Source organism: Larus michahellis, chromosome 19 (genome assembly GCF_964199755.1).
Source record: "Larus michahellis chromosome 19, bLarMic1.1, whole genome shotgun sequence".
Taxonomy (NCBI): Eukaryota; Metazoa; Chordata; class Aves; order Charadriiformes; family Laridae; genus Larus; species Larus michahellis.
This window is the reverse complement of record NC_133914.1, coordinates 2,628,454-2,765,825: the sequence shown is the minus strand read 5'-3', so window position 1 is coordinate 2,765,825 and position 137,372 is coordinate 2,628,454. Positions and strand designations below refer to the sequence as shown.

Here is a 137,372-nt window from a genome sequence, read left to right as displayed (position 1 = left end):
CTGGATTGGGGGCAGTGGGGGGACATGAAGCACGCTCCCAGCCCCGCGCCCCAGCCGCAGCCTCTGCTGCCACCGCTCGCCCGCGTGCCCTCTTGCTTCTTCAAGCCCATTTGGTGAACAATAACAAAAATAAAGCCCGTTGCTGCTTGAAATTAAAACTTCCCCGTGCAACATTAGCTGAAGAAATGCTGGACCTTCTGCAGGCAAACCAGCGGGCAGCGGTGCCGGACCGGGCTCCCGCGGGAGCTGCCGTGCGACGGCTGCCCGGTCGCGGGGTGAGCCGGGCCCCCCGGGGCACCCCCCTGTCCCCAGGGGCTCCCGCAGGAGCAGCCCTTCCTGGAGGGCTCCGGTGGGAACATCTGCCCGTGGCTTCTGTGGATGCTCTAGAAGAAGGAGCTGAGCAGACACATGGTAACTGGCGACCGGCCCAATGAGGGAGGAGGGGGAGGAATTAACTCTCATTTAAGTCCACTTTTGTTGTAAATAAACTATAATCACTTCAAACCTTTTACTTAATCAGAAAAGGATGTTGAACATTAAGCAAACAGTCGGCAGGCTTGTCTTACTGCTGGATTAGAGATATTAAATGCCAGCGATACTTGCTTTTTTTAATCTGTCCTGCAGCTGCATTATTAAAACAAACACATTTGCAGACCTGCAAAAAACCTAAATGAAAACAAAAGATGAGATTAAAGCTTTCCCAAGGGCAATATCTGAAATCTGGACAGTTTTAAAATCTACGTTTAGTCTTCATCTTTTGAACCAAATAATGGAGGGAAATGACACATAATAAAATTAACCACTGGAATTAGCAGCACATTCTCGAACGGAGCCAGGTTAAAACCCAGTAACCTCTCTGTTCGGAGCCTGCGCACTGCTCCCCGCCAGCGCGGCCGGGGGCTCCTTCTGCCTGTCTGTTGGGGAGAGCAACCAGCCTGTGGTCTTATAAGGACGCAACTTTTTGCAGCAACTGATGTTTTGCCTTAACGCTCCAACTTCTGGACTCCAGCGAACGAGCCCCGAGAGAGAATCTTGCAGGAGTTCATGAAACTCTCACCTTTATTTGAAAGAATGAAGTTTCTGCCTCCTTTGGTGGCAGGGAAAAGCTTGGAAGTATGGTGCCTAAAGACCCAGCGTCCAGCTGGGGTTAGAGAGAAGCACGTGTTCCTCGTTTTTTCAAGTGCTGAGGGCTTGTGCTGGCCGGGCAGTGGCAGCCGGACCCCGGGAGCTTTGAGAAGCCACGGGGAGAGCTGCAGCCTGGTCAGGGAAGAGGCCACCTGGCTGGTGTCGTCTGGGGTGTGACACCGCCCCTGCGACGGGTGTCAGGGGGGCAAGGGGACGCGCAGGGGCACAGCCGGGGTTTGGGTGGCCGGGGACACCTGGATGGAGAGAACCGTTCCCTGGAGAGCAGCAGGATGGGCAGCTGCTGGACTCAGGTCTCGTCCCTGGAGAGGCACCGAGGAGGAGGAGGATGATGATGAGGAGGAGGATGATGAGGAGGAGGCTGAGGAGGAGGCATCGCCCTGCGAGGGCAGGGAGCAGCGAGCAGTGAGCGTCGGGGTCCTGCCCTCGGAGCAGGGTGCCAGCGGGCCCCTCCTCGCCCAGCTGGAGTTACGCAGCCTCTGCCACCCTGCCCAGAGCTCTGGCATCCTTTTGTTCCTCCCTCCAGCCCCGGGGACAATAAAACCAGATTTTAAAGGAACCAGAGGAAAATGCCAGCTCCGCGGGGCTGGGTAGGCTGGGATGTGCAGCTGTCTCAGGACGGCAGAGTTAAAGTGAGTGTCCGTTGCTGACAGGGATGCCAGCCAGCAATTTATTTTCCACATTAATTTTGATTATGAGTTCTTATATGGTTGCAAAGTCCAATTTTCACAAGGGAAATTTCCCCCCTACACACACAGGACAACAAATCAGATTGACCTAAAGTTGTTCTTTCCTAAATTTCTTGTGGAATCTTGGCTGGATACAAGTTGTCTCAAATGCAATTACACTGTCATAAATAATTTTCCACCTCTTTTTTCTGTCTCAACCATCCCGCTCCCCTGTGGTCAGTGGAAATTTCCCCCTTTTATTAGGTTAGACGCGTTGGCACTGAGAAAAACCCTGCGCTCATGGCATCATTGTCTGCACTGAGCCAAATCTTCAGAGACCTCCCTCCCACTAGCACAAAAGCTGGGGCCGGGGCTGGATAACGAAGCTGGAGCTGGGTGACGAGCTGCCACCCTTCCACAAGCCCGAGCTCTCCTTGCCCTGGCCCGGGAAACACCCACCCAAGTGTCATTAACTTTGAGCACCCACATGAACGTCTGGGAGCTCGGGAGCCCGAGCACCAGCTCTGCACCGGGGGGAAGGAGGGACGGTTTAAATCTCCTGCTTCAAGACAAATACGTGCTGGAAATGCTTCGCTGCAGTTAGACGTTAGCGCAGGGTTATTATACACACATTTCTCAAGGTTTTGGACAATATACATCGTTTTCTAGTGCCTTGCTCGGCTCCCGAGCCATTCCCTGCTCTTTCCTCGTATGTGGCCGCGTCCTGCCAGACAAAGGGCTCGGCAATGTGACTAACATCTGCCACATGTGGACACGTCCTTCTGCTATTTAGTACTCCGCTGTGCTCTTTTTTACTGTGCCTTTCATATGAGCTGCATCCCCAAACCACTTCACAGAGCAGACTAATTAAAATCATGGGTACAAAGCCACGCAGGGAGAAAAAGCCCTCTTCCAGCCGTGCAGAGAGTGGGGGGGTCACGTTCAGCCCCCAGGCTGCTCTGCAGGGTGAGGGGCAGCTCCCTGCCTGGGCTCAGTCACACCCAGGCCAAGTCTGGGCAGATTTCCTTAATTCAGCCCCTTCGAGGGCCGGTAAACATTTTTCAAGGGTCATTAGAAGTATTATTGGTCCTAAAAGCCCCGTGTTCCCGGTAGGACCGGCACAGGACAGCTGTGGCAGGGACAGGGGGCGGCTGCCCCTCGCTTTACCCCCCACGAGCCGCCCGGATCCTCCATGTTTCCGAAGATGAGGACGCTGCTCCTGCCGCCGACCCGAGGGGGAAGGACGGAGCGTCCCCAAACGGTGCGGGTGCCTGCCGGCAGTCTGTGGGACGTGAGTGGGGCATCTCAGGCCACGGATCCAATTTTGCGCTGTTTCAAGTAAAGCCCCAAATGGTCGGGTGCATCTTCTGCAGCGAGAAGTTTGTTTCCTGACAGCTACTTCACGGCCCTCTCGGAGATGGGACCATCGCGCTCCGTCCTTGCCTGGGCTCTGGTTTCCGTCCCAGTGAAGAGTTTGTCCTCTTCCCGTTCCCGTGATCGCGTGTTTTGCCTTAAATATCGGAGACATTCAGGAAAGCGCGAAAGTAATTTTTATCTGGAGAATGAAAAAGTTTGGGGGAATAAAAATAAGGCGATGCGATGGAATTGCGCTGCCCAGTATTAGTAACCGATTAACAGGAATACGTAGAGGAGTCTGCAACCACGCGCCACGCGAGAGCACTGCCGGGACTGCGCGCCACGTTACTCAGTAAGTGGAAAGTCCAGGTAAAGCCCATCCCCTGGCTACACATGTGGTAGTGATTTGGGCAGATCCTCGTCAGCGCGGCTGACATCATGGCGAGAGGTATTTACAGCCGGCACGGAGAGCTCGGCGCGGACCTTGGCCCCCTCCTCTTTTTTTTTTTTTTTTTTTTGTTTTATTCTGAGCTGTTATTATAAAGTATTATTTATGAAGTGGTGAGAGCATGAGCAGCGCAGCCCTGCCAAACTTAAAGCACTTTTCATTTAACAGAATGAAAATTATTTTAACATGAGTATCTGAAGCAAAGATCCGGGGATTCTGGACAGCTTTATAGAGGCAGGCTATAAATTCTGAGCTCACAAACGTATTTTCTTCACCAATAGGCTTCTCTTCACCTCTGAGAGTTTATTTTCAATAAACACAAGCTAACTCTCTAGCGGTTTCCAGAGGAGGATGTTAGCAGCTATTACTGTACCTAATCAGCGGGGATCCGTGAATGATTCCAGCGGGACACTTGGAGAGGTGTTTCGGTGCTGGCCCCTTGCTACAGACCCGACCCCAGCCCACCGCGGGCAGCAGGACTCCTTCTGCTGACGTCCCCAAGGGCTCCGTTAAGCTGCACCAGGACAAATACCTCTTTGGTGAACCCACTTACCTCCTCCGGCAGAGCCCAAGCTCCGAGTCCAGGGGATGGGCCAGCCTGGCGGGCCGGGGGCCAGAGACAAACCAAGAGCTACGGAGCGAGACCTGGGGACTGCGGATGAAAAGCCACCGGAGCCTCCCCCCGCTCCCCTCCCGCCACCCGCCGCAGCGTCAGTGGAAACCTACAATGGTTTTCAAACGTGCAATTGGGCGTTTTCCGTCCACAAAAGCCAGGGATCAGTGTCAGGCTGGCGGGGCTGCGAGGCCCTGGCCATGGTGGGTACGTTCTGTGGAGAGATGGAGACCCTGGATCTCAGGTGACCTCCGTTCCTAACACTCGGAGGGGACCTGCTGACACTGGGATGTTTTGCTTTGCTTCCTCGTCTGGGCCAAACGCAGCCAGCGGGGTATTTGTATTTCTTTCTCACATAGCTTAGAATGCCAATTGCTGTCATATTATTTTTGTTTGGGATTTCATGTCAGTTCAGTATGCTACTGAAATGTATCCTCCCCACAGACGAAGGCTGTTGGGAAACCACAAGCTTCGTGAAATTCAAAATTGGTAAGCAACAAAATTATGAAACCACAGGAAATGAAATGAGCAATTCCTGCAATTCTTGCTTTTCCCCCTCAACTCCTCCATTGCTCTTAGAAAAAAATGTGCATTAAATGGGGCGTTAGCAAATGCTTCCTGTCCTCCAGTAAGATTCACGGCTTTCCGAGTGCGGAGTGGGTGCTGAGAAGGATGGAGGGGAAGAGCCGGAGAGGGTAACGCTGACTCATACCGACGGACACCACAACCCTGGGGGTGAAAAAAATACATCAGGATCAGTGGGAAGAGGATGACAGGAGACCCCCAGGACGACAATAGGCAGTGACATCTGTGACCCGCCAGCACACGAGACGTGCGCTGAGGGCAGCCCGGCGAGCAGCGGCTCGCTCTTTGCTCCGCTCTGTGTTTTATGGGTCGATAGTTCATCTTGCTGTTTGCGCGGCTGTGGCGGGAGAGCCCGGCGCTGCCGCTCCGCCTGCCCTCCCTGTCTCCCGGCAGCGTGTGGGACGGCGTGGCCAGCGCGCAGGACGCCGGCCCTCTGCCTGGCATCGGGCAACTGGCTCACGCCGGGTCAGACGGGCTGTTGGTCCTTCCCAGCCCCATGGGGAGAAAGTTTCCAACTTTGAGAACACCGTCCGCCGCAATGTGACCCAGGGCAGGTGCGGCACAGCTTGCAGCACCTCTCCTGGCCGCGCTGAGCCTTCCCATGACGTGGAGCCCTGGGGTCCTTCATCCTCGCTCCACTTCTCGTCGCAAGTGCAATTACAGACTAAGCGCCAAACCGGCTGGTGCGATTCTCACTATGGTTGCACTTCTCTGCTGCAATTTGGTTCGTGTTTCGCTGCTGACATGTTTATGGGGTGATGATGCTGGGGCAACGGCCCCTGTGGATAAGCGAGAGACATCAGCATTTTTTTCCCCACGTTTGAAGAACGCACGAGTTGCACAAATAGCCAAAAGCTGGAAGTTGTGCTACAACTAAATCCAGGACTCCATGATGCTCCGAGGCGTGATTCCACACGGCTTCGCGAAAACAGCGCTGGCGGCAGCAGCCCCAGGCCCGTTCTCCGCATCGCCAAGGTGCAGCTGGAGCCCGGCGCTGGAGAGGCAGGCCAAGCCCTGGCGAGCGAGCAAACGAGCAGGGCGCTGCTTGCGTTGTTCTGATACTTCATCTTGCTTTTGGAAAGGGCGAGGGTGACAGCGGGGTCCGTGGACTGCAAGCACCCAGGTGTCTTCTCCAAAGGGGTTTGCAGAGGGGCCGAGGGGTTGCCAACGTTCCGGCTGCAGCCCGCGACGCAGCGGTTTGTCCTTCCCGGGCAGAGCTGTCGCACTTGTGAGCGGTTTCAGCCACAGGGTGGGTGTCGGGGTGACCGCACGAGGCGGAGGACGAGCAGGGTCTCGGCGGGTCCGTGCTGCAACACAACCCCCCTCGCACGGCCCCTCAGCCCAGGGCAGCGGCAGAGCACCGCCGGGCTGCCCCGCTCGGCAGCGTCTCCGTGGGCTGAGGCGGGATCACAGTGAGCCTTGCTCTGCATTCTCCTTCAGATCCTTTCCCAAAGGGGCCGGCGAGGACCAGATACCTTGAAGACCATCCATTGCCACCCGAGGGGGTGTCACGGCCCGCAGAGAGCGAAGCGGCAGCTCCCGAGCGGCTGCCTCCGAGCATCGAGCGGCGCCGGCTCCGGCAGGATGTCCCGGTGCCTTGAGGAGCTGCGAGTCTCCAGGATTTCCCCAAGAAATGTCAAGGGACAGTGCAGAAAATGATGCTTTTCAATAACAAGGAAATATTCCCTGAATGAAACCAGATCTGTTTATTTTGAGTTCACTGTTGCAAATCATTGCAGAGAGAACCCAGTCCTACAGAATGGATCCAATGTGGATGTGAACCACATGAGGTGCAGGTTTGATCCAGCACAGAAACATTTTGAATTTGCTTTTTTTAATCTAATTTCTTATTGAAACAATGTGGTTTGCATGAAGGTTTTGATGTTTTGTTTTAAAACCACACATCTAATTTTAAATGTTTAAGGCTTATAAATAATACAGTAATTTTGATGCAGCCAAAGAAGATCTCATGCGAGAAACAGATAAATCAGTAAATCAGTACCTCATTTACATGTTTAACATGTGCCACATTTCATTCCCTATCCTCCTTGGATGGGACTCAAAGGGACTCTCCAAAGAATTTGCCCCCACATCCCTGCTTCATCCCGAGATAGAAACAAATTCCAGTTTGGAAAAAACAGCTTTTATCACAGATGTCAGCAATTAAATTGTCCATTAAATAAACCTTTCGCTCACCTTATTTTTGCCTTTTCTCATTTGCTAAGATGAGAAATATTTCCCTCCATAGCCGCATTCCGTCGGGAAGGCTTCCCGGGGGGGCTCCGGTGGGACGTGAGCTCTGGGGCGGGAACACGGAGCTGCTCGGTGCAGCCATTGCCCTCACGCGGGACCAGCCCCGGGGTCCCGGCAGAGGCCAAGCGCCCAAGTGCCGCAGGAGCACGTATAACCTGCTTTATATTCATACTGCGTCATGCAAATTTACCTCCTTTTGAGGCAGGGGGTCGAGTGTTGAGGTTCATTCTATACTAAGTAATATCTTACTAAGTAATATCTTTTGGTGTTTAATACTGAGGCATGTTTTGCAGAGATGTTCAAAATCAAAAACCCACAAAACCAGACTCTTCGTGGATTCAGTTCACCAGCGGCATATAAAATTCAGAACGGGAGAGCCGATAAGGGTCATAAATATATTTTCAGATTTTTCTCACCACCGGGATGGGTGGTGAGGCCCCGGTGGGGGCACCCGGGGCTGGCAGAGGCCAGGGCACGGCCCCGCGCCGCTGCACGGCACAAGCCAAAGCTTTAGGGAATCAAAGAACGAGCTGAGATTGCTTCCAGGCACCCACAGGTCCCTCTGCTCTCCACGCCTGCACCCGTCTCCCCAGCAAGGACACCCCAACCAGCTGCCCCAGAACCGCTCATTTTCACCTGCGTTTGCACCTGCCGTCAGCCATCCAGTAATCACTCGGGTATTAACTAATTTCCTTCTTGCTTCCACCTGAGGTAGCTGCTGCCTCCTGCAGAAGGGTTAATCTCAGTCAATTAATTCAGCCGCTCCAGCCGTGAAAATGAAACGTCCCCCAATTATTGTCTCTCCTCCTATGGTGTCAGAGTGAAATCTCATTAGCACTTGCGTACAACCGAGAGTGCACTAATGGGGGTGTTAGACGTGTTAATGGAAACCATTTTCCTTTATCCTTTGGCAAATCCAGCTGTTTCCACCAAGGAAGTGTGGAATTTGATCTGGAAGAGTCTGCACGGCCGGGCTTTGAGGGCGTGAAGTGTTAAAAAGAACAGAGCACCAAGAATTGCACTAATCCCGGGCTCCCCGGTGTCTGTCCCTCTGCTCTCCTGATTAGCGCTGTCGGATTTTTGCAAGGTGCAAGGACCCAAATTTTGAGCCATATTATCGGCTGATGGGAGCCAATGCGTAGCTCCCGGCCTTATAAGAAGAGCAGCTTTAAGCCTGGCTGAGCTGAGAAGAGCCCCGTACTTGGGAAAAGATATTATGATTGCAAATGACACATTGTTTTGTCCATTTCAGTATTTCACTGCAAAGTGGATGAGAAGAATGTGAAAAGCAAACCCCGAGCGTCTTTACATCCTGCTGAATAATTGCTGTCCCATTTTTCTTGACATTTTTATATGAAAATAATACCGCTCTGAAAGCTGGATTCAAATGCGATGCCAGCGCAGCCAGCAGTGCTATGCCCTGCTCTTAGTTCGCGCGCTATGGAAAGCAAAGGTTTTTCACCAAATGGAAATTCCAGACTGTAGGATGCAACTCTGCCAGCTCCGGCTCCGGCTCCGGCAGCTGCACAGAGTGGGAACCCCAGTGCGAGAGGAGACTTAGCACACTGCAGGCAGCCGGGGAAAGAAATCCTCTGGCAGAGAGAGAAAAACTGCACTGGGGCGAGTGATATGAGGAACAAATAAATCTCTTTATCTTAATACGACAGCTCAAAAAGCTCTCATGCCAGATAAATGAGAGCGCCAGAGGCAGGCGCACTATGAGGCAGGCAAAAAATGGGGCGGAAAATTTCCCAAGGTCCAAGAAGAGACGGCTGAACGTTCGGCTGCATGCTTGAATTTCAAGAAACTGGAGTCACAAACAGCTGCAGGTCATTTCAAGCTCAAATCTTGCCTTTCCTTGTGCCTTCTCCTGTGCTGATGTCCTGCTAATCCAGGTGCCCCGGGCCCACGCTGACAGCAGAGTTGTCCCTGCCCGGGCTGTGCCACACACCCCCCCGGCTGCGTTTAAGGCTAAAGCTCCTCCAGAGAATGTCAGGATACGCGGATTCCCATGGATCCCCTCTGCGTCTGCGATGCGATTGTCTCCCGGTGGGGCTCTGCCTGCTCGGGGGCAGGAGGGTGCCGCGCGGGGCTGGGACTCGGTGAGCAGGGAGGGAATCTGCTCACCCCGCAGGGAAAAGAGCTCGGTGTTGCAAAAGGGTTTGATGAAACCAGGAGAATCAGTGCTAGACCTCAGGCAGAGCTGTGTGGGCATCGGCGGGTACGTCCCGTTGAAAGGCTCTGAGCCCTGTTCTGTTCCCAGAGTTCTGGTAGATTTTTGTACTGCATTAAATTACAAAACGACATTGTGTTAAATCTCATCATCTTTACCAAGTACAGCTAATCTAAATTCCAGAAAGAAAAAAACCAAACAGTTTTCACAGGGGTGTCCTGATGGCTCCCTCCCTGCGTGCTGACAGGGGCAGCACAGGGAAGGCATGGCGGGACCCGGGGGGCCGGGGGGACATCGCTGCCAGGGCCCGGCACAGCCCTGGCCCGGGGACATCCCTGCGCGAGGGCCAGCTGCGGGGTGGCAAAGGCAGCTCGTGGCAAAGTGACCAAGGGAGCCTGGGCTGCCCGTCCTGAGACGACACACCGGCGGGAGAGCCTCCTCCTGCACCCCACGCTCCCGGGCATGCCTCCACCAGCCCTCTTTGAAAGGTTAAAAGCATTCTTGCTCTGGCCCCAGTGCAGGTCTGTATTAGAAATAAATGAAAAAGAAGAGAAGAAAAAACTATCATTCGACTTTTATTAAAGTTTCAGGAGGGATACAAGCCAATAACTCTCCTTTTTATTAATAAAAGTGCCATTAAACGTTGCATTCCCCCATCCCTTTCTGCTTTTCGCTGTGAGGTGCCGGGCAGCGGATGGGCAGAGGAGCGCGCCGCTCCCTTGGGGAGCCGGGGCGTTTTGGTGCAGGGTGCCCCGTACCCGCCGAGGGCTGCTGGCCCATCGGCACGGCGCAGGGAGCGTCGGCAGAGCAGGGAATGACGGCAGCACGATGCCCCTTGGCGCCGATTTCACAGGGATGCTGTAGCCCTAACCAAAAAGATACTGTTTGTTTAGTTTGGCAAGGAAATCCACTTTTCTTTCACTGTGTTTATTGACATATGAATCAGAGCTGGCACCGAGAGCGAGGACTCAACAGTTGTGTACAAGCAAGAGAGCGTGTGTCAGGCAGCGCAGTGAAAGCTGCAGTAATGAGACTATTAATCATGTCACTCCCAGCCAGGGAAATCCCGTGGTCCCCGGTGCGTGGGACACTCGCGCTGCTCTGCGAGAGGGAGCCCCATCACGTGGCTGCTGTGCTGCCTGCGCTGCCTGCGCTGCCTGCCTGCGGGACAGCAATCATTTCGAGACATATAGATGTGAGTTTGTGCCGCTCCCCACTGCTGCCCGCCACAGCCGTGGGGGTCCCGCTGCAGACCCCAACGCAGGGGTGAGATCTGCCTCGGCCCCATGGGCGAGCAGCCGCGGGACGTGGTGTGGGCATTCCTCTTGCTTTCTCCTGGTCTTTCCTAAGTGCTGAGCTGAGGTTAGCCCTGACCTCCCCAGGGGAGGCACCGGGGCAAAGCCCTCACCCTGGGAAGGCACGATGGATGGGGTCTGCACCCACCTGTCCTTAGGCGGGGGTGTCCGCCAGCCCAGCTCGGCTCCCCGGGACAGCGCTGGCACGTCCTCGCACTGGGCTGCAGCCGAAGAGCCGCATCCCTTCCCTCCCTGAGCGCCAGCGGTGCTGCAAACCCCCAGCCAGCACCAGCCCAGAAAGAGGACAATTTAGTTTTGTTTCCTCCTGCAGCCGGTTCCAGAGGAAGCTGCAAAAAGGAGCATTTATGGGGGTGAGGGTGATGGAGGGAAGCCAGCGGCCGGGCTGGGGCAGGAGGGGCTCGGGTGGAGCTGGGCACCAGCAAAGCCCCTGGCATTGCATCAGCCCATGGCACAGGAGAACCCATGGCACAGGAGAACCCATGGCACAGGACAGCCCATGGCACTGCGGCAGCCCATGGCACAGGACAGCCCATGGCACCGAAACAGCCCATGGCACAGGACAGCCCATGGCGCAGGACAGCCCATGGCACCGCAACAGCCCATGGCACAGGACAGCCCATGGCACAGGACAGCCCATGGCGCAGGACAGCCCATGACACCGCAACAGCCCATGACACCGCAACAGCCCATGGCACTGTAGCAGCCCATGGCACAGGACTGCCCATGGTGCAGGACAGCCCATGACACCACAACAGCCCATGGCACCGGACAGCCCATGGCACCGCGGCAGCCCATGACACCGCAACACCCCATGGCATAGGACAGCCCATGGCTCAGGACAGCCCATGACACCGCAACAGCCCATGACACCGCAACAGCCCATGGCACTGTAGCAGCCCATGGCACAGGACTGCCCATGGTGCAGGACAGCCCATGACACCACAACAGCCCATGGCACCGGACAGCCCATGGCACCGCGGCAGCCCATGACACCGCAACACCCCATGGCATAGGACAGCCCATGGCTCAGGACAGCCCATGGCGCAGGACAGCCCATGACACCGCAACACCCCATGGCTCAGGACAGCCCATGGCACAGGACAACCCATGGCACCACAGCAGCCCACACTGTCACAGAGGGGGTGGGTGAACGGGGTCCCTCCCGCTGGTGGCAGTGCCCAGGGTGGGATCCTGGCGCTCCTCCGGCCCCTCCGGCCCCAGCCCCATCTCACCCCTGCAGGGGCTCGGCTCTGCAGCCTCCCACGCCTCAGTGCTGCCCGTGACGGCGACTCCGCTCTGCTGCCACGTGCCCCACGCACACGTGCCCCTCGCCTCCGCCCCGGCTCTGCCTTCCCAGCTAGTTAAAAAAAACCAGTAATTTTCGTTCAGGATTAATAGACATTTTTAGTCATTATTTTTCATAACTTGAGAGGGTTTCTTTCGTTTGATCCTGGGATATAAAATCTTCCCCTTCGGGGAAATTCCCACTGAAAGTCCTAACCTAAATAAGAGGGTTGCTTGTAAAATTTCAGAAGAAGCATTCTTTTGAAAATGATGGCATTTCAGGGAGAGTTTGCAACGAGAGTTTTACTTTGAGTGCAACACTCGACCTTCATTATGGAGCTGTCCCTGCTGCTTCATTAAACAGATAAAATAAATAATAATAAGAAGCAGATTTGCTTAATGCCGCTGTGGAGCTAGCGGGCTAAGTTCAGTTTGACTTGTTCAGTGCTGCATCCATGTTTGTGCTAATACTTCAAGGGTGATAACCAGGGACAGCCATTGTGCACGGCGGACACGATGCTGCTGGAGCATCCTTCTCCCTGGGTCTCCCCCTGGGGGGTGCGGGAGCCCCCCGCTACCTGGCCGGCCACGGCTGCCGCACGTCGATGGCGGCGGTGTCTGAGGAGGCCGGCGACGTTTCGTTCCCTTTCTACGAGATGATCTGTGAGGTGCCAAACCAGGCAACGTGCCACACGTGAGAGCTGAGCTCGCCTGCATGCAAAAAAAAAGCCTCTTTGTGTTTACCATGAGCCAGCAGCAAAGTTAACCCCCTCCCCGGTGCCGCGGCTGCTCCGGTACCGCTTGGTATCAATAAACTACTGGAGGAGGCTGGCGAAATCAGGAAAACGCCAGATTCCGAGCACTGCGCTGGGGCACACATTAACAGCCTCTTGGCAAACGGAGCAGCCATCGCAGCATGTATTTCATTTATGAAAGCGGAGCCCCAGGACGGCTGGTAGCAATTCCGCCGGGGGAGAATGAAGTGAGATCTCTCCCTGCTTGGCTGCGATCGCAGGAGGAGGGGGCCGTGCCGAGCACTGGGCCTGCGGCCCTGGCCGGGAACCGGCCCGTAGCCTCACGCAACCCCGGCTCGCCCAGCACGTGGCCCGTCCCGGCTCCCGGGCACGTCCCCCCCCACCCCATGCTGCTGCTGGGGGCCTTGGCCGGGGGGGCTGCATCCCGGTGAGGGGGGCACCGACCAAGGCCGGGAGCTCCGGGGGAGAGGGAGGACGGTGCGAGGTCTGGAAACGGCGCTCAGTGGGGAAAGGTGGGCAGGACTGGGTTTGTTTAGTCCGGGGGTGTGAGGACCGAAGGGGGTGTGAGGACCGAAGGGGGTGTGAGGACCGAAGGGGGTGTGAGGATCGAAGGAGGTGTGATCGTAGTCCTCAAATACGCAAAAGGTTGTTGGAAAGAGTATGGAACTACCCTGTTCTGCGCGTCCCCGGGGGACAGGTTGGGCAGCGCCGGGTGAACGCGGCGGAGCGACGATCCGGATAAATTCGTTATTTCTCTGCAGGCAATCAGGGCGCTGGGCCATGCTGCCGCAGGGGTGTCGGTGCATACACACCCCCGGCTTTTGCTGAGCCCCTGCCATGTGAGGAGTCCCTCTGACGGGGGCAGACGGGACATGGGTCGGGGTCTGCAGCCCCCCTGCCAGCCCGGCCCCCGCTCTCCCGCGCCCAGGAACCCGCTCCAGAGAAATCAACGCCGCCGCCGCTCGTCTCCTAGGTATTCTGATTACAACAATGGAGCTGATTAATGCGAACCAGATATGAAATTCAGAAAGAGGAGGGGGGAGAATGAAAACTGCACGCCACGTCCTCCCCCGCTGCCCAGCCGTCCAGCCCTGGGTGCCAGGCAAGGGCGACGCCGGGGATGCTGGGGACACAGACCGTGCACACGGAGCCCGGGCTGGACGTCACCACGTGCTTGGATTTACTCCAGCGGGTATTTCCACTGGCTCCGTGCACTAGGGGAGCGTGGGGTACGGCTGAGATGCGGTGAAAAGCACAAAGTAAAGACGACGGGTGAAACGGAGAGAAACGCCCGCTCCTGATCTCATCCGTTTGGAGTCAGCACAAGATCTCTCCGATCTTAGCATGTAAACTAACTTATAAATTAAACATGAAATTAAAGTTGATGACATCCCTTTAAATAAACAACAACATCGGTATCTCGCTAGCAATCAGCTCCTGATCAATTATCTATGTTTTCGCAAATGTGCTGTTATTGTATAGCGTCTGCAGTCCCTTCATACATTGCAGCATCCTGAATCAAAGAAATCTTTCACACGAACATCATGGTCTGAAAACAATAGAACTGAACACCACTTCTTCAACTTAAATTGCTAACAGACCACAAAATTAAATAGATTTTTTCCATCTGAGAACTCTCCGCAGCAGAGTTGATCGTGAAGGACCCAGTGATATCTGAATAATTGCGCAGGAAGTGGATCTTGCTAATCATGGCAGCTTTGGCTCAGACATGGGGGGGCTACAGCGAGCAAAGCCCCCGGCCGGAGCCGCGGTGTGTCCCATGCTCTGCCCTCCCCGTGGGGCGCGTGGTGCTCTGTCGCCTTCCCTTGGGGATAGCGCTCTTTGAACCCCTCCTGGGTACGGGCTGGGATGGCTCCATCCCCCCTGGGGGGCTGTGAGCATTGGGGCTGTTACCTCAGGTGGCGTTTGAACTGCTCAGAGATGGTTAATTACTCTCCAGCTGCTGTTCCCGCAGGACGGACAAAGGGACCAAAGCTACCGGGAAGGCTGGAAGGTGAAACGCTCCGGTCCTGCCCGTGCCCAGCAGCCCCGAGGGAGGCTGGTGGCGGCGGTGGCACCTGCTGCCTGCTCGGCACCCGCGCCCGACGAGCTCCCAGGGGTGTGGGAGCCTTTCGGTCACGTTTTGGTTCTAAATCTCAAAATCAGAAAATTTAGCTTTCCCCTCTGAGTTACTTTCTTGGCAAAAATACAAGCTGTGTGACAGCTGCTACTCCAGACACGAAAAATGTTCATTCATCACAGAAAATAAAAATCCTTGTTGCTTTTCAGCCGAGAACCCGTGTAATCACCATGTAACTAAATTAGAAATGGGTGACTTTGCTTAGTTTCAGTTTCACATGATCCAAACGAGACCTGTTTGGTTGACTCATCTGGGAACTGTACTTTATTACATCTTCAAAAGTTCCATAATGTTCAGAAAAAAGATACCTTTTATGATATCTAGCTAGCGCCTGCCATGCCTCGAACTGTGATTTTACCACAATAACTTTTATATTCTGAATTTCTGACATCAAAATGAGCCTCTTTGAACTCAGGCTTTGCCGTTTTTCTCATTGCTGGGATTATTTTTCTGCTGGTGAATTGGAGATGCCCTGCCCAGGAGCTGGGGATGTGATACCAAGGCCCCGGGGGTGCATTGCCGAGGACCTGGGGGTGCAATCCCGAGGATCTGGGGGTGCCATGCCGGGGCCCCGCCGCCGCCGCCGGGCTGAGCCGATTGACACCAGCTGCGGAGGCTCCGGCTCCTCGTGTCCGTGGTGGCTCCGCGCCCTGCGGGGAGCTTTGCGCAAGGCGATCTGCTGTGAGGATTTGCACATAAGTCACAGGGTTTAACCGAAATCCAATTTGCCGGAGAGGAGTGTTGGTTTAGATTATGGAAGAACAATTCAGTTGTGGGTGTGCTGGGAGGGGAGAGGGCGCGGGGCGGGGGACGGGGGGCCTTTCCCTGCCCACCGCCAGGTTCGGCGGAGAGTTCACTGAGCCTGAATGAAAACAAATGTAAAACTGATAGGTACATTTGTAACCCATTACCAGGCGGGCTTTATGAAACCTTAAACTTGCTGGCGAGGAGAGGGAGGTGGAAGCTTCCAAAATATTTTTTCTTAAATGAGAAAGTTGCTTCAGATCGCGCCGGTTCTCATGCGGGTGCTTGGACGAGGCCGAGCCCCCGCGCCTGAACCCCAGCAGCCGCTGGGAAACAAACCCTGGCTGCACCTTGATCTAATTATTGCCACCACCACAGCCACGCTCCCCTCCGAGGGCTGCGGCCGCCCCAGCAGCCCCGTCCCCCTGGGGCAGGGGCGGGATGGGGGGTCAGGGTGCGGGGTGCAGGGTGCTGGGTACTGGGTGCAGGGTACAGGATGCAGGGTGCTGGATGAGGCGTGAAGGATGCAGGGTGATGGGTGCAGGGTGCAGGATAAAGGATGAAGGGTGCAGGGTGACGGGTGAAGGGTGCAGGATGCAGGGTGCAGGGTGCAGGATGCAGGCTGATGGTGGCAGGGTGCGGGATGCGGGGTGCAGGATGCAGGGTGCTGGGCTCAGGATGCAGGGTGCAGATACAGGGTGTGGGGTGTGGGGTGCGGGGTGCAGGATAAGGGATGCAGATGCAGGGTGATGGGTGCAGGGTGGAGGGTGCGGGGTGCAGGGTGCTGGGTGCAGGGTGCAGGATGATGGATACAGGGTGTGGGGTGCAGGATGCAGGGTGCTGGGTGCAGGGTGCTGGGTGCTGGGTGCTGGGTGCAGGATGATGGGTGCAGGATGCAGGGTGTGGGTGCAGGGTGCTGGGTGCTGGGTGCAGGATGCAGGGTGTGGGTGCAGGGTGTGGGTGCAGGGTGCTGGATGCTGGGTGTGGGGTGCTGGGTGCAGGGTGCTGGGTGCTGGGTGCAGGATGATGGATGCAGGGTGTGGGGTACAGGATGCAGGGTGCAGGATGCAGGGTGTGGGTGCAGGGTGCTGGGTGCTGGGTGCAGGATGATGGGTGCAGGGTGCAGGGTGTGGGTGCAGGGTGCTGGGTGCTGGGTGCAGGGTGTGGGTGCAGGGTGCTGGGTGCAGGGTGCAGGGTGCAGGGTGCTGGATGCTGGGTGTGGGGTGCTGGGTGCAGGATGATGGGTGCAGGGTGCAGGGCGCTGGGTGCAGGCTGAGTGCCCAGCCTCTGCTGCTGGAGCAGCCCAGACTGTGCAGATGCTGGCGGTGCAGGGGCTGCTCCCCCCGGCCAAGAGAAGCTGTGAGAGTCTTTCAGTGCCCGCTGCAGCTCGCAGAGGCTGGAGCGCGGCGGAGCGCGGCTCTAAGACGAGTATGTGAGCAGATACTTTCAGCATATTTGAGCAGCTTGGCCAAATACGGGTGGTGGGGTTTTTTTTCTTTCAAAAGGGCAGCAAAAACTGCATCCCTCACATGAAGCCCGCTCTCTGCCAAATTTCAGGGCATGAAAGTATGAGGGATTCTCAAAGAAGGGATTTGCCAGAAAACTTTTTTAGACATTGTAAAAAATTTTCCCTTAGTCTCATTCTCGGATGCAACTGAACCATTTCAGGTTAAGCTTTCCAGAAAACAAAATAAAATGCAATGAAATAAAATGCATTCTGAGGCAGTCACGCAGCTGAGAAAATGGCCATCCAGTTGGATGTCCCTCCAGCCCACTCGCGTTTTGCGGATTTAATAGCGGCTGCGTGGAGGTGTTCATAACAGGAGGTGCCTGGCAGCCTCAGCAACGGCCCATCTCAGGAGGCCTGGGAGGGATTTTGAATTTTCTACTGGTAGAAATAGAATTTATATTAAAAAAAAAAAAAAAAAAAAGAATACAGAATAGAAGAAAAATTAAAAAGAAATAAATCCAGTTTTCAGTCAGCACCACAACGGGGTCTGTATTGTCACTGCCCCGTCCCCAGTGTGGACCTGCTGGCACGGGAGGAGGCACCAGTTTGTGGCAGCGGGATGGGAGGGACGGGCGGCTCCTGGGAAAACCTCCCCAGCGTGGCAGCCGACGGCGCTGGTGTTTGGACTCCGGGAATGGAGCCCCAGCGAGGTGTCACTGGGCACAAAGGGGTTGCAGAGCCCGGCCCGGGGTGTGAGAACAAGGCGGTACCTGCCCCAGGGCAGCCCGGCTCGGGGGGCTCGGGAGGGCTCGGGGACAGCCACGGTGGCCCACAGAGCTGGGGCTGCAGACCCCTGCGCTGGGGCTGATGGGCCAGTGTGCAGCCCAGGAACGGCTTTTCTGCCAGAACCCCATCTCTGCCAATTATCCCTTGAAATTAAAAGGACAGCAAACGAGCGTCTCCCCGCTGGGACTGCAGGATGCTTCGGGATCTCTGCTTTTGCGTTTAACCAGAGGGGGGGGCACTAGTTTTCCGCGGCCTTTCCCCAGTGTGGCTGTCTGTGAAGAGGAGCCCACCCGGGGGATCTCACGATCCCCGCGGAGGGCGGGAGCAGCTTCCCAGCCCTTTGGGGCTTTGTCCCAGCTCGTCACCCCCGGGGATGGCTGGATACTCCTGAGCAGCAGCATCCCCCTCCCCAGCACAGCCCCCAGCCGCTGGGCACCCCTTCCCTGCTCCCAGGGGCTTGTTCAGAAGGGCAGAGGGGCTGCGGGGAACGAAGCACCCGTGAGCCGGTGGGTGCCCATCGGGGCGTCCCGTCCCTCTGGCCCAGCAGGGACGTGCTTTCCAATGCACACCGTTAGCAAAAGCCACTCCATTAACACAGGTGGGGATTAGCGAACAGGCCCCGGGGAAGTTTTAGCCAGGCAAGTTGGAGGAAATGAATCCCTGCACATGCTTCCTTTTCAGAAGGGGCACCATCACTTTATGGCGTGGAAGCGATGTGTGAGCATAAGTATCCCATTACAGACATCTGTGCGATAGCCTGGGCGCTCCCCAGCCCTCGCCACGCCGGCCGGCTTGCTGAGTGTTTGAAAATGGAGACATCAAAGGTGTCTGCTTTATTTATGAGTCATGTTCTAGTGACTCATTCTGGTCAAAGCATGTGTTGGGGGATGTTGTAGCCATTCTGATAATGTATTTGTATAAAACTGGTACCCAGCTGTTAAATAGCACGGCGCGTTCCCCCGTCGCATGGGGACGGTGTCACCGCAGGGATGCCGCAGCCCGACGCATCTCCGGGGCAGGAGGATCCCCGGCGAGGTGTCAGCGGGGGTGTGTGTGTATGTGTGTGTGTGTGTCGGTGTGTGCCTGTCGCTCGGGTGTGCCCGCACCAGCGTGTCCCCAGCGAGTCCCGCGGGACCATCGCCACCTCTTCCCGGCAGGGCGGTGGCACGGTGGCGGCAGCCAGGGCTGCAGGGCTTGGGGGCACTGGCAGCTCCATCCAGACGAGGGGTCACTGCGGGTCCCTGCACGCAGCCAGGCGGGAGCGGGCAGCCAGAGCCAAACCCACCCAACGGTGGAGTCAGTCTCTCTCCTGTTTTCATCTATTCACATTATTTTACAGCCCTCACCAGGGCAGAATCCGAATTCCTCCATGCCTCTTAGGTCGCGATACTTGTCCCCCAGCGAGGACGCCGGCGGGGAGCCCTGAGCTGCCCTGAGAATGGAAACGGGAGCGAATTTCCAGGCTGCAGCTCGCTTTGCTTTGCCGAGCGCCCGCACGTGTTCTAGTATCGGGTTCCCAAGTGTAAATGACGCTACCTGCCAGCGCAGGAGCTTTTTATGGATGTACTCACGCTTGAAAATTTGACCCTCAAATCCTGTGCAACGCACATGAATTTTGAAGGAAGAAATATTGGGTTTTATTTCTTAAAGGAAAATAAATGTGATTTCAGAATAAATCAATAGAACATGACTTTGCTCGGTGGAATAAGCCAAGTGGAGACATGGAAAAATAAACTCTTTCTGACAACTCCTGCTGAAAGATTCTCATCTATCCAGGTCAGGGGATCAACAGCAAGAATGGCAGCCACTTGAACTCTGGCAGGCAGCCTCATGGCTCCGACAGATGTTCCTGGCACCGGAGCACGGGGATGTTTTGCTGGTTATTTCTGCTCCGGATGAGGCTGGCTCCCGGGCAGCCGCGGAGCCTCCGTGTGCCAGACTGGGAACGCTCCTGGCTTTGGCAGGCGATGCCCTCAGGAAGAGCCCGGTGCTGGGTGGGCATCCCCTGGGGGGGAACATCCGAGACCCCCCGGCCTCCGCATCCCGTCCCGGTGTGGACGCGGCGGGCGGTGGCTCAGGGGTTGAGGCCGGCGTTAGGAGCAGCGAGCGAAGAGCTCAGGCTTCACCAGCAGCCTCTGAAGGGGCTGAAGCATTGCCACGGGCTCCAGAGGCACCGACGGATTGTGCGTCCGCCTCCCTTTGCCTTGTCCCTGGATGTGTGTCCCAATGTGTCGGGGGACGAGAGCCGCCCACCCCGGGAGGCCCCAGTCCCCCGTCTTCCCTTTGCCTGCGGGAGATGATGGTATTAAGCAAACAAAGAGCGTTTTGGGAAGGCTAGCAGGACAAAGTCCTGCTGCGAGCTCGAAAGGTGGCACCTGGAGTCCCAGCAAAGTCACTAAAACGGGGAGAAATTCTCATTTAATTTGGTTCATTTGTTATAATGATTCTTCACCGTGGGCCATATTAAACACTTCAGTGATTTTTGCCTCTAAAACCCTCTTGCAGGGATCGTGATGAAAGGTATATTTATTGTACTTCAGCTTGGAAAGTTGTTTCAGATGTTTCCAATTCATCAACCAGTTCAGACATCTGTTCCTGGTTGGGGCAGAAAAGCTTAACTTGCACACACACACAAAAAGCGCTCATTTTGGAGATTTTTATGATGAGCTTTCTAATCCTAACAAGTTGTCAAATAGCGCTAATAGCCAGGTCACCCGTGGCCCCCGTCTCCCCCCGGCCGGCAGGTAGGACCCATGGCAGCGTCTTGGCTCTGGGGGCTCGGTGACGGCCCCTGCGCGGGCTGCGTGTCACTGGGGGGGAGCCGAGAGACCCCCCGCTGCCGCTCCGACAGGGGCTGGTCCAGGCGGGATGGGTCCGGGGCTGCACGGCCGGATTGACGGGCTCGTCTCAGGATTGCAAAATCTCGCTTTAAGTCAGAACAAAACTGTAATATTTAGAAATGCTCTGCTACAGCAAATAAAACCTCAAAGCAAATTTTGAGTAGGGGGGACTGAAACGTTTCATCGAGGCAAAAATCAATCGCTTTGTGTCGGTTACAAGTTTTCAATAAATATAAACTATTTCACTCTACCAAAAAAGGCAGTGAGGTCATTCCAACTAAAAAAATCAAAATGATTCATTCAGAAAATGTCAAAACAGGATGTTTTGATAGTGTCAGCAGTCTATTTCCAGATTTCTTTCGAAAGATATTTTGGTTAAATCGACCAGGTTGCAGGAGGTGCTGTGATTTCGGAAGGAGAACCACATGCTCTGACAGGCCACGGGCAGACACATCTCCCAGCCCTATCGCTGGTCCAAAGATTTTCTTCCAGCCCTCATTAATACTGGCCGCTACGATGGTAACAAATCCCAGCAGCTCGCATCCCAACAGCCGAATCACGAGGCCAAGTTGAAGGCAGACACTGAGCTTCAGAAAAATAAACCCCCAAATCCAAGCAAGATGCACACTCACCCCCCAAACCCAGCATCCGTCCGAAGGCGGAGAGGGGATCTCATCAATGCTCATCAACAGCTAAAGGGTCGGGGGCAAGAGGATGGGGTCAGGCTCTTTTCAGTGGTGCCCGGGGACAGGACAAGGGGTAACGGGCACAAACTGGGACACGGGAAATTCCATCTCAACACGAGGAGGAACTTCTTTGCTGTGAGGGTGGCAGAGCCCTGGCACAGGCTGCCCAGAGAGGTGGGGGAGTCTCCGTCTCTGGAGACATTCCAACCCCGCCTGGAGGCGTTCCTGTGCCACCTGCTCTGGGTGACCCTGCTCTGGCCGGGGGTGGGACGGGATGATCTCCAGAGGGCCCTTCCAACCCCACTGTTCTGTGATTCTGTGATTTCTGTGCTATGACTTTCCAGTACAGCCACGGAGCGCAAGGAGAGAGGTGCCGCCTGCCGCCCACCCCCTGGGGCAGACAGGGGGCTGGGGACCCTCCGGGCAGCGCCGGCTCCCAGTGCCGGGCTGCTTTCCCAGGAGAGCAGGGCTCCGGGAATGTCAGCTCCTTAATTAATCCTGAGCCTTGTCACCTGCCCGGGGTGTGAACCCCGAGACGCACTCTCTGTCTGGCCCAAAGGGAGAGTAAGAAAAGTTAATTGAACTGCGTTCTTCAAAGTCACACAGAAGCTCTCCTGTTTCTCTATGCCAAGCAGCCGGAGTTTCCCGGAGCCTAATCCCTGGCGAGAGACAGACTGTCTAGCGACTGGTGAATGCAGCAAATCCCGGCCGGGTGAATCTGCCCTCTGGTGCCGTGCGGAGATTCTTTAATTAAAGCAAATGTTGCCATGGTGGGGCATAGAAAGCCCTTGACAGATGCAAGCTGGGGAACAACAGACAACGCACAATCTCATTAGCACCTGCAGCTCCATCTGGTTATTGGATTGGGATGCTTTGAATTTTTATTGTCTGGCCTCCTTTGGTTCTCACCCCTCTCACGGTGCGAGGCGCAGGTTCGTGGCAGGTCGCAGGCGTCCCCGCTGTCTCACCAGCACAGCTCCCAGCGTGACGGACCCTTCTGCGGGCATCAGGGAGACAACAGCTCCTGCTCTGATCTTTGGGAATGAGGCAGGTTCTAGCGAGCTCACAAGGTCCATGGACGAGGCACCCACCCCTCTGCAGATGGCAGGAGGGTGCGGATCCTGCCCCCAGCCCAGGGAACAGCCGCTGACGGAGAGCTGAGCATCTCACCCTGCCGCTGGAAGTGATGGGAGAGGCCGCGCCGTCTGATGGCTCTCGGTGCTGCTGCCCGCTCCCAGTGAAGGGCAGACTGGCTGCTCCGCCAGATGAACATGCCACACAGGACCAGTCACATCCTGGGTAGCTGGAGTGGGACACACTGGTGAAACGGCGTGCGATGGCACACAGGGGCCGCAGAGCAGGCAGCCACAAGCTGCGAGCAGGGTTACGGGGCGGAGAGGTGCTGCCCTTGCTGGGGATGCCGGCTCTGCAGGAGTGAGGGAAAAGAGGGTTTGTGCCTATCCCTGGTTTCATGTGTAAGATCCTTTCGTGGCCTTCCATCTTAGAAGCAACGACTCATGCTGGAGGCAGGCTCCCAGCTGGGCATGCCTGCTGTCCATCCCATCCCATCCCATCCCATCCCATCCCATCCCATCCCATCCCATCCCATCCCATCGCATCCCGGAGCGGCCATGCTGGGCTGTCCCTGCCCGGCAGCACATGGCCCATCCACTGAGCCTCCAGGTCCATTTCTTATTCACATCCCAGGCAATCAGAACAGCCTGCTTTTTGCAGTAATTATCACATTTGCCTTTGCTCAGCCAGCTTTATTTGCAAACTGGATGGAAATCAGAATGACCCAACTTCAAAGCTGAGCTGAGATGCTGGGAGCTGGGCAACACCTGGGGCTCTTACGCCGGCCAACGGTGGCCGAGCTTCAGCATTCACTGAGGTGCAGAGCTATTCAGCATCCTCCATCCCACCCTGGCACATCCTCCCGTTCTCGGTCTCTGCCCACGGCCAGTGCAAGTCACAACCAGGGTGTGATGACGCCTTTGTGGTGGCACTCGGCCCCCGAAGAGCCATGCAGCACTTGCTGTTGCTGCTGCTGTGCTTCCAATTAGCTCACATCTGTTCCAGCTATCCTTCCCTCCAGCCCCCACCTCGAGCGCCTGCAAGTGATTTTATGCAGTAATAACAGAAATCACGAAACCTGAAATGAATCTAAACAAAAGGAATCATTCAAATTACCCTTAACCCTTTGAAGACCAGGCCCTGCCCATAACAAAGGGGCTCAGGTCCGATGTACTCCATGACACAGACCCAGCGTCTTGGCCAGATGAGTCACGACCTGCAGGAGGACCCGGCTGCGCAGCTGACTTGGGCTCCGGAGCACAATGGATGATTTATGCTGGGAGTATCTGACCCAGATGTGCGGTGCAGCACCCCGTGGTTCCAGTGGCAACCAAACTCACTGCTCAGTGCATAGCAAACCTGGTCTCTGCTGTGCTGTGCGAGATGGGGGTCCCACGGTGACACCTGACTTCAGTTTCTAGAGTTTTCCTGCCGGAGGGGACAGATACGATTGCGTTGGGAAAGCTGCTGGGGTGTTCTGGCTTGCCCTTCCATCATGCGATGCAGTGTTACGTGACGCAAGGTTTAATTTCTCCTGGCTTAGGCTGGCTGCTCCTGCTGTATCGCCCCAGAGCATCCCGGGGGAGCGCTGCCCTGCGCATTTCTTGCAGCTCGGCCCCTGCAAGACCACGGGCTCCCTCTGGCCGGGCAGGGGGAACATTGCTGGTAGACTCAAGAACAGCAAACCCACCACCCAGGACGTGGTGAGCCACCGGCGGAGTTCGCAGGGAGCCGGCAGTGCCCAGAGCACTGGTGACATGCTGCCCTGAGCCTGTTGATCCCGCAGGGGTGCTGGCCATGCTGCTGACGCAGACAAGCGCCGCAGACTCGCAGGGAAATGAGCATGTCCTTCATGGAGGTCTGCACTCTGGTTTACCATGGAACCAGCACCGTCCAGAGAGCAGTTGTCTCCTTCTGGAGTTCTGCTTTAGCAGCCTGAAGACCTGCAGACCCACCAAGCGCTATCTCCTGGCTCCCCGCCGTCCCTCCCTGGGCCGTGCAGCCAAGATCTCCCGCTGGCTCCACCTTCCCACTGCCAATGTCAGAACCCGTTACTCCCCTAAACCACCAACGAGCTTAGCACGCTCTGTAGTGACTGCGTTTACCATGGCTGGTGGCCAGGCTCATCCTGGGATGGCGGGATGGTTTCGACAACAGATGGCTCGGTCGTCGGAGGGTGGGCACGAACCCACGTACGTCTGCAACAAGGCGGGCAGAGCCAGTGGCCATGGTCTCAGCCCATGAATGGAGCTCTCCTACACCATGGCCACCCTGGGATTCCTGGCCTGGAAGGCTCCAGATGTCCACAGCGTTTTTATTACTGTACTCCAGAATTCTCAAAGGCCCAAATAAATAAATAATAAAGCTTTTTTTTTTTTTTTTTTTTTTTTAAGGAACCCACCAGCTTCTTTCAACATGGCCCAATTCTGAGGCATTTCTGCGGGTTGTTGCAAATGACCCCCAAGCAGGAGGTTAATGCTGGTGGTTGTGGTTAGCAGTCACCCACAAGCTGGAGGCTTCTGACACTGCTAATAAGGCACATGTGTGTGAACGGAGAATACAGCATGTGGCAGCACCAGGATTTCCTGCGTTCAGGGTTGTCTGAAGCTCCCCGGCATGATGAGCGCCGGGGCTCAGGTTTCCCTGACCTGCCGGGCAGGCTCCCGGCACATGGCCTCGGCCGGCAGCGGGGACGGTTCTGCTGCCTTCTCCTCAGCCGCCTGCGAGCGGCTGGGCAATGAACCCCAGTGCTGGTGAGGAGGAGGCTGGGGCAGCCGCGAGCACCCAAAAGGCAATCAGATGGGTGGACAATGCTTCCCTCCCTCTGCCCCACCAGCGGGCGGGCACACATCCTCCCCGTTCCTGCTGACCTCCAAAACCAAGGCCAGAGAGCTCAGATTTTGACTAAAGATCCCTCTACATCTAAGGCTGGTTGTGATTCAATACTGGTGATTCGCATTACAGAGACCTGTCTTGCATGGCAACAAGCATCTCTTGAGCCTGCCCACGCAGCCAACATCTCTGTAGGCTTTCTGTTCCACCACACAGCAACCCAGCCTCTCCTGTTCTCCTGGCTCCCCTCATTGCCAGGCTCCAAAATTCCCAAATAAGCTCAACCGCAACTTCACCAGCTGACTGGGGACACAACCGCAGAGCAAAGAATAAAGCACCAATTCATCGGCACCGGGGTGGTGACCACAAGTAACTTATCATTCTGTATGCCCCTTGTGAATATGGATGCCATGTGAACACCTGGCTAATTTAAGGGATAAAAAAAAGGAGGAGTATTAAAGGTGGTATATTCAATAAATTAAACTCCATATCTTCAGAGAGATGTCAGAAGAAGAAAAAGAGGAGAAGGCTCCCGAGCCAGATGAAGGGCAGGAAGATGGTGAGCTGCCCATGGCACACGGGAAGGTGGTGGTTTGCTGGCCACAGATCGATGTATTTGCAAAGCCCATTCTCATCTCTGTCAATCAGATAAATTCCGAACTCAGAATTCTTGGGAATTTGTCTCACGAGCAGTGCAGTATTCTGACAAGTTGCGCCGCTAAAGAAATGCTGTTTTTACAGTATCACATTTTGCTATCACGCTGTAACAGTTATTTTTGCAGGGGAGGATCTACACTCCTCTTACTCTGCAGTCACAGTAAATGTGTTTTTCACTTTCTTACCGTGCTTAAAAATAGCATTAAGTTTTTGCTGATCACATGATTTAAAAAAAAAAAAAAAGCTAATTGAATGATGCAGGGAGTAAAAACATGTGGCACAGTAAAAACAAATTAGGTTCGCATATGTTTTGTGTAACCCTCAAGACTTGTCTGTATTAGATATCAGTAATGAAAAGAATATTAAACTCTAACAGTACAAAATACCATATGCTTAGGAATTCAAAGAGGAACAATGTATTTGCGTTGGATGCTCCTGAATGGAAAATGCCCACAAATAAACATTTTTTCCTTAGCTGTGGAAAAAAAACAACTATCATTCCTCTACTTTTCAGTAACTTTTTAGTAAGTTCTTAGGCCCTGCTGCCGAGGCCCTGGGGGCCGCCTGTACCTTCGCCCCATGTGGCGGCTGCTGGCCTGGGGGTGTGGGAGTGGGGACACGCGTCGGGGACAGCCACGCGCCCGGTGGTGCGAGCAGCAGGCAGGGGGCTGCTGGCCCCGCACAGGCGGTGCCTGCCCAAGGGGCTGGCAGGGGCTCGGTGACAGCCACGAGGATACGGGCTTTGCCTTGGTTTTACCCTGCGTACTGAGGAGAGGCACAGGCGGCGACGGGGAGGCATGCCCCATCCCCGTCCTCATCGCCATCCCCGTCTCCATCCCCATCCGCATCCCCATCCCCATCCCCATCCCCGTCCCCATCCCGTATGGAGGCCCCCGGGGGCAGCCTCCGGGCGGGAGCGTGTGTTTCTCCCTCCTGTTTACGAGCTGCGAGTGGGGATCCTCGGCGTGACTCACCGCCTGCAGCCACGAGTCAACCACAACTGTAACTTTCCAGTTTGCCTTGGAAAAAGGGGGGGAGGGCAGCGTGAAGAGGGAGGAAGAGCTGGAAAACGTTAGGAAAAGGCAGCAAAGGCTCTAAAGAGACCAGAGGCAGCTGAGAAAAACAACAAACAGTCTTAGAAGGATATTAACATTTTAACGAGAATTCCTTTAATTTAATCACAATAAGATTCACCAGGAGGAGGAAGAAACAGAAAGCTTCATCTGAGCCCTTAACGAAAAAATCTTCATGCTACGGGCCAGTGCTCCTGCAATTAATTCCCTTTGGTGGAGCGTTTCCATGTGCACCTCCGGAGTCAGAGCTTTCACGCCTTGGCACTCGTGGAGCAACCGAAGGGATGGCAGAGATTTACTCTCTTTAATCTTCTGCATCTTCTTCTGATGTTTGTGGCATCGCAGACATTGCCACGGCCTCTTGCTGGGACGTCCCAAGTGGAAACATGTGAGGTGGCGGGAGGCTCTGCCCCACCGTCCTTTGCAAAAACACCCCGCAAGTCGCTGGGCATGGGGCTGCGAGTGGTGGGGACGCCTCGGGGGGGCTAGTGCTGGTGCCCCCAGAAATGGGGTGGTGACAAGGTACCAGCCAGAGACGTCCAGGAAATCCTGCTGTGGGCAGAAGTGAGCGGGAGGCAGCTGGGTCAGTCCCACAGCGCCCGTCTTGGTGGGAGCAGCATCCGCAGAGGCTCTGCCAGGGCTCCGTGTCCCCTGTGTCCCCCGTGTCCCCTGTGTCCCCCATGCTGTGAGACCCCCCAGGCGCTCGCAGGGGGACTCGGGGCCAGACATCCCCAGCAGGCAGGGTGACCCTGCCCAGGGCAGCAGGGTGTCACGGCTGAGCCAAAGAAGCTGCTCGGTAAGTGCTTCCCTCGCCCTGCCCCGGCAAATAAAATAAACTCATTTGGGTTTTACGTGGAAGCAGCGTTTTACTGCCTCTGAGATCAGCCGTGGTGCAAGGGAGCCCAAGTCAGACAATACAAATGACACGTCCTAAACGGCATTTTTAAAAGCTCAAGGCAAGCTTGTAAAGATTTTATTTGTATACGAGGCTGTAATGAATAAAGGAATTGGCATTGCCGCCTCCGCCACCCTCCAAGAGCCCTGTCTGCTTTCCCCGAGCAAACGCACCAGGGAGCAGCGGCCGTGACGCCAGGCCCTCGGCGCCCGGGCAGCCGCGGTGCAGGGCTCGGTGCATGGCCGCGCTGGGGCGGGCAGAGGTGGCTCTGACAGGATTGTCCTCCCCCCGGGCTTGGGGCGTGGGGCTGGGGGCACCTCTGCCCATTGCCCCCCGCACAGCCCGGCTCCGCTCGCAGCCGCAGCGCTGCCGAAGGGCAAAGCTGGTGACAAGGTGCCCCATTTTCAGGCTTACTGCTTTGGGAAGTACTTTAAGACAAACAGATTTTGCATTTAATCATTTTCCTTGGAGAAAAAAGCAGGACACAGAGATGCTGAGCGCCAGGGGAGGGCTGTCCTGGAGCGCCCAGCCGGGACACTGCCAGCTGGGGTGGCTGCACGGTGCCCTGCTCTGAGCCAACTGCCACCACCGTGTCCTCCGTGTCCCAGCTCCCCAGGCAGGTCCTGCCCCACCCCCGGCCTCCCCCGGCACAAAATCCACCGCTGCCCTTTCCCAGACGCCCTTCCCAGGCTGCGCGGGGTGATTTCACCACGTTAATCCTGGGCAACTGCTGAACCATTGTCTGCCCAGCGCTGAGCTAGGATATTATGGCTGGGAAAACTTCCTTCCGAACTGCAAGCTGTGTGAACAGAACTTGTTTAAAATAGCTGCTTTAACAAACAAACAGGGCCAGCTCCGTTTCCATCAGCATCTCCCCTCCTCAAACATCAACATTTATGTTTCAGTAACAGGAGACTGCCTTCAGAGCAGCCACAGCCATGGCCGCGCCGATCGTCGGGGCTCTTGCCTGCGTTACTGGCAAAAGAGAGGAGAGAGGAACCCGTTGAAGGGCCAATTTGTGCAGGACGGAATCCCAGACATCCCAGCAAAGGTGCTGCCAGCCCCGCTGGCACCCGCTGCCCGGAGCTCAGCCCCGCAGGGTGGCCAAGGGGCACCACGGGTGCCCGGGGAAGGGGCTGGTCCTTCTGGGTGCGTTCCCCGGGGTGGAAAGGAGCGTTGCTGACGGAAAGGCCACGAACCACAGGGCATCCTGAGGACCGACTTTGAAGCCCACATTGTTTTCATTTGGATGTTGTTATTAAAAAAGTCACTTGCATGTTTTCTGGTAAAACAGTTTGCTGAAATGTTTCCTCTTGTCCTCCAGCCCAGACCAGAAACCGACGGGAGCGCGCACGGGGCCCGACCGTGTGGGACCTGGGCAAGGGGCGAGAGGGCATGGCGGCACAGGGGGCTCAGCAAGGGGTGAGGGCTGGTGGCCACCCGAGCGTCCCGGGCACCGAGGCACTGTCGGGGCTGGGTGACCCTGGGGTGCCCAATCCTCCCGCTCCCACAGCTGGGGCTGGAGCTCACAAAGGGTTCCCAGCACCGTGCAGCCCTGCTCCAGGCAGGGCAGGGGCAGAGGGAAGAAGGTTTGCAGAAGAAGGAGAAGCCCGAAGGGCTGGCTCAGCCTCAGCTGCTCCCGCCGCTCTGGGCGCCAATGGGGACGGACCACCTGCCTGGGGAGCACGGCACCGCGCAGCTGGCACGGGTGCTCCAGAGGGGCAGGACAAAGCGCAGCTCATCCGTGTTCGCGGCGGCTGCTGTGGCCAAAGGCGACACCGTGGAGCTCATCTCAAGCCCACGGCAGTGGGGTCCCTGCAGCAGTCAGCCCGTGGGCTTCTCTGATGCCAGCCAGCCCGCACGGGGAGCACCGCATTTGTAACACACGGTCAAGTTGCTGTAGTGCTTCAGAGAAGTCATGCTGTATCCAGAGGTATCTGATAAAGCTAAACAGTTGGGCTTGTGCAAAAAAGAAGTGTGGTGTTGTGATGGGTGGGAACTCGGGGGTGCTGCCGCTGCCTCTCCAAGCCAGTTCTTGAGAAGAAAGGGTGGCCTGTGCTTTGGAAACCACTTTCACCAACTGGTAAACCCAGAGGATCCCTGCTTCTCAGCTGGAAACTACCCCTCCAACAAAGCAAATTAATTATGTTCCCAAGACAGTGCGAGAAGCAGCGAGGAGGCCAGCTGGAAGCCACGCTGAGTCCTCTCGCACCAAGGGCCAAGTTCCACTTCACATGACATCAGTGGGTGCTTGGACGGCGATGCCAATGTAATCTGGGTCTGTCCCGGGTGCAGACAGCCGCCTTCAGAGAGAGGAGAAAATCCAGGCCCCTGGGTGGTGCTCCCAGCTCAAACAGTCCCCTCCCTGCTCTGCCTTTGCCAGGGGATTTGGAGTTCAGGCAGGCTCTGCCCTCGGCGCGCACACGGCGTCCCTGAGCCGCTCACAGCCCCATCGCCCGGAGAGCCTGGCCAGGAGCTGCTTTGGGACAGGGCATCATCCTGCCTCTCCTGGATGCTGGCTAGGGCTGGCAGCCCCCCGGGGCTGGGCAAAGTGGTGGGGCTACCCAGGGCTGGCGGTGGGTAACCAAGTGTGCAGAGTTCCTTTGCCCTTGGGAAAGGGCAAACGTGGCCACGTGAAATGCTTCCAGCCCTGTGGTCTGGGGATGGGAACTGGCAGAGAGCTGTCCCCTCTCTTCCCCCCGGACTGAGGGGGGCCAAACCCCTCACTGATGGAGACCATTTCGTGACAGTGAACAGCTCTTCAGGGGGCAGCTCCTGCCGGTGCTGGTGCTTTGCTGGGTGACGCTCGGTGCCTGCAGCCCAGCGTGACGTGCAGCAGCCTGGGGTGGACATGAGCATCTTGCTCCCTCCCGCCCTGAGCCGAGCAGCCCCGTCCCTGTGGACATGGTGAAGGTGGGAAGCAGTGCAGGAGCAAAGGAAGCAGAGACCAGGTGCCAGCCCCGGGGGACGCCGCAGTCCTCCTCAGCCATGGTTATGTGTCAGGGACGGTCCTTGCTCAGCCTTGGCATTTCAGCACCAGCCCTTTGAGCCCTGCCTGCCTCAGGTGATGGGCAGGATGGGGACATCCCTCCTGGGACGAGCAGGGCAGCGCATGTGACGGGCACAGGTCCGACATGGCTTGTCCGAGCCCGTCCCCACGCGGCTCCCGAGCGGTGGCAGAGCCCGGCGGCCGTGCCATGAGCCAGGGGAGGCCTCGTGCCATGCACTGCCTCCCCTGCAAGCAGCGCTCAGGTTACACTTGACATAGCGAAGTGGCAGCAAAATGGATTTAATTTATTTACTTTTTAAATGTAATGATGGAAAACAAAACATGTTGCAAAAGTTGTTTGTTTCGTACCAGCTCTGCACAGACCCACTGAGGAAGGAGTGGCTCCTGGCAGCTCCCACTCTTCGGAGACCGGCGATTTCTGAGCCGACACGCTGTGCCAAGGACCAGACGGCTGCTGGAGACACCCTCCCTCCCCAGGGGCTGCGCTGGGCACGACCGAGCCTCAGAGTGGGACGTGTCCCTGGCAAGGGCACACGCTGGGACTCCGGGGGCCGGCTGGGCTGCAGACCCACTCCCATACAGAGGCGTAGGGGCCGCAGAGAGGACTCAGGCTTCAGGGAGCCTAAGTGAGCGATGGAGGCGGATGGAGCCGTAAGAGACAAGCGTACTCCTGCACACCCTCCAGCATCACGCCCGGTCCACTTTGAGGGGTTGGGACTGGGTCGTGCGGGAGGGACGTTGGCTGGTGTGTCCCAAAAACCAGGCCCCAAGATGCACCCCAAGGCGCCAGCCCCCTTGGTCCAAACCTTCCCGTGGCACCGTCAGCCCTCAAAATTTACAATGGACCACCGAGCCTGGGCATTGTCAAGCGCCTAATTGAAAACACTGTAAAGGCGACACGGCAACACGGCCTGGGAGCCCGATGCTGATGGCCACCCGGGTGCCCCGTGTCACTGGAGCCTGAGCGCGGCGCAGCCGGTGTGTGGTGGCCGTGCGGGGCCGGGGTCCCTGTCACTGGGCACTGCCCGGCCCCAGGTCCATCCCATCAGGCGCCTGCGGGAGAGGAGAGGCCCTGGGGAAACCTCCCGCAGATGTGCTGCCTCCCGCGCGGGAGGGTGCTCTTTCCCAGAACTTTGGTTAGGAGATACTCATGAGTTAATTAATCCTTGAGTTTTTAAGCAGAGACATATTTATGAGCCTTGTAAGGGGCTGGGGCCCGGAGAGACATTTCTTTATTCTTCCTCCAGCTCAGCTGAAGGAAACCATAAGGGGAAAGAGCGACTGAGCCACGAAAGCATGGAAGATGGATTTCAGGCTGGCGATGGGGAAACAAAACCCAACTTGCCTGGGTGGGAGCGGTGGCTAAGTGACAGCTCCCTTCCCTCTCCTTTGTCTTCTCATCCTTTGTCTACAGGGTGCTTGCTAGAGCCTGGCTGCTGGATGCCGGGGTATCTCCAGCGTTTGAAGTGCATATGTGAAGCACACATGTGGCGTGAGTGCCCACCATGAGTCTCCCTGGCTCCTTCGGGCTGGAGGGGGCAGCTGTCATGGTCCTATTGCCCCTGGCCGGCAGCACACAGCACGGGCAGTGCCGGGCAGTGCTCCGGGGTGAGGATTTGGTCCCATGAGTTCCCGGCACCCAGCAGCTGCAGACACCCAAAGAACAGGCAGCGAGGACACAGGGGGGACCGCGCTGCCCGCGCCGCTGTTGGCACGGCCCTCCTCCAGCCCCCAGTGCTCTGCTCTCCTCCGCCATCGCCTGGCTGGGCTGCCCTTGGAGGGGCAGGGTCATCACGGATTCCTTTCTGAGCCCCTGCTCAAACACACCTGCGTGCACTTTGCAGCTCTCCAAACTGCAACAGAAGTGGAATTGTGGATGAGGAAGGTGTTAAACCAGCTTCTCGCTCCCTGCAATTCTCATGTGCCGCCTCCCAGCACCAGTAAGCGAGCACTGGCCCCAGGAGCCTGCCTTTCCCTGCCAAGTGGATCTGATGGGCCTTTCTCTCAAGAGATCTGGGACACTGCTGTGAGCGGGTGGAAATTGCCATTGGTCGCCTGCAGCCAGGGGAGCAGAGGAGTGCAGAGATGGTGATTACATCAGCCAAGACACCGATGGAAAACCAAGAGTGGAAGAAACATCCACTGCTTTCGCTAGGCTTCTCTGCTGCATCACCAGCAGCCGAGAAAGTGCATGATGGGGACAACCAGATGCCTTTCTGGGCAGGGCACATTTTTCCAGGCTAAGAGCTTGGAACTGAGGCTATTTTGCTTTATCCCTTTCCTTAGAGTGAGCTGCTTATGACATTCCCTGTCTCTCTGCAATCACCGGTTTATCTATCCACCTCAAATGATGCTTCCTGAGCTTTACTGCACATCTTGGCCAATAGCGGCAGAGAAATGTGGCCACCACATGTTGGCAGCAATTGAATCCTGGGCACATTTTTTCTCTGCACAGCCTTTAAGCTGTGGGAACCATTTCAAAGGAAACCATTCCCCCTATAACATGCTTGTGATCTGAAGATGTCTATTTAGATGGCAGCCCGGCATTAATTTAGCAATTCACTACAGAGTTTGGCGTGATGTTTAAAGCACTAAAATAAATTGTGGCGAAGTCGTTTCCCTCAAACCAGATTGTGTGGTTTACATTATTTGTCAACCTTAAGTACAACTGGCATGTTTGTATCACTCATGCAAAGCCCCATTGTGCCTCTCTAGAAGGGGGAAGAATCCGCACAGAAACGCATCCAAGTTCCTGCCCCGGCAGTCTCATGTCCCTGGGAGATCTGCCCCGGAGGCATGCAGCCCAACTGGCTGGAAGAGAGCCTGGGCTTTCCTCAGGATGATGGGTGTTAAGTGCAGGCTCATATAGGTTATATTACAAAGGGCCGTTTTAATCAGACACAGATTTGTACTCTCTGCCTGCAGTGCCTAAAATCCACTGAGCCACAATGACTTAGACACGCACATCTGAGCGCACACACATGCACACCGCCATGTGAACGGGGCTGCATGGCTCGCCCGGCCGGCTGATCGCTCACCGAGCACCGTGCCCGCCGCCCTCACCGGGTGACAGCCTGACCCGCTGCCCTGCGCTCCGTGGCCCCTCGCCCTGCCCAGCATGCCCGGGGTCCGGTTGTGGCCAGGAGCTGCCGGGAGGGAAGGGGCAGGTGAGGGGAGGCTGCCCCAAGCCTCCCGGGAGCCTGCGGGATGCTTTGGGGCTGCCTTCTGGCAGCTCCTCTCCCTTCAGAGAGGCTGTTTGAGGTCCCAGCCACGCTGGCTGCCAAAAGGAGCTGGGACGGTCTCACATGGGATGTCTGCGAGGTGTTTGCCTCTGACCAGGCTCTCCCCAGTGAGAGATGCTGCCCCAGCCTGGCTGGAGCACCAGGGTCTGCTGCGGGGTCCCCCGGTATCGCTGGCCATGCCCAGGCCATTTCAATGCCACCAGACCTGGCTGTTCCTGCTGCCTTTGGCTACCAGTGTGCCACGGGGACGTGTGTGGGGTCAGGCCGGGACAGCACGTCGGCACTTTCACCCGCGCCGGCGGGAGCAGGTTGGAGGGGCGTGCTGTGGTGCTGCGCCTGCCTCCGGGCGAGCAGGCGGGATCCCGCCTGTGATCTCAGTGCTTTATCCCTTCCTTCCCTCAGTCCCTGCAGCCAGAGAAATCCCCGGATGGCTGTCACAGCTCTCCGCACACAAGCCGGCTGGCAGCACCGAGGGTGTTTCATTCCTCCACCTCCCAGCGACTCGCTAATGCCAAAAGAGCTGTGCTGCGGGAAGCAGCCAAGGCTTTGCACTGACACAATTGCACTCGCACGTCTCCTCCAGCCCCCGGCAGCTCTCGCAGGCTCTCACAGAGGGTGCTCCATACCCCGCTGAGCCACCCCCGGAGGGCTGGGACCACAGGGCAGGTCTGCTCTGCGGGAAAGGGGCAACCTCCCCTCCCTCCGCTCGGACAGTCTCGCTGTGTGCCCTGCTGATCACCATCCAGTGACCAAGGATCCTCTATCTCCCGCTGCCCTGGCCCCCCACCACCACCCAGCCCTTCCTCTGCGGATCTCTGGACCCCATTTGGAGCATGTGCCCCGCTGTGCTCCCCAGAGTTCAGCCAGTGTGTGCCCTCCGCGCTCTCCACTTCACCGCACCATCGCTTACACTCGGAGAGCAGGAGTTTGTCAGCTGCATTTCTTCTGCAGCATCTCTGAATTATAAGAGACACCCAATTTTTTAGAAATTGCACTCAGAGACTCAGAAACTCTGCTGCTCCCAAGAGCCGTCCGTGTGTGCTCTGGCCTTGTACGTGTTTGTGCTTTCATTGGATGATGGCAGGAACTCCCTTGCTCGTATGAAAATTCAAAGGGATGGAGCAGGAGCGGGGCCAGGCTGCACAGACATCTGGCAGCTCTGGATGCAGGCGCTTGTCCCCTCTCGTCCCCTGCACCCCGCAGCCCTGGCAGCCGCACAGCCAGCGCCCAGGTATCCTGTGCAGCGTTTGTCCTCGGCAATACTTTAGATGAGACATTGCCCAGGACAAACACATCATACTAAGGGCAGCACAAAAGCTCCCAGCCACGGCATTAAATAATTGTCACATTTTTCTTCTGTAAGGATTAACGTTCCTGCTAACCTTGCAAACTTTCATTGAACTATTGTCACCCCCCGAAATGCAGCACAATCGCCAAGGGATTAGGGTGTCTGCGGAGCAGCCTGTCCTCGCTATTGTGTGCTCCCGGCGGGGCGAGGAAATCCTGCGACATCAGCCGATAAGTCCCTGCAGTGGGGACGCCAAATTCACTGCAGGGCCAGGCACAGGCAGCCCCGTGGGACCCAGGGGCTGAACGCCTGCGGTGGCACCTGAGAGCTGTCCCTGTGGCGGGCGGGTGGCTGGCTGGCAGCACGGTCAGGCTGGTGGCACTTGTGCTTGGGGCTACCTTCCCAGCATGGGCAACCACTGCCGTGGGCACCAGGGAGCCAGGAGGGCCCCCAGCCCCGTCTCCTCCTGGCAGCGTGTCTCCCCACTTGGCTCTGCCAGCATCCGGCCACTGCCCGCACCGGGCTCCTGCGTCTCCTAAGCCAGGCGAGCACGTTCATAAATCTGAATGCTGAGGAAATCCCATAAAAATTTAACAGGAAATACGGAGCCATAAAGGGAAGCTCTTGGCATTTCTAGCCAGCTGTCGGCAATGCCCGCTGCGCGCGCGGCGTTCCGGCACCTGGCAGCCACAGCGGGACATTGGCCGGGACAGACTGACTGAGCAGCTGGTTCCCACAGCCCTCCCTTCAGAGCAGGAGGAGAGGAGCATGGCAGCAGCACAGATGGATGCTCTCGGGAGCAGGACTTTGGTTTCTGCAGAGCTCAGTCTCACAGGCATACAGCACAGGCAGAAGCTGTGTTGCAAGGATGCAAGAGAGAACAAGAATGCTAAAGCAAACACAAGATTTATGCACGTAGGTCCCAGGAGGGTCTTACAGTGCTTATAAATGACAATACATATTGTCGTCCCAACCCCCGTGTTCAGTAGCAAAGGAAAAGAAGTGGGAAGTGTCTCCAGCTCTGGAGCCATTGCACAATAACAGAGAATGGAAAACAACCTCATCTGCTCGTCCCCAACATCTGAGCCCTGCATCAGCATCCCCACTCCCAAGGCACTTTCCCAAGAGAAAGAGCCATCCCCTCCAGAGAGAAATGGGGAGGGTGGAGAGAGAGGAGAGGCCAGAGAAGGTGTGGTGTACAGGGAGCAGAGCCCAGTTTGGACTGCTCAACCAGCAAACACCAACCGCCTGCTCCAGTCCTCTGCTCAGCACGGATAAGGACTCTTCTAGCGAGGACAGAGTGGAGTCTCCATCATGGATGGGTGTTAATTTTGGGGCATTCGTTTCTGGCAAAGGGCTTCAGCAGGCTCTTGGAGAGACAGCTGGGTCCGGGCTTGTCTCTTGCAGACCTGCACGAAGAGGATCTGCGATGGCAAAAGCAGCATGAGGAGACCCCCGCAGCCCAGCAGGATCTCTACTTGCCTGCTCCTTGGCAGGGCACTCAGTATTTGGAAGCCAGCACTTGCTCATTGTTACTGCTGTGCAGTGGGATTTCATGGTAGTTTTTCATCAGCTTTGCACGTGTTTGATCATATGAATAGGGACTGAACCTCCCCACAAGTGACAGCAGCCTGGCTGCCCAGGGTCTGTTGGGGTTTTGGAGGAAAGATGTCCATTTTCATCCAGAAACTTACTCTATTCTCTGTGCACGTGGGGATAATTTGGCTTCTCTTTTCTAGCGTCATGGCAGGGAAACAGCTTCTCCCTCTGCTTTGGGGACATGCAGGTGGCCACGCGTGGTAAAAGAGCACTCCTAGAACACGCCTTCCACAAGGAAGTTCAGAACAAATATGATGCCAGCATGAACATAAAGAGAAGGAGCAGGTCACCCAAAACCCAAGTGAATTTCTTTTTCATTGGGCTTTGCTGGCAGGTGGGAACAAGTGTCCTGGGAAACGGTGTGGGTGGCCATGGGACCCCTTGGGGCTGCACCAGTGACACTGTCCTTGTCACCATCTCCCAGGGAATGCACCTCGGGGCACATGCTGAGGGTTTGGCTGGTGGTTGGCCATACAGCAACTGGGAGCTTCCCCTGCTAAATCATACACAGAAGCTTTCCCTGGATGCCTCTGCTGCAGGCGTTATGTGGGCTTTGCATTTTAATCTGTTTTGCTTCATCTGGAGAAGCTTTGAGAAGTGAGTCCTGCAGTCAAGCTGTTCTTCTCTGACTAGTCTCCTGAGGCTGAACTGAGCCCTCGTGGGCAGAGAAGGGCTGGCTGGGGACACTCAGACCCTCATTCTGGGCCACTGCAGGACTGCTTTTCATTGAACTCTTCTCAGACCATCCCTCATTTTCTACCTGGGTGTCCATTTTCAAAAGCAGGTGGTGATTCTGGTTACCAGGACCCATCCTGAGACATCTGGAGGAAGGCTGATTTTCAGGAGACAGCAGCAGATGGGCTTAGTGCCTGTCGAAAATAAGCCCTATATGGTCCTGAAGTTTCTAGTGAGTTTTGAAAACACAGCCAGTTGCAAAAGTCTCTGTCTTTTGAAGGCAGAAGATGGTGATGACCCCACTTTGCCGGTCTGGCTGCTGCACGGGGCACAGACCAGCGCTTGGCCACGCATGCGCAAGTGCTGCAGTGAAATCAGGAAAGTTTCACTGGATTCATTTTTCACCAGAGAAGGTCATGAGGGCCGGGATGGGTGTCCCACGCTGGGAGGAGAAGTCGGCTCATGCCAGCGCAGCCACCAGCGTGGCGGTCCGAGCCGCCGGCGGGCCGGGGCGGGCGGGAGTCCCCGCTTCGCCCAGCTCAGCGTGACTGATGGCTATTGGCTATTCCGGAGCTGGTTTCCATGAGGACTTTTTTTTTTTTTTTGGTAAAAACGTTGAACAATTCTGGATTCATCCCCATGTGGAGCGGGAAAAATTTTGAAATCTTGAACATTTTTGAGGGCTTAAAAACAATTTCCCACCCAGTTATAGCCACCAGTCTCATCAGGATGTGTTTGAAACCACTCCAGCAGGAGCTGAGCAGAGCTGGTCTCAGCTGGATACCGCTCTCGACGAGAAATGCCGTGGTCAGGGGTCATGTTTCTTCAGAAAAAAAGTATCTTCAATAGCTCAGGAAGTTATTAGTGTCTGCTAACAATAAGAGCTTTGGCTTGATTCAATAGATGCTCATTTTAATTGTAAAATGCCAGTAATGAGAAATGTGCCATCCAATGACTCATTTTTCCCTTGTAAAAATTATTGGACATTTTTATTAGTTTTACAAATGACAGGACCTCGTATTTCTGAGAACACTTTATACAAGCCTTGCACAAGCCCACTCTCATAAAAGCGTGTCTGTGGTGACATCCGGAGCCACAAGAAGGGGAGCGGTAGAAAGGCCCAAAGTGGTGAGGACAGCCCACAAGTGGAACTGGCAGGACCGAACCCCAAGAGGGTGGGAAGGGGTGGATACAGCGCCGGAGACATGAGCCTCGGCGCTCCTTCCCAGCAGTGCCTTTCTGGAGAGGCACGGGGCAGACAGGGGGATGGGTGCCAGCCGGCGCCCGGAGGTCCGCCCGGCGCAGAGCCCCGGCGAGGGGCAGCCGCGCCGGCGCTGAGTGGCCGCCCGGGTGGGCGATGCGCTGGGCGCAGGGAGGGCAGGAGCCAGCCCCGGCCGGGCAGAGCTGAGCCAAGGTAAGCGCCGTCCCCAGCCGCGGCCGGCACCGGGCAGAGCGGGACCACGCCACCTCCTCCTCCTCCGCTCCCGACGGAGACTCCGCTTCGCGCCGTTAACCCCAGCGCCCGGCTTTATCCATCTTGGCGTTATCTCTGCTGGCAGACAGCGGGGGCCCGGGTTGCGCCGGGCTGACTGCGGTGTGCGCCTGACCTTGGCTTGCCAGAAACAAGATAAGGGGTCGAGCACGGCCAGGGAGCCAGGGGCAGGAGGGCAGGGGGCAGGGGGCCAGCAGATGAGGGGCATGGGGACAGCCCGGACCCAGCCCGGCTGCGGCGGCATCACTGCTGGTCTGCGCGGCTGGATGGGGCTGGCGAGGAGCTCCAACAGGGTGTTCCTTCTCCGGAGAATAGAAGAGCTGCTTTGGCCAGACCGTGCTCTTTTATAAAATCCAAGCAATTTCCCATGGAGAATTAATTTGCACAAGGGGGAAAAAAAATCGTGGTAGAAAATTTCTCATTTCAGCATTTCGTTTTTCCTCTCTTGTTGACATTATTTGTATTTTTGTTTACATCTCCTCATGACAAGTCATCTGTAATTCTGCACAGTGTACCATGAGCTGGCATGATATGACATAATGCAAGAGCTGAGATAGCCTACTACTTCTATTTTAGTTTGGAGGATATTTTAAACTTTATGTTATCCAGGAAATTTCTGAAATATTTGTCTTCATTCCAAGCCAGAATGAAAACAATTTTTGAAATGTCGGAAGTTCCCGTGAAACAAGTAGCGAGAGTTTCCAGCTCCGCCGCCGCGCGCGACAGGGCAGCCGGCGGGGAGGCCCCGGCCCTGTGCGGGAGGGCGGCAGCAGGCAGCGGGCAGCGGGGAGCAGGGAACGGGCAGCGGGGAATGGGCGGCAGGGAACGGGCAGCAGGCAGCATGCTGTGCCTGCCACAGCCTGGCACTATTTGCTTTCCAGCAGCTCCACTGCAATCGTGTATTTGGGGCGGGGGTTTAATGCGAGGGATGGCTGAAGGAAGGACACGGGGAGAGCGCCTGGCATGTCCCTGTGCCCGCGGGCAGCAGCAGGCACAGGGATGGGGTCGGCTCAGACCCGGCACATGCCACAGCCTCCCGGCATCGTCCAGGCAAGGAGCTGGGACAGGGAGCAGGATGTACCGTGGTGTCAGCCAAGGGCAGTGGGGAGAGGCAGCTCTGCCACGAGCCCGTGCAGCAGGCGCTGCCCTGCATCTCCCCACCCGTCCGGGGCAGCACATGATGCTGGGCTGGGAGGGCTGTAGAACTCGGGTTGTGGCAGCTTCCCCCTGTGCCCTTCTTGGTTGGTGCAGTTCTGGGCCTTTCTGCGGGCTCTCGGCAGGGGCACCAGTCCACGCCAAGCCCTCGGGGCTGATGCCTTGCAGAGAAGGTTGAGGCTGCGTGGGGCAGAGAAGCCACTCCAGCAGCCTCCCCGTGCCGCAGGGCAGATGGCTTCCTCGCACCAGGACATGCCAGGGGCAACCCATGGTCATGTTGCAAAGTCCCTCTGCTTTGTGGGGCACCAGTCCGGGGAGGGAGAGGCTCGGCCGGCAGCCGCAGGGCTGCAGGCAGGAAGGATCTGCTCTGAGCCACTGGCCCCAATGCTGCATCTGCCGAGACTGAAGTGCCGCAGGACTGGCAGCGCTCTGCGGGGACTGCGGGAAGCCAGCGTCCCCGTATCTTTGTGTCCAGGTGGAAAGCACTCAGATTCCCAAAGTATTTGCCTTTGCCTCTGTGCTGAGATGCTCAGTCCTCAGAGCTTTTTTTTGTGTACTCTGGGAACCGACAATTTGTAAAGACATGCTGCTGGGCTAATCCTCCATCAGCTCCCGGAGCAGAGACCAGCTGGGATCTGGCAGCTCCCTCCCTTCTCCCACTTCAGTCTGCTGAAATAGTGAGTGTCTTAGTAACCAGTAGCTTACAGGTTTTGACTTATACGCAAAGCAGAGCAGCAGCTTTCTGCAGTCGGCAGCTGGGACTGCACAGGCACGTCGTCCTCCTGCGCCAGCACAGCGACCTGCCGGGTGGGCACGCCGGCTGTGCCAATGAGGTGCTGCGCGCCGCGCCGAGTCCTGGGGGCGATGCCAGCCCTGGTGGTGAAATCATCTTGGCGCTCTCCTGGCTGCAGAGCCGTTGTTATGCCCTGGAGAAGCTCTTAGGGAAGGAAGCTCTTTCCACAGCACAGTTTGCTGTGGCTCTGGTCCACGAGCTAATGCACCGGGGAAGTAATAAAATTAGACTCTTAAAAAACGTACCATCCTCTTAGTGCACAGGAAACCTCATGCTCTGCATGGAGCTTTTAACAGAGAGCACAGTAGCACCAAGAGTCCTCAAGTGAGTGAAAGATCACTTGTGCCGTCTCCTCTGTTGAGCAGCAGGCTCCACGGCTGTGCTCGACAAGCACCGGGGAGACCATTAGGAACGGGGAGACACCTGCGCTGCCTCGGTCCTTGAAGGAGGTTTGGGACAACAGGGGCGACTTGAGTCCCCGAGGTGCTGAGATTTCACTGGGGCCAGGAGTCAGTGTGTAGGTAGGTGCTGGCTGGCGTGAAACCCCATATCTTTCCTATCGATTAGCAGGTAGAGATCATGGAGCTTGAGCCGATGTGCACTAATCCTGGGTCTGCATGGGAGAAAGGCTGGCACAGTGACATCCTCAGCAAGCCAGCTGTCAGTGGAGAATAAATACAGCCCTGAAAGCTGTGCTGCACCCCAGGCCGATGCATGCAATTTGGAGGCAAAACAGCAGAATGCTGCTGTTAACCACTGGCTGCCCAAAGAGACCAGTGTCCCCACCCTCCAGCCCGACCCCAGTCTGCCTGTGCCCACTTGCTCCTGATCCCAGCCAGCGCTGCTGTGGCAGGGTTTGGGGTCAGCCATGACTGGCGCCATGGGAGGGCAGCAGAAGTGGTGCCATCAGAGAGACTGTGGGGCACCCCAACACCTTCAGCACCTCTTTGCCGAAGTCCTGCTCTGACGGTCCTCAGTCTGGGCTGCCCCACCTGTCCTAGGCCGTCCTCCCTGTCACGCCACATGGAAGCTGGCAGGAGAAACCTGCTGGCAGAGCCCTGTGAGGCATGCCCATCACTGGAGTGCCCCCGTCCCGGGTTTGGGATTGAGGTCCTGGTGCCATGCCCATGACCCCAAGGTGCGACTGGCACAAAAGCTGTCCCCTCCATCGCCTCTTGGGCTGTATCTGGCAATGGCAGAGGCCTTGTGGGGGGGGCACGTAGCTGAGGGACCAGATCTGCGGCACAAGGGGACCCACCCCAGGTCATCCCAGATGCCAGTGGCCAAGCAGGGACCTGGCATACCCCGGTTGTGCGCCTTAGGGGCACAGTCACATGCTGGGGTGGGAAATCTGCTGCTGGCCAGGACCAGACGGGCAGTGTCTCCCAGTGACGGGAGGGGCAAAGGGACACGGGTCCGTCGCTCATTGCCCCCGTGGCACCAAGCTGCCCCTGCAGTGGAGCAGGGTCCCTGCAGGCAGAGGGTGCCCCGGGGCACAGCAGGAGCTGGGCGTCTGCTGGGCTCGTCCCTGAAGGATGGGCTTGTCCCTGGAGGATGGGATCATCCTGCAGCCGCTGCGGGAAGGTACCAGTGCCATTGCTCCGCGTGTAAAGGGCCTGTGATTTTTGAGAAAACTCATTTTGAAGCTGACTGGAGTCTGTCAGAGCAAATTAGTTGCAGTTTCAGCTAGCCACTTATTTCTGGTTTAACCCTGGGAAAGCAACTGGGCTACAAATGTTTACCTTATGAGGTAAACCATCAATATCCTTGAAACTTTGATTAAAAAAAATACTGGACTAGAGCATCTTGTGGATTTCTTTTTTTTTTTTTTCCCCTGATTCGTTTCACAATATGCCAGAAGCATGGCTTGAGTTAGGGCTTTGGCAGGGGCTTTTATCATGATGGATATAGTGGAGGATAGAAAAGAAATTTGGTTATCAGAGGATGCCAGAACTCAACTTCCTAGCACATACATTTAATAATGCAAAAGTTCTCCTTTAAAGGTCTCCTTAGAACAAATCCTAGTCATCACAAAATCCATGGAGATAAATTAAATTACATTTTAATAGTGGAGGACTCATTCCTGGGCCGGGTGCAACAGTGAAAGTATGTTCTCTCTTAGACAAAAGTAGCCTCATCTCCCATCAAAATTCTGAATGTTACCATATGAAAAACTTAATTGGAAATGAAACCCTGAAGCTCCCAGGGCAGAGGCACTATGAGAGGCTGTCATGGCGATGCTAGCTGTCTTGCTGACATTGCAGTCACTGGAGCATCATTATTCTCCCCCCTTGGAAATGAAAAGGCATCTCCAAGAAATAGCATCTCGTCTATTTGCTGGAACTGCCTCTGGAAGCGGCTGACCACAGGCAGTTTTGTCCAGCGGAACCTCAGCTCTGCCTTGGGGAGAGAGTGGGCAGCCAGGAGCATCCCGTGCCGTGCTCCCCGCAGCCCCGGCCTGCCTCAACCTTCGACTCGGGTCATTGCTTTCTGCTCTGCCATCGTTTGACGCCAGGCTCAATCCATTCTCTCTTTTACACTGTCATCTTGAAGATATCTAAAACAGGTACAAACGCTTCCCGTGCAGACACAGTTATTTAAAGTGGACGGTGTGTGCAATAAGTGCTGCAGTACAGGGCGGTGTGGGGTGATGGGGGCAGGGCCAGCCTCACCTCGAGGTCCTGCAGGATGAGCGCTTGCAAAAACTGAGAGAAAGGAGGAAAAAAGGCAGAAAGAGAGAGACGGAAGAGCTGCCACAGCTCTTCTGCTCATCCCTCCTGTCCAGCCGTGGGCCTGGCAGCTGCGGCTGGGCCTGTCCTGGCATGGCGGCCGTCCTGCCCTTCAGTTCCTCATCTTCCCCTCATCCTCCCCATCTGGGGCTCCCCCTTCCCCTTGCTCCAGCCCCGGCAGCCTGAATCCTGGTTCTCTACCCTGCCTGCTCCATCCCCGAAAGCAGGGCCCGGCCCCCCGCGCTGCCCGGCCTCCTCCCTGCAGCTCCCTGCCGTGCGGGGCCGGGCCTCGCTCCTCGCAACGTCTGTACAATTACCAAAATCCCTCGGCAGAATTAGCTCCTTGCAGAGCACTGCATTCAATTAATTATATAGTTTAAAACACAATACGTAGACATACCCCATCCGCACCAGCACAGCTTTTGGCTCCACTGGAAAATTTTCTGGAAAGTCACAGTGCAGCAGAAGGCAGGCCGTACGCACAGCCCTGGCTGGGCTCCTTCAGCACAGTCTTTAATTGTAATTACAATTATTATAGGTGTACTGCAAATATCTCGGAGAACGCAGTGGACCAAGCACATTTCTACAGTTTCTGCCGCACAAGGATGCCCTCAACATATGCGTTTGATTTATTTAGGTTCGTTTCAGTACAGTGATATTCCTGCATGGGCCTGGGCTGACCAGCATGGCTCCGTCCCCCGGCTCCGCCGGCCCGCCATTCCTGGGGACACGGGGACAGGCACTATCTGCCCTTCCGTGCTGCTTCGGTACAACCTGGAGCACCAGTGTCAGCGCTGTGGCCCTTTGTGGGTCAGCAGGGTTCCCAAATCACCCAAGGGGTCCCAAAACCACCCAAGGGTCCCAAAACTGCCAGGGTGCCTCCTGCCGGCAGCCTGCTGTCTGCGAGGGCACAGCTGGGGCAGCGAGGAGCCGAGCCGGGGCTCACCCTGGCCCCAGCCGCTCCTGGCCCCATGTTGGTCCCAGGGCCAGCCCAGCCGGCCGTGGCTCTCTGCACTCGCTGCTGCAGGTCACTGACAGGGAGACTTGGGACTCCCGAGGTCACCAGCCCATGTCTCCATGCAGTGATGGGAGCCCACAACAATTACAAGCTTCCTGCATGCCCTTCCTCTGGGCTTTTGTCACACATGATGTCTCACATCTGGGATTCGACCAGTTGGTGGGGATGGTAGTGCTATTTCCATGCCAAGCTGTAGCTTTTTTACCCCCAGCCGTTTCAGGGCTTACAGCTATTGTGTGTTTTTTTTTTAATGTTGCAAGAATTTATATTGGGAAAAAAGTGCTTTTTTTTTTTCTTTTCTCAATGCCCTGGGAAATGTCATCCAGCAGGAATGTTCCCAAGAGTTGCTCGTGGCCGAGAAGAGGATGGGCTCGAGTAGGGGCCCTCATTCCCAGATCCCATCCCTGTGCCCAGCCCCCCAGGACCAGCTGTTTGGGCCGTGGCTCCCCCAGGCGCCCCATCTCCGCTCCCCAAACTCTGCCCCACGGTCCCAGGGAAATGGGGCCAGCCCTGCCCCATGGCAGCACCAGCTCCTGCCCTGGGGCTGCTGAGCGCAATGGCAGTGGAGGCAGAAGGGAGGGGGCAGATGCCTGTAGAGGGATAAGCTGTTTGTGGAGCCGCTCCTGCTGCAGAGGCTCTCGGTTTCGTGTCCTCTTGGCTGTGCCAGTGGCCTCTTCCACTTCCAGCTCTGGACAGAGTTACAAGAAATGCTGGAAGTCCCAGCCCTGTGGTGTGTCATCATTTAAACTCGTCTTTAATAGCGTCCCAAAGCAATTTAATTTTCCCAAACATCAAAGCCCCCAGAGCAATACTGGGAGAGGCAGGGCTTCCCCCATGAATCCTGGTGGCTCCTGTGCCCCCCTGCCCTGTCCCACTCATGGCGGCTAGACACCCTCCTTGGCTGTGGCCAGCACCCTGGACTGGTTGTCCCTCATGTTGGCCCACGGAGCAGACTTGAGTGAGAAGTATGATGTGCTTTGGAAAGGGATTAAGCACTGTGTGATGGATCAGGGTTTAAGAGGGCTGGAGCATCTGTCCTATGAGGACAGACTGAGAGAGTTGCAGTTGTTCAGCCTGGACAAGAGAAGGCTCTGGGGAGACCTTAGAGCCCCTGCCAGTCCCTAAAGGGGCTCCAGGAAAGATAAGGAGGGACTCTTTTTCAAGGATTGGAGCGATAGGACAAGGGGGAACGGTCATAAACTGAAAGAGGGGAGATTTAGCTTAGATATGAGGAAGAAATTCTTTCCTGTGAGGGCGGTGAGCCCCTGGCCCAGGTTGCCCAGAGAAGCTGTGGCTGCCCCATCCCTGGAGGGGCTCAAGGCCAGGTTGGACGGGGCTTGGAGCAACCTGGGCTGGTGGGAGGTGTCGCTGCCCAGGGCAGGGGGATGGAACTGGATGACCCTTAAGGCCCCTTCCAACCCGAACCATTCTATGATTCTATGATTCAGCTGGGTTTGTTGAACGGCTGGACTTTCATCTTGGGCAGAGCAATGCATCTCAGGTGGGGTGGTGAGAGCCAGAGAGGGAAGAGCAGAGACATTGCATGCAGGATGAGAAGGCAGATCTTCCCCATGAAAATACAAGAGAGGTTTATATCGATTGCCCCACTGTGAAGCTGCTGGATGCCTTTTTCCAGGCTTAGCGTTGTATCACAGACCACTTCCACAGGACTCACTATGGGACAGAAAGGCTGCGGGCCAATGGTTTTGCTATGACGGAACTCGGAGGGGTCTGTCTTATGTGTGGGGAAGGGAGGGCAGTGAGGAGCTGAGCTGGTGAAGAGCTGAGTGTCCAAGAAAGGTGCCGGCAACCCAGCCTGCCTGTTGGGCTTTTACACAGTGAGAAACCAGTAAACTCAGAGAGAGACAGCAGAGAGCAATGCCTGGGGCCATGCGTGGCGTAACGTATGGGGCAATGAGCAGGGCAGCACACGGGCTGTGTGTGGGGCCATGCGTGGGCAGTGCAGAGGGAGCCCAGCACTTGGTGTGAGGAGCGTGGCAGCCCCAGCTGGGCTGGGGACATGCACCCCTTGCCATAACCCTGCCATCCCCAACGATGACAGCAATGCTGGGGAAGAGCAGCACGGCACTTGTGCTCCGGCACTGGGGGGACAGCTCCGCCTGGCAGATGTGAAGTAAAGGTGACCTGCCCAGGTATGACACAGGGACTGGGCAGGTGCTGGCTGGTGGGAGCAGGCACGGCTTGGCTGCAGCTGTCACGTGCGGCCTGATGACAACACACTGCAAAAATCCAGCCTCAGGAGCAGGTACCATGGGAAAAAAAAATAATTAGGAGAAAGAAATAGCAAGGAGATGGCACCTCCTCTTCTGCTGGAATCCAGAGTGGCCCTCCACTCTCTCGCATACCAGCGGATGCTGGGGGATGCAGGTGGAGCAGCTCCTCAGCAGGACCCCCATGCCCAGGGTGCCCCCACTGTCCCACCAGCACTGCCCTCCTACCCAGCCTGAGAAGTTTTGTAGAGGAAATTTTATAGAAAAAATTGTAGCAGCTCCTGCCTCTACAAACACAGTGCGCTGCTGTCTCTGCCAGAGCTCAGTGCTGGTTTGCCTCAAGGAATCTGTGAGATCCGTCCTGCTGTGATCTGTAACAATATTGGGATTAAATTAGCTTCCCTGAGCTGCAGAGGGGTCAGTGTGTGAGGCCCCCTGGTTAATCCAGCAGGCCAAAGAGAACAGAAGCCTCCCTGCATTGGGAAAGGAAAACAACGGGGTCTGTTTGCAATCCATGGAGCTAATTCAAACAGCATTCCTTAAACAACAGGGGAAAAGGGCCTTCGAAGCAAATGAGAAAGGAGCGTTTCCCAACATGCGCATAATGTCGCTCCTTGGAAAGAGGCGAAATGTCCAGCCTGCACAGGGCACGGTGTCAGAAAGCCCGGCAGGCATGAAAGAGAGATCCTGAAAAGCAGGGCAGCTCGCCAGGGTGCACACGTCTGCCACTTAAACTCTGCCTTCCTGCCCCACGCCTGGCAAGCAGGAGGCAAGTCAGTCCTGTGGACCCGTCTTGATCTGCCCATGGCAGTGCAGGGGGTGCAGGCAGGCACCCAGCAGGCCGCCTGCGCCACGTCTGGGGTGGGTTGGGGCATGCGGATCTTGCTCTTCCATCATCCACGAAGAGTTTTACGCAAAAGTCATCTTCATGGCTCTGCAGCTCGCGACTTCTCACCACCAAACTGGGGTGACCTCCCTGGGGACACTCCCAGACGGAGACACGCTTCCCGCACGGGCCGCTGCCAGCGCTGGCCCCTCCGAGCGAGGTCAGTGAGCAGCGCTGCCCGGCTGAGAGCCCAGGCTTGCTGGCTCTGCCCGGGAAGAAGAGGCACGCCTGGGTGATCCTACCGGAAAGTCAGCTCCCTTTCCTCTCGCTCTCAGATCTCCCCGTGGAAGGCATTATCCTGCGTGCCCCCATGCCTGACCCCCCAGCGCGGCTTGTGCAGCCTCTGTCAGGAACTTGATAGTTGTCTTTGCAACCAGAGCAGTTGTTTATGCAATAAGTTAGGCACTTGGGATAACTGTATTACCAGGGACTGAGGCCTGCAGGTGTTCAGATATTATTAAAAACAATTGCCCAGGCTATCAATCATTCTGCAGGAGATAAGCCTTCTGCGAAGCAGACCCCTGTGTCAGAGCAGGATGCAGAGAAGCAGCACACCGCAGGTCGAGGCTAGGAGCGTCAGAGACAACTTCAGGACATTCTTGCTTTCCTTCTGCTTTCTCGGCGAGCGTCTTTTTTGCTTTTTGCTTATGCTGAGATATTATCAAAGGCTGATGAGGCACTAAGAATGAGTAATGCGCCCTCGGTGCCAGCCAAGAACTTGTAGGCACTGGTACCTGCACACAGGGTTAATGCGGAGGGCACAGAGCCCTGGGTCTGACAGAAGCTGTGGTGCTCAGTGCCGGAGCTGCTGGGTTGCAGATCTGCTGCCTCTGCCCCAGGGACTCCTGCCCTCAGCTGGGACCGGAGGCTGAGGGATGCAGCTCCTGGCAGGAGGCGTCTCGGCCCTATCCTGGAAGTCCCTGTGGTCCCCAGGCAGGGTGGGCTTGCCATGGAGGAGAGGCCTTTCCCCTGGCCAAGAGAGGCAGAGGGGGATGCAGGACAGGAACTGGAGATGGATGAACTCAGACCAAAAAATGGCAGGTTTTTAATTGGGAGAGGAACCCTGCACTTGAATGGTGGCCTGAGGGATGTGGGGAAACCAGTGGGTGAGGATCTTCCCTTGGCTTCCTGCAGAACAGGACACGGAGCCCGGCTGGGGAAAGGCTGGAGCCAAACAGGCAGGGTCACCCAGGCTGGGTGATACCTGTAGTGGAGGATTAGACCTGCTGCTTGCTTTTCCACCTAATGCGACTGCAACTGGTGAATTCAGGCAGCCTTTGTCTGCTCTGGGAATACCCCAATGCCCCTTTCCCTGCACAGCGTGTTCCTGAGGGTGAGCTGTGGGCCGTGGACAATGCTCCCCTGGCACCGGGAGCTGGGACTGCAGCTACTGCCCGCATGGCCCAGCCAGAGGAGCCCAGGCTGCCGGGCACCTGCTCAGCAAGGACTTTTGTGGGCGGCAGAGAAAATCTCCCAAGTCAGCAGCTCTGCTTTCAATCTGGAGCCGCTTGGCGTTTTTACCCTGCTAAAATGTGGAATTTCATATCCTTTTGTACAAGAGAGAAACAGCCTGTTTAGGATTAATTTAGGATCAGCCTCAACAGCCATTAGCTAAAGAAAAACAAAACGGTAAATTAGCTGCCTGTCAGAAGGGGAAGAAATGTGGGACGATGCTGGATTTATTGTGGAGGGTGTTAAGGCAGGATTTAGTGTGATTTATTGTCCTCTGCAATGATACCTTCTAACACCAGGGAGCTGGCAAGCACGTCCCCTTTGCCTTCATTCAGATATACCGCTCTGTTCGCTAATTATTGACGTGTCCAGTAGCCCTGTTCTTGCAGCTGGGTTTGTCAGCATTTCCATTATAGAGCTCTGTCTTTGGGGTTTATTGCTCAGTTATAAACATTTGCTCCAGACTGAAACTTGACCTACAGCTGTCAACTGGAGTTGCAGTGCTTTGAGAAAGATTAGAAAGAAAAAGGTTTGGCTATTCAATGCAAGCATAAAATACAAGATCTTCGGTTTATGAGATCTTTTTACTCTTACAGTTAACTAAGTGATTTTGGCCCAGAGCAACGTTTGATGGTACTTCAGAATTTCCTAGAATAGAAAGTGAAAAATCTCTAAATATAAACAGAAAACATCTTTAATATGGGGACTCACAACAGCGACCACTTTGCATCTGCCCAATATTCAAAACACATTCACTAACGCTCCTGTGAGACAGTGATGATCTCAGAAGATATCGTTTACAAGTAGGAAACTGGGGACATTTAACGAGGTGCCAAAGAAAATTCAGGATGAATAAAACTTCTATATACACACGCATTAACACAAACACAACGCAAAGGAAAAGCTCCGTGAAGGGTGAATTTTCCTTTTTGCCTCTTTTGGGTTATTTTGCATCTTTGTGTTCATACCTGCCCCTACACAAGCACCGTGCAAAGCAGAGGTGATTGCAAGTGTGTGAAGAACACAGAGCCGTGGGACTCTTCAAGCCCCAGCGTCTTTGGGGGCTGCTCCGTGCTACCTCCCATACCCCAGCCCTCCTCTTCCTCGAGGCTGCCGTACCAGTCCCACAAAGAGCTCCAGGGCTTGTGCCAGCAACTGCTGGGGATGTTCAGAGACCCATCTTCAGTGGTGGCTTGTGGGCAGTGGGGTATTGAAGGGGACCTGCCCTGGCCCGCAGCAAGGGACCCAGGTGAGGATTCATGAGCCACTGTAGGGCCCTTCACAGCCTTTGGAAGAGCCTGTGCCCTCCGGCTTCCAGCTAGGAGCCCTGCAAGCTTGGGGAGGATCGAGTGAAGATAATGCTGCTCCTTGTTGCTCCAAGACTTTTGCTAAGCGCTACAGGGTGAGTCACTCTGCTTGGCATGGGTGTCTCACCCATCAGCGTGTTGTCCTGTGATGTCCCTAGGAACACTTGAAAGCTAAGACAGAATTTTACTGATTACAGAAGAATTATGGCATCTGCTCGAATGCATCTTACACCTAAAATAAATACTGAAAGGTGTTCAGATGGTTGGAGAAGTTGACTTACAAAAGGGGGAAGATAAATATGGAGCATACAGTGCATCTCCCTCTGCAGCTCGCTGACTCTTGCCTATTGCAGGTCACTGGTTTGGACTTCAAGGAGGCTACCTTCTGTTATGGCCAAATAACCTTCCTGTAGAGAGTTTAAAAAATATTGCCATTGATTTTTGCAGCACCTCTCAAGAAGCACAGCCTGTAAATTACCTTCATCCAGAGAAAGCCAGAGGCAACTGGACAAAGAAAACCTTAGAGAGGGGCAAGCTTTCTGTCCGAGATTCCCAAGAAAGGGAAGGTGAACATGAAGAAGCAGCAGCCTCCTGCCCAGCTGTGGAGGCCAAGAGCACGGGTGGTTCAGCAAAGTAGGGAGAAGACATACTGCATCCTCATGTACTAAGGATGATGGTCTTAAATGGTAAGGAAGGGAGGATGGATAGACTTTGCTGTCCCTTCCACCACACCCTTGTATCCTCCTGAGCCCATCCTTGGGTGGGAGTAAGCCCTGAACCTGCAGCTTCCCAGGCTCTCGGGGGCACCAAAGGGAATTAACAACCTTCCCCAGGAGACTGCTGGGGTCTGAGGGGCTGGCCCGTGGCTTGTCACACAGCCATGCCCCTGGGACCACCTACTGGGGCACCAGGTCTCTTGGCAGAGTCCCATGGCCACAGGCACCACATCAGCCCCGCGGGAGCCGGGAACAAGTGTTGGTCATGCGCAGGGACCTCCTGCTGGTGGCCACATGGCACTGATGGGAAGCAGGCAGACACGGTTCCTGTTTATGGCTTGCACAGAGGCACCGACGCGGGGTCCAGCATGGCTCCATGGCCATGTGTCCCAGTAGCACCAGCTCCCCCACCCCCGGTCCCCAGTGCGGGGGACACACAAGCAGCCAGAACCCCCTACGCCTCCCTCAGGCTCCCCTGGGGCTGGGGTACTTCTGCCTCTTCCCTGGGGGACAAGTGTGCTGGGGATGCCCGCTGCCAAGCGCAACCTGCGTGGAACAGCATCGCCTGCCAGAAGGCTGGTGAGGGTGAGATGCCGGACACTGCCCAGGCCAGATCCTGCTCAGCCCACCAGGAGCAGTGCATCCTGGGGAAGGTCCCTGCGCCTTGACGTTCCCCTGTGTGACCAGGCGAAGCAGGGGTCCAGCCCGTGCCCCTCCTGGCTGCCCCAGCTAAGGCAGAGGAGGGAAGGGGAGCTGACGGCGGCGCGGGGAGGAGAGGTCCTGGGCTGCTCAGGTGTGATGGAGTGCAGGTATCCCAGCACAGCCTCACCGCAGTCACGCTGCTTTCCTGAGCACGAGCATTTCCTCCTGCTGTACAGCCAGAGATCGAAAAATAACCAGGCTTTCGAGCTCTTTGCCTTAGTGCCTTCCCCCCTCCAGAGGATAATAAGCTGCTTTTAATATTTGACATGTTTATTAACAGATGCAGTTGTGACAGCTGATGACTTCATATGCCAGTTACCACTGAAATGTTAGTAATAACTTGGAATTAACTGTCATAAATAAAAAAGACTACAAAGACAACTAGATGGTGTGTCACTCTGCAGTAATTTACTGAGACCCCGTTGGCTCTGGATGCAACGCTGGAAGGTCCTTTGTGGAGCTCCAGTCCGGGTTTTGCAACAGTCACAATATTTTGGCTGGATATTGTCTTAGGAGGTGGAACTAGTGGGGTGGAATTCCCTCATGCAGGAGTTTGCACTAGATGCCTTTACAAAGCTGGATACTCTGGTAATAATAATAATAAAAAACCCCTACCCGGTGGATGGGGATGGAGTCTACGGCATTGAGACCAGGATTTATTAATGTGCAAATTGCTCTGATATGATCACATACTTTCTGCTTTGCATACGCAGGGAGCAGCGTGGGCTGATGGAGTATGAACTAGCCTGGGCGATCTTTACGAGCTGAAATCCTGCACATCACAGAAGGGTTTGTTTCTCTGCGCAAAACCTGGGAAGCTGTTAGAAACCTGCTTTAAAAAACAAGTGAACAAAATCCCCAGACCCAAACGCACCAGACTGCTCCATGAACTCGCCATGAATATATTTTTCATTTTTTTTGACAGAAACGTGCATGTAACTTTCTCTGGAGGAACCGAGGATTTTTCTAGTTGGTCTTGTAGTCTTTTAAAACTGAGAAACCAGTAGAGTCTTTTCAGCAGTGATGAGGGAGTGACAAGTCAGAGGTAAGGGTTTCAGAATGCATGTTTGTTTAGATGAAGCTTTTGCAATGTGGGCTGCTAATGAGGAACGCAAGCCTTGTCAGCATCCGACTTGCGGGTTTGCCTTGTGCAATGTGGATAATGAGTTCAGACAATGAAAGCTGTGAGAAATCACAGCACGATCTGTTGGGATCCCCGTCTCCCCCACCCCCAAGGTGCATGGGGCTTTGCAGGGAAGCTGGGCTGCTGCGCGCTGTCCCCTGCCACTGTTTTACCTTGCCAGACCTGGGAAGGGGACACGGAGAGCTAGTCGCAATATCGATCTGTTCGCTGGAGCTTGTTGCTGATACTGGACCAGCCCCAGGGTCCCGCTGGCCCCAGCACAGACGCTGAGTGCCGCACAGTGGGCTGCAGTGCCCTGCCTGCTTTCCCACTGACTTCCAGAGCCGGGAGCGTGCCCGAGCTGAGCAATGAGGGGACAAGGTAGTTAAGCGGTTGCTGTCTCAATATTGTCCTGGCTGCACCTAACTCAGCCTCCTGCAGAGGACGGCACCCATGGGGGCATGGCAGGCACCTGGAGAGTGCGGGGTAAGTACGTACTCCCTGGGTTTTCGGACGGAGGATCAGTGGGGAAATGGTTAACAGCGATCATGGCAATAATTAGACGTCCGTGTTAACACCCCATGCTGATGTGCAGGGGAAGTGCTGCTGGATCTCGGCGCTGGGCTGCTGAGCCTGTGGGTTAGCGAGGGCTTGGGGCTCGCTGCAGTGTGTTCCCGCAGCCAGGCAGGGACACGGCTCCCCAGCGAGGGCTCGAGTCCAGGTGATATTTCAGCCTCCGTCCTCCTGGTCCTCTGTGCCAACTGAGCCAGGGTGCTGCGAGACACGGGTGCAGGCGACTGGGGAATGGTCACCCCTGGGCTGCTGGGGTTTCTTGTAGGCTCAGGTGCGTGAATTCCCTTGAACAGCCCTGGAGGCAGACGAGGGGGTGTTCAGGTGATGCGGTTTGGGTTTGAAGGGGTGTCTTACAGTAAAAGGCATTAAAATAGGGTAGTACCAGCAGAAGCAAATGTTGCAGGGCATGGCAGGCATGGAGCCTGCGTGGGTCGGGGGGTACCAGTACAAAAAATCCTGTTACCTGAAGGTCCGTGAACTTGGGGCAGGGCTTACAGTGCTGTTTGTGGTGGCCAGGTTTATGCTGAGATCCTGCGGGGACCCAGCACTTGCAGTGAAACATCTGCCCAAAGTGTTCTCCAGTTTGAATGATTTTGGCTGAAGCCCGCCCGTGACCCTGGAGCAGGTGAGCTCCTGACTGCCCGATCACCTCATCCCTGCTGCGGGGCCGGGGCCGCGGAGGCTGGGTGGGAGGATGGCAGCAGCACCGCAGGCCTGGGAATGCCGGCGCTGCGACATGCCTGGAAACCACCCTGGAAAAAAGGCTCATTTCAGCTGGATCAGCTCCCCAGCCCTGGCGTGGCTGCTGCGAGAGCAGCAGCACCACCCTGAGGGACATGGCGGGGAGCGAGCCGGGGTTCAGGGGCACCCGCTCTGGGGCCAAAGGGGCACAGATGTGACCCCCTGAGCACAGCCGAAATAAGCCGGCCATGCCAGCCCGTGCAGGCAGCGGCAGAGCAGAGCATAAACGCCATGTTTCCATCTCAAGATAGTCTTGAGCTGGCAGAGCAGCTCTCTGCCCATGCTATGGGGCTGTGGGACTGCGGTGAACGCCAGATCTGGGGGGCAGGTCAGCCTCCCCCAGCCCGCGGGGATAGCACCGGGGTAGGAAAGCAGGGACCTCGCAGCCGACAGAGGCAGGGACTGGCTGGAAAAGTCACCTTCCCCAGCGCTGTGTGAGAGGGACATGTCATCTCCCCTGAGGACAGAAGTGCCCGTCTTTGCCCGAGACCTTGGCAAACACAGAGACAGCTTTCCAGCCGTACCCATCAACAACCCGCCTCCAAGGATAATCCTCTGGGATTGCAGCTTCCCCACTCACTCGTGCGCAGCCGGGTGGTGTGGGCTGGCTGCACAATGTCCTTTGTCGCAAACCGCCCAGGCGATGCCAGGCTCTGCAGAGCTCAGAGCTGGGTTTCCCGCTCCCAGCAGTGCAGGTTGCTGTCACCCCTCAGAAAGGCAGAGCTCACAAGTGCTTGTGGCAGGTCTGGAGAGAGCCCAGGCTGCCCGGCCTGCTCCCTCCCACCAACCGAACGCGCTGTCCTGCCCAGTGCCCAAAGCTGAGGCTGCTGATTATTTTTCCCAGTTGTGTTTTCTTCTGCTGCTGAAATCAGTGCTGCCTCTGGCTCTGCAGGGCTCAGGTTTCCCAGGCAGTGACATTTCAGTGGGAGAGCCAGTGCCCCGGGAATCCCTGCAGGAAGCTCACACTTGGCAGATGCTTCCTTTGCACATGGCCAAGTGGAACGCCCCAGGTGCTGTTTAGGGTCTTTGCCCCTGGGCTTTGTCTCTGCTTTTGCCTGAAGAAGCTGATTAGCACAGTAGCTTGTGACTCCCTGGGCTCCTGTAAGCCCTGGAAACTTGCTTTTAAAAAGCATGCATTTAGAGTCAGTTGTGGACGGTTGCTGTTCGGACACATTTACACTGAAATAAGAGGGGAACTGGGTATTGACCCGAACGGGTGCATACTGGTGTAGGACAAGAGCCTTAGCAGTACACCCTGGCTGTGCTTCCCATCTTGCATTAGACCCCCTGCTCCCCGCACGCTCAGGGTCTCTGGGAGCAGGGGCTATGTGCTAACACCGTGTGTGTCTGCTCTGCACCTCCCGGGGAATCTGCTGAGCGTATTGCTGCGCGGCAATAGGGCCTTTAGGGTTGTTGAGGACCCCTTTTGATGGAAAAGCGAGGTTTTCAGTGCCTTGCTCTGTGTTGCTCTGAGATGGACTGTTTTGCAACTCCTGGTCTGAAATGTGCTTTGGTTGCTGCTGTTCTGGTGCATTTTGTCCCTGGCTGGCACTCAATAAGTGAGTTATTGAACTGTAGGAAGGCTTAAACCTGCAGGAAGTTGTACCTAATAGAAACAGGTTTGATTTTTTCAGTGACTGCATCTAAATCCCTGGGCAGCTTCCCGGTCTGCAGCACCGGAGATGTGCCTGCCGGGACGACTCCAGTGCATTTTCGGATGCTGCTCTGTTTTTGTGGGAGAAATAGCACACACCGAGCCTGCAGCCTGCTGCAGGGCTTCGCTGCTTCCTTCTCCTCCAGACCAACGTGCCGTCTCTCTGCGCCAGTTAGACGGTAATGGAAATCCCCCAGTAAAATATTTCCTGATGTTTTACAATGCTGAAGCACAAGCGCTCCCGGAGAGAGGCCTGTGGCACTATTAATCGCAGCATTACTTGGAGCAGCTACTGTGCCGGGCACGGCACAAGGCAGGCGAGGAGCTGGCACCGAGTGGAGCAGGGGGCTGGAGCTGGTGGGGAGGCTGGGGTGCTGCTGCGGCAGAGCCCGAAGAGACTCCCTGCCACCAGGCTAGGGCAGAGGGGTGGCCACGGGCAGGAGCCTCTCCTCAGCGTATTCCCCATCAGCGGGTCACAGCACGGCTCCGCAGATCCGGGGAATGCAGTGCAGAAGCTGGTGGAAGGAGTCAGACCTCAACAATGCTGTGGAGAACTCTGCTGCCAGATTGGTTTTTATTATTTTATTTTTTCAGTGAAGTTTATGGGTTAGGGATTTTGCAGAACTTGGCACTGGGATATAATATCAAATGAAGACCTTCTGGTTCGGAAATTTGACTTAATGCAGCCTTCTTTTATTGCTTCGGGGATTAAGCAGAACAAAGTGGCTCTGCATGTGCATGTGCAGAGATGTTTGCCGGCTGGAGGCGCGTGAGACACCCTGTGGCAGTCGCGACGACCGAGCCGTGTGTGCATGGGACCTTCTTCCGTGGAGGGTTTCACAGCGCTGCTCGTGCAGCGTTAGCACTATCTCTGCCTTGCTGACAGGGAAACACCTCTCGGAAAGACAGCGGGGCAGAGAGACTTTCCCAAAGAGCTGCCCGCCAAGGTCAGCTCTGGTGACAGTCTCTTCCCGTGCCTGGATGGAGGCTCCCGCTCCATGCGCCTGTCGGCACTCGCCTCCCAGGGCTGGTTCCTGACACCCGCGTCTCCTGGCAGGCACCGGGGGAGCGAGGGAAGATGTGCGCTTTGGAGCGCGCTGGCTCTGCTCCCTCGACGGGCTGGGGAGCCGCACAGCCACACCTGGGACTGCGAGCTTCAGATGTCTTGGGGAAACTTTGCTTGCCGGAGACTTTTGCCAAGGGAGGGCAAGGCATGCAGCGAGATAAATGCGTGTGTGGGCTTCTGCTTGTTTGAAAGATGCCTCCTCTCCTGCTGGCTCTATCCCATCTCTTGAGGTTCAGACGTGCTGCAAGAGCAGCTCGCTGCTTCCCGGGACAGGGCCAGGCTGGGTGCAGGGGCTCACGGTGGCAGCAGTGCCTGCCGAGTTAGGGTGCAGGGTGCCATGCCGGCATCGCCACATCCTACTGCTGCTTGACACTGGCCCGAGGGCTTTGGTGGGTGCCAGGGACCTGTACTACGCCTGGGCAGGACAGCTGGTCCTGATGCCAGTCTGAAGGAGCACGTCTCCTCCTGTCCGTGCATAGTCTCCTTTATCTCCCCTCCCGTACCCGATGGGATTTGTCCTGCTCTGAGCCCTGCTCAGACATTGGGCAGCAGCTCATCGTGCCGGGAGAGAGGACCAATGCATGCCCCACGGCCCCCGTCCTTTCTCGCAGCCCTGCTCTTCTTAGCAACCCTCTCGCATTTCCTTCTCCTCTTCCTCCTCCTGCTCGCCTCCCAGTGCTTCCAATATCCGGGCGCCACTATCATTATTTGATGGGCTTGTTGAAAGTTTACACAAAGGCAGGTTGGGGAATCTGCTGGCAGCGTGGAGCTGGCCCCTGCCATAAAGAGCCTCCCCGGGGCCAGGCTCTGCCTGCCCTGGGGCTGGGGAGGGCGCGGGGCGATGTGTCCTGGGTGCCGTCTCCCACCCCTGAGCCTGCCGGGCGCAGGGCTGGGACCAAACAAAATCAGGTGAACCCCTGCAAAACCGCGACTCTTCATGCAGGCAAAGGCACTTCTGAAAACCCTTCTCCTTGCATATTTGCACCCCCTGAACAGACTGCCGAGGTGGAACTCAGATTCTCTATCCAGCTCCAGGACCTGGAAACCCAAATTTCCCTGCGCTCATAGCTGATGTCCAGCCGGCTGTTGGCAGCTGACCTGGCAGTTCCCGGGGGTTCATTACTGAAGCTGCTGTAATCAGACTTTGTCCTGCCTCCAGCCCTCGCACAAGCATCTGGTCCTTCTCTCCCAGACTCAGTAAACCTTTGGAGAGCCCGTTTACATTACGGATAGCCTGATACATTCAGCAAGAGGCAATATATCAGCAATTTAGTTATTGTGGATTAGGTCTCGAATATCCCAGGGATATAATCTTGGTCTTTCTCACCTTGTGTGTAGGAGGACTAATGGTAAATTATCTGGATGGTTTACATTTTCTGGTTTGTATTGGAGCTCCCAACGACCAATTTATCCTGATTGAATTGCAAACAAGGCTTACTGTCATCTCAAACGCAGGGGCCAGGTCTCGCCAGAAATGAATTCAGAGCAATTCAGGTTACCCCAAATTCTTTCTGTCGATGGGATAATGGCATAAATCCTGCTAATGTTTACACTGGAAATTGTTTGCAGCAACCTGAGCTTGACTGATGGCTGCAACAGCAGAAAGAATCATAATTTGTGTCCTGAGCTGAGGGTGGGAAGAGCTGAAGCCTGGCCCTCATACTGCAGCCTCTGCCGGTGGGCACGCCGCAGACTCTGTGCTTGCGGGGAGGTTTTGAAACACTGGGATTATGCTAGTGACCTGCCTTGGCACTGCCTTTTCAGCATCCGCGATGCCAGTAGCTTTTCTGTGCTGAGTGAGCAGCTGTGGCCAGAGGACCAGGCTCACTTTGGGCTAGAAAGCAAGGAAACAAGGAGGAAAAAGTGTATGCTTGTCTGGTTTGTACTTGTGGCCTCAAGGTTTCCCATGGCACTTCCCTGCCCTTGCGTTGAACAAGCTCTGAGAGATGGGGTATGTGGCGGCGGCATAAGCTTCACGCTGGCTCTTGGCACGCTGGGGCTGTATTTGCTCCCTAAGAATATCCCTGCACCGAGGGGACTTTGCCTAAACTGTGAGTGCTGTTGTGTAAACACTGCAGGACGCGGAGCAGGTTCAGCATGTACTTCCTGCGAACGCGCTTCACCTGCAAACCCACCGTAATTAAAAACAAGGAGCAGGCAGAGCGGGGCAGCGGCACCATGCTCCCTCCAGCGCAGCTGGCGCTCAGCACTAATTTGGGGAGAGTTTGGACCCTGTTGTACTGATGCTGCCCTGCTCACATCAGCCGGTGTCCCTGGGGTCCTCTGGCTGTGCTGTGCCGTGCCGTGCTGTGCCGTGCCATGCTGTGCTGTGTGTTGCCATACTGTGCCATGTCGTCTGTCCGGAGGGTCCCTCCTCACCTCCGCGCCAGGGAACCCCACGTAATGCCCAGGTCCCTGCACATGAGCACGGTTGGAGGGTGGCTGTGGGGCCAGGGTGGGATCCCCTCTCCACACAGCTCTCCGCTCTGGTAAACACTCCCAGCTTAAGCACTTGACAGTGTTTATAAAGCAGCTTGCAGCAAACAGACTTGGAAGTGCAGAACAAGTTGGTGTTTACACAAGCGACTAATTATTTATTTGAAAATCCCGTGGATGAGCTGTGGGCTGTAACGACAAGCACATGGGGAGCGCTGTGCTCCTGCCCCAGCAGCGCTCGGCAGAGTCGCAGCAGGGACACGGTGAAAAGTTCAAAGCCGTCGGGGCAGGAGGACGACGGCAGCGCTCCGCAGCACCCGATGACCTCTGGGCTCCACTGGCACACGTGAGCCAAAGCTGCCGTGAGGTCCCCGCTTCGGGACACCTCTCGGCATTGAGGCATGTGCTGCCACCAGGCCCGGCAGTACCTGGGTCACGTCTCCCTGCAGCGGCTGACTCAAGGTGCTGCCAGACTGCTGCCACTGCTGTGGGCAGCCCTCTCCCTTCAGCTACTTTGCTGCCGTAGCCATAACAACTCTACGGCTGGGCTGGGGCAGGGGAGCCCCTCGGCAGGTCCCCCACCCCACGGGGGGCATGGGAGGGGGCCGGCAGCCTGGGGTCCGTGTCCGTCCCACGGGCAGCACATGGGTTGTGGCCGGGCTTTGTTCCAGCACCATTGCCATTGGCCATTTGGGGCATCGGTGATTGCGCAGTTATTATAAAGGGATTAAAACCATTTTCTGTTTCATTTGACCTCACAGAGTGAATGTTGTCACCTTTATTCCCACACAATGGCAGCCGTTGGCTGGGCTTTGCTCTGCCAGCTGCAGAGAGAGGAGCATGGCCCTGCCTGTCAGTGCCAGAGCTCTCGCTGCAGCCCGGAGGTCGCCAGTCCTGCACACCAGCCACAGGGCACATGGAAAACCACTGCCTGGGTCTTTTCCTGAGGGAGCAGCACACGGCTCGGCAGCAGCCCTGCCTGCGTTGCCTCTCCCCAGGAGCTGGGCAGTGCGACTGGCAGGACCACAGGCTCGGCTGCACCAGGGCAAGGACAGGGCACGCGGTGGCTCCCGGGCTGGCTGTGCCCGGAGCCCTGCGCGCTGGGCTGCCATCCGGCAATTTCCCACCTCATTGGATTTTATTTGCTCTCCAAGAAGTTTATGCAGAGCGATTGGTTTGCTGCCCAGCCTGTCCTCCCAGCATTGCCGTCTCGTGGCCCTGTCCTGGCATGCACTTTGGGCACTCACCGCCACCGCTGCTTGGCAAGGGCAGCGCGGCACTTACAGCCAGGCTTGCTGCCGAACGCCGGGCTTCCTCCATTGGCAGGGCCATGCAGCTCCTGCGCTCAGCTCTGCTCAGCACCGCCTCTGCCCTCGCAGGCAGCGCTGACCCTTCCCTGCTGCTCCGGGGGAATTGGGAGCTGGGAGGTTTGGAAATTCCCTCTGAGCGAAAACGCGGCGCTTTGGGCAGCTCCTGGGACGATCCCGCCCCGTCCCCAGACAGCCCCGTCTCCAGCTTGGGACTGCAGGCTCGCTTTCGGCTCGGCTCGACTACCAGCCCCAGAGGTGCCCACTTGATGGGAAACATCTTGTGCGCTTGGCAGTCCACAGAGGCCATCTGCTACTCGAGGAGGGGCGGCCGAGGGGGACTGGCACTATTTTAAACAAGTTACAGCTATAACTGTATGCAGCATCGGCAGATGGCATAGCTGTGTTAGGCGTTTCTACGTGTGCTAACTGTTATTAAGCAACAGAGTGACTGGTGGAGGAGGTTGGAGGGCGATTCACTGTCTGCCTGCACCCCCTGTGCGCCGCTCCCCCAGTTTGCCTTGTGGCTTCCGTGCTCGGCCACCGCAGCACCCAGCCCAGCCGTTACAGCGGCGATGTCGACCAGCGACTTAATCTGTTCTCCTCTTCCTTTGCAGTTCCTGCGAGTGCGCTTGGAAACTGCAAGCAGCTAACGCTCACTGCCAGAGCCCCCAGATGGGACTAGAGCCAAGCTCCTGCGCTCCTTACGGGGATGAAGGTAGAGCCATGTTACCTGCTACCTAAGCTCGCTGTTGCTGATGTAGTTTGTGGATATGGTCCCGTACCAGGCTTCGTGCACAGACTCTCAGCTCTGATCCTGCCTGAGACGTTTTAGCAGCAGCAGAGAGATCCCCAGCTGTGGAGCGGGATCCTCCGACCACCCTGCGACGGAGGGGCTGCAGCGCTGGAGAGTTACTATGCAGCTTGGACTGTTTGTGGTGGTGGTTTTTCTAAGCTCGATGGATCTAACAGGCAGCAGCAAAGTGGTGAAGGGCAAGAGGCAAAGACGAAGTATGTATGAAATGCTTTTCTTCTCTACTACTTCTTGTGATGCTGTACAGTTCATGCAGATGGTGAATGTGTTTACCAACACAGAGAGCTGGGCAGAGCCTTGAGGTGCCCCGCGAGCCCTCGGAGCTCCCCAAGTCCCACTCCTGTAGAGGTGTGCGTTACCCTGTCCCGCTGGACCTGCTGCAGCCCTGAGCCGCAGGCAATTGCCCCGGCATCCGCAGGCAGTGCCGGGCAGGGACAGGGAGGAGCAGCCCTGCAGGCTGCGGCTCCGGGCAGGGACGGGCCAGCACTGCTCCCCGGGAGCTGCGGCACTCGGGTGAGCTGGTGCCCACAGCAGTGCTCGCGGCCAGAGTAGTTTGCTCTGCGGATAAGGACGGGGTCGGCTTCCCCCCTTCCGGCAGTGCCGGGGCTGCTGCAGCCCCTGATGGTCTTTGTCCCTGCAGGCACAGAGCAGGCAGGCAGGCAGCAGTGCATCCCACTGAGGCTGGCTCCCCCACAATTGTCATGCGCCTTCCCGGGAGAAGTGAGTAGTAGAGGGAAGGGAGTGTGTGAGCAGGAGCTGCGCATCACTTCCCACCTGCCTGCCCAGAGCTGCCCTGCTGGCAGGCTCCCGTCCTGCACCGTCCTTTCCCCCGCGGCCACCCTGTCCCACCTGGACCCCCCATCAGGCTCTGCCCCAGGCAGCGTCCATGCACGTGTGCCCGCTCAGCTGCTGCAGGGGTGTCAGGACGTGGGGCGGCTTGGCTGCGGTGGGACCCCTGGTGCTGGGGGAGTGCGGGTTTTAATTATCCCTCCAGCCCAGGCAGTCCTTGGCCAGTCCCAGCCCAGGGCTCACACAGGGCATCCAGGCTGAATCGGCACAAGGGCAGCCACATGGGTTTGCCCTCGTTTATGTAAGCTAGTTTGAGAACTGTTTTACATTAAAACTGTTTTAAATCAAATTGTATAAAAATTATTTTATATTAAAACTGGGACTGCTGAGCCCTGTGAGAACAGGGAAGACTTGATGTCATAGCTAATGTTATAAAGTGCAGTTTCCAGTGAGGGCCCAGTTCATACCTTTGCCGTAGAGGCAGACCTTGGCACCGCGGCCCGGCGCTGCAGGAGGGATGGGGTCGGATCCCCTGGGGGTCCCTGCGTACAAGGGGCCAGGGCCCAAAATGCCGAGGGTAGGTCCCGGTCCAGACCCAGCAAACCCTCCTGGCAGCCGGGCACTGAGGGTCCACGGGGATGGGGACCCCTGTCTGCTTTCTGTTTCATTTCCCCAGGCGTTGGCAGCCTCTGTGCCCACAGACCCAGCGATGGGGCTGGGACAGGCAGCAGGGGAGCTGCTGGGGTCTCGGGTCACTGTGGGGGGAGAGGAAAGTTTTCTTACCTCTCAGTCTGGCATGTGAACACTGCGGTGCTCCGCACTTGCTTTTGAAGTGTAGTAAACACAATATTTAAAAGAATACATTTTTTTAATACACAGCTTTTCTATAAACAAGGACACTGCTTGCATAATAAACTAATAAAAATAACCTGCATTCTAGCCTGCAAAGAATGCTATTGGTTTCAAAACAAGCAGCATTTTATATGATAATTAAAAGCAGAAAACTCTGAAGACATGGGACTGAGTATTTTTCTTGGACTGAATTTAGGAGCTGAGAACACATCTCTATTTTGGGGGCAGTGAAATCTCCTGCACTGCCAGATAAAGTTAACGTGAGCAGGGTCAGAGCGAGATGTAGCTTGGGACACAGCCTGGCCTGAAGTGCAGCGCAGAATTAGTCAGACGGTTTTGCTCCGGCACCGTGTGGCTCTGGTCCCCGCTCGTCCTGCAGCGTGCCCGTGGCTCGGCGGGGCAGCACCGCCAGCTCCAAGAGGGGACATGGCAGGGAGTCGCTGGCCCACCCGGGCACGTGTCCCTCGTGGGTGTCTGCCCAGCGCGGGCGGCAGAGCTGATGGTCAGGGCTGGGAGGCAGGGGGCTAGTGGGTGGCAGCGCTGGGACTCTGTAGAGTTGGTGGCTGCTTCTGGGTCCTGCTCCTCACTGCTGCCGCTGTCACGACCCTCATGCCTGTGCTCAGTGCGGTGTTGGTGCCTGTGGGCATCGGGCACAGGGCTACGATGCCCAGCTGGAGCGGTGCCGGGGGCTGCAGTGAGCGCGTTGGTGCAGCAGGACCCCAGCCCTCGGGCTGCCCCAGTCCCTGCCCTTCCCGCCAGTGGTGCCAGTGCTTTGGGCCCGCAGCCGGTCGTGCAGAGCCTGGCCACATGGGCGGACACTAACCGCTGCCTCTCTCTTGCTCTTCCAGTTAGCACCGAGCTGAGTCAGGGCTGTGCCAGGGGCTGCGACCTGTGCTCCGAGTTCAATGGGTGCCTGAGATGTTCCCCCAAACTCTTTATCCTTCTGGAGAGGAATGATATCCGGCAAATTGGGATTTGCCTACCATCTTGTCCACTGGGATACTTTGGCCTTCGCAATACAGACATGAACAAGTGCATCAGTGAGTACAGGGGTGGGAGGGAACTTCCTTGTGAGGGTGGTGAGCCCCTGGCCCAGGTTGCCCAGAGAAGCTGTGGCTGCCCCATCCCTGGAGGGGTTCAAGGCCAGGTTGGACGGGGCTTGGAGCCACCTGGGCTGGTGGGAGGTGTCCCTGCCCAGGGCAGGGGGTGGATTGAGGTGATCTTTAAGGTCCCTTCCAATGCAAACCATTCTGTGATTCTGTGATCCCTGAGTCTTCTGCTCACATCAGACTACATGACGACTTTGTGGTTTTTTTCCCCAGAATGCAAAATTGAGAACTGTGAGTCCTGTTTCAGTCGAAACTTTTGCACAAAATGTAAGGAAGGTTTGTATTTGCACAAAGGGAGATGTTACGTCACATGCCCCGAAGGCTACTCTGCTGCCAACGGCACCATGGAGTGCAGCAGTCCTGGTAAGCGACGCTTGGGCACCTTTCACTGAGCTTTTTGTGTGTCTGTCGGGTCCAGTTGCACGTATTGCTACAGTTTGGTTTAGATGATAAAATGAACCCCTGAGAGACGATGGCTCATCTTACCCATGTTGAGCGGGTGACGGTAGAGGCCAAATCCAGCCCTTCAGAGGGCAGAGTCCTCTGGACACCAGCCTAGACGGGGAGCAGCACCCCAGCGTTGCTGCCGTGTTTTTGTGAAGTGTGACTCAGAGTGTGCGTGGTATGGCAAGGAAGGGGGTGCCTTGAAAACTTAGGAAGCTGCTGGGGAAAACACATGTACCCTTCAAGCCTGAAGTGGGGGAGAGGTGCAATGGAGTTCGAGGGCCCTGGGAATCCCTGAGGCAGCAACGGAGAAACGAGAGTTACCGCTGTCCTCTCTCGTCATCTGGCAGCACAATGTGAAATGAGTGAGTGGGGCCCCTGGGGGCCCTGCTCCAAGAAGAGGAAGCTCTGTGGCTTCAAGAAGGGCAATGAAGACCGAACGCGGCGGATCCTGCAGGCTCCCTCCGGAGACGTGTCCCTGTGTCCTGCCACCACGGAGGTGCGGCGATGCACTGTGCAGAAGAACCAGTGCCCTGAAGGTGAGCAGATGTGGGATATCTCGCCATCCCTCCCCAGCACCCCTTACTTGTCAGGCACAAGTATTCAGCCAATTGTCCAGTATCATAAATGCGCTGCGCATCTCAGTACCCCTCTGCGGTCCAGGGAACACAACGTGACGGCAACTAGAAAGAGCCCTGGGTGGAACCAGCACAGACCCCGGGTGGGTGATGCTCAGCACGACTTGCTGTGTGTCCCTCGGCCTTTCAGATGTTTTAGCTTCTTCCCTGGCCAGAGAGCAGCAGGGCAGCTGAGCAGGCAAAGGCGCACGCCTGTGCGCTGCGGTGATGGGAGTTGTCTTCCCCTCTACCAGAATGCTTAGGTCTGGGTTTTTCCCAGGAATTAGAGTGTCTTTGGGATGAATGGTGGTTTGGTCATCCTCTTATGGGATGGATGAGGATTGCAGCTGGGTTGAGTGTTTTGAGGGAAACCGGTTCTGAGCAGTGAGTAACACCGCAGGGATTAAACCGCCGGGCAGGGGGAGGCAGACAGGGCCGATGTGTTCCTCTGCTGCACCCAGCAGCCTGCGTTAGCTAAGGGGCTTGGTATGCAGCCGCGGAGAAACGCAAGCGTTAACACTTCTGCTGGAGACCGACAATTACACAGCTAAATCCGGATTTGATCCTTCTTCCCTGTTTGTGTTTAGGCAACGGCTCGCAATGCCAAGCACGGCCTGGCAGATAGGGCGGCTCTGGGGCACCTTTGTGTGAGGAGGCTGCAGGCCCTTCGGGCCACTGCCGGCAGCAGCGGGCCACGGGCCAGCTCACTCTGCCGGGGAACCTCCTGATGCCCCTTTGCTTTTCTGCAGGGAAAAGGAAGAAGAAGGAGGAGCAAGGAAAGCAAGATAACGCGAATGGGAACAGAAATCGGAAAGACACCAAAGACGCTAAGTCTGGCACCAAGAAGAGGAAGAGCAAACAGAGAGGGGCCGCGGTCCCCGCGACGTCCGCCAGCCCTGCCCAGTAGCTGCCCCTTTACGTCACCTGATGGCAAGACTTCATTGCTGCTATGTATATGAAAGCTTTATTGAACCAGAGCACTGCTACACAACACGTACACATGTCCAGAAAGACAGACATATACTCCCAGACCGACCCACAGGCCCGACGAAACCACATACACAATACTTAAGGAGGCTGCACACCCCACCACCACCCAGGAGCGCAGGAGGACGCTGCCGAGGAGTGGGAGCGCGCTCGGAGGGAAGCCCACCTCGCCGGAGCTCCGCGGGGGACGCTGCAGGGAGGAGAGGTGGAGTAAGAGTCAGCCAAGGACCCGGACGAGAGACTTCACGACCAAAGGTCTCACCCTCGAGACCGGGCGTGTGGCCCCAGCGCAGCACGGCTGCAGCCCGTGGGACGAGAGGACGAGACTGGACCCGCATGGCAGCTCTCCCCGACCTGGGACCTGGACTCATGCAAAGGCCTCTCTCTCTTCCCCCCACCCTTTATTTTGTGTTTTAAGCTGTATGACTTTATCATTGCGAATACATGTTAAACGTTTGTGGTAAGAGGTCAGTGGTATCTGCCCTGAATCTGCTTCAAAGAGTTATTTCAAATTAAAAAACAAAAAAAAACCCAGAATGACAACCAGCTTCCCGAGTGTGTGGTTCATGCCTTGGCCCCTATGGAGGCTGATGTCCCACAGGACAGAGACTCACTTGTGGAAGGGAAACTCACCAAAGCTTTAAGAAAATCCCAGAAAATGTTGCCAGCTGCACTGCAGCCACAAGTCAGCCGTCCTGCGCTTGCAGGACCCCAGCTGTGCTCCGCGGAGCCCCCGAGGAATTTCCCACTGAAGGATCCAGTTAACATGCAGCAGATTGAGAAAATGAGAGGTTACAACAAACCACAGGTTGCCGAAACATTGTGACTCTGCTTGCACAGTCACAGCTGCGGGACTCCATCCCGGGCTGGGGACACGCTGCTCCGTCTGCCCGGCCACCACCCAGGCGTGTCGCAGGAGGGAAGGCAGGCGGGAGGGGGAAGGCACAGTTTGGGCACTGCAGAAGACAAGCAAACCATTACGTTTGGTAGAAACTACTGGTCTGCATGCCACCGACTGGAATTCCCTGGATTCAGCACAAGTGCTCCTGCTCTGCAAGAGCCAACACCTGGGCAGAGGAACTGGGACGAGGAACGTGCAGGACGGAGACCCACGCAGGGCGCAGGCGAACGCTGCCTTCTCTGCAGGGAGAGCTCTACCCTCGGCAGCGTCATGGGTGGCATACTGCTCAGTTTTCCTTCTATTCTAACATGTTCTTCCTCGATATAAATATGTGCAGACATTTAATTCCTCTGGAGTTCAGCAAAAGCCCGGTGGTCCTGAGGGACGGAGCCAGGGGAGGTGCCGTGGCTCTCCGAGCTGTGCCCGGGGTGGATCAGTGACACGCTGCTGAAGCTCCCCCAGTAAGGTGATGGGCAGGGAAAAGCCCACCCCAAAGCTAAACCTGGCGAATACAGTCTCTGCTGCTCTTGCTTTTGTACCATTCACACCACCTGCGGTTTTGGAGGGCAGGTTTTGGAGCGAGCCAGTGTGCGGGGATGCCTGCGGGAGAGCCCCCGCTCGCCCCGATGGGTTGCCTGCCCGTGCCCCGCAGTCCCAGTCCTCTCCTGGGAAGAGCCGGCAGTTCGTGGCGCCGGCCGAGGACTCGGCCCTGGCAGCGGACACCTGAACTCTCCCCTCGCCCCGTGCGCTCTGCGGCTGGTTTGGCTCAGCGCAGGACGTGGGAGCTGCACAGTTGTTTCAGCTCCGGAGCTGTACCAAGCTCTCCGTGACTGCTCCGCTGGCAGCAAAACCTTTCAGCCCATCATCCACTTTGTGTTTAAGTAAACAAGAAGCCGTTATATCTTTTAAAGGGGATTCCATTTCAGCACAATGATAAACGACCAGCATACCAAGCAGAGAGAGAAAGAGGTTCTTAAAAGTCATCCTTTGAGTTGTTTATGGATCATGTTCAGACGATTCCTGAAAGCCTCCCAGCTGAAAGATCAGATCTCACTTTATTTTCTAGCCTGTGAGATAAGTATTTTGTTTGTGCCATGGCGTTGCATGTAAGCAGAACCATTTTTTCCCTTCCGCTTTTTAGCAGCAATAATCAGTAACCCTTTCACGAACCTCAGCTTGCGAATTCATAAACGACTCCTCCTTCCCTCCTGCTGCAGTATCTCAGTCCGGTTCTCAACAAGGATTAGAGAGAAGCCAGAGTGCATTAGTAAGGTTTTATTCACTCCGTTAACTGACTGGATTCCCTTCGGTCACTCATGGCAATATTAGCACAACTATTTCAAAACTCAACTGCATATAATAAATCAACACAACCTATTTTGTAGAACTTTCTAGAGGTTTTTTTTTAGAAAAACGGACAAACTTCTTTCTGTTGTAGCCTTCTCCCTTCTTTCTTCCCTTTTTATAGCAAAACGGGAAGAAAAATGGGGAGAAAGGCAAAGGAAAGTTTAAAATGCGTATTAAGAAAATCCAAGATTTTTTCAGTATGGGTGATTTTAAAATTAAATGGTTTTAGAAAAATTAGGAGGAAAATATAAAAAAAAAATCAAATTTCTTTTCTTTTTTTCTAATCAGCTCGAGCATTGTGCTTATTCCCACTCCCAGAGAGCTGGTTCATTTATGACTTTAGAAACATTTTGCCTTTGACCCATGTGATCTGCGCACTGAGCTCCACGGTCCAGGCCGGAGATTTCCTTAGACAGGGTGATGTCATCTCAACTCACATGCACACGAACGCTCTCTTTCCGCCCACCAAATGAAATCTGTTGTGGTGTTTTCTCCATGGCATCACTGTAAAATATGCTTCTTTAAACAAATAAATAAATAAATGGGTTTGCTGAACAAGCTTTCTTTGCTTTATTCACCAAAACTGGAGTCAAACCCCAGCTGACCAGAAATGTCTGAAAGAGGGAGCCTCTCCCCAGTAACCTGCCACCCGCAACCGTCCAGAAGCCAAAGGCAGCCGTATGGAGGGTGGCAGGGAAATGTTGCTGCTCTGGCTTCCGCACTATTCGCGTGCCGTGCTTTGACCCGACCTAGCTGCTGAACTGGAGAAGTAGTTGCTGGATGGACAGACAGACAGACAGGTCCTTTGTCAGAAACTCCGCTGCACAGAAAACACCGTCATTGTCACTGCTGAACAAACCGGTGTTTATTCACTGGACAGGCTTCTACCCAAAATCCGCGGTTTCTAGGCGGTTTGCTTAGCTTTTGGGCAATTCATCCCACGTAATGGGGAACAAAGGGCAAGGAGTAATATATTAACAGCCTACAGTCGTGGGTTTGGAACTGTTTAATTTCTATCTCATTTGCCGAGATTTAGGAGGTAAAGCAGACAAATTTCACCAAACACAGGTTGGTTGTATTATATTTTTATCCTCTCTGTGTAATGTAAATCTGTATTTTTCATCAGCTACAGTCAAGTTAAATGTGTGCACACATACTCCTCAAATGGTAATTTACTGGCTTTTTACCCCCGTGGAGATGGAGGCAGTGTATATACTTTTTAGTTCATGTTTACGTTAAAATGATTTCTCACTCAGAAGAAATCTTAGCTTTGATTAAAGGAAATAGAGTAGGGTAGTGAAACAGGTTATCCCTAATACTATTACTTGGATTACATCGTCTGAGGGGTCTTTTATAGATATTTACAGATTTTATTAAGTCAATAGTCTTCACAGAGAAAGACGTTAGGCATAACATTTAAAAAAAAAAACTTTATTAAAATTACAGTCAGCATAAATAAATCACATCGATGGCTTTTATACACATGAGAATATATTATAGCCAACTGAATGCCAAACCATAGTTTAGATGGCCAGAATCGCCACGATTTTTGAAGAGCAGCAGGATCTTAGCAGACAAAGAAGAGCCCACCAGGTAGATAAGACATTGTTATTTACATCACAAGCTAAAAAGCTTGGTTAGAACCTTGTCTGCCACCGAAACAGCCTGCAAAAGGCCACGTCAAATCCTGCGATGCGCAAGGCTAACATGCACGGTGCAGCACGTGCAGCTTTCCAGAAAAGGAGTCACTTCTCATTACTATTAAAACCAAATCACAAAAGTAAAACATTTAGATGTAAATGCTTCAGCTTCCAGATTGCTAGTAAACACTCAATTCCTGCGAGAGGGATCTGCAGCGCTGGCGGACGTTCAAGAGCGAAGCAGGAGGCTCTGCAGGCCCGCAAGAACGGCGCAGCCCGAGCGTGGCACTCGCTCCCAGGGCTCGATCCCGCTGGGCATGCGCCGCCCGCGCTCCCAAAGTCCTTTTCCATCTTTTGGCCTTTTTTGCTTGACTGCGATTTTCCCCTCCTCCCTCCAGCTTCCCTCTGTTGCTTTCCGTCGCCACTTTGGGAACTCCAGATCCAAGGCAACGATATCTGGGATCGCTTTTGGGTTTTTTTTTGCTAAGGAGCTGTCAAACCTGGAGCCTTTTGCCAAGGAGCCTCCCGCTCCTGTAAGTGATAGCCCTCAACTGAGCTGGGAAAACTACTGTGACGAGAAAGCATCTACGGTACGTTCTGGCCGGGCTTGGGATGGTTTGAAGGCTACTACGGAACCCAGTCCTTGCGCTGCAACAAGGAGAGTAAGATGGCTGATGTTGCCTTTATCCTGTTAAATAGAACAAAGTAGCTCAATACCACACCGAAAGTGCTCGGAGTACAAGTCCAGTCTTGTTCTGAAGTTTTGGAAATCTATCTTTCTTTCATTTAATTGACAAAATCTGTAGATCATACAAGGAAGACAGTCCCTGCCAAAAATCAACCATCACTAGTTTTTAATAATACAATGGGAATAACCCCTTAGAACATATGTAATTATGGCAATGAGTCATTCCGATGGCATCACACAACCACATTCACTGCGATTTTGACAAGGAAGAGGCCAGATAAAATTCAAAATGATTTCATTTCAGCAATGGCCAGGCTGGTCGTGTCAACGAAGCTGGGGCTGTTTGGCAGATCCGACAGGCCTGGCATCTATCACAACCCCCCTCTCCTGTCTGGCACGCAGCGCGGACAACATCGCGCTGCAGCCAATTTAAAAAGGGGAAAAAAAGTGAAAAATTGAAATGGGAGGATGCATCAATAGCAAACGAGAAGCTTGTGAGTCATACAGCAACATAAAATTAGTTTAGTAGAGTAAAATATCTGACTGGCATGTTATCAGATACACAAGCAAACAACCACAGCTACAGAGATACTGCGAGTTAAATACTAACTGTCAGCCCCAGCAGTGTAATTTTGGTCAGGAAAGACTTGAGAGAGAGGAGAGCGCAGCTGAAAGGATGAATTTCTTCCCGTTTGAATGCAATTCCCGTATGTTTTCAGTATAACCTTTTCTTATGACAGAAAATAGGGGATTGTAGCCCGCTCCGATTTGGGCGACGGGGCTCACCGTGAGCCAGGCTGGGACAGTCACGCCGAGACCTCCCCGGGAAAGCTTCCAACGTGGGAATTCAGCAATTCGCTCAGACACATTACCAATAAAAGTTCTCCACGACATAACCTCATGTCTAAAGCTAGCTATTTCTATTCTTTCACAGAAAGAGACAGCATTTTTCTGGATGCACTCCAAGGTATCTTGCTAACAATAAAAAGAGTGTTTTCTTAAGGAAAAGGAAGAAAGAGTGGGGGAGAACAGAGCAAGGATTACTCAACTATTTAGTCTAAAAATTTGAAAATCAAAAGGATCTTCTGACAGATTGATATCAACTCTAATAGAAAACACACTTGTCCTGGGAAAACTCTTCTCCATGAGCCTCAAGTCTGATAGCTTAAACAATTATCTACAATTTGGAATTAATTTTTTATGCCCACATCAATGTGTATTTTTTAAATGCCCAAGGCATAGATAATTCTATTAAGAGAAAAAACAGAAATCATAGGCTTAACCAAAACAGACTGAAAATTCAAGACCGCCATCTTACAAAACAGCTCCCAAGTCTTGACTCATTAGGACTTTGTTGTACAACAGGGACTATGCACTACCTAAACGCAAAATGCTGAAAATCATGAAAAGAACAAAATCTTTGAAGCTCTGCTATTGTTCTGGATTTAGAAGAGCATGAGCAGGACTGGAAGGAAATGGAACTAGCTGTGAATACTCTGCTGCTAGTAAGTATTTAGAAGCGATGGGCCAGACCTTCATTTGAAGAAGATTCCCCAACGTGCTGAGCAGTTTGGCCCCAGCCCAATCTCTGCTATAAATTAACACCATTTCAGTGGAGCTTTGTTAATTCCCCCAAGGTGAGGATCTTTCCAATTTCTATTAAAATCTGGCAGTAACATAACGTCGGCTCAGTCTTTAGACATATAATTTGCCTAAATTTGATTTCGTTTCTGCACTGTCCATGCAATTCTTTACGTGCATACAAAACCGCCAGTGTTGTTATTTCTAATTTTAAAAAGTCATTGCCAGTAACCTAGAAAAAACAGCCCCCTGTGCCCATAAACACCCCACCGCCGCTGCCCCGCCGCTGCGAGCGCGCCAGTGCTCCCACCAGCATCCCCACACCGACAGACCAGTCTGCTGACCACATGCATTCATCTGCGAATGGAAACGCGCGCGAATGCCAAGCGCTCCCAAATGATTCTGATTATGTGTCTGCGAACAAACAACATTTCACAAACAATGAGGCCTCCTGTGCCAGCACCCTTCCTTATTCCAGCCCTCTCCTCCCTGGAAGCGGCCCGCCCGCCCCGCGGCCCGCGCTGCGCCGGGAGCCCCCGGGAAGGGCGGAGGGGCCGGGAGTGCCCCGCGGCACAGGCCGCCCCGCCGGGCCCCGCGGGCGGGTCATGGCGGACGGGCGGCCCCGCGGCGCGGCCTCGAGTTAGGGAGGCCCCGGGGAGCCCCGGGGCACGGCGGGACGGGCCGAGGGGACGGAGGACATCGGGGGGACGGGGGGGACCGGGGCCGGGCCAGCCCCACGCGTTGCCATGGCGACGTGATTGTCAGGGCAACCGGACGCGCCTGCGCAGCCGGAAGGCTGACTCATCGGAAGTGCGTCATGGCGCCGACCCTCGCGCCGGAAGTACTTGTGCTGCCGCTTCCTGCCCGGTGTGGTGCGTGTGGCGGAGCGGCCTCTCACCTCTCCCGGTCCGGCCGTGATTGCTGCCCGCCCCGTGCAGGGCGCTCCGCTCGCCGCCATGGTGAAGCCACGCTACAAGGGCCGCAGCACCATCAACCCCTCCCGCGCCAGTACCAACCCCGGTGTGTGTGGGGGCCGCAGGCCGCGCCGTACCGGGTTGTGCCGTGCCTTACCGGGCCTGGCCTGACACTGTCTTGTCTCCGCAGATCGCGTGGGGGGCGCGGGAGGAAACAACATGCGGGACCGAGCCACCATCCGCCGTCTCAACATGTACCGGCAGAAGGAGCGGAGGTGAGCCCGGGGCCCCAGGCCGCGCCGCGGGGTTTGCCGCGGGCCAGGCCGGCGCGCGGGGCCGGGCTCCCCGGGCACGGCGGTGAGCGGGCAGTTGCGCTGCCGGGCCGCGCCCCGCGGGACACACCGGGGCCGTGCGGCGCCGGGAGCGCGTGTGCAGGTGCGGAGCGGCAGCGTGGGCGCTGCGTTCAGCCGGTGAGGGCAGGTGGGACCGCGCTGGGGGCAGCTGCCCTTGCTCTGATGGCAGAATGCCTGTTAGTGGCGCGGAGCTTATCCTGAGCGCCGTCAGCGCAGCGACGTGTGTTGGGAATGCAGCTGGAAAACACGCAGATGTGATCCCACTGGAATGTCATGAACCCCAAAATGCCCAAATTCCTTCATTCCCCACAACAGTGTAACTCAAAAGCTCACCTTAAAATGTCTGAAGAGCCTGACAGCCGTACAGCCCCTTTGCTGGGAAACAGCCCTTCACTCCTTGGGAGTGTCTCTGGCTGTGGAGCAGCTCCCACCTTGTAAACACACGTCTCTGCCACGTTGTAGATGCTGCGGGGGTTTCTGGGAGTCCTGGTTCAGATTAACAGTTTTGTTTTGTTTTGCCAGATTTCACTGTGTTTTGAGAGCAGACTGGGGAATGTGTATTTTAAAAATTTGCTAAATTTAAGCTAGGTCTGAAGTTGGAAATTATTTTACAATGAGTGTTGTGCACTAGCTGATGGGTAGAGCTGATTAAAAATTTCCATGTGAGCCCATAAGAGAAGAAAGCAGTGGCTACTAGGAAATGGCATGGTGCTCCTTTGGGCAGCCCAGTGAGCCATTCCTGGTTTGACATAGCCCACCTTCATCAGGAGTCTGGACAAGCTGGAGCGAGAGTGAAGGGTGTGCACTCGCTGACACCACTTCTGCTGCTCCAGAGTTTGAGTTAATGAGCCTTTGCAGGCAGCACCCTCTCTGGTAACAGTCTCAGGGGCACCAGTTCTAGATCGAGGGTGTGTCTGGATTTTGTGGGTGTACTTCTGGTCTAGTGGACAGAAGTGCTAGAGGGATGTGTGCTGCCCTTGCCTATTTACATGTGTTCTCATTTTTCACTTAGAAACAAACATGGTAAAGTGATTAAGCCTCTGCAGTATCAGTCAACAGTGGCACCAGGCACAGTTGCAAGAGTGGAACCAAATATTAAATGGTTTGGTGAGTTTTTTTCCAACTCTCAGACTGAGCAAGCTTAAAAACTGTCGGACGTTGTGTGTTTGGAGGGTGTTTATGTCAGAATTGTGGTCCCAGTGCTGTGTGGGACAGATACTGAAAATGAAGGTGAAGGACCCTCCCCGTAGGCATGGGTATTGGCGCATGCTTTGCGTATCCCTGTACTTTGGGTGTTTGCTTTCCGTGCACTCCTCTAAAGTGTGGTTATTCTGCTTCTTTTAATCATTTTCTGGGGTTTGTGAATGTGTATGTATGCTGTAGCCCGTGTATGTTAAGCGCCCTGGGGATACTTTTAAAATTTTCTTTAAATGGGAAAGAAAGGGATTGGCTTATTTATGCTAATGTGGGGTTTGTCACAAGTAAAATCCTCTATTTTTTGTCACTGGTATTTTTGATTCCAGATGGAGTATTAATAATTTATCAGTGTACTGGGGGTCTTTGAAGCGGTTCAGATGAGGAATGGTCGGGTGCAATATTTATTTTTATATGCAGGAAATACCCGTGTGATCAAGCAATCATCCCTACAGAAATTTCAAGAAGAGATGGAAACGGTCATGAAAGATCCTTACAGAGTGGTCATGAAGCAAAGAAAGTTGCCGATGTCCCTTTTCTACGATCGGATTAAACCGCACGTGAGTGTCACTCACCTGTACAGAGTGAGGGCTGGGTTATGTGCACAGGGGTGTCGTGAATGGTATTTTTCGGTGGGCGATCATGCTGTGTCTGTTCAGCCTGATGAAATGTTGAGTTCTAGAAGCATTGGGAGAGGCAATTAGGGCAGATGACTGGGGGAAAGATGCTTTTGAGAGCCTATCACTGTGGACATCGAACGTGAAGGCAAAGAAATGGTGTATTACTTCCCTGTAGCTTGTGAGAAGATCTGTTCTTTATTAGAAATTCTCTTTTTCCAATAGGAAACTTACCCTAAAACATCTGAGGTTAGAGCATGACTTAGGATGACTGTAGCAGCTTGCCACCTTACCTTCTAATGCTTTTAATAGCTCGTGTGGCAGAGGGGCCTTTTTAGAGGATGCTTCTCACTCCAGACATTCTTCATGCGATGAATTTGAACTCAAATATCTGCTTTTTATATTGAATCAGAAATTCTTGTGCTTGCAGCCTTCATCTCTAGTACATCAAGTTTTAGTTATTATCAGGTTTCTTTCATGACAACTGAACTATTATTTTGGACTCTAGCTAGCTGTTTTTTCATGTGGAAACTTTCCAGGTTTATGTCATAAAAATGTTACCTAAATTAAGGAAAAAGTTATAAGAAACAAAAATGTGCATTACAAAAACAAATTACTTCTTTCAGCAATGAATTGAATGCTGTTCCAAGAAAAGTTGGCATTCGTTACAGGCATTAAAATCTACAGTTTTGATTGTAATTGTCGCTGACAAAACTCTGTGAATTTGGCGAGATTTGTGCACTTGTTAGAAAAATAAGAAATGATCAAAGATAGCAGCTGAATTTTCATCATTGTAGCTTTAATTACGTTTGACATCATTTATAGTGAAAGAACTGAAGCATAGTTCTTTGGCAAGTGCAGTGTGTTTTGTTGCTTATTAAGTATCCACCCTTATGTGTCTCAAAGATTAAGCTGGAAAACTCAAACATTATTAGGAAAGTGCCCGTAACTCTTGTCACAGGTTGCAGAGTTGCGTCTTGTACACTGTATGTCACGAGAGATGGAAAAAACACTGTTTGTGGGTTTTTTACCAACCTGTTTTTCCTTAGACCTCCAGAGTTCACATTCTTGACACAGAAACATTTGAAACAACGTTTGGCCCCAAATCACAGAGGAAAAGACCAAATCTTTCTGCAAGTGACGTGCAGTCTCTGGTGGAGAATGCTGAGGCCTCGTCAGGAGCTTATGATCAGGGCAAGGACCGAGACCTGGTGACAGAAGACACTGGTGTAAGGTAAACAGAAAGGAGAAATCATCCATTGTTTGCATTTCTGAAAAGCCAGCTCTATTTTTAAAGACGTATCTAGTACCTCTGTCGGTGCTGTTACTGTATGAGGAGTAAGGAAAGTGAAATTCGCTGAATTTGGGATTTTTTTAATGCTATGTATTTAAGCAAACTGTTGCTTCCATGGGACCCCTCTGACTATTCATAATTTGTTTTCTGTTGCATGTCAGAATATCTCCAAACTCATGTTTTGGGTTAGTAGGGAACTGACCAGTGGGCAGACAGGAGTCTTTGAAAGGCCGCACGTTTGTAGGATCTTTCTGCAAATGGGTGGATTGAAGGCGGGGGACGAGGAGGGGGGCTAAATCCCAGCTGTCTGTTACTTTGGTCTCCTCTCCTCCTTTGTCTGTCAATGGCTTTAGAGAAGACAACACTGTAACCCTCTTATTGTCGTTGCTGATGCCTCTGGTAATCCACTTCCAGGGATGAAGCACAAGAGGACATATATAGGAAAGGACAGTCCAAAAGAATCTGGGGTGAGCTCTACAAGGTAAGCAACGTTTATCATTTGCAGCACGCTCACGTCTGTCTTTCAGCCTTTACGAAGTCAGGCGCTTCAGCCCAGCGTTGGAAATGCTATACAGCAGTAATCAGAAAAGTTCTGAAAACCATTTATTGCTCTGTTAGGGAAGCTTTGATACAATTGAATTCGCTGTAAAGTTTCTTAGAAACATTAAGACAGTGACTTTGTTCGTGCATAAATGTCCTGAGTTTGACATTCCTTTCCCTGCTTTCCTGTCAGCCTCTTGAACTGACTGACTTGAAACCATACATCCTTTTTCTGGTACTGATACAGCACATAAATACGAACAGAAAAAGTCAGCTGTAGAAGAGAGCAGAGATTCATTTTCAAATCTCTGCCTGACTGAGCTTGATTCTTGAGCTCTTGTCTTGCTGGAACAACCAACCTTAAAACATGTGATCTGGACTGGCAGAGCGAAGGTAGGAGCTTCTCTTTGATTTCTGGGGCTTCACCGCAAATAAACCAGCCAGATGCCCTTAAGTTTCTTTAGGCTAAAAACATCTGGCACATTGATAGTGTCATCTTTGGAGGACTCTGACCCTCAGTTCCCCATGAGCCACCTCAACTGCTACAGGAATGGAGGCTGAGAACGAATTAGGGCCGTAAGAGCAGTTTGCGTGCTCTCAGTGCCTGGTAGGTGTGAAATTGCCTAACTTTTTGCTCTGAATTTCTGAATGTAGCTTAAAACCTTTTCATTTAGATTTAAAAGCGTTGGGAATGATACAGCAAAACAGATTTCAGTAAGACGCTGCCAAAAATGCAGGAAATAGCTGTGAAACAAATTCGCTTGGCTTGAAGCAAGTCATAAAATGACAGCTCCCTGCTGTAGATGCTTAGTGAACTAACAGCAGGTTCCTGCTTGGTTGTGTGTTTCATATTGATCCAGAAAACATACTTTATATCCTGTTCCTTTATGAAATGGCAGAAATGAATTGCTGCAGAATGGATGGTGAGCGTTGGTTTTTTATCTACTGAAGCAATTAATTTTCCTGTTTGGGTGCAGTGTTTTCTTTCCCAAGTGCTCCAAGCATCTTCCTTGGTGCATAAGAGCAGGTTAAAAGAAAGCTCTTCGGCTGTCCAGCCTGAATGTGGAGGGGAGTTAGGAGAAGAAAGAGTGGAGGGTTAATGGTTATTAGTCTGAGCTTCACTAGTCTGTGGGGAGCTAACAGTTGTTCATGGAGGGTACAAGGTTTCTAAACTAATGATGTAGTTTAGAAAATTACTGGTTTTCAGTTTGGAGGTATAGATGTCTTGCTTTCTGTAAAATCGTTTCCTTCTCTGTGATTTTTTTTTTCTTTTTTTTCAGGTGATAGATTCATCAGATGTTGTCGTTCAAGTTCTTGATGCCAGGGATCCCATGGGTACTCGCTCCCCTCACGTGGAATCTTACCTTAAAAAGGAGAAACACTGGAAACATCTAATTTTTGTCCTGAACAAATGTGATCTTGTTCCTACCTGGGCTACCGTAAGCACAGTTCTGCCTGTTACTCCATGGACCTTCTTTGTTCCTTTTGTAGCCTCTGCCTTAATTCTGTTGCCAGTCTTCATGCTGGTCTCAAAGGGCAGAATGTAACTGGGGCAATGGGAACTCTCTGCTTGCCTGCTTATAAAAGTAACAATTGCAATGTAAATCTGTCCAAGTTGGGCTGAGTTGAGCAACACTTACCAGCCACAAATTCTCTACTTCCTCTGTCTGGATTTAACAGTTCAGCTGATGTCTCCAGAGTATGTTAAATGTTAGTCCGCTTAAGATCCATATCCACCACAGCTGGTTTTCTTTATATTGTTAAACTAATTAGTTTTAGCTAGCAGTGAAGGCGTTTTTGGGAAATTGTTTGTCTCTTAGAAAAACAATACTCGATCCTTTTAGCTGTTGGGTTGGTGAAATGCTTCAAAGGTTCTTACATAGCAATTTTCATAGACAGTTGCTTTTGTGACCCGAGTGAAGATGCCGTGTACTTCTGCTCATAAGCAGATCGTTTCACCACCTCCGCAGCACAGGGTCCCTAACCGAGTCATGTTTTCCTCTTCAGAAGCGCTGGGTTGCCGTCCTTTCCCAGGAGTATCCAACACTTGCTTTTCATGCCAGCCTCACAAACCCTTTTGGCAAAGGTGCTTTCATACAGCTCTTAAGGCAGTTTGGAAAGGTACAGAACAATTTTGGGGATTGGTGTTGTTGTTTGGGGAGTGGTGGGTTTTAGTGTGGAGTGTTGTTTTGGTAGCCTTTGGGGCTCAGTACATTTCCCTATGGACATTCTGTCGGCAAATGACTCCATCAATAAAGCTCCCTTCTCTGAAGAGAAAATGGAAAATATTCCTTCAAATACATTCAAAGTGTTTGTCAAACTGAGGAGATCCAGAAAGAGCTGGTTTGACCACCAGTCTCTGGCCTAGGTTCCTTGTAGACAGAGTATCCCTTTGACACTCCTGGGTCTCATTTGAATGTGTACAAGAGAGGAAAATATTTCACACCGGTTTATGTCCTGCATGTATGTATATTCTCTTAAGGTATTCTCCTTTTAAGTGCCTTTATTTTACCAAGAAAGGTACTTTCTGTTACACCTCGTCAAGCCACATTTATATTCTGCCCCCAGCTACTGTTTGTATTTGCTTGGTTTCTCCACCTAAATGGTTTCTAACTAAGGCGTTCACAAGTAATTTTAGAGCAACCAGGAATGCAAGGGGTTCACATCTTCCTTTTGAAGTAGCAAATACTTTCTTCAGTGCTTGGAGTTCTTGGTGAGTTGGTTATACCCTTGTAGATCTCTTCTGGTAGAAAAAAGCTTATCTCATTTTTTGACCTGGTACTTTGGAGTCCCCTTTGCTTTCCAACATAGAGCAGTAGCTGCACAAATGTTCAGAACTGTGTTAGTAATAATTCTGTCTTTCTCTACGAGGTGCTCAAAAGATGTGTTATTTCTTAACAGTTACACTCTGACAAGAAACAGATCAGTGTGGGTTTCATTGGTTATCCGAACGTCGGCAAAAGCTCAGTCATCAATACGTTACGGTCTAAGAAAGTCTGCAATGTGGCCCCTATTGCAGGTGAAACAAAGGTAGGAGGAGATCCCTACATGAAAGACAAAAGTAAATTATGTAAGTGCATTGTCAAAGGCAGAATTCATTTAAAATTAGCTCAATGGCATTTTCCAAGTCTAGCACTTGAACTGCACAGGCTATGTGACCCTGAGTCTGGCGAGTGGCGGGTCAACAGTCATGCTCTGAAGCACGGCTACTGGAAGCGTTCCTGAGTTCCCTCTCTGCCTTTACTGTAGTGCTGCGATCTGTGCTCAGCTGCCCTGACTCAGTCTCTGTGCTCTCCTGAATCCCGATTGGGTATATTTGTGCTGTCAGGCTCTCTTAAGTGCTGGTGTTCTAACTCTGTTCTTCAAGAATGTGACAGTAAACAAGAAGAGAAGGTTACAGGAATCTTCTTTGCTAGCCTGTTCGTTTTACTCCTACATATCACTAAAGTTGAGGATCATGGAAGAGGGAAATCACAGAATATCAGAGTTTGTAGTTTCCTCACTTTGGTCCTGTGAATTAGTAGTTTGATGCAGAAGCGTAGGGATAGCACTGGCTGATAGAGAAGGAGCAAGATGTAGGATGTCTTGGCTGGCTAACAAAACTGCCCTGTTATATTCTGCTTCTATGTGTTCCCAGGGTGACCCCCGTGTATTAGAACTGTGCATTTAAAAAGCAGAAGAGAGGGCTGTGTGGAAGGAGGTAACATGGTGAACTACTGATCTCTTTCAGGTGTGGCAGTACATTACCTTGATGCGGCGGATTTTTCTCATTGACTGCCCAGGTGTAGTTTATCCATCTGGAGACACAGAAACAGACATTGTGCTGAAGGGAGTGGTACGTATCTGCACTAAATGCTGGAAAATCTTTGCCGTTGTCCATACGACGGGTTCAAAGAAATGAATGCACGCTGTCCAAAGGGTTGATACTCTACCATTCGTTTTCAGGTTCAAGTTGAGAAGATTAAGAGCCCTGAAGATCATATTAGTGCTGTGTTGGAAAGAGCCAAACCAGAGTACATCAGAAAGACGTACAAAATTGATAACTGGAAGGATACAGAAGACTTCCTTGAGAAACTTGCTTGTAGGACTGGAAAACTGCTAAAGGTGTGACAACTTTCTGCATTTGCAGGCTGGAAGAGCATGTGGCCAGTTACTGAACATGGGAAATGTGAACGTTTCTGTTGCTTATGGGTAATAGAAAGGTGGTACGCCCTGCAAATGCGGACATCAATTGTTACTGCGTTCTTTCAGGGTGGTGAGCCTGACTTGCAGACTGTGAGCAAGATGGTTCTCAATGACTGGCAGAGGGGCAGAATTCCATTCTTTGTGAAGCCACCGAATGCAGAAACGGGTCCCCAGGTGAGAATGTGATGTTCTTGTCTCTCTTTTTTTCTCACATACGATTCGGTTTTCCTAACGGTATTCACTGGTGCTTTTCCCAGAGCGCCATGTAACTTGGGTGGTGCATGTCTTGGGCTCTGCCCAAGTCTGGTGATTCAGGTGACGCTCATTTGAATTTGGTGAGGACTGGGTAGCAATGATGCTACAGAGATGTCTGAGCCATTTTACAATCATCTGACTACCAGAAATGTTGTAATTGTCACATTGTTAGCCTGTCATCTTGGGCTTTTTTCGAAGAGATAAAATGGAAGTTGCTCTCAGAGATGGTGGGACAGACTTTGTGGATAATATATCCATTACGCTCTTTCTTGTAGCCTCCTGCGTTGGAAGTAGCTGTGACATCAAACCAAGATAATAATGAGGAGAAAGTCTCTGAGTCAGTAGCATCAAGCGTGGAGCCAGTAGAAGAGAAGAATAATACAGACACTGAAATTAAGCAGCTCATGTCACATGTTCGGCAGAACTTTGGGAGGATTAATGTGGCACCTCAGTTCTCAGAAGAAGACCTGGTTCCTGTAGATGTGCCAGGCTTTGATGAAACAGATAGTGAATCCTCTGGAGAGGAGGAGCAGGAAGAAGAGAAAGAGGAAAATGAGCAACAGCAAAATTCAGTACAGGAGGAATCGCAGGTCCCTGTACCAGGTGCCAAGGAGAGCTCTAAGGCAGTTCTTAAGGCTTTGGAGGAGAAGATTGCAAAATACAAAAAATTTCTGGATAAAGCCAAAGCAAAGAGATTCTCAGCAATAAGGTATTTGAATCTGTTCAGTGACTCAAATTTATTTCACAGGAGGGAGAAGGGTTAATGTTCTGCTGTAGCTTCACTCCACTCATGATTGCTTGACTGGTTCCTCTGTGTTGCCACAGCTTATCTAGTTTAGCCCCAAACATTTGAGCTTTGGTTAAGCGGCAGTTTGGTTTTGAAAGATTATTCCAAGAAGTCCTGTTTACCAGCACAACTGAAAATGTTCTCACTGTTGGAAAGCCGCCTCTTAAGCTACGGATTAGAAATCTGTTGGTATTGTGGGTAGCAGTATTACCTCCTCGGATCTGTCCTTAATGTTGGGTTCTTTCTTGAGCAATACCAAGGCTAATGTCCTACCTGCATATGCCAGCTGGTCTTCATGCGTGTACAAGAGTATGCTAGCTCATGCAGCAGGCCCAGTTTTGGCAAAGCTCATCCACCAGCCTTATGAGGACTCCAATTTCAAGATTAAGTCTTACATTTTGTCCCTTATTGCAGTGCACAAGCCCAGTAACTCCAGAGACGAGATTACTGTAATAGGTTTATTAGGTGCAAAGGTTGTGGCTTTGCTGCTGACAGGCTACTGGGATCTACTGGGGACTGATCACCTCTCAGAGGTGGTTACATTTTGTGTTGTGACATTCTTTTATTGCTTATTTTATCTTTTGTAGAATCCCTAAGCAGCTGAGTGAAAAAGTGTTTGCAAAATCCATGCAGAAGTCTGAAGAACCCAAAGAAACTGAAGACAGAGGTAAAATAAGATTAGTAGATGTTCGTAATCTACATTTGGAAATCCCATAAGCAAGAGAAGAGAGGAGTTAGGGGGAAAGGTATTCAGTAGCTCCTGGTCACAAGTTCTTTTTCCCCTAAAGCTATTTAAATCTTTCCATAAGCTAACCTGAGGGCTGCCTGATGACCTTGCTGTAGCCGTTCTGTAGGACACCTGCCTGTATAGTGAGGTGTGTCCCTCTACCAGTGAACGAGGGTAAAGTGAAGAGAAATGTTGCATCTCCAAAAAAATGGTGCTACGGACAGATTGCAGTCGGAGCAACTTCCATTCCACATGGTGTAATATTACACAGCAGGAAGTGGAAGGATTTACGGCATTATAAAAGCGCAGAGGTACTTCAGGTTATAGGTTTTACTGTGGTGACTTCAAGAATGTGGCTTCAGTTTCCATAGAAAGAGTGATTAAAGACAAAATCATATGAGAGAACCCTATTCTGACAAGACTCTGAAATTCTTCCGGACTTGCACGGGGCTTGAAGCAATCTGCTTCTCAAGAGCAGTTTTCATAGCAATAGCGAGTGATTATCTGGTAAGGAACATGCGTGTTGTGTTGGTAGAAGCTATTAAAATACAACCAAAAGAATGCTTTGCTGAAGTAGATGGGATGGTGACCCCAGCCTTAAGTTCTGCAAACAGATGGGTGTTTTGGAAGATGCCTGACTATGTGATCTCTGCTGTTTGCAGGCAGCGTAGAGAAGAAAAGAAAAAGGAAACCAGAAGGTGATGATGATGATGATGACGGTAAACAGCCTTGCAAGAAGCTGACATCCAAAGAAGTAAGTGTGACGTCTTGTAGTACAACAAATGAGCAGGGCAGTAGAGCTGGCACTTTTTTATACATAGAATGCCCGTTATCACTTAAGAGCTTTGAGACTGGGCACTCGTAGGAGGAGAGAGCGCAGGGACGGTAGCTGAGGTAGGAGGAGTGTGAAGACAGGGTGACTTGCTGCTGACGTGAGACGTGACAGTAGATGTGACCCATAAAATGGTCCAGCAGATGACTACAACAGAAAGAGTGAAGGGGCGAATCCTTTGTGGGCAAGTGTTGTGCTGTCAGCATTACCTCGCGCACTGGTGCTGTTAAGGGAGCAGGGGTCTAAATGCCGGGAGATGGGAGAATTTGGAACTGGATGGGCAGTACTGTCCTGTCTTCAGAGAGCTGCTGCTGCTTTCTTCTGTTCATGTTAGTCAAGTCTAAAAAAAATTGTAGAATAACTTAAATACCAAGTGAAATAGTCTGTGTGTCTGAGTTTGAAAGTGATTTGTAAGCAAACTTGTACAGCAGGGGCTTTTTTGGAGCACTGCTGTGGACTGTTAGGACTGTCAGGGGGGAGCGGGAGACTGAATTCTGTTTGTGAATGTTCTGTCACATCTTATGTTAAAAGACCTCTTAGGTGACTGTGCACGTCAGGTTGCTTCTTGTATCTTCTTTACTATTTTTGTAAAGGTTAAAGGGTATCTTCATTTGTAACATTTGAAGAGCGTTGGGTGGGTGGATTCCATATAGATGTCCATATATTCACATCAGCAATGTTTTGTTTGAAATTACTTATTTTACTTGAGGCATGTGGAATGCAAAGTGAACAACATTTGAAAGAATGCAAACAAATTCAGGCTGTGGATACTGTGTGTTTGCTAACGTGTGTCGTGTGTATTTACAGAGAAGACGAGCTGAGAGGCAGCAGCGCTCCAAGAAAGTTGGAGTCCGGTATTATGAAACTCACAACGTGAAAAATAAGAATAAGAACAAGAAAAAAACTGGCTTGGAGGAACAAAGATCAAAGCACAAAAAATACAAACATAAGCAATAACTGCTTATTCTATTAAATTTTACATAAACCAGCTCTAGTATGCAGTGGCTTTTTTTAATATAAAACTTGTAGTTCCCATTCAAAGCCTAGTTTGACTTGTCTGTCTTGTTCCCAGGAGTAGCATCTCACTCTTTGTTTCTGCATCATCTGAAAGTTCTTTATGCAACTGGAGGTCGTGGTATTTCCACATCGCCGTCTAAGGCCAGTAAACACTGCCTTGGCAAAACATATCCTGAAGTGTTACTCAGTGGTGGTGGCGGGTTTGTTGTTTGGTTTTTTTTCTGGAAACTATCGTTGTGGAGTTTTTCATATGACTGGAGTGAATTCCCTTTCCCACGTCTGCCTGCTGTGTATATCCAGCTGGTTACACAGGTACCTCAAGTCAAGATTTCATTTGCTTCCACTGAGAGGTGACCCTTGGCATGGTATCACGCCCTTCCATTTCGTTAGAAATAACCATGTTAGAGAGCTTTGGGTTTGCTCATCCTGGGTTACTTCCAACAGTTCTGACAAGGGATTTTGATGTACAATTAACAGCAAGTTGCATGTACTCAAGGAAATGCCCCTCAAACACCTGTCCCAGGATTACCTGCAGTTTAATTCTCAGTGAATGTGACTTATGCAAAGTGTTTACAATAAACATATTCTTTCTGAATTTTCTACAACATTTTCAAAGTAATAATATTACAGAGATGCTTGCGTATAGAAGTGTTTATTAGTTTATTGCTTTGAAGGTCATCTAGCGTATTACCAACAGGCAAGTCCCAGACAGGTTCACTGTTCAAGGAGCTGGATGCTGGGATCGCATTGAAAGAGGGTGCAGTAACTATGGTCTTGAATTTCAACTCGTCAAGAGAAAAAGAAAGAAAGAATACAATTACGCTGCCTTCAGTTGCCGGTAAGTGAAAATTCAAGATCATTTTATGAAGGCAAATCTTTGTCACTAATTGCAAACTTCTTACTCTGACAGCTCTTCTGAGCACTGTCTGGAGGACAGCAAAAAGATCTACTTATTTGGTGCAATGATGCTTTCAAGTTGGGCCTGAAAAACAAATGAGACGGTAAGTCAAATTAGATTCAACCTAAAAAATAAACCCGTGTTGATGAAAAGTGATAAATTGTCTGTTAGATATTCAAAGTGAGGAGCTGAGGGATGCTGCAATACTTCAAGAGAAGCAGGCCAGGGTTTTTTTCCCTAGCTATTCCATTCCTTACTACATGTTTTATAAATTAGCTTTTCATTCTTGGCATACACACTTGTTGCATTCTGAGAAGAAAAGAGCTGGCTGTGGTTCCATACAATGAGACTCGTTTTGTAATGTAAAGCATTGAAGAGGAAATTAAATAAAAGCTGTTGAAACAGTGGTCTGAATTCTCTGATTTCAGGCTGGAGTACGTTAGCTAAATTAAATATTTGGCTCTCTGGCATTTGGAACACAAACTCTGACTCTGGGACAAAAGTAGCTGGGAACAGCAAGTTTTTCAGTTCCTGAGACAACCCAATTAGACGCCCAATTAGTAGCCTGATCGGAGAGCTACCCGTGCCTAGGGAGCGTGTGGCGTACGAGGCTTCCAGGACTCTGAGATTGCCTCTTCCTAGAGCTGCCAGCAAAATAAACTACCGCGGCGGTGTACGCGCAGCTGTTAGAATATTTGTACTGCAAGGAAGAAACGGATTAAGTGGAACACGTATTTGATTGAAAAGTTATTTCATTTTGTGCCCTAAAACACTTCAAGATGGTGTAAAGATGTTGGTGGTTTAGAAAGGAGAAACTGTAGGAACAGTGAAGATAAGGAAAGCAGCTCGGTGTAAATGAAACGTTTTTAGCCCAGAAACATTTAATGTTTATGGTAACATTTTTTCTTTACTCAAAAGATGTAGGGTGTTTTCCTTTCAAAACCAAAGTAATGAGCAGAAGCTTTGTCTTCACCAAAGCAGCATGCACAAAAGTACTCCCGTAATTGCAGTCCCTGCTGCCTAAGTACACAATTGTTATTATTAGGTAATACTGAACGGTAAGTGGTGTATCTTGTTATCAGGGAGTCGACTTTAATGCCCAACAGCAAAGAAACGGTCTGTCTTAATTTGTCTTCACTAGATTTCCTATTTTGTAGCTGAGAAGGGGTGCTAACTATTATATCTTTGCAATCAAGTTATGCAGAAATAGATTCCTGAAGTATGAGTCGGGTTTGAAGGCTCTGCGTTTGGGGTTCAGCTGCGTGCCTCTGCTCCGCTCCAGCTGACTACAGCAATTCATCATTTTCTAAACAAACTCGCATCTCTCCCTGGCAGACGTGCGTATGGCTGGAATTCAGATAATCTGACTTGCTGTTTGCATTGTCAGGTTCACTAGTAATGACGAATTGCTGAAGGAAGTAGAGGATGCAAAAGCACTATTTTCCCATTTCACTGAGCATTTAAAGAAAGTGGAACATTAATGCAAATGCATCATAAACGTAACACTTCTAAAACTATAAGGAGAAAGTGATTTTTACATCTTTCTAATTACAAAATGACAAGTTTTACCATTACGGTTTGGAATTGCATTTTTTTTACTCACCTTCAGCTGTTGATTTGTTTGTTTCAGGAACTGAACCTCTTCAGTGTGTTTCTTCTCTTCTATCCGTCGCCTTTCGGTTTCACGTTTTTCAATAGCTTCACATCTAGCTTTCTCTTCACTCACTTGTTTTTCCAGCTCCCGCTTTTCCTCTTCTAGCTCTGCAATCTTGGAAGAGAGTACACATTTCTCAAGTTTTGTGTGTTAGCAATCAATTTTTAGTTAAGATGGGACAAAGTTGTATGTTGTACAGCCGTTAGAGTGTTCCAGACAAAATAACAGATAATTTATGAAATGGAACTAAACTGTAGGAAAACAAGGAGACAAGTATTTTGATGATCTTTACTGCCATCTACTGGAAAGAGAAATGACTGATTTCTTATAAAATTGTGTGTGTAATATCCCTGTGCTGTCATGTGCAGAAAACTACACCAAGGGGTTAACAGCCCAACTTACTCTTTTCTCCATGTCAGATTTGCCTTGCTCAGCTTGTAGTGCCTTCCGCATGCCAAAGGCAACGCTGCTCTCGTACAGCATCTGGTAAGCAGCAATTGTCATTTGGATTTCATCCCTGACTCGAAGCAGCAGCAGTCCTCGCTCCGCACAGTTAATTGTAGTTTCACGGATCAATTCGTCTTTACAGAAAGGGCACAAGAGCCTAGTTAGAGAAGGTACTGTACATTTACCTGGGAATGCTGGATACACACAGGGTCCAGAGCTTACTGTATTTTACCTATTTTCTGCACCTCAAAAGCAACATGGATAGTCATAATTTTTTTTTTTTGTTACATTACAGCTATAGCATCAAGTGCTAACAAATAAAGGCAGAGTGGGGGTACAAAACCTATGGTAATAACTGTGATACTGATCTGCTAAAAGCAAACACCTAAAAATTTCTGATGATTTTTTGCAGGTTTTGGGAAATCTCCAGAGGAGTTAAGATCCTCCATCCAATCTCTTGTGTTTGGAAGATGAACATCGTGTCATCAGTGTGTAGGAGTGCTTAACAGGTATATGGTGTTTTAAGTTAACTGATGGGTTAAGTACAGCTATGAGAATTTTAAGCTTCTTTGCATCTTTTGCTATTACGTTGTAAAGGTATGCCTACACAGATGTGTCTTTTGCTTCGTAAACAACATGAGACTGTAAAACGCTCTGTATGGAGGCTGACAGCTTGGGTGGGGGATGAGGATGGGAGCCCTGTGGCTGTTGGAGGAGCCCCCCAGCCCCGGCTAGCCCCCCAGCCCTGGGAGGAGCAGGAGTCCCTGTCCCCAGGGCCAGGGGAGCCGCAGCCCCTCCGGGAGGGGGTTCCCCGTTCCCCACTGCACTGACCGAAGCACTGCGAGTAGAGCTCCCTGCGCACGGGGCAGATGCCGGTCTCCCGCGCCTGCCGCTGCTGCAGCCGCAGGTCCAGCTGCTCCTGCAGGTGCACCACGTCCAGGCGGGTGCTGGGCGCGCTGGACACCTCCTGCACCCAGCGCCGGTTCTCCTCCTCCCACTCCCTAACGCCAAAAGCACCGGCTGTTACGGGGCGGGCCCGGCCGGCCGCTGCCCGGCGCGGGTGGGCCTGGCCCCGGCCCCGGCCCCGCTCACCGCGGCGGCAGGATGGTGTTCAGGATCTCCTGCGGCTGCTTGACCGAGTCGGCGGCGGGCGTCCGGGGCGGCGGCGCGACGGGCCCGCTCGGGGCGGGCGGCTGCGGCGGGGTCCCCTTCAGCGGCCGGGCCTGCGGAGAAAGCAGAGGGCGGTAGGTGCGGGCGGCGGTGGCCCGCGGGCGGCCCGGCCCGCCCGGCCCCGCTCACCCCGGGGGAGCGCTTCTCGGTGCGGCGGCTGACGAGCACGGGCGGGTTGTACCGCAGCAGCGAGTCCGGCGGCTGGATCATGGCGGCGGCGGCCGTTGTCGCCATGGCGACGGCCTCTGTGCGGCGGACGCATGCGCAGGCCAGGCGCGCCCTTCCCCTCGCGCGCCCAAGTGCTTCCGGGCGGCGCGCGCGGGCCGGAAGCGGCGCGCACTTCCGGTGGTGGCGGCGGCCGGCGGCGCCATGGAGGCGGCGGCCGAGCGGCGGCGGGAGCGGCGGCGGCGGGAGGCGGCGGTGAAGGCCGAGAAGCGCAGCCCCCGGCGCTCCGCCTCCCGCTCGGCGCGGGGCAGCCAGTCGCCGCCGGCCGAGGAGCGGCGGGGCCCGGCCGGGCCGCGCCAGGACAGCCGCGGCCGCAGCAGCAGGTAGGGCCGCCCGGCGGATGCGGGCCCGGCCGCGGCCCCGCACTTTTCCTCACCCCTCCCTTCCCTCCCCTTTCCTCTTGTTCTTTTCAAGATCGCCCAAGAGGAAGAGCAAGTCCGGGCGGAGGAGCCGGTCCCCGCGCGGCAGGAGGAGCCGGAGCCCCCACCACGCCACCGTGAAGGTGAAGCAGGTAAATGGTGTTGTCGGTAACAGCGAGGCCCGGCCCTGCCCGCGGAAGCGTTAGCGGGGCCTGGTGTGCTCCTGGCCGCGCAGCGGCAGCGGTTCTTGTGAGACTCGCCTGTGCGAGGTACGGAAAACGACTTCTCACCCGGCAGTTCTTCTCTCCTACTCCCCGTAGGGTGTCATGTCAGGAAAAGGAGGGTCTCGGTGTTTTAATAGCTCGTGCAGCCCACTTCGGGCGTTGCTGTAAGTGGCAGGGTGTGCACGTGTCTGTGAACCCACCCAGCCTTTGCCTCTTAAGCAGGCTGCCCCTGCAAGCTTCTTCCTGTGCCCAGAGCAGGTGACGCACCGTGCCGTTTCTTGATCTTGCTTTATTCAGTGCAAATTGTGGGAATCCAGATAGTCTGGCAAGGAAATTAGTTTCTCTCTCTTTGCATTAGGTCTATGCACAACGTATCCAAGTACGTGTTTTCCATGCGTAGGATTGTGGTGTTCTTAAAAGCCGAGGTAGATTCACTGCTCTTTCATTCTAATCCTGAATGCATCACTATAAGCGATTCTTCATTACAGGAGCGAGACGATCATTGTCGTAGAGGAAACGAGGAGCGAAAGCAGAGGTACCCGTCAGACCAAGAACACAGGAGAGAGAGAAGTGGAGACAGAGATAAACACAGAGACCACTCAGACAGAAGGAAGAATGCAAACGAAAGGCCTGGAGTTCGAGGCCATGAGCGAGAGAGGGAGGTTCAGAACATCCGTGAGCAGCAAGCAGAGAGGGAGTTTTATAATGAGAGAAGACGAGAGCATCGACAAAATAACGAAGGTAGTGGTGTTGACCAGAATCCGGAACTCGGGCAATCTGATAACAAACCTAAAGAAAAAGCTGCTGTAAACAAAGAGAAACCAAGCTTTGAACTGTCTGGTGCACTGCTGGAGGATACCAACACTTTCCGAGGTGTTGTGATTAAGTACAGTGAGCCTCCTGAAGCTCGGATTCCGAAGAAGCGATGGCGCCTCTATCCTTTCAAAAACGATGAGTTTCTCCCAGTCATGTACATTCATAGGCAGAGTGCGTATCTACTGGGCAGGCACCGCAGAATCGCAGATATTCCCATTGACCACCCCTCCTGCTCAAAGCAGCATGCCGTGTTTCAGTACCGGTAAGTATTGCCCTGCCTGCTGCTGAAACGGGGTCATTCAGGAACTTATGAAGAAAAAAAAAAAAGAACCCAAACAAAAAGCCCTGGATATGCACAGTTGAGAGGTATGAGTTTGCTGTAAGAACGTTAGAGAGAGAGAGAATTTATGTTTGACTGCCGCATATCATCCGAGCAGTAATCAAAAACATCTGTAATTCCTCTCATTTAACCACAAGCAGCCTTTTAGTAAGACAAATAACACAGCAGGGTTAAACACAGGAGTGTGTGTACATCTGAATGAGAATAAACCGGCAGGTGTAATTGGCAGTAAAAGTATTTCAAGGAGAGGTTTCATTCATTTGGTCTTTTACAACAAAGTCTGCTGATCTCCTCTGAAGCAGCAGGGCTTGCGTGCTGCTGGAGACAAAGATGCTCTCTTAAGGAACAGCCATCTGTTCTGTTGTCGGAATTACTGTGTTATATCCTCAGAAGTTTAGAAGGTGATTGCAGTCTGTCGGAGTCTGCTCGGTCTCACAGTTTCTCATTGCTCTCATCAGGCTTGTTCATATCTCTGCAAGTACAGATAAGTATTAACTGCACTGGGGCTCGTCTGTTGGAAAACCCGTCTGCTTTTGGAGTCCGCTTTCTGTCTCGCTGTTGTGATTGAAACGGTGTTTTGTGTTTTGCTAGGCTGGTGGAGTACACTCGTGCCGATGGTACCGTTGGCCGCAGGGTGAGGCCCTACATCATCGACCTGGGCTCTGGGAACGGCACTTTCCTCAATAACCAGCGGATTGAACCTCAGCGTTACTACGAACTAAAGGAAAAGGATGTACTGAAGTTTGGGTTCAGCAGCAGGGAATATGTGCTTCTCCACGAATCTTCAGATAAATCTGAGGCTAACACAAAGGACGATGATGATGAGGAGGAGAAGGAGGAAGAGTCTGACAGTTAACAGATGAGGAGGAGATTGAGAGGGGGGTTAAGGGAGAGAAGTTCTTTGCGGTTGAACACATGTTGGGATGTAAACGTTGGAGCATCACGGAACTGATGCCTCTTACTGCCTTAAAGTCCTTTTTCTGTTGCTGATCTGTTCTCGTAGTTTATTTTGGGGGACTTCACTGATTATCATCTTTGATAGTTCTTCGTATCAGGAAATACAGCTTCTTTTTTTTTTTTTTTTTTTTTTATGCTTTTTTCCCTCCCAACAAGCAAAAGAGCACCTGGATGTGAAAGCTCTGATGCTGGAAATATTCAACAAATGTTGAAAGACTGTCCCCTTCTAGGAAACGATGTAAAACACAGCTGGCATATTTAAAATTATTTTTGTTGACTGTTTGTCATAGCCCTTTGAAAATGCTACTTAAGCGAAATACTAGTTAGAAAGTGACCTGATGCATTTTGTAACATGTCTTGTTTGGTAGTTTGCCAAATTCCTTTGCCTGTTCGGAGTTCTAGACAGGAGAATTTACCAGGCTTGCTACTAAAAAGGCGGAAATGTTTGAAGGCCCCTCTTGTGTTTTGGGTAGTTATTTTGCCTTGTGATAACTTTCAGGGCTGGGCATTTCACTGGAATACACTACCTGAAAATTGCAAGGTAATCTGGAATAGAAGTTAAAACGCTTCCTGGGATTCGGGGGGGCGATACTGTGATTTGGAGGCCGAGGTCTCGGTCAGGGTCTACCCAGGACGCGTCGCAACCTGCGGTGCTGAAACTTACTGGATGTGGAGTGTCCAGGTCTAAAACTGAGGCCTTTATTTCTGATACCATCCCGGCCCCACAAATAACTCCTCCTTATTTTTTGTTTGTATTACGCATAAATACCTTTTATTCGGTGACATGTGTTAACCGGAGTTTGCACTATTTAAGTTTTCTTTTTATAAAAAGTTATACTGTCACTTGTTTAAAATAGTCTTCTCCCCTATAAAAGAAAACAATGCTTTAAGAAGAGAAACACCAGTTCCACTCACTGAAAGTACTTGCGTCTTGCATATTTTTGGATGTCTTCTCCCAATGGTTTGCTTTATGGTATAAGAAATGTATATTTTCCACATTGTTTACTACTTTGCCTGGATGTTTGTTCTGTGGTCACCAGCTATTCATACCTGCTGTGTATATACGTTGTGTATACAGGTGGTGCGTATTGTATACACGGGCTGGAACATTTATAGTGTAAATATGGGGCATTGATGTAGGTTTTCAAAAGGTAGGTAGAATGAGTTTTGACTAGGAGGATCTCCTTTATATATACTCTAGGGGTTTTTAAATAAAGAATTTGTAAATTTAGCCCTAATTACTTTTAGTTGTAATATTTTTCTCCTGTCTTTTTTTTTTTTCCTTTATGTTCTTCATATAGATGATCCTTCAGTATTCACTTTGATATTGAGGACGCCAAATAAGTTTTAAAAATAAATATACACGCGGGATTGTTATCGTTGGGAGGCCGGGGAGGGCTTGTGCCCGTCTCACCTGGGTGGCCCCTTCCGTGTGATGGGTGCCCCGGCAGGGTGAACTCGCCCCTCGGGCTGCGCTTACTGAGAGAGTTCATAGAAGCTAAAAAGGGGTCGAATCGGGCAAACGTACACAGGGTTGAAGTCGCCGCTTCTGAACGTGCTGTTCCCCGGAGTCGCGGGGTCTCCGCTGTCCCCGACTCCGGGACCCCCCGCAGCGGGCCGGGGCCGGTTCCGGGACAGCGGGGACACCGTCCGCCCGCCCCGGCGGCCTTGCGGCGCGTCGAGGGGGGTGACCCCCCCCCGGCGCCGGTCGGGGCGGAGCGGTGGGGCCGGGCTCGGCGCTGCCCGCGGCTCCTCCCGGCAGCGCAGCCGCCGCCCCGCCCCGCCCGGCCCGCGCAGGCCGCCGCCGCCGCCGCCATGGCCGCGCTGCACGCCAAGGCCGGCGGCCCCCCGCAGATCCCCGACACCCGCCGGGAGCTGGCCGAGCTGGTGAAGCGCAAGCAGGAGCTGGCGGTGAGCGGCGGGGCCGGGGCGGGCGGCGGGGCTGGGCCGGGGCCGGGCCGGGCCGGGCGGTGGGGCCTGGGCCGCGGGCGGGCGGGCGGGCGGCGGCGGGGCCTGCGCTCGGGGCCGGGCCCGCTGCATGCGCCGCGCTGTGCCCGGCAGGAGACGCTGGCCAACCTGGAGCGGCAGATCTACGCCTTCGAGGGCAGCTACCTGGAGGACACGCAGATGTACGGGAACATCATCCGCGGCTGGGACCGCTACCTCACCAACCAGAAGTGAGTCGCGGGGCCGGCCCCGCCGCCCGGCCCGGCCGCCCCGCCGGGCCCCCGCCATGCCGCCCGCCTGTCTGTCTGTCTGTCTGTCTGTCTGTCTCTGCTTCAGGAACTCCAACAGCAAAAACGACCGGAGGAACCGCAAGTTCAAGGAGGCCGAGCGGCTCTTCAGCAAGTCGTCGGTCACCTCGGCAGCGGTGAGTGCCCGGCGGACTTCCCTGTCCCCGTCCCCCTCCGTGTCTCCCTGTCCCCCTCCCCAGCCCCTCCGTCTCCCTGTCCCCTTTCATCTCTCCCTGGCCACCTCCCTGGCCCCTCCGCCTCCCCATTCCTGTCCCTGTCCCCTTCTCTGTCCCTCTCTATGTCCCCCTGTCCCCCTCCCCAGCCCCATCCCTGTCCCCTGCCCTTGGTGCTCCTCAGTGCAGCTTGTCCCGTGGTGATCTCCCCGGCTGCTACCGGGCCAGTTTTCCATTTAAACTCCTGCGCCTGCCCGATCTCCCCCAGCCCGGGCATCTTCGTCCCCATCGCAGCCTCTTTCAGAAACCCTTTTCCCGGTGCCCAGGGGGTGGCGGAGGGGGAGCGCAGGCGAGAGCCACCCGTGCCACACGCTTGTCACTGCCACCCCTGTCTCTCTGCTCCCAGCCCCGTTCAGCAGTGCCGTGCTGGTGCTGCTAGGTCGAAAGCTCTTTCAAGCGAAGGCCTGATAACGTCTTTCTCTGTGTTTTTGAACGTGTGAAAAGCGATAAATGAGCTGCTGCTTTCGTTAACGTCCCTTTTGGTTTTCCAGGCGGTCAGTGCATTAGCTGGAGTTCAGGACCAGCTCATTGAGAAGCGTAAGTCACTTCTTCACTTCTCTCAGAATTTGGGAAGAGCTACACCTCTCCCCACAACTCAGCTCCGTCTCCAGTTGTTGGGATCGGTGCCGTGCTGGCTGCTCCCCACAGCGCTCCCCGTCCAGGGACCTGCGGCTGCCACTCGCTGGCCGCTCCCCGCTGCTCCCAGCGCAAGTCAGCAAAGCGGCACTGCGAGGAACAGAATTCAAGTTGGGCTTCTTCAAGTAAACTTTTATGCTCGACAAGGGTTTATTGTGCATAAAACTTACTGAAATGGGTTTGGTGCCCTGGGGAGAAGGAGGCCGGCAGGGCTGAGGCAGCGCGTTTCTGTTTGTGTCAGTCAGTTGCAAGTGACGTGGGGAGGAGCCGCGTACGTTCAGGATTTTTAAAAACTCTTCTGTAATCGATACCGAATCAGATGCAATTCTAGTGTGCTCCAGTTGCTGAGGAGGTTTAGCTTGCTGTCCTTCAGAGGCACTTCTCAGGTTCTCTCGTTTACATCCCGGTGTGGTGTGGCAAGGCTCGGCCTGTCTCTGCTGCCCCGCACGCTGTCGCTGGGCGTTGCTTCTCCTGTGCAGGGCTTTGCCAGGGCAGCCCGGGGTGGGAGCCCGGGGCTGTAACCGCTGTGCTCCTCTGTGTTTGTCCTGCTCTAGGGGAGCCAGGCAGTGGCACAGAGAGTGACACTTCTCCAGACTTCCACAATCAGGAGAATGAGCCCAGCCAGGAGGATGCTGAAGAGCTGGATGGGTCTGTGCAGGGGGTGAAACCCCAGAAAGCGGCTTCCTCTACTTCTTCTGGGAGCCACCACAGCAGCCACAAAAAACGGAAGAACAAAAATCGACACAGGTTAGTGGTACCAGCAGCCTTCTCGTCATGCCCTTGGAACGGTTAGCTGTTGCTGAACTTAACTTTTATTATGTGAAAGGAACTAGTAACTTGTTAGAATGACGAACAGCTCGGGTCATTTGTTTTGGTAATTTGTCTGGTTTTCAGTTGTACGCGTCCTGTAGCGCCCCTCGGGACCCCGTTGTATCCAGGAGGGGAAGCGCGTTGACGGAGCTGCAGCAGCAGTCGGCACAGGGTGCTGGCTCCAGCTCTGGTAGCGCTGTGATTTCCACCTGGCCTTTTCGACTCTCTGGCTCTCCAGGGGAATAAAGCCAGCTTCCCGCCAGTAGAGGAGGATTGCAGTCCTGGCCTCCTGGGCTGGCTTCTTGGTTTCTGCAGAACCAAGTAAGATAGGAATGTCAGTACTTGCTTTGGGAAAGAAGGGTGAAAAAGCGAATGGGAATGTTTGGGGGGGTTGTGGACACTCCTCACGAAGATTCCCACTCCCTGAGCCTTTCAGTTTTCAGTGTCCCAAACTGAGTCTCTTTTGCTCGTGGCATGGAAGACTTGCTTCGTCACGTTCACCTCAAAGTGTTTGATATTAAACTGACCTAAAATTGCTGTGAAACGAAGCTTTCCTGAACTCTTTCTGGTTGAATTTAGATGACCGGTTCTGCCCCTTCAGGTGTGTCCCCGAGGCGTGGTGCAGCACGGGGGGCTGGCGGCTCGGAAATCCGGGATAAACTCCCAGCCTCGCCGTGCTGCTCTCCACGGGCCACCTAATGCTGCTGCGTAGCCATGGCTCGTGGCCCTCCGCAGAGCTGGCCCCTACAGGGTGTGGTGGTGCGCGGTGGAGTCAGGCCCTACGGAGAAAGGACCGTGGAAATCCATGCTTTTGGAAAGGGGAGACATTTACTGCAGAACTGCACCTCTCTGGGAATGATTGCTGGAACTGGTACTGAAAGATTATTATAAGTAAAAGGAGCTTTTAAAAAAATCCAGTGTTCCTGCCAGCTTTGAGCTTGTTGGCTTTGTGTACGGATGGGCTTTCCTCTTTGAGGGACCTTCTCGTACGATTAGGAAAGAGAAATGTTTTAAGGAACAGTGGTTAAAAATCTACAAAGATTGCTGGGGAGAGGCTGGTTTGGGAGATGCAGAGGTAGGTATAGTGCTTGAAAAATGCCTAACTCCTTTTTCTCCTTCATTAGGTTTTGAATCGTTAGCGTGTCTTTAATTCTTAGATCAGAATTTCCTTCCTCCAGCAGTCTTAATTGGGCAAACATTCGAAAGTACTGGATGGCCCTTTGGCTCCTCAGGAGCTGGGAATCCAAAGCAGTTCAAAACTCTTGGTTTTTTTGCCTGTAGACAATTGGAAAGAAGTTCAGGAATAACACAAGACACTACGTCTGTAACGAGTTCAGAGAAACAGTCTGTAAAGCTGAAATACAGCTTAAGAAAATTGCTATTTCAAGCAAACAATAAAGTATTCCAGCCAACACGTGCGTGGGCGGCAAACCAACGCGCTGCAGCCGCAGCGGGGTGCCGTGCAGGTGCTGTAAATAATGCCAATTCTTTTGCTCCGTTGCATAACCCGAACTTTAGCGCCAGGAGTTAGGAAGAAACTGCCCCACTGCCAGGTTGTTGCTTTGGGGTTTCTGCTGCATTCCCTCCGCTGAAGCAGCTGGTGCTGGCCGCTGTCGGGGACAGACTATTGGACATGAGGAGCCCTGCTCTGATCCGGTATGGCGATTCTTCTCCTCTAAGAGATTCGGCAGGCACAGCTACAGTACGGAAAGGCCTTTGCAGTTAGTAATTCACTGTTTTGTAATGCTTAGCATGGCCAGATAAGTAATTAAAAGAAGATGATAATTAAGTTTGTCTGTAATAAAAACGCTGTTAAAGTTGTGATTGCTGTTACTGACTATCCCCTAAATTCTGGCAGAAAAGACCAAGCAATTTTCAAGTATATCTAGGTTAAAAAAACCCGAACAACAAAACAGTCCCGGCCTACCAAAAGTAGAACTTAAGTGCTTTAAGCGTTTTAAACGTACTGCAGCCCAGAGTGCTCTTTAGGAAGGGACCTGCCTGTCTGTTTCTTGGGTGTCGTGGAAAAAAAAAAAAAAATAGAAAAGAAATAACTGGCATTTCTTTTTGATCAGAAGCTCTTCCGTTTGCCAGTGTTATGTTTGGGTTCTGCTCACCCTGACAGCGCGCTGGCTCCCCCGGATTTTCGCCTTCATGCCCACCGAGAGCGGTGCGGAAAGTTGGATTCAGACTGGGCAGAACTGGTGCGAATGGGCAGTTTAACTGCAGACAGTTAAGAGCAGGGAATCAGATGGAAGTTACAGTGTCGTTATCGCAGTCATCCTCTGTTCCCTCTGAGACCACAGGAAGGCAAAGATGATTATTTTCTGTGTGCTCAGCAATTTTCACGGCTAAAAAGTCTTTCAGGAGAAAACAACGCTGTTTCCTCTTAGAAATTCAGCGCTGAAAAGCTGCTGAGTTACAGCTGATTCGATGATTCGTCCCTTCCGCCAAATCCCGTTGTTAGCTTTGGGGCAGGACCGCTTCTAGAGCCGGTGCCACCGTGTGAATGCCGAGACGAGGGTGGAATGTCACCAAACTCTTCCTTAGCGCTGGCCCGGTGACCGTGTTCTCCGTGCGGCTCTTGGAAAGGCAGGGGGTGCGAGGGGCCGCGTGTGTGCGTGTGCTTCGGGAGAATACCCCAATGCAAAGTTGGCCGCTGAGCGCCGTCCCGCGCTGCTGCCCGAGCTTCGCTTTGCCGCAGTAACCGGAGCCACCGCTCTCACCGCCCGCTCTCCGGTTTCACGAGCAAATCCCTTCTCCTCTCCGCCTGCGAGCCAGCCTGCGCTCCCAGTCGCCCATAGCTGCCTTGTTCAGCACCTAAAATTCCCTCAGAAAACCGCTGTGCCTCTCTTCTAACACCTTTTTCCCAGAAATCCGATTGGGGAGGGGGACTCTGGATTGCCAAGTCTGGAGTGCTATTTGTGCCCGATTCTGGTTACGATATCTTAAGAACTTTATGGCATTTGAACACTGGCTTTATTATTTATTTTATTTCGTTTTATTTTTTTTTTTAGTAATCTCGCTAGGGTGGCTAATCAACTAATTTATTTAATTCATTAGTATATTAATTTCTATTGCTTTCTTCCTTTCAAATGCTGCCCCTCAGCCCGTCTGGCATGTTTGATTATGACTTTGAGTAAGTTTGACTTGAATTAGTACTTGTGCTGTGTTGTTAGTGTGTAGACACCAATGTGCCTTTTGAGACCTTTCTAACCCATAGTTTATCTGTTTAATTGTAGGTATGTATATTAGGTTAGGCTGGGAAGTTTTTTTTAAAAACAGAAAAGCGTGATGGAGGTAACATTTTATTTAATAACTTCAGCAAAATTAAATTAACTTCACTCTTCTCTACCTTTCTGTTTCATTTTTAAATAGATAAACTTTTTAACTTAAAAGCTTAGTTTAAAAACTGATTCTTCTGGCTTTGCTTCTTAAGGAGATTAGTGTAGACTTGGATATTTCCTTCTGGAAAAATGTAATAAACTCAATACCTTTGACTCATTTAATCCCTGTCACCTTAAACGCCTCTCTCTGTTCTGAGTAAATAACCATCACCACTATGTCTGAATAATTACCTGTGGCATAGTCGCACTTCTAACAAATTAACATAGAGCATGCGTATTTAACCTTATTTCTTTATGCTGCATAACTGCCCTGTGATTTTTGTTATGAAGCTTGATTAACTCTTTTTTTTTTTTTTTTTTGTGAGTGGACGCAATATGCATTTTGGCAAATAATAAAGAATCCACTCTCCGTCTCTTTGCCGCTCTCTTGTCCAGTAACACTGGGACAGATTTGGCTCAGCCCAATTGAGAATGTGGATTGCATTAACCAAATAGTCTTTGTTGTAGCCTGTGCCATATGCAGTAGCTGGTTCTTTGAACTCTAGTCTTGGTTTCGTGTATTGAAATGGACATTTCTCTTATCTTTCCAACCACAGGATTGATCTCAAGTTAAACAAAAAGCCAAGAGCCGTAAGTATCAGTGCTCTGTCCTTGTTTTCATTGCTCGTCTGTAGACTTGAGTGGCTGACTGACTCCTAATGTTAAAAAGCCTCCCTCTGCTGTAATTTAACATCTTGTTTTCACGGTTGAGGAATATCATGGGATGAAATAAGCATTGTCTTGTGGATTTAACGATAAATAAGCCCAGGTAGGCGTGTTACGAAGCTAGGTCACAGTTAAGTCCTGTGCATTTTCTGTGAAAAAAGCTGGTTTGCGTCCTGTTACCTTGTCATGATCTGGGACATTAAAAGCATCTGGTTTTGGTTGATGCGTTCTTGAACTAAGGTTTTGAAGGTTTAGCTACAAGAAGAAAAATCTCTTTTCTGTTTTGCCTGCAAGTAATGGTTTGTAGAAATGAGAGAAGGCTGAGAATCCCAGCTCTGCAAGCAGAATTGGAAGTAGAAAGATCTCAATGTGCCCGGCCTTTCCTTTCTCTGCAGGACTACTAGACTCATCAGTGCTGATGCTTCTGGGATTTAGGTCTGTGTGAATCCCCGCTGAGAAAAATGCCGGTCGACTGGATGATGAGCACGACGGCAGCTCTGGCCGAGCGTCTGCAGACGGGAGTGGCTCGCTCTAAAGACCTTAACCAGAGGAGAAAATCTTGGACCATGTACTTTGCATCATTTTAAAATCACCTGAGTTGCAGGAAGACTAAGGTGTAGTAGTAGTAGTAGTAGTAGTCCTGAATTCCTGACTATTCTGTGCTTCCACCTCAGTCGGGAGCTTCTTAAAATTGGCTGATGTTGCTGCTGCCACCCCTGTCACCCGCCAGCCCTCGGAGAGGTGTTTCTTTTTCCACTGGAACTGGGGTATGATTCAGTATGTCCCATCCGTGTTGTAAGACTTAGATTACTTTTGTTGCTGATATTTAGCGTTGTAGTTTTGGTTTGGGGTTTTTTTTTAGTTGTTTTATTTTTTTTAGAAAAAACCAAAGTGTATAGTTAACAAATTGACTTTTGGTTCCTTTGTTTTAATCCACCACGTAGAGTGGAAAGTTCTTCATTGTGTGGAACAGCTCATTTTGATTCTTCCTCAAGCAGAGAAGAAGGTGGTTAACCCTTTTCTCTAATTTTAATCTTAAACACCATCCCCTAAAATTTACACAGTATCTAAAGATGCAGGGACGGCTGGAGCTCAAAGCCATCTCGCTCTTTGCTATCTTTGAGGTTGGGTGGATTCTCTTTTTAATACAAACTTCTGTCATTTGTACATAAACAATAAAGTTACATGTTTGTCTCTCTTCTCATGTTTCGTTCAGTCCAAAATTTGACTCCTAGTGCTTTTTATTCTCCATCTGCTTTATGAGGACTTTGCTGGAATTCTTCCACATTTCCATAGTAGCTGTTCCTGGTTTCCCAACCCGTAGGAGGTTTCCGTTGTGCTTGCTTTGCTCTGGTGTACGTAACATTGAGTACTTGCAGGGATGGCCAGGCACCGATCTCCGGCTGTCTTCAGCTAATCCCGCTTCCGGGTAGGGCTTGGATGGAAGTCTTGCTTGCCGATGGTGGGGGAATGCCCGGAGGTGAGGGATGAGCCGTCGGGATTGGCACCGGGAGGGCGCACAGAGGGGTGAGTGCTGGGGGCCTGTCCCGGCAGGCAGGTGGAGATCCCAGTGCTGACGTTGAAATTAGCCCTTCTTTCCCCAAGGCAGTAAATTGCCTTTGTTACCAGCGGCGTAATGCATTTGCGTCTGCCTAAACGTTGCGATGGAGAGTGCGCCACGGGCAAAGCTGTGTCACTTCCAGCCCCCCCCGTGCCCGCCTGCGTGCTTGTCACTGCTGAGTTCGTTCCGTTCTGCTGCACCTCTGCTCTCCTGCTGCCGTGGGTCTCTCCCAGCTCCCTCCGGCCCGGGCCGAGCCGTACCGAAGAGTGAAGGGCAACGGCCAGGAGCGAAGGTCTCCCGTGTGCTCCTGTCTGGCTCAGGGCTCAAGGCAGCTCCGTGGTTGTGGGGGTGGGAGTTGGTCCCGCAGCAGGGCCAGAGGCTGGCACTCGGGGGGTGTCGGGATGTAAGGGCTCAAGGGGCGAGCTGCAGAGCTGTCCTCCTGCTTTGTGTTTTATGTTACAGAGGTTGAATACAGGGGGGTGAAAGATCTAGGAAATAACAAACACCTCAAAGGCCTTGCTTTTACACAGTTCTGGAAAAAAGAAGTCTTAACTGAAGGGGTTTGATTATTTGGCCTTGGTACAAAGGCAGTTTTTCTCCCCCTGCTGCTGCTGTTCCAAAGCAAGAATTGCAAGAACGCGTGGACTTCAGAGGGTAAAAATCTCTGCTGCACCACTTTGACCTCGCGCAAAGCTGCCCTACCTTTCTGGCCAGAACATCCACCTGTGGAGAAACAGCAAAGGGCTCCTGTAGCTTGGAATCCTGTGTGTTCAGGCGTGTTTTGTGGCAAAGTGTCAGTCAGCCCCGCTTTCCCTGCGATACGCATTAGGGGTGCTGCGGGGACAAGGGGAAAACACAACCTTTCCTGCCTCCGGCAGTGTTTGTCACTAAAGGGAGGGGACAGCCTGTTCGGACGAGGACAGTGTGATGGCAGCAGCCCTGGGGAGCCAGCGCATCGATCAGCGCAGAAAGCTGAATGGCGAATGCGTGGTTCCAGATAAAGGCACCTCGTTGTGCCGAGCCACAGCTCTTCCCCGCCACATCCTTCTGACCCGCAGCCCTTGGGCTGCCAGGAGCCGGGTGAGATGAAGGGGCCGGGGCTCCGTGCGGCCTGTCCCAGCAGAGGGAACCAACCGTCCCTGTCCCACAAGCAGCACTGATGGCCACAGCTCTGCAGCACCAGCTTCCCTGCGGTGGGGAACGCAGGGGGGGGTCGGCAGCGTGCGGGGTCTGCCATCGCTTTGGGAACATAAGCACCATCGCCTACGAGAGGGCTGTGAGACGGGTGCTGGAGTCTGACTCTGGCAGTTGCGCCTATAACTTCTATTTTATTTCTGAAGACTTCTATTTTTCTTCCCAAACAGCCAGCGTGGCTAAAGATCCAGAGAGCCAGTGCCTGGCCTTGGACACAGGGGGCACAGAGAGCCGCACGGGCTTTTTCCTAAATGCTAATGACAGCTAAAAGTAGTAGCTAAAAATAAATTGCGGCTCATTTTCTTGTAGAAGATGGATCCTGAGCAGAGCAAATGAGGGGTGGCAGAGCAGCAACTGTCCTTATGGCCACCAAAGGTGGAGCAGCAGCAGCGCTAATCCCCTGCACAGCCTCGTCACCAAGAGGATTAGGCAGGAGTTTATCGAGCCCAGGGAAGCGGCCGCGAGCTGACAGCAGGCAGGAGGGGCAGCGGCCACTGGGGAGGGTCCGCACGTGGCGCAGCGCTGGGTAAGGGGCAGCTGGGGTTGGTGGGGGGGGGCCGTCGTCCCCCCGGGCACGTGCCCCACGCGCTGGGATCTGGCTCTCGGCGAGGCGGGCTGGACGCTGCCGTGTGGTGGTGCACCCCGTGGCTGCCACGCGTCCCTCCGGTGCGCCCAGCGTGGCAGGTGAGCGAGGTGGCGGCTCCCGGGGGGGTGCTGGCACATCAGCTCTCTGTCTCCTGGTCTGCAGGGTCCCCATGGGCAGGCAGCGCGGCCCGCGGGGGCCGAGGTGGAGGCAGCTCCTGCGTGCCGGGGGCCGGTGGCTCCTGTGGCTCTCCGGGATGGCGTTCCAGGGGCTGCAGTGGCTCTGGAGGCTGGCATGGGTCGGTACTGTGGGACCCCCCCCCTTCCCCGGGGCCATTCACACACTCATGTCAGCCCAAATGTGGCACGTGTCCAGACCAGGGGTCAGGCCATGGAGTGGGGGTACTGCTGGGGTTCATCACCTGTCCTGGTGGCACCAGGGGGGGCTGGGGCAGGGAGGGTGGGTGTCACCACCCCATCCAGCAGCATGGCTGGGGGATCAGGAGCCTCAGCCGCAGGTGGCGGCTCTTGGCTGAAGGCACTGCCTGGTTCTGCCCACCGAGAGCTCTGGGGATGTGGGGACATTGCTCTGGGCTCTGCGCTCCCCGGGGAGGGTTTGAGCCCACCGCTCTCACCACACGGCCGCCATCCTCCCCCCCAGTACCTGCTGATCTGCTACAAGAGCTGCTGGGACGGCGCCTTCCAGGTCACTGAGGAGGTAACTCCCCCAACATGCCCCTGCGCTGGGAGGGCTGCCGAGATCTCCAACCCCCGGGACATGGCTGAGCCCGGTGACATGGTCTATGGGTGGCACCAGCGGGGCTGTAGGTCCCCAGGGCATGGCACGGTGGGGTTCCCCGCTCAGGGTCAGTGCCAGGGGCCACCTGGGCTCAGCTGCCCGTGGACATGTCAGTCCCCAGTGTCCGTGGTGGCTTTCAGCTGGGCACGGTGCTGTGGTCAAGGCTGGAAAGTGGCAGCGAGGGGAGTGAGGAGGAGGACAGGGACGCCACCTCTGCGCTGGAGCCTGGGCTGGCAGGTGGGTCCCCGGCTCGGCGGTGGTGGTGGGGGGGGGTGTCCCTGCTGCAGAGGGTGGGGGGGGAATGGGAGTCGCGGGGCGCTGGCGGGACCTGAGCTGTGGTGCCAGGGCAGTGGTGGAGTGGCAGCGGCGCGGTGACGCCAGCGAGGCCGTGCTGGGGAGGCTGGAGGCGCTGGAGGCCGACGTCCGCTTCCTCTGCACCGAGCTGGGCGCTGAGAAGCTGCTGTGGAGCAGCCGGTTCCTGGAGCTGCTGCGGGAACAGCAAGGCCTGCGCCAGCGGGTGAGTCCCGTCACCCCCACCCCTCCCGCCCCCAAAACCCCCCATGGGCCCCCCAGACCCACTGGTCCCCCTGACGCCCATTCCCATCCCAGCTGCAGGAGCGCCCGCGGTGGTGGGACGGTGGTGACAGCCCCGAGCTGCTGGGGGAAGCGGAGGAGCAAAGTGCCAGTGGGAGCGAGGAAGAGAGCCCGGCAGGTAGTGGCTGGGGACCTGGGGGGCACTGGGGGGTCGGGGAGCGGGGACCTGCCACCTGCAGCCAGGGCTGGGGATGGGGCACTGTGCTGAGCTCTGCCAGTGGGCAGCCCACCAGCTCCCAGCTGGGCACTGGGCAGCACTGGTGGGCACTGGGCAGCAATGGGCTGCCCTGGTAGGTACCTGGGAGCAGAGCGTGCCCAGGAAAGCTCCCAGTCCTCTGTACCAGTCGCCACTGGAAGCCCGGCTGGGCCGTCCCCGACTCAGCAGAGCTCTGGCCATCGCTTCCCTCTCGCCCTTTCGCTCAGCTGAAGGTCGCCGGTGGACGGAGCCACGCTGGCAGCCAGCCCCGCGCCCGGGCAGCCTTTTGGGGCCAGCAGCTCCGTGACGGGCAGCAAATGTAAGTGAAGGTGTAAGCAGGGCGTTGGGGAGCCGGGAAGGAGCCACGTGTCCCTCCCTGCCCAGGCACGGCAGGACGCAGGCCAGGCCGGCGCGGTCCCGGTTGTGTTCCCGTGTCCCTGTATGTGCCTCCATTGCTCGGTGCCAGCCGGGCCCTGCCCCGTCCTGCCCCTTCAGCAGAACTGCAGCATTTCCCAGAAGCAGGAACAGCCGGGAGGCGGCTCAGGGCAAGCCAGTGCCTCCTGGGCTGCCCAGGGCAGGTCACAGCCACCCCCTGCCCGGGGCCACCCCCGGGGCTGACTGTGCCCCGGGCGGGTTGTCTCGGGTGGAGCCCAGCGAGGAGCATCTTTCTGCTCTGCCACAACGTGTTGGGAGCTTCCAGGAAAGAGGAGGAAAGTCACCGCCAGCTCCCGGCCGCCTTGCACAAGTTGGAGACGCTGGGGCCACGGGTGGATTGCAAAACCCAACTGCTGCCCCGTTTACTTCTTCGTTGGCCAGATCAGGCCCCTCCGTCAGCTGCTCCGCACACGTGGCGCAACTCTGGGCCGGCTCCTTGCGACCGCGCTCGGGGGAACTGGCCGTGCTGGGGTGGCCGAGGGGCCCCGGAGAATGGCTCCACCAGGGACGCTGTGCCACGGGAGTGCCAGCCAAGGGAAGCAGGCTCAGGGCTGCCTGGGGCACACGCGGGCAAACCCTCTCTGCCCTCCAAAGTGTGGTGTTGGGTCCCTCAGCCCCTGGCCAGCGAAGGGCGAGGAAGCGGCTGGAGGAGGGCGCTGAGCATCCCACCCCCAGGAGGGCAGACCCGGCATGGCCACGGGCCCCGACACACAGCAGGACTGGCCCTGGGCTTCCATGCGAGGTGCAGGGGCAACGGGCCACCCTGTGCCCAAGCCCCGGTCCAGCCGCAGGGGGCTGCGTGCCGCTCCCACCCTTCTGTGGGCTCCCGGCAGCCGCCGCTCTGCTGCTGTGAAATACAGGTGTCCGCTTTCCGCACGGTTGCCTGCCTTTGCTTGGTCTTTCCCCTGCGCGGGCCGGGCCGGTGGCCCCCCTGCAGCCTTTTGGGGAGGGGGTACCCAGACGAGCTCTTGCCGCAGCGGGGAGGGGAGCGGTGCCCAGCCCGCGGCCGCAGCGGTGTGTGCCGTGGCGGTGATTCAGACAGGGAAGTGTTTGCCGCAGACATGAAAGGTGCCGCGGCAGGGAGCGTGTGGCAGCGGCGCTTCCCGCCCGGGAGATAATCCTGCCTGGCGCGAAGGCTACGCAAACCAGCCGCTCCTTGCCAAGCGATGGGCAAACTCTTTCCATCGCTGCTCCCACCGCTCAAAAATGCGTCTCGCCAGCTCCATGTGCACGGCCCTTCCCGGCAGGCCCTGGCACCGCGCTGTCTGCCCCCGCCGGCTGCCTGCACCCTCGGCAGCGGTGACCCCATGGGTGTCTGGCACTTAATAACTCCCCAAAAGTGCCAGAGAAAGGGGGATGGGAGCTACTGGCTGTGGCCGCCCCTGAGAGAAGGCAGCCACCGCTGCCAGGGCGTCTGCCCTTGGCCACAGGGGGGTCTGCGGGACACGCAGGCACAGCCCACTGGAGCCGGCCATGCCACCGCACACCCACAGCAAGAGGAAAGTGCTGGACAAAGCCACGCCCGGGACTGGTCCCCCCCATCCACCGCACAGGCCGGCGTCTTCGCCGGGACAGGCCAGAGGAAACTCCCGTTTCTCCTGGCCCCTCCCCAGCCGGTGCCTGCTGGGGGCCGGAGTTTCCACTTGGGCTGAGTGTGAAGAGCCCCCCAGGCACACAGCTGAGGGTCCGCCAGTGACCCCGCTGCTGGTGGTCCTGCAGCCCTGAGAGCTGGGCGCCAGCACAAAGGCTTTTATGGGAATACTTTCATTCTGGTTTCGTTGCCAGCGCCGGGCGGACTTGTCTCATGCTGCTTGGGAAACTCATCCCGCAATGCTGCGGGACGGCTGCCACGACCCTGGTCCTGCTGCCGTCCCCAGGACCCAGGGAGCACACGGACACCGTCCCCACAGCCCTGCGCAGCCTCTGCGCCCGCCCCGGCAGCAGGGACCGGGGAGAGGCTCCTGCAGCCAGCAGGGATCATTGCTCCCAACGTGCCCGTGCAGCACCCCGCACCGCCAGGGAACTGATGCAATGCAAATAACAGCAGCCTGACTCAGCCTGCACCAACCTGGCTCCGGCACCGGGGTTGAGGTGGGAGAGCCCCACGCTTCTCTGAAATACCAAAATCAATCAGGTCCTGCGAACGGCTCCCTGCTGCAGCGAAACCCCAGCCCCAACTCAGGCGTCTCCTCCCCTGCAGGAATCCCAGCAGCAGCCGCGCAGAGACCTCGGGAGCGCCGGCGACAGGACGGGAGCCCTGCAGCCATGCAGCGCAGCTCCCCGGCGGCGATCCATGGGCTGTGCTGGAAATCCCCGCTCCGAGAGCGGCCCAGCGACTGCCACCGACGGGGCTCAGGGGGCGGAGGTGAAATCAAGCAGCGTTCGCAGCACTCCCCAGCTCTTCCTCCAGCCCCGGGGGTGGGCAGCCCCCATGCAATAGCTGCGGGAACCTTTCCCCAGGCCAACCCGCCTTGCAAATCCTCCTGACCTATTGCTCAACCAGGCAGCTGTATTTACTCCAAAATATTTGTGCAATGCGGGCTTTGGGGGCGCGGGGGGGAAGCTCAGGGCTGGTCCATGGCTTGGCCAGGAGGGCTGAGCCGGCTGCTGGCCCCGGTGGCTGCAGCAAAGGGTTGAGCTTTGCTCGGGGCGGTCTGCTCCCAGAGAACCTGAGAAAGCCAGAAAGCACTTCTGCTGCCCTCAGGCACCTCCTTAAGGGAAAACTTTCCACGGGCAAACCCTGGCCTTAGGGAACACAGGGGTATATTCAGGGCCTAAACCCCAAGGCGCAGAGAAAGGCTGGCTCCAGGCAAAGCGAGAAGCGCGTGGCTGGAGGGCGAGCGCTGCCACCGGCAGCACGCTGCTGCGCTCGGGACGCCTCTTCCTATCTGCGGGGAGAGAAAGGGAAGCAGCCCTGCAGGCTCAGAGCTGCGTGAGAGCAGCGGTTTGACGCTGAACCTGCTTCCTCGTAGGGTGGCCTGTGGCGGGCGGTGGCCCGGCCGCAGCCCCGCGTGACGCTGCGCACACATGTGCAGCCCCTTTCCCACGGCCCCTCCGGGAGCCCCGGGTCAGATTCCTGCCTCTGGAAATGCCTTGAAATGTTAGGGTTGAGCTAGCCACATCCTGGAAATCCCCCGATGGGAGGGAACCAGATGGGTTCAAGTGAAAGTTCGGGAGCAAGAAGGGCAAAGGCAGCCGGCGCAGGGGAGGGGGTCCCGCTCCACTGGCCCCGCAGGCACCGGGAGCCGGAGCCCCACTGGGCTGGGAGCCGGGGGCTGCGTTCACCGCCCAGGGCCCCTCCTGGGCCACCGACCGCAAAGGGAAGGAGATGAGCAGTCTCTACCCTGACCTCTGCCACAGCACAGCTTCCCCTTTCTTCCTTCCCTCTTTTGAGTATCGATTTAAAAAAAAAAACAAAAAAAAGTCAAGATAACCTGCAGCACTGACTTCTGCAGCAGGGCTCTTCCCCTGCCCGTTCATCCTTCCCTTGTGCAGTGGAAACAAAGCCTTTCCTTGGTTGATATTTACCTTTTTCCATCTATTTCTAGCACAACAGGGAAGGCAAAGAAGAGATTGTTCTCCTTCTCCATCCCCAAAACACATTGGTGGACCCCTCATTCCTCTTCACAAGTGCTGCCGCTCACATCCTCACTTCCAGGAGGTTTTTCCAACCCCAGCCCCCCCTTCCCTGGCTCCTCTCACACCCCCTCGCACTTCTGGGGAGGATGCGACGACAGCAACCTGCTCCTGCTGAGCACCGGCACCTGGCTCCAGCAGGGACGCCGGTGACAGTGACTGGGTGGCTGCTGGAGGGGGAAGGACGGCACACTTGGTTTGGAAGGAAGGAGCTGGCGGCGGACAGGCTCAGCAGTCTCGTTTTGCAGAGCTCCACCGTCCAACAGAGCGAGCCTTGGGTCATGGCGGCAGTTCTCCTCCTCCTCCTTCCCGTGGTTGTGCCCTGACACTTTTCAGTGTTCTGCCCCCCCTTCTCCAGCTCGCTCTGGGGGCTCGAGGGGAGCAGCAGCCATTCCTCACCCTGCCGGGGTAGGAAAAGCCGCTGGGAGAGGAGCCCAGCTCCTGGGGGGCTGTGCACAAGGCTTCACAGCACGAAGGCAGGGCAACCCCGCTGCAGGACAGGGAGCTTTCAACAGGTGCCTGCGTGTGACCTCCTTAACTCGAACAGATCAGCGAGCTGACAGGAAGATCTAACCTATTTTAGACGGATAAGAAACACAGTGCAAACGCACAGCAGTCGTGACAGGTCCCCCCCTGCCGATGCACCCCGAGGAAGCGGTAAGCCACAGGGCGCATCATGAAAATTCCACAATAACAGCACGGCCAGCGCCTGCCCGGGCGCAGCAGCCTGCAGGTGGGCAGCTCCTCTGACCCAGCGCAGGGGGGAAATCCGCAGCAGTGACAGTTTTATCAGAATTTCCCACCTTTCCCGAGGCCCTGGGCACCACGGAGAACCAGCCCACTGGGATGCGAGACTCAGCAGACAGTGGTACTTGCACTCCAGCAGAGGATGCTCCAGGGGCAGGATGCGCAGGGTCACTCAGGCAGAAGCCTTGTGTGAGAGAATGAGAGAGTTCGGAGAAACAGCAGCTGGATTTTGGCTGGGTTTCCTGGGTGGCACAGCAGCGCACACAGCAGCAGCTTGTGGGGATTTTGATCAGATTTGTGTTAGGGACCGACCCTCCCAAACCGCTGTGTGCCGCCAGGACTGTCACTGCAATAGCAAAGCTAACATCACAGGCAGGCTCTTCCCTTCCTGCCTACGGTATCGAACCTCTGCGCTTCTGCGCCAATTCCTGCGGTCGTATCAGTCCAGCTTCAACAGAAATAAAAACAAGCATTCCCTCCACATCTACACATCCTGCAAAACTAAAATTATCTATTAATGTATTTTACTGGAGGACCAGCCTTAAAATCCTGCAGCATTTTTCAATTACAGACCCCACTACAAACAGCAGAAAAGTCTTCACCTGGTTAAAAGGTCTGACCCAATCCATGGCACATCACTTAATCCCCTCCCCAAGACCCCGCCATCACACACGTGCGGAGCCGCATGAGCTTAGTGTCCCTTCCGCCACTCGGGAGGGTTCCTCTCCCACGGCCAAGAAATGACCTTTCACACTGTGACGTTCCAATTTCAGATTTGTTCTTTGAAGCCAAGCACTATCTCCAGGAGCACCCGCTTTCCTTGTTTTTGATTAACTAGAAGTAGTCATTGCCCTGTATTAAATTAAGAGCACAAATATGTATAAAGCCCATAAAGTTATTTAACAAGTCAGATAAGAAAACGCTGTACGGCAGTATAGCGGGTAGGAGGGGATGATTCTCATAGAGGAATGCGAGCACCAAAATTGCTACTGCATTTCCTTCCCAGTTCATAACAAAGCTTGAGAGCAAAGTCTTGAAGCGTTACAGCCAGCATATTATCACACTGTCATGCTCAACATCTGACACAGCTGTGCTATGTAACTGGATAAAAATATGTATTTATGTCCAGCCTGGACTGTGGAACTGCCCATTAAAACTGACGCACAGCCCACGCTGTTTCTTCCAAAATAATTTTGAGTGCGCTATTCATTAGCACCTGAAACACCGCACAGCTCTGCGGCTGGAGCCACATGCCAGCGCCCCGCTGCCTCACGGCGCCTCGACTGCCAGGGCCTCCCCTGTGCGGCGGGCACGCCACTAACGCCAAACACACACCAAACACTGGATGTGCTGTTATCCACTACAGCTATTTTTTTTTTTTTTGACCCGTCACACTGCATCAATTGACAAACCTGTCAATGCTCAGGCATCAGACTGCTGCTGCCGTTGGACTGCGTACGGAGAGCTCGGATTGGAGAGGAACCCCAGGGAAGAAGGACCATTCCTCTGACTTTCCTGGCAAGCCAGCCAAAACATTGAATGGTCTTCCAAAAAGCCACCAGAGCCCAAGTAATTCAACTCAGCAGTTTTTATTTATATAACACAAGTTCTTACTTTGCCATGGCTTTCACACGGCTGCCTCCATTCAGTACATAAACTATATACTGCATAACGATACAGAAAAGTTCAGTAAAATGTCAGCTTGTGAGTATAAAATGTTAGTCTTCTGATTGCAAGAGAAGCAGCATACATCAGCATTCCACCAGAAAAACAAAAACCACCGCGCCAAGTAACACAATGGCTGAGTCGAGAATAGTACTAATTAAAACCAGCATCAAGCAGCAAGCTGCTGGACAATAACATTAAAAACCATTTTTTCCTGTAATTTACAAATATGCAAAGTATCAGGTTACTTAAAATTAAGAAGCATTTTGCTTACTAACATGAAACATTACTAATCTGTAATGTATCATAATTAACCAGGTATACAGGTTTCTGTGTCCCTGTGGTTTGTATGGCACATGGTGCCAGTCTGGGTAGGTCAGGCCTCGGACAGTCAGAGGGGAGAACAGCGAGAGACAAAACCGTTCTCGGAAACAGCTGGACTCCTCTCTCTCCCCTTCACAATTCACCACTCAAGGACCTTGGTTTAACCACAAGATGGATGTATTTAAAAAAAACAAAGACAAACCCATAACAAAAAACCCAGATACAATGTGTATCAACAAATCAACTGCTTCTGGCCTGCAAGTGCAAGAAACATCTTTGCATTCTAAGCACAATGAAATTCCAGGACCAGAACCAATTACTACAGCAATTGGTTTTGCATATTTAAAATCTGTTACAGTATCTACAGTAAAAAACGTCTTGCAGAGTAAGAGGGAACGAAAGGGGAACAGCCTTACCAAATAAGACTTATTCTATGTTTTTGGATGCTGCTATAGTTTGACAGATCTGAAGGGGACAGGAAAACATTAGTAAGAAAGAAGATGAAGCAAGGGCTTTACAGAGAAAAATACGAAGGAATCCTCAGGACCCGGACTGGCAGCAGTCCAGACGGGACTACGGCTGTTTTACCAAACGCTCAGAACTATTGCTGTCTGAAGACTCAAGGCACGACATCATAAATCCTCCCTGCCGGCGTTGCACAGAGATAGCCCAAGCCGGGTTACCGGCCAAGGTCAATGTTGTAGAGCAGCATCAACAGCGTGGTCACCCACGCGTCCCGACAACTGCGTTTTTCAGCAAATGCCAGACACACGACTGGCATGTAGCTGTGGGGCAGCGTCAGGCCTCTCACCCCACGGAAGGATTGCACTCCTGGCTCCTCTTCTTTCTGGGAGCCGCGCTGCTTGCGAAGCACTTGTGGTACCTGCTGGAGAGTCACCTCACCTCGGGAAGGTAAGGCAAGCAGGAGGGGTGTGGAAAGCATCGTTAAAGTGGTGCACCAATCGAACCAAATTAAAGTCAGCTAAACCTAGCTTCATACTAGATTTATAACCCAACGTTTTCCACAGATCTGCATAGTAGGATTTAGTAAAGAGGCTTAGTTAAGAGCTAAGAACAGGCTCGACAATGCATTCCAGTCTTCACAAATAAGCCTCACACACTGCAAAGGCAGTGCCCCCTTATCTTTACAAGCCCCCCTGAGTCCTCCCTCCCCCCCCCATGCCTAGTAATACACTCAGCCACCTCAAAGCTGCAGCTAATGGGAGGAGTCAGGCCACTTTTGGTTCCAAACTGCAGGAATTTAGGATGTGCCTGACTCGCCACACAACCCAAAGGAAAAACCCTGCTCTGAAGCTGCAGCCTCGGCTCCTGTGCATCACCCAAAGCTTCTTCAACAGCCCCGGGGGAAGACGGGACCCTAGGGTGCTCTCACCTCTCCAAGAGGAGCACGCTCATGTCTAGACCAGAATTTGCTGTGAGCATACCACATCTGGTATCCAGCCCCCAGTCGGAGCCTGGTACTTCCAAGGAATAAGGAGGAGCGCTCAGAAGGCATCTACAGCAGCTACAGAGTGCAAACACTGTCCCTCCAGCTCTTCACATGCCTGGCTGCCCTCGGCATCGGCCTCATATACCCGGGTTCTGAGACTTGTACGTTAGTATCTCTGCAGCAAGCCTTTGGGGATCCAGCAGCTGAGGGAAACGGCTCATCACAGCATCAACTAAATGGGGATGGAATATGCCACACAGCTTGACGTGCACATTGGCCCGCTCCTCTGCAAACTGGTCAGAGACAGCCCACTGGCAGGAGTCCCCATATGCCGGCCCTGGGGCTCTCTGTACCGAACGAGGATCTCGCACGCTCGGAGATCTCACTTGAGGAGACGGCATCTGGTATGGTTCAGACCAGTACTCGCGAGAATGGGGTGGAGGGGTGTTATAGTCATTGGGCAGACTGTACTGGCCAGCATTAGCTGGGTGTACAGGTACTCCATAGCCTGAGAAAGAGTGAGGAGGTCCTGAGTGAGATATCTCAGGGCTATACTGCAAGAAGCTAGCACCAGAGGAAGAAGACTTATGGGAACCATGCTTGTAAGAGACCAGACCATTTTGCTCTAAGCTGGGAGAATGTGGGTAGACAGGTCTCTGCCTACCGCAGGTGCAGACTGCCACCTGATCGGCATGGGAATGATCACAGTGACTGGTACATCTGTAAGGCCACATGTCAGACAGTTGGTTCTCCAGAGACCCAATGCCTGAGTCGAGATGCTCCTGAGATATATAAGACAGAGAGTCCATGTGAGGCTGCTGGTACCTGTCAGAGGCCCTGTGGTTCCCACTGTTAGGGGGCACACTGCCAGACACACCGCCTTTGACCTGAAGCGGAACGTCGCCAGGCTTTGCTTTGTGGGTCAAGCTTTTCCTTTCTGCAGAGACCTTCTGCAAAGAGCTTTTATCACTCTCTGTGGGCACAGAGCACAAGAACTCTGCCTGGGAACCTCTTTTGCCTTTTTTCTCCTCCTTGGCACTGGTACTTCTGGTAGGAGACAACCTTGCATTGGCTCGGAGTTCGTCAGCTAATGAGCGCTGGGGCTGATTGATCCTTTCAGGGTGGTAGAATTTACACTTAATTCCATAAGTGCATTTCTTCCCTGCAAGGAAAGGCAGAGCATGGAATGAGCAGCTGAATTTGATGAAACGCATGAATTACGCTTCACAGACACCTCAGTCTTCACATTTAGAAGGCAGGTCTTACCATAAGGGCACTGTTGTTTCTTGTGTTCTGGCACAACAGGTTTCTTTCTGAGAAAGTTATCCAGGCTGGGGCCATGTCGCCCTAAGGGATCATCTGGAGGCATAAACCTAAAGAAAAATGTATCTCAATCAGCAGCAGTTCACTTTCTTGGGTCAGGCTTTCATTTCATCTAGAAGTTTCCCATTTCACTGAAGGTTAAAAGCTATCTGAGCCCTAAAAAGCTCTCCCATTTCCCTGCAGTGACAACTCTCCCATCACCTAGCAAAGACTGGCATGGAGCGCTTCACTTTAGGCCCAGAAGAGGTTTTGTGCTCGGTTGCTGACCAGAACTAGCATTTGCTGCTGGGCCTGCTAATGATCGCCCTGTGAGGAAATCAAGTCCTGGAGCTCTCCTAGGAACTCCACTACAGCAGAACTCCTAGCTCCAAACCATGAACAGCTATTAAGATGACTCCAATTCCTTATGCCTTTGTACATCACTGCAGTTGGGCGGTTCTTCCCACCACATTTCCTTCTATCAAAAAAATATCTCTACAGGATTTTCTTTTTCCCCAGTCTGTCCCAGCATTTTGCTCTTTTCATGCATCACTCGCCATTGCTTCAATAAAACAAGACAGCATGCTCACGCAGATCTTTTTAAAAAGCAAAGAAAGAATGGGAACGTACTTGTCGTTAACAAAGGAGTACATCAGTAGACGCTCCTCAATGAACTTCTTCCACTCAGGACGCTCGTTCTGCAGGTCCCGATAAGTATCATTAGAAACCACAATGCCATCCGACTCATGTGCCAGTTTCACAATGAATCTATCATCATAACAGACAACACGCTTGCCTCCAACCCGCCTGGAAGGAGTGAAGACCAGAATTTTCTTCTTTTCAAGGTCACGGAGAATGTACTGGTCTAGAACAAACACAACCGTGAACATACTTACACAGCCCAAAGGCCTTTGCACAGGTCAAGTAACATTATAAATAAACAACAAAATTCATGTACAGTCATTTCATCTCTCCACAGCCCAGCCTATATTCTCATCTCTTTTCGTATACCATTCATCAGGCTGTCAGAGGTGGATTCCTAGCCCTGGTGCCTGCATGGCACCCGAGAACACTCAGAGGCTGCCATAATACAGCAAGTCCCAGCCACATAATCCTTCGCATGTGCCATTCGCGTTTCAGACTGGCAGGCCAGTCTCTTTTGTAGTGCCATACCACATGCATAGGCTTCTCAGCAGCGTTACTCAGAAATCTCAGCTATTTGCAAGTTCAGAGCAAACTCCCTCAATTTAAGTAATTATGACTAAACTCCCATCGAGCTTTAACTTTTAGCATACAGAAATTCTATACAGTTTACAGCATCAAACAGGCTACAGTCAAATACATAGCATGAAAATGTGTCCCTGAAAGAGGAAAAAAAATGCAAGTAATAAAAGACAAGAAGTTAGAAAGCAGAGTAGTATTACATTCTTTGTTCTTTGAATTATTCCAGCTGATCCAGGCAAGAACTTGCTTAGGGGACAAGTTAATGACTAATTCTCACTGGTCAGCTCAGCTTACTGGATCTCCTGCGACTCAGATCTTCCATTCATAAGTTAATCACTAACTAGCCACAACTTTGCAAGCTCATTAAGTGACAAAGCGTTAAGCCTAAAAAGCTACTTTTGGTTTTCATATTTCCACACCTGTTATGAGTACATCTGGTCGTGGCTGCTCCTTTCTCCAAGATGGCACAAAGACCGTAATATCCTTGTGTCCCCTGTCCCAAAACCACTGGACAGCCAGAAGGATACCTCGGCAGGAGAACACTTCCTTATTTCCATGGCTGCATCAAAGAAGAAAAATTAAGGATTTCAATATTCAGGTTATGTACAGACTAGTCAGGCAATACCCTACGCAAGTGGATCCAGGAATTCAGACAACCTTTAGTGAAGAAGGGTCTACAGTAGCAAAATCAGTACTCATAGCTCGTCTCGTGTAAATAGCCACGCTAAGATATTTACAGAATTACTGTTGCTTTTAGCACCTCAGTATACCAATAAATACCCAAATCCACAGGGGGAGGGAGAAGGCAGCCATAACTGTTGCAGCTCCTCTGTAACTCAGCCTTTACTTCAACTCTGGACTCCAGATTTTTATTTTTAGCTCTGAGTACAACGTGATCTTGAACACCCTTTGTCCTCTTCTGCCAGCTAGCACCAGTGGCTAGCCTCTGCCCGTGTAAACTGCACCCTCACTAGGTGTTTTCCTTGTGAAGTTAAGGAAAACAAGACATTTTATGCCCTCAAGGACATCAGCACTGCAGAAAGACACTTCTTAATTATATTATGGCCCCAAAAGTCAGTTACAAATGCACTATTTGCACCAAATAACAACATCTCCTGTTAACAGGATCAGTGCCGAATGTCTTAACAGCACTTGTCAGTTCAAAAGCAACATCTGACAACAGCATCAGAAGCAACATACCAATGCAAAACGCTGCTGCTTAGTTATTCATTAGGTCATATCAATAAGTTTCCAGAACTTCTAAGAGGAAACTACCACTCCTGTTTTACAATTGCCAGTATTTACAGTGTAATCGTCTCTTCTGTTGATAATGGTTCTGGCAAGCTTTCAACGTTTCTGTATTGCAGCCCGATTTGTCATTCCAGGGATCTAATAGCCTACATTTCAGGATGACACTCCAGTAAGATGTACTGTACTGGAGATAACTGGTCTCATAATGCAGCAAGATTCTCCCCACCCGTGCACTACCCCTGCCCCAAAGTCTTACTCTTCCCATCTAGACTTGAACAGCATTCCGACTCCTCCCACCACTGGGAACGAACAGCATTCCAACTCCCCCCACCACTGGGAACGCCAACAAACGCCTCTGTAGGGAGCTGGCATCCCAGCAGAGGCACTGCTACGGAGCGCTACGACTGGAGTACAGCTGCACCACCAGGAATAAACCTTATTTCTCTTGTCCTCACCTGCCTCTGAAGCTATTAATAAATGGAAGAGTTGGACCAAAATAATTATTCTATAAGAACCATACATTTAAAACCAAAGCTAACACCTAGAGAGACACCTAACACATCTTCATTAAAAATCCTAAATTACAGAAAGACTGACATTAACATTAAAGAGAAAAGTGCTCTAAAAATTTTCTCCGATGCCAGACCAGTTTTGCTATAGATAGCCAGACACAGGTCACTATAGTCTTCTAGAGATAAATGAGAAAAAGAGAGGATTTTTTTTTTTTTTGAGTCCCTCTACCAATCTCAGGTCTGCAGAAGGTAGCTAATTGGGCCGATCTGATTTGGCAGCAGCCAAGAAAAAATTCCCTTAGAAGGAAGTAAAAGCTAATTTCCACTATGATTTGCATGTGTTTGTCAAGAGCTGTGCAGGGAGGCCGCTGTACACACTGCAAATGAATCAGCAGGGAACATCACACCATCAATACAGGAAGTTTCAGAATGGAATTCCCCTTCTAGCAAATTGCTTAAAAAAAGCCAGACTGCTTTTCTCATGTCAAACTCTGTCCTATCGGCAGCGTTATTACCGCCTGGCCTGCCCTGAGTCACATTTGCTATGATCTCTCCTGGGCTTTTTGGGATAACTTTCTCAGGCAAGAGCCTCCTCATTCAAAAAACACAACCAAGTCTGTTGTTTCAGCCCGAGCACTTATCTAAGGTAAACTTCACCGCAAGAGCCACACTTATCAGCCCAGGTCTCACAATGGGCCATTTTCCTCCAGTGACTGCCCAGGCACTGGAGAGCCACGGGAACAGGACTGTGCTCTCCTGCGGACACCCAGGTCAAATCTTACTTGCCAACCCTGCTCTATTGCCACCAGAATTCCGTATTTGCCTCGGGACTCGGCAGCTCTGTTTGTCAGTCACACAGCAGACTGTACCCCATCTTTTCTCAGTCCTCTTCTCAGAATTGTCAGCCACAGCTTAAAGAAAACCACACCTGCAAACAAATCTCCACACAGCACTTTCACCTTAGGCAAAAATCTACGGTAACACACACAGCAGGCTCTGTGTGCACTCAGGCTTATTTTTTGTAAAAAAAAAAAAAGTCCATGTACACAAACATACACTACAAGACCTATTAAGCTAAAACACAGTGAAGGAGGCTTGCTTTTGAACTGCAACGACAGAGCCCAATTCATAACCCTGGTGCATTAACAGGGCCCAGGTGTGGTGTCCCCCCGCCATGTAGGGAGTGCAGCACTGGGGGCAGGCAACACTTGCCAGCATGGGGGAGAAAAGCCAAGGTGGAAATAGGGATATCAGGACAATAAATATCCAGCCGAGAGACTCCGGGTGCTCCGTGGATATTAGGGCTCCTGCACTCCCGCGCAGGCTGCCTCTGGCCGCAGCGCCCGACGAGATCCATGCCACCAGGACACCCAAGATGCTGGGGGTGCGCCACAGCCTGGCCCTGGTGACACGACAGGCTGGAGTGCTCCTTCGACACCTCATCCATTCTCTACACTGCGCGGAAATTCAACCAAAATACAGGAGTCACAGTTTGAAGGCTAGTCTCCAATACAGGAGACAGGTCCATATTACAAAGCCTTCTCTAATTAAATCTGTAATTATTTATTGAGCAACTTCCTGCTACAGAAACTTACATAAAGCCATTAGGTAAGAGGACAATGTACCTTCAGTTATCCTCCTCATCAGCTAGAAAATAGAAGGAAATGTCTCTGTTTCCAGGAAGCACGCCTGCTCCTGTCAGAGCCCTGTGACCACTGGCTCTGGGCTAGCAGAGGCCACCCGGGCAGACTGCATCTGCAAACGCGATGCTCATCCTCCCGAGAGCCGTGCAAACTGCTGAAGTGCCTTGGAAAATATTACCAGCCGCTACCAGGGCACGCAGCCGTGGCTGTTTGCAGTGAGAAACCCCCCGAGTTTTTCAGGCCCTGAGCTCTCAGCGCTCGGCACGCCCCATCGATAGAGATGACCACCTCACCGGGCCACCGCCGGCCCGCCGCGCCCCCCCAGAACCCCCCAACGCACCTCATGGCCACATTGCTGCCATCGATAACGATGGGCTTCAGGTTCTCGCTCTCCGTCTCCTCCGGGGCCGGCGGGGGTGCGGGGCTCTTGTTGGCGGCACCCCCCCGGGGGACCAGCGGGGCCTCCTTGGTCTCCGGGGGGGCCTCGCCGCCCTCCCGCTCGGCCGGGCCGTGCTTCACCAGCTCCCCCAGCACCGTGTTGGTGTCGGCGTTGAGGCCCAGCTTCTGCAGCACGACGTGGATCTCCCCGGAGGAGTAGCCCAGCTTGCGGAAGAAGTCCACCTTCAGCTGCATCTCGGCGGGGTCGCAGGGCTCCCGCCCGGGGCTCCCCGCCTCCTCGGGCGGCTCGGCGCCGGGCAGGCCGCCGGGGCCGCGGCTCTCGCTCGGCTCTCTGCCGCTCATCCTCTCTCCGAGCCGGGACGCCGGCGGGCTGGCGGCCGGCAGCGCCTCAGGCCAGCCCGGCAAGGCGGAGAGACTGCCCGCGCTCATGGCTCCCCGCGGGGGACTCCCGGCCTCCGCTCACGCCCCGGACCTGAGGGCCAAGAACGGGCGTTAGAGCGGGCCCCGGCCCCCCTCCGCGCTCCCGGCCCGGCCTCCGCGGGGCCCGGCCGCCGCGTGTCGGGCCGGGTCCCCCGCCCCGGAGCCGTCCACCCGCCCGCCCGCCCCCCTTCTTACCGGCCTGCCGCCGACAGGCCGCCGCTGCGTCTCCATGGGGCCGGAGCGGGCCGGGCGGCGGCCGCCGCTTTATACCGGTGCTCGGGCAGCGCCGCGCCAAGGCGGAAGGGCAGAGCGGGCGGGGGCGGAGCGGCAGCCGCTTCCCGGTCCGCCCCGCGCCCCGCCCGGCCGCGGCCCCGGGGCGGGGAGGCGACGCGGCCCGGCCCGGCCCGGCCCGGCCCAGCCCGGCCCCAGCGTGCGGCTTCGCCTGGGGCCCTGCCGCCGGCCTGCCCCGCTGTGCCCGCGGAGTCGAGGGGGACCGGGACCCCTTCCGCCCCCCTCCAGGTTCCCTTTGGTCCCCGTCCAGCCCCGCCGATGCGGAATAACCCCGGCAGATGTAGAGGCAGGTCCCTGCTGCAAACACCTGGGGTTTATGCAAATCGTGTTGCAACGCGGGCAGATTTGCCCCGACAAGCTGCTCGTTAGGGAAATGCTCCCCCCCCCACACACACACGCACCCCGCTCCCGGCCCCCCCGGGACAGCCCCTGCTCCCCCCGGCTGGTGAGCGGCTCCCCAGCCCGGCCGGGACGCCCGAACCCCCGGTTAGCAAAGGCAGGCAAAGCCCGGATCAAAGCGGCCGATGCGGAAGAGCAGCTGGTTCCTCAGGGGGTTTTCCAGCTTGTCCTTGGCTGCTGTTACTCTGAGGTTAAAAACATTAAAACTCCAGTCCTGGCCCTTTTTTCACTTCCCCCTCCGTCAGAGGTGGGTGTCAAATCCGACGGGGTCCCAGAGCTCCGAAGCGGGTGCTCGGTGCTCCTTGAGGGAGGGGACGTCTCCTGACCCGTGCAGGTCAAGGTGGTACCGACCTGCGTCCCCTCACCGTGTCAGGGACCGGGCTTTGCCTAAGAGCGGTCGGGGAGCCACGGCTGCGGCCCCGGCGCAGGCAGCGCCCAGCTGGAGCCCCGCCAGCTGAAACGGGACAGTGGGCAGGGGACGGTGGGCTCTGCCAGGCGCGGGGACAATCCTGCGGCCACTGTGTCGTCACTGAGAACGCACCGCTGCCGTTCAATCCAGGCCTAGGCTGTAGGTGGCTTCTGGCAGAAGGAAGGTGTGAATGCACAGCCACAAGCTTCGGCGCTCTGTATTTTTTTATGTTCTGTGTGAGCTGTGCTTCCAGCAGCCGGTGCTTGGACACGGCACACGGTGACACTGAAGTCACCTGAAGGGTGGGCACGGCAGCACGTGGTCAGGGGTGCAGTGTCTCCTGCCGTGGTGGCCCATTCTGTGCTGGCGGTAACCAGCTGGAGGGTGCCCACACCGGCTGCACGCCGGGCATGCACCGCGCAGGAGCCTGGAGCTGCTGACACACGTCTCTTGCACCACTTTGGTCCCAGCGTGATGCAGGTGGCTGTGATTCAGCCGGTGGAGGCTTATCACCCCGGCTTTTGGAGGAGATAAGAGCTGGCAGGAAGCATCTGTCAAACACCGGTGCCTGTCCCCTGACTATTGGCTAAAGCCACCCTCACAGACTGTACGCAACTGCAGCAACTCAACTAACATTTCACAACGTGCAAAAATTTTACATCTCTGACTTCTGATTAATCATTCCTAAACAATTTAATGAAGGTAGTTGCAAATTTGCTTCCCTGAGGCCATGTGCCAGAGCCCGACTTAAGAGAGAGGGAACTCTCCCAGTTACAGGAATACATTTGCATTCGTCTTCCTTGTGGTTACCCTGAAACAATCATTTTTTCTTGTCTCTGGCCATGTCTGAAACCGCACTGTGTACTCAACAGTAACACACACACACATGCTAGATTCAGATCAGAGATAATATCCTTAGTCAGTAGTTAAGTAGGTGCTTTCCCAACTCTTCTTTCCCTTGGAATCTACTCCAGTCAGCATGAATTTAGCATTGTTTGTGTGCTTTTGCTTCCAGGCTAAAGTCTATTGCACCGAAAAGTATGGCCACAGATGTGCTTTTTATAGGAAATACCCCAAGTAAGAGCCACAAAGCTGGAGCTTCTGATTTATGCAAAGCAGCGACAGCAACTGCACGCAGCCGGCTCTGATTTGGTAAAGAGAGCAGCCGGGATAGAGAGGGGCTGTTGGCTTCTCCACCCTAAAAGTCAAAAGGGGTCAGATGCTGGCCACACCCCACAGCTCCCAGTGGTTACTTTTGATTTTTTTTTATTTTTTTTTTTCACATTTGCAAACTGCTTTGAAGAGAGAGTGCGTCAGTTGTTCAGCATGGTGAGGGCTGTTGGGGAGGCTGCAGCTTCTGAAGGTATGAAGGTTTCCAGAGCAAAGCCTCCGCCAGGAGCAGGGATGCACCGAGGCCCTTCGCTACCCCTACGAGGCAGGAGATGTTTCTCCCTGGAGGCAGACGAAGGGTCCCCTGCGCAGGGAGAGGGGCTGGAGGAGCAGAGCTGTCCCACGCTGCTGCCTCTGCCCGCCGGCACGGCTTCTCTCGTCCAAAGCAAGAAACCAGCTCTCACTTAATTGATGATTTGAAAGTGTATTGACCCGCTCTGCTCCACAGCACCGAGGAGGAGGTATTGCGGCTAAATTCCTTGTGCAAAAAAAGCCTGGCGTGTCTTCAGGGACAGTCACACCTCTGCCCTGCTGTCCCTGGACCACACACTGTGCTGTGCCATCTTCCCGGTGCCTTCCCGGACCCAGCTGCCATCCCGCTTCCTCCACAGACGCCCGGAGGGCTCTGCTCCTCTCTGCTCACCAGGGTGTCCTGTTCCCCAGGACCTCGGTAAAGCCACTGCCCAGGGACCAGCACCCTGCAGAAAACCATGGCCGCAGCAGCCCGCTGCCGTGGAATGTGGAGCGGTGAGTTGTCCCGGAGTGGGAAATGCCGGAGGAGCTGCACAACAGGGAACCGGGCTGAGGGGAGGGAAGGGACCAGTGTTCAGAGGAGCCTTACTAGCACCAGGTCTAGCAGAAACATGGCAATAACCATTGCATGGCTTTCGGAAGGGGCACTGAGCACCTCGATGGCATTTTGCAGAAGGGCTTTCCGAGCTTGCCTGCTCTGCTTCCACGTCCAGGTGCCAACAAACACCACTTTGTTTTGGGACAGACATCTTGCAGTGCTTAGATCTTGTGCTGTGCACCAGAGGTCCAGCCCCCAGCTCACAGCCCTCGGACTTTTCCTTCTGCCGAGCTGGGCTGGGGTTGGATGGCATGCCAGGGGACACAGTCCCAGTCCCTGGGATGGGATGGGGTTGGATGGCATGCCGGGGGACACAGTCCTGGTCCCTGGAGCGGGATGGGGTTGAATGGCATGCTGGGGAACACAGTCCTGGTCCCTGGAGCGGGATGGGGTTGGATGGCATGCCAGGGGACACAGTCCCAGTCCTTGGTCTGGGATGCCCGGCGGGGCATCGCTGGGGGGGCTGGGCTGGGGGGCGGTGGGGCTGAGCAGGAGGCAGCGCCGTGCCAGCAGTCGCATCATCCCCTCTCTGCGTCAGGCCGGGCTGTCTGCTGGCACTGCCGGGCTGCCGAGTGGTGCTCGTCCCCGCTGCGACATGGCTGCGCCCACAGGAAAGCGGTGGAAATCCCCTCGGCAGCAGCGCACGCATGCACGGGGCCTTCCTGAGGAGGAACTTGTGAGCGCGAGGGGGAGGGCAGGCGAGGCCAGACGCTGGACCCCAACATGTGCCCAGCCGCGACAGGAGGGGGGTCAGGGGCAGCCAGCAGCGTGTCTCCTCCTGCTGAAGGGTTTTCTTTCTGAATCGGGGCTTCTAGAAAGCAAAAAAACAACAAAAGCATCTGGGGCAGTGGTGACAGTGGGGGTGACAGGTGACAGTCTGTGATAGTGGGAGCCCCATCTCGGGGATGGGCTCAGTCCTTCCCAGTCATCCGTCTCCTTCCAGGTCTCCGCTGACTCAGCGTAAGCTTTTCTCCAGTCTGGGTCCTTGCTCATGAGCAAGTCTTGTAAAACCCTGACATCACATTTTTCTAGGGATTTTTCTAGGGATTACCACTCCCTTGTCCCCAATTTTAAAGGAAGAGCTCGTCCTCTGGCAAAGCCTTTCATCTCCCACTCGTACATTTAACGCAGTCAAAATAGGTGTCATTCAAGGATCTTATTATCTGCTGGCGGGGAAGAAGCTGGTCTCGTGCCAGTTCCTTGATGCTAACGCTACCGAATTCTGGCTAACCAGCCTCAATCAGCAGCCGTGTCAGCAGAGTGGCCGCGGACCTGGCTTGCCTACCCGCGGAAGCTCAAGGAGGATCTCGCTTTTAAAAATGGGCTAATTAAACCGCATGTCTAAATGCCTATATGGGACCACTTATGCTAATTGAGGACAATTTAAATGGCCTTATTTAGTAGCATTTGGGAGTAAATTAAACTGAATTAAGGCCGCTTTAATTCTGAATGAGAGTTTCGTGCAGAATTTTAATGCTCTTTAATCCACTTTGGATTTAGTTACTTCAATTTAACTTTCTTAAGAGTCCTGTGTAGACAAGCCCCGAGCGGTGAGGTACACCTGTACCTGCTCAGAGCCTGAGCTCGGGGCTGTGGCCTCCCTGGGAGGGGACGGGGCTGGCTGCCTTGGGGTCTGTGTGCTCCCAAATCCCCCGCTCATCTGCCGAGTGACCTAATGGCTCATCTCACCGCATTTACCAGCGTGCCCCTGGGCGATGTGGGCAATATCAGGATGATTAACTGAATCCTCCCATCACCTGCAACACGGGGTTTCAAAAGGCTGGCAGAGCTGCATCTGAATTTTCTTTTACAGTGAGCAGTATAATTTATTGTGCAGTACTCAGCACATCCAGGAATTAAAGGCAAAAACAAGTGATGATTTATGCCCTCTCTTTGGAAGAGGGTCACCGTGCCTCAGGAGGAAAGCCGAGCAGTAATGCTGGAAGGAAAGCTTAGCAACATCCCTCCAGAGCAGTTGGCTTTTATAGCCGCAACCACTCGCGTTTATGGAGATGCTGACTGAGACACCATCTGCTTCCCTTGCTTGCCTCAATAAAGACGTCACTGATAGCAGCAGCATCGCTGGTTGCCAGAGTGAGAACCCATCAGGCGACACGTTGGGAAGCGCGTCCAGCGGAGGCAGCGGTGGGAAGGTCACTCCCCTCGTGCTCCTGTGCACACGCATCGGGAGAGAGCTCCCGGCCTCCCAGCCCTGCTGCTACGTGCCACGGGGATGCAAGAGGAGGAAAAGTAGCTCAAGTCTTCTCAGGAAAAAGCAAAACATAGCAAGGGAGGGCTAGGGGAGAAGCTAAACAAGGATTTGCAGAACTTACTGACTCGCGTTCTGAGCCCATATGCCCACAGTACTCGTCACATTGCTAGCTGTCTTCTCAGCGCCGTCTTCATCCACAAGTATGGGATTCCTTTGCAGCTGCAGACAAATAGGCTGTCTTTTCTCTGAAATATGTTCTCGTGGAACTTATTTCCTGGCTTCTAAGGAGATCCTCGTAAGCACTCTGCAGAGTAACTTAGTCCCTGCGTAGCCCGAGGGTTCCTTGCAGCGTACCCAGTTTTGGAGGTGATGGCTTGCTCTGGAGGAGAGCACACGCTCCCGAGGGACTGCGCCAGAGTCATTTAGTTGGCTGTCACTGCGGCTGCCCGTGCATCTGGCTAGACACGGCCTTAGGTACTACTCCGAGTAAGCAGCCTTGATCTCTACCTTTGGTTTTAGTGAATGATGGCATTAAGTTTAGAAGGATGGGCTTATTTCCCCAGTGACAGATGGATCGGGCACACCCTGACTGTTTTTTTTTCTCTTGTGCTTCCGTCAAGGAAAAGTGCCATCCTTTCAAGGTCTTTTTGACTGTAAATCTGTTATTGTTGAGGGTTGAAGCAACAGAGACAGCAGAAGCCTTACCACTGCCTGGGCTGTCCCAGGTGCAGCACTGGGTCTGGGCTGCCCAGCTGGGGACGGCGGGGCAGGGACCCTGCCAGGGAGCCGTGAAGTGAGTCATAGAATCACAGAATGGTTTGGGTTGGAAGGGACCTTGAAGACCACCCAGTGCCACCCCCTGCCCTGGGCAGGGACACCTCCCACCAGCCCAGGCTGCTCCAAGCCCCGTCCAACCTGGCCTTGAACCCCTCCAGGGATGGGGCAGCCACAGCTTCTCTGGGCAACCTGGGCCAGGGGCTCACCACCCTCACAGCCAAGAATTTCTTCCTAATACCCAATCTAAATCTTCCCTCCTTCAGTTTGAAACTGTCACCCCTCGTCCTATCATTACACTCCCCGATCCAGAGTCCCTCCCCGTCCTTCCTGTAAGCCTGTCCCCATCTGTCCCCGACCAGGGCTGTGCAGCCCAGCGTGCATCTCCTGAAGCCTTCAGTGAAAGGTAAACCTGCCCACTGACAAACCATGGCTGCTGTCAGGAGAGATCCCAAGAAACCCCGTCGCGGACCATCCTGGCAGCAAGGAAAGGGCTTGCCTGGGCCTGGGGAAGCGATTCCCCCACATCCCTGCTCCACAGCCAGGGAGGATCGGTCCCACTGCCCCTGCCCCAGGTGCATCAGTGACTGAATATTGGGATGATTCCTCCCTGCTGTGATCACCTCGTCCCAGCAGAGTGTTTAACAGAAGTACTCAGAGCTTTTGCAATTAGGTAGTACCCTCTCCTTTCCGAAGCGGCGCTCCTGGCTTACTGGGTAACCTTGAGTTTGCCCAGCAGAGTCAAAAGCAGAGAGAAGCAACAGACTCAACCAACAAATGATGGGGAAAACCAAGCAGTTACGCAAGTGCCTGTGACAGCAGCTATTTACCGTTTTGCTAAGCCCTTCCCAGTCACTCCCCCTCTGCCGGAAAATATCAGCTGTCCCCTTCTCCAGAAACATCCCTGCCTGCTCAGCCCGAGTTTTGTTCAGATGCAGCATCTGTAGCCACGGATTTGCTGTACTCTGACATGCCTGGGAGCACTTACTACTTCAGAGCTAAAAGAATATTGTAAGTTGAACAAACATTTCATGGTATTAACATAAGACGTTTAAATAGACAGTCACAGGATATTTTATCCCACCCAGAGCAATGTGAAGAGCAGAGGATTTATGCCTGTTGCTGAGCAAACACGTCTTGAGAAGCCACATCCATCTGGGAAGCAGGCAGTTCTTGCTCTAAGGAGCTGAAAGCAGAGCACGTCCAGGACCTTCGAGCGCCGGGCAGCAGTGCCGGGACCTCTCCTGCTCTTCCCCTCCAGGGGCAGCGGATCCCCCAGGGCAGACCTGGCCCAGGGCAGGAGATGTGGAGCTCACCGTGCCTCCGCGCTGGGCAGGCAGAGGGAGACGGCACAGCTCCCGGAAGAGCTGCCTGGGGATGCCCCTCGCTCTTTCCCTGTGCCCTGCACGTGTCGGGGCAGAGGACAAACCTTCCAAACCGCCCAGGGCTGAGGTCCCTGCAGGTCCTGAGGCAGAGCCCCGGTGCCCACTCGCAGCCTCATGGCAGCGTGTCCATCGCATGCCTCCAGCGGGGAGCGCGTGGTGACATCGGGCCCCAGCTCAGCACGTGGGCCGGGAGCGAGCCGGGTCACCAAGGCTGGCTTCACAGAGAGGCACTGAGACAGTGCAGTGTCATGGCTCAGAGCTGTTAGTCATTGTAGGCACGTCTCCGGGATGAATGGAGACACGTAGCAAAAAACCAGAAGTGCCAAATGCTTCCCGAGCAAAGGGACACACATCCCCGCGCTGTCTGCCCTGTGGCTTGCTGTTGCGTTTCCAGCCCTGAGAGCAGGAACGTCTCCCTGCGCCATGGGGACGTGCTCTCACCTGGCCGCCCACGGTGCCCGCAGCAGGAGGGAGCAGCGGAGGGACAGCCGGCCACCCCAGCCCGGCCCTCAGCTCCCCCAGCCGAGAGCACCCAGTCCCAAACTGCTCCACGCACTGGTGGTGCCGCTGTGCAGCGGGAGAGTTACAGGGAAGAAAACTGTCCTTCTGGGAATAACTTCCAGATGTTCCCAGGCTGGAGCGTCTGCTTTGGGCACCCAGGAGGTCGGGGAAGGACATCTCCAGTCCTTCCCTTACGACCTGCTGAAGTCTACAAACCCAAGGGTTTAACTCCTCAACAGCAGCTTTGGGACCTCTTGTGCTAAGTGGGCTCATCGTGACCCCCGGGCTCCTGTTAAAGCTGCACGGAGTGGGAAGTCCTGGCTCCACAGGCACCGAGCTGAGCACACATTGCCCGCCGGGAAACTCTCATTTCCTCCTTCTCCAGGACGGTGGGGTCAGCGCGGACCCCAGACACGGGGGCCGCGCGTTGCCATGGGGGCTGTGCCGCTGCCTGCCTGCCTGCGCAATGTGGGACAGCCCTGGCTGCCTCGAAGTCCTCCCACGAGACGGATGTGTGTCACGGGGGCAGAAAGACAAACAGACTGCCGAGCTCTCCCCTCGCGCCTCCCATGATGTCAGTGGCAGCCGCTCCGTTTGCCGATATGATATGACTCAGGCTGTGTCAGCGTGGCAGCCGGCAGGCAGGGGCCGCCAGGTTCTTTCCTACCTGCTCAGGCTGACCATAGAGAGGGTTTTAACTGGCCCACGGACCAGTGGCAAAGCTCCTTCCCAAGGTTTGGCGTGCGGCCACGAGCGCGGACAAAGGGCCGAGGTGCCCGGTGTGGGAGGAAAGCTCCACGTTTCACACACCTCGCAGCAGTTGTGCAATGCACACAATGCAAAAGTGCAAACAGGGCTGGCCTCTCCCTCCACTTACGCTGCTGTTAGAGCAGCCCGTCTCCGTGAGGCAAGACCGTGCTTTCGCTACCTTTGGCTGGGGATTTCCCCAGCGCGAGGAGTGTCGCGCTGGTGCCGAGCTGCAGCAGCCCAAGCCCGGCGCAGCCCCGGGGACCTGCGGGTTTCTGTAGCATCCGGGGCGCGGGGAGCTCCCCCGGCACGGCACCACGCGCGGGATGCTGCTGCCGCTGCTCGGGGCCCCCCACCTCCTGCGCTGCCCAGCCCCGGCCCCGCTCCGTTCCCTCCTGCTGATGTTCCGCAGCGGCAGAGTGCGGCCAGGCCCCAGCCTGTCTTTCCACTTTTACACAACAGCGTACAAAAGGAATGATGCTTTTATTGCAAAACAGCAGCCGGAGCAGAAGAGACACAATATTCAGGAACAGCGTGTGGGATCTGAGGGCTGTTTGTCAGACTATTTCAGTTAAGCCCTCGCAAGCCTTCGACAACGTCCTCCCAACCCACATGCCTGATTCACATCTGACATCAAGTAAAGAGGGCAAAGAAGTGATTGCGCTTTTAGTTTTGCTCTTTGGGACAAACTACCCCTTTTCTAAAAACTGGGTTTGTTTTCTCAGCCTTCCACCTAGAGGACTGAACTAGGTTTTACAAGTTAATCCAAACTTCCTGATTGACTATCCCCAGCTTTGTGGAATGAGCACTTGGGATGAAAAGGACGATATGACACAGAGAGTAGGTTATTGAGAGGCTGAGGTCTGGTTAATGCCCTCTTCCAGCCATGCTGATAAATGCGTGTTGCATTTCTGGGCTTGTCTGTCTGATCTTCCGTGCAGAAATGGAAATATTTCCTTTGGTTTTTAAACTTGAATTCTCTGTACAGTGAATACCAGCAACTTCCGACTGCTTAGAGCGGAAGATAAATCCGGAGTGCCTCTCCCAGGTCCCGGTTTGCTATCCTGCCTGTTTGCAGACTTGACAGCAGCACATCCCGCTCTTCCTTCCTGATCTCGGCACAGTGTTTCTGCGAGGGGTGGGAAGTTGGCTGTTTACCAGCGATAACTGCATTTTGGTAGAAAACATGTTTTCATGAAAGTAGCAGACTGGCTTTCGGCTTACATTTAGGTTTGCTTTAGCAGTGACTCTGCTCATTAGCGTGCTGTTGAAACGACGGGAAAAACCCGTGCATGCAACAGCTCCTTAAGAAATATTAACAATATTGCCCCAGTGGTCTGTTCGAACTTCTCGCTTGGAACATTCCACCTTCCTCCGCCAAATGCCTAAGGAGGCATCGTGCCTCGACAGCGGTCCCAGCCATGTGCTTGGGGCTTCTCCCAAACCAATGATCCATGCGGATCCGGGGGCAACTGGTCCTGCGGGAGCCCTCCCCGAGCCCCCAGCGCAGGGCTGGGTAGGGGGTGGCCGCAGCCCGGGCTGGGGGCGCAGGGTGCGGGACGACGATTCCGGAGAGAATGTCTCCAACCCGGCCCGGCCAGTCCCGCTCCCTAAGGATGCCGCCCGGGAGCCAAAGGAGCGGGCAGGCGATGGGAGCCCAATGTCCAGCCACAGCCCCCCCCCCCCTCCCCGGACGCCGCTCCCGGGAACCGGCCGCCGCAGCGGGGGCTTCGGGGGGGATTCCGGGTGGGATGCTCCGGAGGAGCCGGAGGGCTCCAGCGCCGGATTCGCGCTGCCAGGCTCCCACCTAGAGGCCCGAACCCGGTGTTGCAGCCCCGGGCACCTCCCGCGGCGGGCGGGGGGACGGGGCGGACGGCGTGGGGGGGGTCGGGGCGGACGGCGGGGGGCTCTCTCCGGTCCTGCTGCCGCCGGAGCCCGGCGCTGGCCCTGAGCTGCCCGGTGTCCCCGCCGCCCGCCGAGCATCACCCGATGCGGCAGACTACTGAGCTATGCAGAGCACAAAGCGCAAACACTAATCCATTAAACAAAATATTAAAAAAAAAAAAAATAAATCCGTGCTAATAACCTGTTGCAGCTTAAGGCATTTAGACAATTCTCTATCTTTCTGTAATTCTTTGTAATAATAATTAAATGACCTTTAAAATGGCAGTGGGTGGAAAAAAATCAGTAAAGCTGGAGAGCAATTCAGCAACTGCTAAAGAATATTGAAACTCCAGAAGAAGAAAACTCACTTTGATGTTAAGGGATGGAGGAAAAAAAGGAAAAAAAGAAAAAAAAAGAAGCAACGCAATCAACTGTGAAGCTGGAAGTTTGTTCTTCATTTGCATTGCTTTCCAGATCCTGTTGGGCAGAATAAGTATGGGAGCACTAAAAGTCCAAGAGATCAGTGAAGAACTCCCAGTGCACAGGAACCTCCAGTGGCCTCAGCCCCTGCTCCTCCAGTTCCTTATATCAGAACATCTACTCCAGAGCAAGGGACAGCAGAGCAGGTGATGACAGAAAGTTTAATTAATGGGCAGCATTGCCATGGCCAGCAGCCCTTAGAGAGCGGCAGGGCTGGGACTGCTGAGGGCTTTGGTCCTGCTGAAGGTCCTCCCTGAGCAGCTGGTTAAGGAGCCTGTGGGTGCTGGGGGACCAGGGCTGGAGAGAAGGGTGCTGGTCCCTCTGCCCCGTATCCACCTGCAGAGCAGCAAACAACCCTTCTCGCTTTGGGCACCGATTTCCCCCTTGCCCGTAAAAGACCAGGGCAGCTTTGGGACCAACAAGGCTGTGGCGATGGCTTCGTGGCGATGGCTTCATGGTGCTGGCCCTCGGCAGGGCTCACCGAGCGCCCTCACACCTGGGCAAAGGGACAGGTCTCCCCTCGCCAGCCCTCCTGCTTGCCAGGAAGGGGACAGCAAGGGCTGGCGACACGGCTGGAGACACAGGGCCGTGACGCACGTGTCCTGCTGGGTGCTTGGCAGGGGGTCGGGAGCGGCGCAGGGGTGGGCGGCAGAGCCCGTGCCCTCCTGGGAGAGGAGCTGTGGCAGCGCTGCGGCCGCCAGCGCAGCCTCCTCCCCGTATCGCCGCGCTGCAGCCTCGCGCTGCATTTCATCCCCTGCAATACGTGGGATTTATCTCTCTCACTTTCATGTGCCTTTAAGGAAACACCACTTTTTATCTCATTTCTGCTGCTTTTTATCATCACAAAGAGTTTTTAATGAAATGAGAAAGCGTCTGTTTCTGCAGGCCGGAGCGGCATGGGTAATTTCAATATAAAACAAACAAGGCAGCTTTCAAAATTAAAATTTTATGTGTGGCATTTTCTCATTTAACGGAATGCACAAAGACGGGCAAAACCAATTAACAGGAGGTTGAGACTCAGCACTCGGCAAAATTAAACAACGGGACTCTGCAAAAGGAATGATTTGTTCAAAAGGAGCTGGAGAAAGGGACGGAGAGGAGGAGAGGAAGAAAGGCTGCTCTCGAAAATTCACCACCCCTTAAAAAAATAAATGCAAACAAAGCTGCATCCTACCTCACATTCCTCAGATGGGCTTCAGAGCCCCACAGACCAGGCAGAAACACTGGGGAATGGCAAGGATAATGTCTGGGAATGGCAGCTTCAGGAGAGAGCTGGGAAGCTCCTAAGTCAGGGCTCTGATGCTGCGGGAGAGGTCGGCTCCCAAAATGTACCAGCTCCAGGTGCAAGGCTCCTCCAGACAGCCTTCAGGAACATGCTCCCTCCTTCCCCAGATTTCCCTCTGCTTCTACATCCCCTCCCACCAAGGCGGGGGGTGGAAAAAAGAAGGGTCCCAGCAGAATTTATTTAAGCTGGAGACAAAAAGGAGACAAAGGTGGCGAGGAAGAGCGTGGCCGAGCGGGAGCAGGAGGGCAGTGATGCTGCCGGCATCGCCCGGGCGGCCGCACGGCTCCTGCGCAGGGCTGGGATTAGCAGCGCGGTCAATGTCACCGTGGGGGACTCCAGATGAACCGCCTTAAAAGAGGGGAAGAGGTGGAATTAAGGCTAATCACTCCTTATCGACCTGGGGGCTGTGCCTGCAGAGTTCAAGATTTACAGTCCCTGGGAGCAAGTCAGAGTTGGACTGATTGCTGCAATCACTGCAAAACGGGGATGGGGCTTATTGGCCTGCTTTGCACGTAATTTGTGGGGTGAAGTGCTTTAAGGTGGCAAGGTGTCTGGACGTGTTTAATCAGGGATTTAGCCCTGCTGGGCCAGCGCAGGCACTGAGTCCTGCCTTGCAGCATCACGCAAGTGAGCGAGTCCGGCATTTATCTCAGGTGCGCGGCCCTTCGCCGGAACGGCAGAGATCACGGTGGGACAGAGTCCCTCTATCTGGTGAATAAAATGTGGAGCAGGGTTATTTACTGCGCTTCCAGCTCTGGTTTCCAAGAGTGACCAAGGGAGGAGGTGGAAGTCACTTGCCAACGAGGGGCGGCAGCAGCCCAGCCCCGGGCAGGAGCTTCTCCTTGCACAGAGCCGCTCTCGGCTCCACGTCTTGCAAGATTCCTAGGAGGAAGAGCTTGGGAAGGGATGTGCTGATGTGGGCGACAGAGCTAACGTAGCACTATTGCAGCCAAAGCTATTTAGGAGCGATAGGCCCGGGTTTGGAGGGGTCCCCGGCTCCCAGCCCGTCCCCCGCAGAGCTGCAGCAGCCAGGAATCGCCCGAGGGCGCTGGAGCTGCAGGTCCAGCCTGGCCATGGGACCATCAGGAGAGCGGCACGGGGCTCCCAGGCGTGCCAGGGCATGGGCATTGAGTGGGAACCCTCCTGTGTCTGGAAAATGAAACTTTTCACTGACAGGAACAAAAAAGCAAGCCTGTGGAAAGAGAGGAACAAGCTGCCAAGCCAGGTAATCCATCTCAGGAGCGTAGGCGTCAAGATGATTCATGTCTTCCAATTTACTCCCAGCTCAAATCTAAAGTAAATCAGCCCAGACTGTTCCCCGCCCCGTGTGGCGGGACACAACGCCGGGGTGCGGAGGAACATCCCGCCCATCCATCTCCCTGCTCCCGCAGCTCCTGGCTTTAACGCTTGGCCTACGTAATTGGAGCCAAACTGTTTGTTGATAGGTGAAGGGAGGAGAGGAGGTGCCCTGGGAAGGGAGACGGGATGTGAAAGGGGATGATGAGAATGGATTTTTTTTTTAATATTCTGTTCAGTTGCTTTTCTGCAGCAATTCCTTTCACAGGAGAATAGCCCAGGAAGAACACTATCAATATTAGTTCCCACCTGTAATGAGAAAGTTGTCCAAAGTCTTAATTACCTTTTAAAACTACTCACAATTCTCCTGCCTCCTTACTGTGGTCTTTCTGCCAGCCCTGAGCCGTGCCCACACCATCTCCATCAGTGGCCCCCAGTGCCAGCCCCCAGTGCCACAGGGGGTTTGGTCCAGCGGGGGGGCAGTAGGGGAGCGGCTCGGGGCGCTCGGGGCATCCGTCTGCAGAGCCGCTGCAGGGGAGCCAGGCAGCACCAGCACCCCGGCACAGCCTCCCTGGGCTGGCTGGCCCCGGGGCTTCCATTGCAGGTGGGGGACTGACACCCACCCGGCCCAAACCGCCTGGCTCTGTGCCCGCTGTGCCCGGGCGCAGGGGTGGGTTCGCGCAGGCAGAAGCGTGGAAGCCCTGTCCCGGCAGCTCCCTGCCCAGGTGCCTCTGCTCCGTCTCCGAAGAGCCCACAGAAAGGTGCATCCCGGGCTTCCTTCCTACAAGGACCCGCTGCCGAGGGGATGCCCGTGGCCTGGGCGAGCAAATGCGACCCCCATACGGCCACAACCCCACTCCCCGCATGCACGCCGGGAGACGGGGTGGCCCCTGGGTGACACGGGGGCACAGGCCGCGCCGTGGTGGGGCGGGAGGGCACAAGCAGGGAGGTGACGCAGGGGAAGTGGGTGCTGCCGTCCCGGTGTCCCGTCCCCACGCAGCCCCCGGTGGAGATGCCCCGCTGTGGTGAGGGGCCATAAATCCGTCCAGGGACTTGGGGAGAGGAGAAGCTGCAAAACAAAACGAAGCAAGAAGGCTGCGACCCGGCCCTTTCCTTCTATTGGCGTCTTGTCTTTGTCACAGCTAATTACTGACGAAGGGCCAGGGCAATATTTCAAAGGCCAGTTATGAGTGCCCTGCTCCCACCTTCAGCCGAAGCAGTCTGGTCACGTTAATTTTTGTTTCTAATCAGTTCGAGGGCAATTTCATTTTCAAGTTATTGATTTGAATTTCATGGTATTTGAAAAACACTGAGAAAAAAGATTTTATCTCCTTAAGGAAAAATGTTGAAAGAATGTGTGCCTTGGCCTCAGGGGGTTTAAAAATAACTTTGTTTATATATAAACTGGCAACCTGGGGCTAAATATGAAGCAACCGTAAGATAGGTAATTTTGCGGCATGCCAAATGTAAAATGGGGGGCAGAGACCCCCATGAGGCCACGTGCACCCAGAGTTTCCCAGGTCTGTGGTGGGTGACAAGGAGCTTTTGCCATCGTGCTGCTGAGAGTTGAGGGAAAGACACGCAAAAGAAGAGAGTTTGGGGGACACGAGGGAGTTTCAACTTCACCTCCTGAACTTGCTCGACTCTCGAATCATTTAAATATAAAAAGTTGTAGGTCTGAGCGTTTCTCACTGGCTGAAGCGCCAGCATGGCCGCGGCTCGTCGGGCTGCTCCCGCTCTCGTTTTCTGGCTCTCGGGAGCAACGACTGCCGCGCGGCTTTGGGCAGGAGCGGCGACCAGCCACCACTGTCTGGTGGAAGCCACCAGCCCTGCAGCAGCAGCTGATAACTAGCGCGTGTGGCGGCAGAGCTGGGAAAACCCAGCGTGGGGCTGAGGGTGACCAGCCCGATGGCAGCGCCGGGGGAGGCAGGGCTAGCCCCGGCCCCCAAACCCCTCCGCATCTGCCCCGAACGGCGGGCCATGGCCTGGCAGCGTTCCCTGCTGGCTGTGGGGCCAGGGGGGCTGCGTGTGTGTCCCCCCCAGCCTTTGTGCCCCCCGGACCCTCCGTGCTGGCGCTGCCGGGAGAAGTGGCCGCGCTGCAGCTCTGCCCGGCGCCGCAGCCTGGGGGAGCTCGGCTGATGGGCTCGGCCGAGGACGCTGGTAATGAAAAGGTTTGGCTGGCAGTGCTGGCAACGGTGACAAAGTGCAGCAAGGCTGCTAATGAGCCAGACGCACTTTAAACACTAATTCACTCTATGATGAGAGCGCTGTTGCTGCTCAGATTAAGTATTTATCTACTTGTTTAATACAAATCAATAAATGAATAACAGTTCGATGGAAGTGACATTTGTGGAGCTCCGCAGTCATTTGTAACTCGTGTTTTAATGTCTTTTCTAATGAGCAGCATTAGCTCCGTACAGCCCGGGCCGTGCACTGAGCGCAGTGAACCCGAGCAGAGCACCCTCCAGAGCTGCCCTCAGGTGCCGGCCTGGGGTCCAAATTCCCCTCCCTTCCCTCAGGCAAGAGTGAGCCACGCGGGCCGGGACCAGCGTGCCGGGACCAGCATCCCAGCAGGAGCCGGAGGCCCAGCCAAGCTCCGGTGAGGTCTCCGCCGAGTGTTGACATGGGCTGGGAACTGTTTTGACTTGTTCTCTACTGACTCTGCTCTTTGCAGGAACTGGAAGAGTTATCCCTAAAGCCTTCTTTTCATCTTGTTTCTATTATTTTGAGCCAGTGGAAGTTCTTGGAAAATGGGACTTGCCTGCCTGGATAAGGCAGGGCTCTGCAGAGCCCTGTTGCGTGTTGTAGGCAAGGCCAGCGTCTGGGTGGGAAAAGGCGAGAGAATCCGGGCATTTCAAAACCAGGGAAGGGAAGGAGCCCAGGGTGCCACCTCACTGCTCGCCCCGCTCCAGGGCGATCCATGAAGGAGCTTTTCGCCGCTCTTGGGCAGCCCCCGTTGCTCGGCATCCTGCAGAGGTGGTTTCTGGAGCTGTGCCTCCAAAGTGTCCTAGAAAGGGTCCCCAGAAGAAATCATTTCCAGAAGGGCTGGACTTTATGTACTCCAGCCATGTTTAATTTGCTGAATATTTCATGTTGTTGTGTTTGGTAGCTCTTCGAACTCCTCAAAAGTGAGAAGGCAAACTTTTAAATCTATTGTCTTGGGCCATTTTGCATCTGTTACCCCATGGCTGCGGTCCCAGAGCTGGAGGCACCATATGGCTCGCATTGTTATTAGAAAAGCAGCACACAC

General features: G+C 54.1%; 6 protein-coding genes across 13 annotated transcripts; 4 read left to right on the top strand and 2 right to left on the bottom strand.

The window, feature by feature from the left end:
- Positions 1-52,584: 52,584 nt before the first annotated feature.
- On the top strand, positions 52,585-67,092 carry RSPO1 (R-spondin 1). The gene is made up of 6 exons (XM_074562778.1): positions 52,585-53,111; positions 61,584-61,977; positions 64,270-64,461; positions 64,744-64,893; positions 65,325-65,513; positions 66,341-67,092. Exons 2-6 carry the CDS (start codon positions 61,884-61,886, stop codon positions 66,496-66,498), a joined length of 783 nt encoding a protein of 260 aa, XP_074418879.1. The 5' UTR covers positions 52,585-53,111; positions 61,584-61,883; the 3' UTR covers positions 66,499-67,092.
- A 6,474-nt stretch (positions 67,093-73,566) lies between these two features.
- On the top strand, positions 73,567-85,421 carry GNL2 (G protein nucleolar 2). The gene is made up of 16 exons (XM_074562599.1): positions 73,567-73,755; positions 73,840-73,924; positions 75,015-75,109; positions 75,617-75,756; positions 76,863-77,047; positions 77,522-77,588; positions 78,928-79,086; positions 79,655-79,768; positions 80,549-80,677; positions 81,378-81,482; positions 81,593-81,751; positions 81,899-82,006; positions 82,363-82,796; positions 83,462-83,541; positions 84,264-84,355; positions 85,241-85,421. The coding sequence occupies exons 1-16, from the start codon at positions 73,692-73,694 to the stop codon at positions 85,388-85,390; spliced, it is 2,166 nt and encodes a 721-aa protein (XP_074418700.1). The 5' UTR covers positions 73,567-73,691; the 3' UTR covers positions 85,391-85,421.
- A 665-nt stretch (positions 85,422-86,086) lies between these two features.
- On the bottom strand, positions 86,087-89,891 carry DNALI1 (dynein axonemal light intermediate chain 1). Of its 2 annotated transcripts, none has more exons than XM_074562601.1 (6): positions 89,749-89,891; positions 89,542-89,672; positions 89,281-89,450; positions 88,405-88,583; positions 87,952-88,116; positions 86,087-86,432 (listed from the first exon to the last, which is right to left on the bottom strand). In XM_074562601.1, the coding sequence occupies exons 1-6, from the start codon at positions 89,851-89,853 to the stop codon at positions 86,397-86,399; spliced, it is 786 nt and encodes a 261-aa protein (XP_074418702.1). In that variant the 5' UTR covers positions 89,854-89,891; the 3' UTR covers positions 86,087-86,396. The 2 variants fall into 2 exon arrangements, with proteins under 2 accessions (XP_074418702.1, XP_074418703.1); XM_074562602.1 differs by having other exon boundaries at positions 89,542-89,642.
- An 86-nt stretch (positions 89,892-89,977) lies between these two features.
- SNIP1 (Smad nuclear interacting protein 1) lies at positions 89,978-93,792 on the top strand. Its single transcript, XM_074562600.1, has 4 exons — positions 89,978-90,167; positions 90,259-90,355; positions 90,916-91,505; positions 92,175-93,792. The coding sequence occupies exons 1-4, from the start codon at positions 89,989-89,991 to the stop codon at positions 92,437-92,439; spliced, it is 1,131 nt and encodes a 376-aa protein (XP_074418701.1). The 5' UTR covers positions 89,978-89,988; the 3' UTR covers positions 92,440-93,792.
- A 522-nt stretch (positions 93,793-94,314) lies between these two features.
- On the top strand, positions 94,315-101,705 carry MEAF6 (MYST/Esa1 associated factor 6). Of its 7 annotated transcripts, XR_012584203.1 has the most exons (9): positions 94,315-94,451; positions 94,602-94,717; positions 94,824-94,911; positions 95,499-95,544; positions 96,198-96,390; positions 99,563-99,592; positions 99,696-99,753; positions 100,397-100,430; positions 100,901-101,705. XR_012584203.1 is itself a non-coding variant. In XM_074562780.1 (8 exons), exons 1-8 carry the CDS (start codon positions 94,356-94,358, stop codon positions 100,907-100,909), a joined length of 612 nt encoding a protein of 203 aa, XP_074418881.1. In that variant the 5' UTR covers positions 94,315-94,355; the 3' UTR covers positions 100,910-101,705. The 7 variants fall into 7 exon arrangements, 5 of the variants coding, with proteins under 5 accessions (XP_074418881.1, XP_074418883.1, XP_074418884.1 ...); XR_012584204.1 differs by lacking the exon at positions 99,563-99,592; XM_074562780.1 differs by lacking the exon at positions 99,696-99,753.
- A 10,113-nt stretch (positions 101,706-111,818) lies between these two features.
- ZC3H12A (zinc finger CCCH-type containing 12A) lies at positions 111,819-120,756 on the bottom strand. The gene is made up of 6 exons (XM_074563190.1): positions 120,635-120,756; positions 119,961-120,491; positions 116,634-116,773; positions 115,621-115,855; positions 114,955-115,061; positions 111,819-114,850 (listed from the first exon to the last, which is right to left on the bottom strand). Exons 2-6 carry the CDS (start codon positions 120,446-120,448, stop codon positions 113,826-113,828), a joined length of 1,995 nt encoding a protein of 664 aa, XP_074419291.1. The 5' UTR covers positions 120,449-120,491; positions 120,635-120,756; the 3' UTR covers positions 111,819-113,825.
- Between the last annotated feature and the right edge of the window lie 16,616 nt (positions 120,757-137,372).

What these genes read in the sequence shown, in the direction of transcription:
- RSPO1 (XM_074562778.1), top strand. Translation starts at nt 61,884, where the DNA reads ATGCAGCTTGGACTGTTTGTGGTGGTGGTTTTTCTAAGCTCGATGGAT. An exon ending in GGGCAAGAGGCAAAGACGAA is followed by an intron (nt 61,978 to 64,269) that starts GTATGTATGAAA and finishes TTGCTCTTCCAG; the next exon opens with TTAGCACCGAGCTGAGTCAG. An exon ending in AGACATGAACAAGTGCATCA is followed by an intron (nt 64,462 to 64,743) that starts GTGAGTACAGGG and finishes TTTTTTCCCCAG; the next exon opens with AATGCAAAATTGAGAACTGT.
- GNL2 (XM_074562599.1), top strand. Translation starts at nt 73,692, where the DNA reads ATGGTGAAGCCACGCTACAAGGGCCGCAGCACCATCAACCCCTCCCGC. An exon ending in ACGATCGGATTAAACCGCAC is followed by an intron (nt 75,757 to 76,862) that starts GTGAGTGTCACT and finishes GTTTTTCCTTAG; the next exon opens with ACCTCCAGAGTTCACATTCT. An exon ending in GGACTGGAAAACTGCTAAAG is followed by an intron (nt 81,752 to 81,898) that starts GTGTGACAACTT and finishes GCGTTCTTTCAG; the next exon opens with GGTGGTGAGCCTGACTTGCA.
- DNALI1 (XM_074562601.1), bottom strand. Translation starts at nt 89,853, where the DNA reads ATGGCGACAACGGCCGCCGCCGCCATGATCCAGCCGCCGGACTCGCTG. An exon ending in AACACCATCCTGCCGCCGCG is followed by an intron (nt 89,451 to 89,541) that starts GTGAGCGGGGCC and finishes TTTTGGCGTTAG; the next exon opens with GGAGTGGGAGGAGGAGAACC. An exon ending in GCTCTACTCGCAGTGCTTCG is followed by an intron (nt 88,584 to 89,280) that starts GTCAGTGCAGTG and finishes CTTTCTGTAAAG; the next exon opens with ACGAATTGATCCGTGAAACT.
- SNIP1 (XM_074562600.1), top strand. Translation starts at nt 89,989, where the DNA reads ATGGAGGCGGCGGCCGAGCGGCGGCGGGAGCGGCGGCGGCGGGAGGCG. An exon ending in CCACCGTGAAGGTGAAGCAG is followed by an intron (nt 90,356 to 90,915) that starts GTAAATGGTGTT and finishes TCTTCATTACAG; the next exon opens with GAGCGAGACGATCATTGTCG. An exon ending in CATGCCGTGTTTCAGTACCG is followed by an intron (nt 91,506 to 92,174) that starts GTAAGTATTGCC and finishes GTGTTTTGCTAG; the next exon opens with GCTGGTGGAGTACACTCGTG.
- MEAF6 (XM_074562779.1), top strand. Translation starts at nt 94,356, where the DNA reads ATGGCCGCGCTGCACGCCAAGGCCGGCGGCCCCCCGCAGATCCCCGAC. An exon ending in CGTCGGTCACCTCGGCAGCG is followed by an intron (nt 94,912 to 95,498) that starts GTGAGTGCCCGG and finishes TTGGTTTTCCAG; the next exon opens with GCGGTCAGTGCATTAGCTGG. An exon ending in GGACCAGCTCATTGAGAAGC is followed by an intron (nt 95,545 to 96,197) that starts GTAAGTCACTTC and finishes GTCCTGCTCTAG; the next exon opens with GGGAGCCAGGCAGTGGCACA.
- ZC3H12A (XM_074563190.1), bottom strand. Translation starts at nt 120,448, where the DNA reads ATGAGCGCGGGCAGTCTCTCCGCCTTGCCGGGCTGGCCTGAGGCGCTG. An exon ending in GGCAGCAATGTGGCCATGAG is followed by an intron (nt 116,774 to 119,960) that starts GTGCGTTGGGGG and finishes TCTTTGATGCAG; the next exon opens with CCATGGAAATAAGGAAGTGT. An exon ending in GAAACAACAGTGCCCTTATG is followed by an intron (nt 114,851 to 114,954) that starts GTAAGACCTGCC and finishes CTTTCCTTGCAG; the next exon opens with GGAAGAAATGCACTTATGGA.